Source organism: Manacus candei, unplaced genomic scaffold, assembly GCF_025592945.1.
Source record: "Manacus candei isolate 608988 ecotype Guabito, Panama unplaced genomic scaffold, ASM2559294v1 h1tg000007l, whole genome shotgun sequence".
In the NCBI taxonomy this organism is placed as follows: domain Eukaryota; kingdom Metazoa; phylum Chordata; class Aves; order Passeriformes; family Pipridae; genus Manacus; species Manacus candei.
This window is the reverse complement of record NW_026138055.1, coordinates 4,128,698-4,272,876: the sequence shown is the minus strand read 5'-3', so window position 1 is coordinate 4,272,876 and position 144,179 is coordinate 4,128,698. Positions and strand designations below refer to the sequence as shown.

The 144,179-nt window shown below is 40.3% G+C and overlaps 2 protein-coding genes across 3 annotated transcripts; both read left to right on the top strand.

Moving 5' to 3' along the window:
• The first annotated feature begins 27,529 nt into the window (after positions 1–27,529).
• Positions 27,530–108,786, top strand: CD2AP (CD2 associated protein). The gene is made up of 18 exons (XM_051810309.1): positions 27,530–27,708; positions 50,413–50,573; positions 67,644–67,797; positions 71,699–71,799; positions 75,749–75,869; positions 78,209–78,393; positions 81,798–81,906; positions 85,395–85,486; positions 87,747–87,851; positions 90,214–90,250; positions 90,631–90,693; positions 94,085–94,244; positions 96,109–96,251; positions 102,748–102,860; positions 103,633–103,719; positions 104,325–104,506; positions 105,285–105,348; positions 106,453–108,786. The coding sequence occupies exons 1-18, from the start codon at positions 27,705–27,707 to the stop codon at positions 106,492–106,494; spliced, it is 1,923 nt and encodes a 640-aa protein (XP_051666269.1). The 5' UTR covers positions 27,530–27,704; the 3' UTR covers positions 106,495–108,786.
• A 4,634-nt stretch (positions 108,787–113,420) lies between these two features.
• On the top strand, positions 113,421–123,825 carry ADGRF4 (adhesion G protein-coupled receptor F4). 2 transcript variants are annotated; one of them, XM_051810262.1, is made up of 8 exons: positions 113,421–114,536; positions 115,595–115,631; positions 115,779–115,939; positions 116,912–117,196; positions 117,927–119,291; positions 120,169–120,210; positions 120,290–120,349; positions 122,875–123,825. In XM_051810262.1, exons 1-8 carry the CDS (start codon positions 114,459–114,461, stop codon positions 122,878–122,880), a joined length of 2,034 nt encoding a protein of 677 aa, XP_051666222.1. In that variant the 5' UTR covers positions 113,421–114,458; the 3' UTR covers positions 122,881–123,825. The 2 variants fall into 2 exon arrangements, with proteins under 2 accessions (XP_051666222.1, XP_051666231.1); XM_051810271.1 differs by lacking the exon at positions 120,169–120,210.
• The last annotated feature ends 20,354 nt before the right edge of the window (positions 123,826–144,179 follow it).

Sequence of the window (144,179 nt, the reverse complement as noted above, 5' to 3'; positions counted from 1 at the left end):
TAGCTATGGATCTGTCATGCAAGACAAAGAAGAAATGAAACATTTTTTCAAAAGATACCTGGAAGACAGACCCTTCTCTCCTCAAACAGGAGCTCTGCTTGGAATATGACACTGTAAAATAACACATAATGTGGATGCAGGCCTGGAAGTTGATTGAGGACACAGCAGTGTCAGGAGCAAGAGAGACACACTGAACAGAAACGTGCTGAGGCCACAGGGATGTGGACTCTCAGTTACCAGGAAGGCAGGGGCACATCTTCTCTAACAAAGTTTCTTTCCATGCCCTTTCTTGGGTTAATTTTTATCCATAAATGTACACAAGCCCCAGAACTTTTATTTGACATCAGATCATATGGATCACTGCCACTCTGCCTTCTCTCCAATAGCTGCAGAAACAAACCTTTTCTGCCTGACCTGAGTCTGAAAAACAGGCTGTGCGTTTATTCCACGACAATAGCCACTTCTTTATTTGTGTGCAAACAGCAGGCTTCAGAAGGAGCATGATTCCCATTTTCAAAGTGCTCCCTGCCTTTGGGGTAGAAATGCACCTTTTCTATAAAGCTATAAACAGATGCTGCAATTCTTGGGCTGGCAGAGTGGATGCTTCATGGACAGCAGAGCTTACAGCTCTGCTTACAGCCAGAAAGAGCTGCTTTTGTGGCAAAATGTGGATGCCTTCAGCAGCACATTAGCAGGATGGAGCTTGAGAGGGTCACAGAATCATAGAATGGTTTGGGTTGGAAGGAACCTTTAAAGATCACTTTGTTCCAACTCCCTTGCCATGAAATTTTTTACTAGATCAGGTTGCTCAAAGTCCCATCCAACCTGACCTTGAACCTTAGGATGACTGTTGCTCTCATGACCGCTGTAGTTGGCACTCATCACATCCCAGATGACCATCTATGGATGGCCCATCTCTTCTCTGCTCCCACCCTGGCCCACGCTTTTGGTTCCAGCTGTTCCTGATACCAATCCACTGCATCTACCAGCCTCTAAAATCCTCTTTCCCAGCAGGATCAGGGCTTGCTTTTACAGTTTGGAGGACCCCTGGGGATTCACCTTGTGATGCTTTGGGCAGAGGTGATACAAAATCAGAAATAAAAATGAAAAAAAAAGACTAACCAGGCTCAAAAATTTAATGGTCATAATTGCCATTCCCCAAGGAAAAACAGAGTGGGGTGAAGAAAGCTTTCAAAGGAAAGTGACTGAGAGCACCAGATCTTTGTGCCATTTTTGGTTTGCCCAGAGTGATGCAGAAAAGTTGAAACTGGATCATGACACTCCTGACACAAAGGTTGTCCCCATGGCACAGAGCAGATGTCTGACCTCTTTTCCCTGAGCTTGGCTTTCATGCTGGCATATCTACACTTCCATGAACAGAGTTGCACAGACATGTATGAAAGAAATATTTCAGTTCTGTGTCTGTACAGTGCAAATATGGGAATCCTGATAGGAATGGACAGGTGCTATATATTATAATAATAAACTCAAAAAAATCGACCATGTCTGAAATAGCACATTACATACTCCAAAGAAGAGCCTTAACTTTGCCCATCATATTGAAATGCAACTTCATTATGAGTGCCATCATTGCATTTCAAGACCAGAATGTGCAGAATGCCCTTCGTGTGTTCATTACCTACTTATCACTTTGTATTTGTTTGGTTTAATGATTTTTTTTATGGTCCCATAGCAAGCCTGAGCTGAAACACAGAATTTCTGGAGCACTTTCATTAAGGCAGCTATCACTGGAGCGCTTCATTTGCCTGAGTGACACATCTCTCTCTTGCACAACATTCCCTCTAAATTTTATTGTCTTACTTGGTGTTACATTAGAGAGCAATCACAAGTCAGAGACATCCCTCAGTACCATCTAACAACAGGCTCACTGTGACAGTGCTATTCTCAGCCTGCTGCCTATGAGAGACACTCAAAGGGACGTGATGCTGGAGGTGAGAAGGTACACATTCCACATCATATCATCCCTTTATGGGAGGGCCTGTATGGCTAAGGAGAATGTGGAGCTGGTAAAGAACTAGGTTCAGAAAAATCCTGGAGCAAGTCAGACAGCAGGTCATAGAATCATTTTGTTTGGAAAGGACCACGGAGATCTAGTCAAACCATTAACCCAACACCACCACACCCACCACTAACCCATGTCCCTAAGCACCATGTCTACACATCTTTTAAATAGAGATGGTGACTCCACTTCCCTGGGCAGCCTGGGCATCAGTCTGAGCTGGGCAGTTGTCCTGTGTCCTTTGAGTCAGCTTGGTCTGAATTGTGAATACGAACCTGTTTTCAATTTTCACTTGACCCCCTTCCTACAGAACTCTGCTCTGTGTCAAGGACATGAAGTGGCAAACACTTGGTAGGGCCACCTGCTTCCCTTCAGCCCTGCTGAGATCTCCCTGCATTCCCAGAGAAGCAGAGAGCATTGCAGACTGGGCCACCATAGGCTGCTGTGACATTTGCTGCTGATCAGCTTGCAGCCTCCTGTCCCTTCTCTGTCCCTCTGCTAGAGTGTGGTGGAGAACACCAAGATTACAAGAAGCATTAGTGTGGAAAGCACAGGACATCACTTCAAACAACCCCCCACATATTTCCTTGCAGCCAACCCTGTTCAGCTTTCATCTTAGACCTAAGGGAAGCCCTCAATTTTCCTGGTGAGCTTTCCTTAGTTTCCCTTGATTAAGCTGCAGCTTTCAAGAAAACCATCAACAATATCAGATTTCTTTTGGCCCTGACCCACGGTCCCACACAAATCAGCAGGCTACAGCCTACACAGAGCTGTGCATGAGGACCTTAACCAAACCTGACAGCTCTGCATGGTAGGATGCATGAGGTTTGCCATGCCAGCCTCGAGGTAGGTGGGTTTTGATAATGTGCAATGCCCCAAACAGGTACACTGTATGTACAGAACCAGAGAATAATAAAATTGGTTGTGTTGGAAGAGACCTTTCAGATCATTAAGCCCAACCAAGGCTTCTTGTGACGACCTCTCCTCCAGGCTCGAGAGCTAAGGTGGACCTTGCTGCAATAAATACAACTCCTTTGACATTTCAAATATCTTTTTCCAAGCAGCTTCTCCATCTAAAATCCTTTCTGAATGAGTGCCATGACCAAGAAAGCCAGGAAAAATATGGAGGATTTTTTCCCAAATGCTTCTTTCCTCAGGGGAGTTCTTGTGAGATCTTTAGTTTGTCCTGCTTTTGGATGTGTTTTTTGAAGGAATGTGACATCATCTTGGACAATGACCAGACTGAGCTTCGTGGACCAACCCTCCTGCTGGGCATGATGGATGTGCAAAAATGGCCACAAGGACTCTTAAAGGGGGTTGTGATCACATGGAAAGAAATTTTGGCATAAGCTAACTGTGCCTCCAGTTTTGCTTTGAAAGCTTTCCCAATATTTACATATAGGAAAGGATGCAGAGAAACACATTTCTCTAGGGAGCCATGCTGAAAGGTAAATTATTCATGCATTTCCTTAACACAGGATCTTTCCTGTATTAGATTAACTTTAATATTCCTATAAGAAATTTTCCATTGAAAACATCATGTTGTGTAAAAACACTGTGGTTAATTAAGGGTTGTGCATGCCAGCATTAATTATACTTCGATAGATTATAGTTAAAAAGGTTTAATTTCACAAGTTATGTTCTTAGAACAATTTAATCTTTACTATGAGTTTATTAAATAATTTTCAGTAGGAAAAGCATTTTCATAATTAAAAAAATAATGCTTTTAATGCTCTTCTGAGGTTTACGGGCTTCCAATTCTACTTGACTGAATTTAACATATATGTTAGGAAGAAGACTTCAGAATGACATGAAGTTGTAAAAGTGAACTTCTAGAAGTACATTTGTACATGGAAGCATTTACACTAAAAATATTTATGATGCAAACTTTACCATCAACTGTCAGCATAGCCCACACTGTTCTTCACCATTGGCACACGTAGATGGCATGAATAATAGATGTTTATTTTTTATATCATCTTATCCCTAAAACAAGAATTTTACTAGTGGGTTATCCTGTATGACATGAATATCCAATATGTGGCCAGAGAAAAATCCATGTAGACTTTTTACAAAATATGACACAGATATCTGGTTAAAAATTTTCAATGAAGAATGAGTCCTGTGAAATTTCGCTTTGGTATTTAGTGAGGAAAAACTAGGACAAGGTTTGATAAATGTTTTAGGGGGTTTTTCGAAATTGTTTTCTTGAAATTACTTTCTCCCCTTTTACTTTATACAATAAACCCATGATTTCAACCATAATACTGAAATGAAAGTGAATACTCACCTGTCAATGGCTCCTGCTGAAACACAGGGGGCTGAAGTGCTGCTTTAATCTGAACACTGACTAGATTTTTTTTCCCTCTGGACACAAAGAGTCAACTCATTTTTTTATTAGTTCTGCTTTCTTCAGCACATCATGCATTAATTGTATAATTCCCCATGAACTTTACTCCAGTACAGAGAGTGGTTTTCCAGGAATGTAGGTCTATCATGGCTTTTCATGCCTCCAAACTTTACCTTTCTGTATCTGCCTAAATTAGATCAGCTTTATTCTTCCCCTCTAGCAATCTTCCCATACAGGCTATTTCTTTTATTTGCTGACAATTCAGTTTGCTCTGAAAAAAACGTGTTCATTCATGGACCTTCCCTGAATGAATATAGAATGTGTAAGAACATTAAGGTAATTAAATCAGGGTCAGCTTGTATGAAGACAAAGCCCAAGATTAGCTGAAAAGACTGTGCCCCGTGCTTCAGGAATGTGTTATACAGACATGAGGCATGTAGAGAAAGACAGTGCACACCTACCTTGAACAATTTAGAAAATACATACTTTACAAGAAGGGTGTTAAAGACTATTCAGATCAGAGCTGTTGCCAAGGGACTTGGCACTAATCAGCTGAGGCTCAACAACCCTGTAAAAAACTCCAAGTGCTGAACACCCAGGATGAGCACCACGCAGGGATATGGCTTCTGCCAGACAGGAGGAACAGTCCCACACAACACTTGTACTGTGTGTGTGCACTTCAGGACCTGCACATACAAGACCAATTGTTAGTATGACCAAATAGTCCACTTCACCCATGAACACAACTGCTAATGCCATCAGCTATCCATGGTGCAGAAAAATAGCCAGGTGGCTGAGCATCCCACCCCTCTGCTCTGAAACTGGACTGGAGGTGTTGGCTTTTTGATCCTGGTGCACACTGAGTGGCTGTAGTCAGAAAACAAAGCTCAGCCACTCTCATGAGACACCTCAGAGCATGAGTGAAGAAGCTAAAGAATGGAGCTGGGGCACAGGGAGCCCAAGGTTCTCCTGCTCCTTCTGCATCATTTCCCTGTCTCAGGAGGTTCTCAGTGTCAGCCAGGGCTGACTTTGCCAGCACGAGGAAGTAGCCATTCTTCTCTGTGATGAATTCGAGGAGGTGCTGCGGGGTGCGAATGGCTGGAGACTCTTGAGGTAAGCTTTGTCTGTGACTAACAGCACTCCAGGCTTGGAAAGTGCTAAAATTCTTATGTTCTGGGTCATGTTTGATTCAAAAAAGCGCAGGGATTTATTTCCTTCAGATGATGGAAAACTGGCAGTTAAAGAGTTATCATGGACACCCCTAAGAAGTGTCATGCCAGAGCTGCCAAGCAGGTGGGAAATGGATAGCAGTGAATCCTGAGACCAGAGAGGAGGAATCACCTTTCTTGGCTCAGCCTGTACAGAGGTGCTGCAGACCCAGGGACAGAGCAACTCTCCTGAAGCAGAGACAGACCATATGCACTGCAAGTTATCACTAGTTATTTTTTAACAGTTGTTTGGGAGGTTTTCTGTGAAACATTACAATACTTACACTTTCTCTTTTCCCGTAATTATTTTGTAATGATGCATCCAGAAAGAAAAGGAAGTATCAGCTGATGTTCTTTATCTCAAACAATATACTTCTTGTAAAGCTTCACAGGCAATTCATATCTGATTAAAGCTGAGCAAAACATTTTTCCCCCTAACTTCAGACCTGCCTTTCTATTATGCTTCTCATAAAGGAAAATGTTTGCAGTGAACAATAAAAGGAAAGTCCCACTTTCCTGTGAATAGCTGTAACATCAAACCTCAGCCTTTCATATAATGGGTTCCTATTCTCTGCCTGGGCTAAAGGGCAGCCTAAGTGAAACATTCCCAAGAAGAGATGTGGAAAAAAACCCCTTAGAAACAAAAAAAAAAATTTCATAACAACCAAACACTCAGACTCTGCCTTGTGCCAAAGCTCTCTGCTTTGCTTTCTACCTGACTGTCTGCCAAGAAATGAAAAGATTAACCAAGAGCAAGACACGGGATCTTTTCCCCTGTGCCAGAGCTTTCACAGGGAAAGAAGAGACCAAACAGATGGAAAAAAAAAAAGAAATAGAATTTCTTTTGTAAAAAGCAAGAGGAGAAAGATGTGTAATATAGATGAGAGAATGTGAAAGAGATGGATGACTCATTGAGTGAAAGGAAAGATGCAGCCATTTTTACCACCATGTAAAGATTAATTAAATCATGTTCTGAATGGGGGCACTGATGGTGAATCCCTCTGTGCCTCTTCTACTCACTGGATCACTTTGTCTCTTCCTGCCAGGCAGGAAGAAAGAACTTTACCTGCATTGCTGATCTGTGAGAAACCAGTTAATGATTGAAGAGGATTTTAAGGATGGGAAGTGTGCAGCAGTAAAACTGGTGGTGGGTAAATACCAGGTGGCTCAAGCTTTGCCCTCAGCTCACAAAGGCAGCAAAGCATCTGGCCTTTTACGTTTTTGTTCGTTTTAGAGCAGGCTTACTTTGTGCTTTGAATCATGCTTAGAGAAATGTTACAAAAATTACTGTCAAAACTCTTGGTTCTGTTTAAATAAAAACGTATTAAACAGTAGACATGAAAAATAACAGAGAAAAACAGTATTATGGAAGCACTTCAAAACTGTCAAAATACTGTTTCCTGGTTAGTGTGGGAATATTCAGAATATTTGAGTTTGGGTTTATCCAACCTTAACTAGAGCAGCTGTTTAATCATAGTGTTAAGTTTCAGGTATTCAAACAGAATAAAATATAATTTCAAAGGTCAAATTGTTCCTCCCTTGCATGTCTATTAATAAAAAGGAATACAAAAGAGATAGCATTGCAAAAAAATCTGTGATATTTTGCCTAAAAGGTATTTGCTTACTGTTAGTCTCAAACAAAAGCTAAGCTGCTGCACAGTGTGGTAGAAGTCCTGAAACAAATGGATTTGGGCATAATTAATTCCTCTGATTGGTATAATCATAGGGAAAAAACTGAAGGCCAGGATAAGATACAACAAGGAAATTGAATGAAAAATAACATGAGGACATTCTCCAAACAGATGAAATATGATTTAGTCCAACTTGTGATGGGAAGGGGGAAATAATAATGGGCAAACAGGTTTAATGTCTTTTTTCCTTCAATAGTCACTTAAGAAAAAGGAAGTTTATTTAAAATGCTTAAGTAGCTGCTGTAAGCAGGATGAGATGTTAGTGATCCTCCTTGAGAAGGTGAGGAGCACAGATGAGTTCCAGGGCACTGGATAAGAGCAGTCATGGTGACTATTCTCGGAAAAGAAGGAAGGGAGGTACACTGGAATTGTCACTAGTCAGTCTGATTGCATTTTCTGGAAAAATAACAAAACGGTGCTTGCCAAACACAGAAACATCTAATTAACAGCAATCAAGACAGATGTGTAAAGAATCAATTTGTTCCACCAGTGTATGTATGGCATGTAAGATGCTGAAATAACCTAAGGCTGCAGATGGAATACATGTGCTTGGTTTGGAAGATGTAGCCAATTAATCCATTTCTAGAATCTTCAAGACAATTCTAGAAAAGAGAACAGCTGGAGAAGATCATAACAACCTTAATAAACACAAAAAGACTCTTGAAAAGAGAAAAATAACTCTTCTTCCTGTACACTGCAAAGGAACATAAAATGATCATCTTAAATTACAGAAATTACACTTGCACTAATGTTTTGAAGTCCCAAGTGACTGAACTGTTCCAGCTTTTCTTCAGTGTAATAAATTGTGTCCTCTCTCACACTGCAAGCTAGTCCTGCTCTACAATAAGTGATTTGTTTACACTAAATGCTCTCCTTTGTGGGAAGTTGATCTGGCAAAAATCATTATGTTATACCTCAAACAGTGAGTCACTGAACTTCCTCTGTAGCAGGACAAATGAGACATGGCTCACAATCAACTACAAATAATCCCTGTGGATCATGAGTTCTGATTCTTGGAAATCCTTCCAGTCAATCATTATAAAATTTCCTTCTTCTGTACGGACACTCTTTCTGAATAATAACAAGTGCAAGAAAACCAGAGTAACCAGACAGTCTTGCTCCTGGTCAAAGAATATCTTCCTACAAGCACTCCACTATCTGTGGAAAAGCTTTTCTCTCTGCAATAGAGGGTAGAGAATGGCAGAAATAGGGGCAAGGTAATCGAAACCTAAAGGTCTTGGCTTCCTTTCCACAGCACGTTCCTAAGGCAGATTGGCAAAGGTGGGTGATAGCAAGTGACGCTTCAGGAGCAGAATTCGCAATGCCCAAATTCTCTGTGGGTGGAATGGGGAAGTTCTCAGATCAATGCCAGGATGGTGACCACCTGCAGGATGTCCACAGCGAGGGTGGAAGCTGCCTGAAGGTCCCTCCTTGCTCTTTAGCAAATGGTGGCTTTACAGAGTCACATAAAAATCCAGCAGCCTGTTCCCTAAGGTGCTCCAGCCCCAAGTAAAGATCCCCCAGTCAGAAAAAGGGTTGCATGCCGTGTATATTTACGGTCCCATAAAGGCCTTACCTTGACAGAGGTGGAGGAGGAGTTTCTGCTGAGATGACCTAGTCAATTAGAGTACAGTAAGGTGGGGATTCAAAGCATTTCAGGAAAAACTGCAAGTGTAACATGAAGTCTTCCTCCTGGGCAAGAGATCTGGGCAGCAGGGTTCCTACATAAAGTAGGCTTTGCCTCTGCCTGCTATGGGGGATCACAACATCATAGTGTATGTTACACAGCCAGAGAGAATCAGCCCTGCCAAGGGTTGCACAATTTCTAAATTCTGAGCAGCCAGTTGGCCAAAAATTAAGTACAGAGAGGTTTAATCCAGACAAGTGTTTACTGTAAAACATGTGAGTAACCCTGGGATTCACATGTACCAGGTTCCTACTGAAAATGCTAGAACCTCTGAAGCAGGCTGTGTATTCAGATGTCCTGTCACTGCTAGTGAGGCTCTTTATTTTTTAAACATAATTTTAACTGAGTTTGCTATGCTATGGAGCTCTTGGTGGTTAATTTTAGGTTGTGTCCCTGTGAACAGAAATGTGCTGTTCTGATGCAGCATGTGTGCAGTGTAGATATGGAGCAATTACTGCTGTGGCCTGCTGCCATATCACCATATTATTAGCCCTGAAGAGGGAAACAATGCAGATTTATGCCTTGTTTGAGTTCTTTGTTTTTGTTATTTTTTCCTGCCTAGTTATTTTTAGTGCAAAATTGTTCCAAATTATGTCAAGGACAAGAGAAGTTGAACTAAAACCATGATCGGAAATGCTGCTGTCTGTGAGGGATGTTTCTGCAGACAACAAATACCTTGTATTGCATAACCCCAAAGAAATCTCTAGAAAGCAAAATGCTACCTCTGTTATCTCCAGACAGTCCCCAGTCCAACCTGTCCTGGCGTGAAGAAGCAGCTCCACTGGCTGTCAATTTTATCAGCTGCAGGATCAGAGGCTTTGAAGTGAAACAGCCGCTTTCAGGAAAAAACACCTCTCTGTGTAAGGACAGAAGCTGGCTGACACAGTCCCTCCTCTTCCACTGCTTTTCAAGAATACACAATATTCTTAAATCACTTATAGGCTTGTGTTCTCTGCTCAAGACATTTTACATCTCCCTGGGCTATTTGTTATTTGCTTTCAGAGACAGATCCATGGTGTTTCCCGGAAATTAATTAACAAATTCACGACCTCCTTTGGGTGGCTTGGGAAACAGCAGCACGGATGAATGCTCTGCTGGTAAGGTTTTAATGCTGAACTGTCAGAGGTGCAGGTACCTGACAGCTCTTGAAGATTAATTATGGAGCACAGCTTTCTCTGTTCCTGTGTTTCCTTCCCTTTAATGAAAGTGTGCTGTAATAATGGCTTGCAAATATTTTATCTCTGGAAGCAATTACTAAGTTTGTTTTAAAAGCTGAGCTAACACTGAAGACATGTTTACTCTCCAAGTAGACACCCTGTATTTGAGCTGTTACATTTCTTTTTACTATTTTCAAACCAGTGCTGTGCAGTTGCAAACACAAGTTTTTTCATCTGCTATAGAAAACATCTTAATTTGTTAATAGATTAACAAAAGGGGAATTAAGAGAGAGGTTTCAAGTGCAAAACAATGTGTTGGGAAATCACCTCGATTCCAAATTAAATTAGAAGTGTGTGATGCTGCCAGACATTGTCAAAGCCGTAATGAACTGTGAAATGCTCACAGCCCCTCTGCTCCCCTCCCACTGAGTGCCCTCCGCTGCCTCTCTCCATTCTCTAGTGCCTGCAACCTTCCCCCAAGACATTTTACATCTCCCTGGGCTCCTCTTTCCAGAGCCAGGAGAGTTCTGTCTCCTGTGGGACTACGGTGGCAGCAGTCTGGGGCTGTGACACTTCGGCCTCCACTGGCACTTTCTAATCCTTGCTATTGCACAGTAAACCTTAATGTAAAACCATCTGCAGAGACTAGGGCCGGTCTGTCTTAGTCTGCTTTTGTGAGTGGCCTCAGCAGGATTTTGTTCTCAGCCAATCCTTGCCCCAGGCTCTTATGTCAGGGATTGCTCATTTGGTGGAGGCCACCTTTGGAAGTGGCTGCTGGCAGGAGTCTGAGTCACAGAGTCAAATTCAAGAGAATTTGTTCTTTTCTGAATGTGAGAGAGTAGAGGAACATGCAAGCTGGACAAGGTAAGCTATTTCTATTTTCTCAAGCCTGAAGGTATTTTTCCTTCCTTTCCTGGGGGAAGCTTGGTGCTATAATACTACTCTAGCAATTAGGAAATGTAGGTAGTGTTTCACACATCTTGTGTTCATGGTTATCTGCATGAGAAGCAATAACACACCCTTGAGAAGAAGCAGGCAGCCTTATATCCACAATGGGTGACATTGTTTGAATTTTGTGAAGTGATATCCATCAAAAATACTGTGGTACAACTGTAGCACAGAGTGTGGGAAGGTCAGAGCCACCTCCTCTCTTCCACAACCTTTACACATTCAAGGTCACACTGAATGGGGCTTTCAGCAACTGAAACTAGTTCAGGATGTCCCTGTTCACTGCAGGGTGAGTGTTGGACTTTAAAGGTCCTGACCTAAACCATTCTAAGATTCTGTGGTTCTATATCAACCAACTACAGCCCTCTCCCTCTACCCTTCATTTGCTCCTTTCTATTGTACCCCCACTGATCCATTTTTGATCCATTGCTCTTGTCTACTTTGTCATTCTGGTGAAGAGAGGAAAAAGGACAGCAGATGGAAAATGGGGGTGCAGCTCCTCTCCTGTCCCTGGGAGCAGAAAGCCAGTGCAACACAGCCCTGGTTCTGTTTTCTTCCTCCACTGTGAGAGCTTAGGATCCCATCACACAATAAAATACATAAAACTCCTTTATTGTTCCAAAAAGTCATGTAAGAATCTAAAGTCAGGTTTTTTGCACAACCAAAGTCAATGAGCAGTCTTCCCACTACATTCAAAGGCAGCAGGATCAAGTCTGCAAGAATAAAATGGGAGCTCCAGCATCAGAGGCAGGCAAAGAAAGGGCACAGCATGAGCTCATGGGATTGTTTACTATGCAATGTGTTCTTCACATTTTTTTATACCTTTTGCTTGGATCTCATTTTCCTTTGAACTCCAGGCAACGTGCATGTTTAGGCCCATTAAAATAAGTGATGTTTTTTAACAAACTACAATGCGGATTAGATCAATTCTTTAATCTCATGTTTTCCTCTTGAACACAAGAATCAACCATTTTATGCTCAGTTGGATATAAAATTAACCCAGGCACATTAGATCTATTCCAGAATATTCTGTATTCTAAACAATCTAATTTTGCTGGGAATGTGCCAGGGTCTCATCAATAAAGGTGAACATAGTCCAGATCTAAACAGAAAGTTGCACAGCTACTTTACTGTGAAAATATTGAGTGAGGTGGGAGCACACAACATTTTGATGGATACTAAAGAAAGGCCACAGTCACAGGCATTTCTGTCGAGGAAGAAATCAATAGCATAACACAGGTCACGCTGGTAAATCTGGTTAAGCAATGTCAGAAGAAAAGTCTGCTCAAGAAATCATTCTGAAGATCTGAAAAACCCAACAACAAAACCACCACTGACAACACAAACCACTTGCAGTCACTATCCCATTTGCTGTCTGCCTGTGACTGTCCCCCCCCAGCCCTCTCCTATGGGCAAGTGTTTTCCTTGAGCACGTGGATAGCATATGGTAACATATCTATCTACCCTGTAAAATAAAGGTCTCAAAAGTAATGGGAAGCTTGTGAACAGGTCCTTGTGACTTTGGAAGGGAGACAGACCTTTATGTAATGTACAGGAAGTGCTTTTAGGAGCTTTGTGACTACAACGTCTATAAATATCTGCTGTAGAAAAAACACAAGGACACAAAAGAAGCTTTGTCAGAAAAAACAATATATTGTCACAGGGCAATTACACTATTGCACTTTGCAGAAACTATACTCTGGGGCTGTTGGTTTATATTTTTAAGGAAAAACCTACAACTTCCAGATCCTACTGGGCTAAACTCTCTTTTTCTAAAATTTGCCTGTGGCTGGATCCCTCCTGTTCCATTAAGAACTTCTGGTTGTCTACCTGGGCTGAACTAGCACTGTTTTCTTGTACTTCTTGGAATAAAGTTTAATCCTGGGCAGAATTGTGGCCCTGTGTCATTTCCCACACTTTGGACTTCTGGGAGCAGTTTTTTGGGGGACAGGTATTGCTTTCACAGCTCTTAACACGGCTGCAGCCTTTTCTTCTGGAAGGCCCTGATTGGCAGCCATAAGGGCTGGCTTTGATTATCTGTGAAGGTCTGTTGTGAAGATTGGTTTGAGCCCCAGCTCAGACACCTGGGGAAATTTCCTTTCCCATCACACTAAGGAATCACAGTGTTTAAAATGATAGCAGCTTGTTAAAGCTGGAGAAGATAAACAGAATAGCACATAATGGCAAGGTACAGTCTTCCTGAAGTCAAGCAATAAACAAAATAAACTGATTTGAACTCTTCCTCTGTTATTTCAGGATAAGCAAACTGCAGGTTGGTTTGTCTCCAGCACTAACACCCCAGGGGCAGACTCTGAGCCCTGTGTCTCCTCCCAGGATAAAAATGCCTCAAGTCTGAACAGACCTTCAGCCAACCTGAGGTCCTTCTCTCTTCTGCCTCCTCTATCCCTGTTTGACCATTATTCCTCTTCTTCAGTGATTTCTACCCCAAGACAAAATTTTCCCAAAGGATCCTCTCTTAACTATGGATCCTTTTTTTTTTTTTTTTTTGGTGTGTGTATGTCATGCCCTAAAGCTACAATCTGTGAAAGACCAGACAGACCAGTCCCTCCAGGGCTGTTTTGGCTTGGTGAATTGGCTCAGGTTTTTTTTGTGTTATAGTAACTGTGTACTTCCTCCCTTTTCACGTCTGTTTTTTTTTTTTCTTAACAGAAATTCTCCAAATATGAAAAGCTTAAATGTAAATCCAGTGTCTTTCAGATGCCTGCCTTGCACATAACTGTTACATCTTTTCCCTACATCCAGACTTCAGCTGTTTGCTTCCTCTTTGCAGGTTGCCATCCTTTTAGAGCTTTCTGCATGAGGTTTGCTTTCTCCTTTAGACCTCAGCCATCAGGCTTATGTCTCAAAGGCTCAGGTCAGGACTGTCTGATACAAAGCCTTTGGATGAGGTAAGTTCCCTCTTGGACACTTTGTGATCATTTCCTGGAAAGACATTTGTTTGCCTGGCCTGTGTCTGCTGTATCTGCTGCAACTCCTTATCAACCTTCTCTTCTCTCTGGCCTCAGGCTCCTGTCTTTTCCTCTTCTCTGCTTTACCTCTGTGCCTTCCCAGACCATGGACTTTCTATTCTCCTGCTCTAGTATTGCCCCACTGCTGCTTGGATCAGACTGGGCTCCCAAGTCCAGACTGTCTGAAATTGGTGATGGAAGTTGCTGTATGAACTCCAGGTGACTTATAAAGTTAGGCAGTCAAAAATGCAGGCAATTGTAACGTATATGTTCTTTGGGGAAATGACTTGAGGGGGGTTTTAAGGCAGGATGTGTTTAGCTGGTGCTTCAAAGACAAATACCATATTTAAGCCTATTACAAAGATTATCAGCATTCCCTACAAATGGTAAGATACACAGATCAGACCTGTGGATTAAATACCATCTGTTTTGTAAATTTTTACATTTAAATTTAAACAAAAATGAATAGTGTATGTGGAGATGAGGAGGAGGAGAAAAAATGTATGGGCCAAGGGGGAGAAAGTTATTTTAAAAATCCTCACATACACATGAGAGAAGACACAGCAGAAGAATAGGAGACTGTGGACTGCATAGGGCAGTGCTGTTGTACTGACAAAAATAAGTAGAAAGAATAAGGAGCTTCTCATTTTCTAAGACAATAACTCACCATGTAAAATGGCATAATGGTTCTTTTTTTTTTTTTTCTGTCTCCCTCCCTGCAAATACAGCCTGGAAGCACAGAAGAATGAGATTACCACATCTCATATATCACAATTTCTAATAGAAGTTACAATGCTGTTACCACATACAGTCGTGACATTTATCTCGCTACAACTTTCTTCAGGGACATTGTAGAGCAAAACTCCCAAGTTTCCTAAAATTAGACACATTTCGTGTCTGTTTGCTGTCTTTGGTAGACTTAAAATTCAACCCTGTTCATATTTTATGTGATTTTGTAATAACACCCACTCATTCATTGCAGAAGAGGCATTCTATTGTCTTCCTATGACACTTTGGGATTGCAGCTGGAAGATGTGTCATTGGGACTTCCCTTTGTTTTCTCACTATGAACTAGACACTTGTGGCAGATGCTGGATTGGCAGCCTCACAGAAACAGATACTCCAGGCCACCAGCTTGCACAAGTGGTGACAGTTCAAGTGTCTGGCTTCTGTATGGCACCTGTCACTTTGCTGCTCAACCACACAGGTTAATCAGCAGCTGTCAAATGGCACTGTTCAAGCACTCCTGGGCTGGGGTGGTAGCTCACCTTGTCCATGCTGTGGGAGCACAGCCAAAGCTGAGAGAAGATTTCAGTTCTTTATTTCAATCTTTTTTTTTCTCCCCTTTTAGGGAAGGAGAGACAGTTGCACTCATTATTGCAGGTCTGTGCCCTCTAGCTGCCCCTTTAGGGATGCCCTTCTGACAGTCTGAAATTGTCCTTCCTGAAAAAGAGAAACAGGATGAGAGAGGGACTGTGATAACCCATTGATAACCCCAGTCTGATGAGGAGCAGCTGAGGGAGCTGGGGGGGCTTAGCCTGGAGAGAAGGAGGCTCGGGGGGAACCTTCTTGCTCTCTATAACCTGAAAGGAGGTTGGAGTCAGGTGGGGGTCAGTCTCTTCTCCCAAATAATCAGGGACAGGACAAGAAGAAATGGCCTCAAGTTGCACAGGGGAAGTTTAGATTGGATATTAGGAACAATTTCTTCACAGAAAAGGTTGCCAAGCATTAGAACAGGCTGCCCAGAGAAGTGGTTGTGTCACCGTCCCTGGGGATACTTAAAAGTATCCGAGGGACATGGTTTAGTGGTGGACTTGGCAGTGCTGGGTTAACAGTTGGACTTGATGACCTCAGAGGTCTTTTCCAACCTAAACAATTCCATTACTTTCTTTTATGATTGCAGACAGCAGAGCTGCTCATGTCATTGTGATCTTTACAGTGACTGCTGTCACCAGGACTCACATTTGGCACTGCTAAGCCTGCTCTGGCACCTGTGTGATGTATTGCTGTCACTCCTGAGTGTTTGGGTGTCAAAGGCAAAAGGATAATAGTGAAGTCCATGCTGTACCATCGTATCAGCCTATAAATGTACACAGGTGCCCGTATCCTCTGAGTCCTGTGGACTTATGCACAGGATCTTGATTCTGTGCACAGGACTTCTGAAATATAAACACATAGGTGTGTACATACGGCACACGCATTATATATGTGTGTGTGTGTGCATACTTGAACTTAGGAAATAATGTAGTCAAGTCCTTTTTCCTGCTAGTAAAATCACATAATAATAATCACATAATAATAATAGTAATCACATAATAATAATAATCATCAATTACATAAAAGGATCAAGCATCATCCTGAGAACTGTTAGTGTTGTTTCTCTCCAAACTCCTGTGTGAACGTTGTTCCAGAATATCATGGCAGTGCTCTGCAGTAATACCTCCTTTCTAATTTCCAGTATAAGCACATCCACCACCATATTGTGTCCCTTGGTTCTGAGCAGTGCTGTTTGTAAGCTTCAGTCATTTCCTTTCCCTCAGATCTGCCCATGGATCATCTACAGAGAGAGAATCCCTCCCTTCTCAGACTTTGTTTTGTGAGACTAAACGTCTTTTAGATTGCTCACACCCCAGTATGGTTCCAAGAGACTTATCTGTACCTTGTCCAACCTAGGTTGAACTCAGAGGTCTTTTCCAACCTAATTGATTCTGTGATTCTATTCCAAACTGAGTTTACTTTTCTTGAGCGGCTTTGGGTTCATTTTTCAAGCATAGGTCTTACTAGTTAAATGACGACATCAGTATTTCCTTATAAAATGGAAACACCTCTCCTGATAAGCTGAATAATCATATTTGTAATTTTTGTGGCTGCATCTTGTTAATGAATACAGCCAATTACTACTCTGATTTCTCTCCTCAAGACATATCAATAGTTTCAAACAAGTAACTTCTCACCACTGGCTTAAATCCAGGACCAGTGCAGGAGCTTGCCCTTTGAACTGTCATCTTTCACACAAAAAGGCTTAAAAATAGTAAGAGTATAGTTGGATTAGGCCAGTATTTTATTAGTTTCTTCCCACTTCAAGACTTCCTCTTTAAGCAGCCATGTCTAGGGCTTGTCTCACTTTCGGGTATGTGAAGCAATCTCCAGAAACATGAACTAAATCTAACTCTGGATTGTCCAAACTGCAGTGTTGATTTTATTAGCATGGAAAACATTTCAACAGCAGAATGTAAAGGCAAAAATAACACATAGATGCTGCAAGAGGAATTTGTATGATGACATTTGCTTTGTCAAACTTTAATCATCAAAATCTAAGCTAGTTGTGTGGTTTTCCTCTACAACCTCCAGAAGGATGCTGGCAGCTCCCCAGGGTTTTTATCACTCAGGCATATATTTTAGGATCTGTTTCCCATCAGTGCCTGCTTCTTCCTTTCTCCAGGTTGTCAAGTGAATCTGCATCAGCAGAGCAGCTGAAGCATGCAGGTAAAATCAGGTGAAATGAACCTCTCTTCACTGTTTATCCTAAAATTCAAAAGAATACTCCAGACAACGACACTTGGATTTTTTACGCATTGAGAAGAAAACAGATCACAGAGCAGCCACCTGGGATGTCAGGGAACTGTTCTGAAAGAACTGAGCTCCCTAAGTCTGGTCTTTATCGCCATGTCATGAGGCAAATATAAACACTGAAAGAAAAACATGGGATGTTTAACACATTTTTATTTTACATAAACAAGTGTTTTTTAGAATGTTCTTTGCATGAATTGCCATAATTACAAATTAAAACAAGAATAAGTTTCTGAATTCTGATTTCCCACCACAGAGCTCTGATTCTATGGTGGGTAAAATGGTGAGACAGGAAATTTCCTCTGTGTTTCCATCTGCTCATATATCAGACTGATTCTGTCTTCTAGGAGCTCACTCTGAAAAAAATATGGTCTTTTCGCAGACCGGAGATTTTAAACAAAACTATTGTTCTCCCTCTTGTTTGTGACAAAAGGTAATGAAGAGAGATTAGGAGTTCATGAATGCAGCAGGAGCTCTGGAATAATTATTAACAGGAATTTCTAAAAAGGAAAGAATTGTGATGTGAAGGGCCAAGTCATAAGGATTAATTAAATAGAAGAAGGGATGCTGACTTTCAAGTAGTCTGGCCTGGAAATAACACAGATGGAGAAGTGAAAAAGAAAGAAAACATCATGTCTGCAAAATGTTCTCTAAGTGGGTGTTTTTGGGAGAGGGCCACCTAAAGGATTCGACTTTTGCTAGGAAGAGTATGCATTATCCATGCCCAAATTTGTGATTAATCAATTCACAGATCAACTGATGAGTTGGTTAAATGTTGTTTCCTTAGAGTAACATCCAGCTTTGCAAGTATCTTTGATAATACACTTTTGGCAACTCAGGATGTTGCTGGAGCACATTCTCCTTCTCTGTCACACAGTCCTCTCTGCACTTCCTGGTGGGCGAATGGAAACCCAAACAACACAACAAAATATTCCATATTTAATTTTGTTGTAGTGTTTTCCTCTGTACACAAAAAGCTTACACTTCTTTGCACCTTTATTGGAGAAAGTAGCAATAATCTCAGTTCACTGTCGTATTTAAAATGGGAACTGAAAAACAATTTACTTATCAGGACACAAATCCAACCTTCTGTTTGCCTCTCTAACTTTAATAGTCTCTGAAAGCAGAACAAGAGCTGCTTTTCCTCCTTCACGTTGAGACATTGGTATCTGTTAAAGTGGAAATACAGTGTCAAAATTTCCACTTGTAGCCAGTGAGTGAAACAGAAAACTCATATTCTGCTAGTTTTGTGGGAATGTGCTGTGGTAAAATGAATAATCATCAATTATTTAACTTCTTAGGAGGGAAAATATAAAGCCATCAGGTACTTCTGAAGTGCTCAGTCTGTGTTAGGCTGACCTTGGTGTCTCTCTAGAAAACCTGGTGTGTATTCTTGGCAGCAGGCATCAGTTCCCCGAGGGAGAGGATATACAAGCCTGCAGGAATGTAGATAAACATCTAAGATTCTACTCTGCATAAGAACAACAACAAAATAATCAGTGAAAGCCTCCAAAGAGCTGCTAAGGGGCCCTTCTTCACAGTCGAGTACCTTATTAAAAGGAAAGCAAACTCTTCTAATTGAAAATACTTCATAATTATTAGATCCCATCACAATTCTGACTTTTTCAACAGCAAAAAAAATACTCAATGGGGTTTAGTTTTTCTGGGGTTTCGTTTTTCTGGGGACAGGGAAGAAGAAATGTGTGTCTTTTCTAGCACTAATTGTTTTGTCAGTCATTATTAACATGATAGCTTTCAGAACCAAAAATGCAGGAAACCATTACTTTGTAAAATTTAGCAGCTTGCTGGAAATCTTATACATGTCACAGAAGCATGTACTGACTCTAGCAATACATAGAGTTCAGTCAATATAACTGAAAGTGAGGGGGTGTGATTGTCAGGGGAAATACTATTTATTATAGAATTTTCTAAACAATTGGTCAACTCTGGCAATTCCACAGACATACAGACTGCCCCTTGGGAATGCTATTTATGAGCTCAAAAGCGGCTGAACAGCACTCACAAAAAGGCTGCCAGTTTCAAGAAAATTAATGACAATCTTACATTGTCAGAAAATGAAGAGAGAAGAGGCTTTGTGCTGAGTTGAAGGCATGAAGTGTGTTTGCACTCCTTTGTCTTGGCCTCTGTCGAAGCCTGGGGTATTGATGAGAACACTCTGCTCATGGCAGTGTCAGCTCAGACAAATCAATACAGGAAAATGTAAACATACAGGTAACTTCACATGCCTTTTTCTGAAAGGCTCCCAAGAGCCTTACTAGAGAGAATACTGTGCCTTCAGGTCTTGGAGCCTTCAAGGTGTGGCTTTGCTGTACTTCCATAAAAAAAAACAACCCACAACAAACCCACAAAAAAACACCCAAGACAATCATACTCAAAACAGCTCCCTGAGTGCAAGAAGTATGTACAGAGTTTCTGCACCTAATCCATCTTTTTGGTGATAGACTAATTTTATTTGTAATTTTAAACATTCCAGTTGAACACAGTTTAATTGCAGGTCCACACTGCTCTAAAGACTACCAATTCCTTGTTTTAAAAGTTTCCTGATGGATTTAGAAGCTGAACTTACTGAGGAAAACCATCAGATGAGCACTAGAACTAGCACAGGAGCGAGAGAGCCAGAAAGAGATGTTCAGTGTCAAAGAGTGACACGTTCCAATTGGTGTGTCAGTGGCTCAGCTGCTGTTGGCACCACACTTACAGCACAGAGGGCCTGTAGGGGTATCAGAAATGCTCCTTTGAACACAAAAACGCTTCCAGTTGATGCCATCCTCTTACCTGTGGCACAGAAAAGCACCCTAATATATAACTTGTGTGCCTTTACGTGATACAGGTATTTATGATGATGTGTCAAATGCTTTTGTAAAACTCACTACCTTTTGGGCAGACTTCAGATCATTGCAATTAGGGCTACACTGCTGTTACTAAAGGAGTGAGGGGAAAACTACATTACTAATACTGCATGTTTTGTATGAAGTCATCTCTGTGCAGAGAAAAGGCTTTGTGTCCTGCTCTCAGAGCATGTGTCAGAACTGTTACAACAACAAGCAGCTTTCCGTTACTTTTATTTTGGAAAGACAAAATGGCTGAAGGCCACAGCTGTTGATTTATTCAGATGCCGAAGGAAACCATTAGCCCATTGGACCCTGAAGATGAGATTTCTTTGTGCTAGATGTTAATAAAAGGAAATCCTAAACAGCGGCTGCCAGAGGGGACTTAATACAAATGCAAAATGCCAAATGTACCTAAAAAGGAAGGAGGAAGATGGTTGCTTATTAGAGAAATAGAAAAAAGCCCAACAAAACCAGTGAAAAGCACAGCTAGATTTTTTTTTCTACTTCTTCTTAAGTACAATGTGATGTACAACCAAACTGTGAGAGGAAAACTCTCCTGCATTTAAATCAAACAGAATATCTTTGAAACATACGGCTACACATATGGCTGTGCCGTTAACGGCTACGCGTCCACGTGGATTGGTTTTTATCGGCATAATGTGGATGGAGCTTCTCCACAAACTCCCTGCTGTTTGCAGCTTTGTTTTAATTAGTTGTAATAGCCCAGTATTAAATGAGCTGCTTTCTCAGAAGAGATGTCAAATTAAAAAGGTAATAGCCATCGGGGTAGGTAACTCCTCTTTCAGATTACTGCTTTAGTTGCCTTGTGGCAGAAACATGATTAATCTTTGCAAGTACTTAGCCTGAATTTCAGATATGCCTCCGTTTCCCTTCCCCCCCCCCCCCAATTCTTTTCTTTTAAGATTCAACAGAAGTACTTTATTTCATGCATGTGCAACTGAAGTGACATTTCTAAACTTCATTCAGGACTTCAAAAGTATTTAGTACTGGACAAGCTGTCATCTATAATAAGGTTTTAATCAACATTGGGTCCTATTTGAAGGATGCATTTTTATATGACACAATCAGGCCACAGAACTGAAACTTGTCCTGGCTCCCTGTCTTGTCCTCAGCCCAGCCAAATACAGTAAGGTACAGGAGTTTTTGGCATGTGGAAAAAAATAACACACGGAAAAGGAACGGCACTTGCTACTCAAGGCTAGAACTGCTAGAACTGCTAGCACAAGGCTAGAACTGACTATGGAGAAGAAAACGGGATCAACTGAAGTGGTTGATGACGATGGAGGAAAGAGCTCAAGAGTGGTTAAACTTGAAACAAAGCACGAGGAATTTGTTTCCTTTGTTTCCGCTGGCTGATGTTCCTCAACCTTTTCAACCAAGAGTTTACCAATAAACAACAAACCAAGTCTGTGGTGTTGCCACAACAGTTTCCAGTTATAGACAAGTCAAATTAGGAAAAGCTTCCAGTGTCCACATGACTTCCCTCATTTTGGTTGTTTGCTCGTTCAATGTGGGACAATGCAAAGTGTTTACAAAGCTGGTTTACAAAGCCATTTCCAGTTATTTTGCTGACCAGCTCCTGAGTTCTTATAGATCAGTATTGATCCACACTCCGTGGTTTGAAAAATACAGCACTAGAGCATGACTGCTTTGATAGCCTGAAAACTGGCACTCCAAATTCCTTAGTATCACCAGCTGTATGTAGGAACACAGTATTTCATCCTTCTTTACCAACCATCTGCAAGATAGATGACAAGGAACTCTTTACCTGGATGGGGGGAGCTGTGCTGTAGTTGCAAAAGGTCCAGCCTGTGAGCCCTGTATAGCTCCTAATAATGGACTGTCTGTGGGGGGTAGGAAGAAAAGAAAGATGAAGTTCCTTTTGCTTCTTAACATAATGCAAACCCCCAATAGTTAAAAGAATAGGTTAAATGTTAGTGGGCAAGCTTAATTTGCCTCAAGCTTAATTTTCCTCAAGCTTAATTTTCCTCCTCCCTGAAAATCTACATTTTGATATAACTTTTATGTCCAAAACAGCCAAACAACTGCTCTGTGCTTTTATATTTTCTCTCCTTGTTTGTTTGTTTTTTTTTTTTTAATTTCATTTTTAAAGAGTTGTGCCTCATTCTGTGGAATAAACAGATTCACTCTCCACTGTGTATACAATGAAGGGAAAAATACTGTGTATGCTGAATGAATACTTTCCCACAGTTTGTTTGTTTTTAAATGAAATATATCTACTGCTTCTTCAAACCAGCAGAGGGAGTTTTCTCATCCAAATAATTGTTATACTTCTGAAACACAAACCTGTCTATTTTTTCAGTGATATTATGTTACCTGATGGGAACTGCTGCTGAAAACAAAAAGGTGAAATTTTACAATCTAGATTGTTTAACTCCTTAGTGCTCGAGGCTGTTTGCTTCCAACCAATTTTTAAGGGTATTATTGTGCAAGAAGATGCTGCAATGAAAAATGCAATGGAGAATTAAAAGCATGGAAAATCGACTCAGTTGGAATGTTTGGGAGCAAACTCTTTGGTTGAAGGGGAATGTGCAACTATTTCAGTGCATGTGCCACTCAAATGTGTGTGAAACCGCAACATGTTAACAGCTGACACACCATTTTTTGGAAAAAAAAAAGTTAGTTCCTTTATTTTTTTGTGCTCAAGAGAGAAGTTTTGAAAGTTCTGGGTTTAGGTTTCTTTATTTGGAAATAGTGGAGTACTTTTAAGATAACCAGAGGGGCAAAAAAGTTCAAGTGAAATGTTCACTGTAGCAGTACTAGGGAAAGAGTCTCTTATTATTCCTAAGTTTTTTGTGAGGGAAAAAAAATCAACTCCGGTGGTGACAAATTGTATCATTCTTATTTTGTGTTATAAACCTGCATACCAGGCTATATACAACAATCTTGTAAAACAAAATGATAGCAGTTACTGACGTCAAGAGTGAATACTATCTTGATCTGCAAACATGTCACAACTCTTCCTCTCCCAAAAGCGAGCAAGAAATTCAGATATTCTATTTAGCTCAGTCGTAAAGCACTTAAATAGCTAAGCTTTCATATTTAAAAGGTCAGTTGAACAAATTAGTGAGAAAATAATGTTATTTTGTGAAATCTAATTGGATTTGAAAACACTCTGAGACAAATACACACTTTTATGGTTCCATAGCATCAGAATATCAATGCTCTACATTCTGCTTGAACTGAAAGAAGAGATTAAATAAAAAGCAAGATACAGTGTTTCCTGTGTATCTACCAGTATAAGAGCAAAACTATAATTTCAAAGGATTGCATAAATACCAATCATGGCCTAATATCTAAGGGAAAATGGCTCATTAAATGTTTTCAGCTTTTGCTGACGTTCAAAGTGAGGAAGGAACTAACTCACTGTAGGTAATTTAGAAGGCAATTATTGGTAAATAAGCATTTAGCACCTGACACCAGGCATAGACCTTATAGAAAAGAAATGAAATAGTCAAGTGGTTTAACAGTTGAGCCAAAAGAGTTAATAGCCTGGCACAGATGTATTTTCCTTACATGTGTTATAACTGTCAACTCATATGAGGGTGCTAAATATGGGTCCCCGTGCTGCTCTGAGTCACACATGAGCAGAGTCTCAGTGCAGTGGAGCCGTGTCAGACTCAATGAAGCACGAGGCAGACACAACTGTCAGTGCCACACACCTCATGGACCACAGCCCCAGCTTCAGACAGAAAACTGTGCAGGGCTGTAGGCGATGGATTCAGCAGCATCAGCCAGTGATCCACAGAGGAAGAGACTCTTGGATTTGGCAGCCACAAGGGCTCCCTCAGGAGATGCCCCATTTCTGCCTTGCTGGTATTGGAAGGGGATGCATAGGACCAGTTGGATGCTGGTGCAAGATGGACTTGGAATAAAATTCAAGTCTTGTACTCAGACTGCTAAGCAGCTTTGAGCCAGCCCTGCCCACAGTTCTCAAGGCATGTGGAAATAAAAGAGAATTTCAAAACAATGTCTTGCTAGTCCACAGCATAAGAACCAAGAACCAGGGCTTTGCTCTCCAGAATGTTCTAGGCTGAGGAGAGGGCCACAGGTAGCTTTATGTCAGCGTGAGTGAATGTGAACTGGAATGGGACTTTGCCCCAGTTCAGACCAGCTTCCAGAAAGGAGGCTACATGGAGCTCCTTCAACACTCTGTAAACATGTACACTGTGTACATTTTTTGTCTCACCTCTCATTCCTGCACACTTAGCTTTGTGGCAGGGTTAAAGAAGTTAAAAATCAGATGAAATTTATAGTTCCTCTTATCCTTTATCCTTTTTTTTTTTTTTTGAAGTAGCTCTACAAAGGAAGTGGAAAAAAATGATACAGCTTACAGATGAGTATAATTCATCTTCACGGAACTTATTTTCTGAATTTTATAAATTAATTCAGTACTGTAAACCTGGGGGTGCAGGAAGGTTGTATTTTTATAAAAAATAGATTTTCCTTTTAAGGAGAGAATCATGTGGCCATTGATCAGCATTAAACACTGCACCTGCTTCAAGGAAATTCTGACTGACTTGTACATTACCAGTTTTTTCTGCTGTCAGAAAAAATGGAAGCAGCCTGCCTCAAAGTATGGTGAAACAGATAAAATATCATAACACACTGTGGTATATGCTTGTTTATACACTTGGACTTCACATTTTGTCTTTATTGCTCATTATCTGACTCATTTTCTGTTTATGTACCATGAGAAAGATGCTAAGCAAAAGCTGACTCCTGGAAATACTTGACATTCTTTTCAGGCTAATTTTGTCCTGAGTTTGGCTGAAATGGCTCATTTTGAACCACTCATAAAAGGATGTCTGCAGCAGGGAAGATGGAATATTTTCATTTCTGAGAGCCCTGCTGTGTTATATTCCCTGATTTTCATCAAAACCAGACCATGTTTACTTGTCCCTTTGGCCTCAGGGTCAGGGTTTTTTCTTTAAATCACTTCAATTCTAAGTAGTCATTTCACTCATTCCTGAGTTTCCCACAAAAACCTAAGCAGTGAAAGCCTGATATAGCTTGGGGCACTTTCCTAAGTACATCTCTGAAGTGATAAAAAATTCCAACAAAAAAAAAATACCCTTACCCTATAAACTCTTCAGAAGCAATGCATGAGCCCACGAATGTGTGCATGAGGTTCCTGAGGTTAGCCAAAGGGACGTGGCCGCTCTCCTCCCCAGGTCTCCCTGCATATCACCTTCCATGGGCCAGTGGAAGGTGCCCCTGCTGCCCCTGCAGCCACAACAGCCCCCAAATCTTCACTTCTCTGATCAAAAGGGGCTTCCCAGGGTGGTGGTTTTGGGTAAGGCCAGAGGCTGCTGTGGGAGAAGGTGGGGAAGCCCCCGGGTGCAGGGGGCAACCCAAGGGCCTCGTCAGGGTGGGGTTTTCTGAGGGGCTTTGAGGCAGTTCTGCTTGTGAGGGGCTGTGGACAGAGATCCCACCTCAAGTGGGCAGGGGGGCATTACCCCTCAGGTAGGGGTGGCTCCACAAGAGGGACTGAGAAGTGGGGCAGCAGTGGGGCATCTCTCTCTGACCCAGCCAAGGGAGAATCATAGAATCACAGAATCAATTATGTTGGAGAAGACCTCTGAGATCATCAGGTCTAACCCATGACCAAACACCACCAGCTAGACCATGGCACTGAGTGCCATGTCCAGTCTTTGCTGGACATCCCTCCAGGGATGGTGACTCCACCATCTCTGGGGAGCCCAATCCAATGTTTAATCACCCTTTCTGTGAAGAAATTCCTCCTAATATCCAACCTAAATCTCCCCTGGCACAGTTCAGGAATATGCCTTCTTGTCCTATTGCTGGTTGCCTGCAAGAAGAGACTGGCTCCCACCTGGCTACAGCCTCCTTCCAGGTATTTGTAGAGAATGATAAGGTCACCCGAGTCTCCTTTTCTCCAGGCTGAATCCTCCCAGCTCTCTCAGCCACTCCTTGTTGGACTTGTGCTCCAGACCCCGAGGAAAAGGGGGGCTCTTACAGTGAGTGGGTGGGGATGGGGGGCGGCCTCAGCAGTGAGGGGGTTGGTGCTGCCCATGAGCCAAAAGGCCAATGGAATCCAGGTGTGCATTAGGAACAGCACTGCCAGCAGGTCAAGAGATGGGATCCTGCCCCTCTAATCAGCCCCATTGAAGCACATCTGGAGTGCTGTGTCCAGCTCTGGGCTCCTCAGGATAAAAGAGACATGGAGCTCCTGGAGCAGGTCCAGCAAAGAGTGACAAAGATGATGAAGGGATTAGAGCATCTCTCTTAGGAGGAAAGGCTGAGGGAGCTCAGCTTCCAGAAGAGACACTGAAAGGGGACTCATCCATGTCTGTCAGGGTCTGCAGGGAGGGAGCAGAGGATGGACCAGGCTCTCCTCGGGGGTGTCCAGCAATGGGACAAGAGGCCACGGGCACAAACTGAGGCCCAGGAAGTTCCACATGAAGAAGAACTTCTTTCCTGTGCAGTGACCGAGCAGTGAAGCACATTGCCCAGAGTCTCCCTCACTGGAGATACTCCAGAAACACCTGGATGCAATCCTGTGCCAAGTGCTCTCGGATGACCCTGCTTGAGAAAGGAGGTTGCACCGGATGACCCACTGTGGTCTCTTCCAACTTGAACCATTCTGTGATTCTGTGAGGGGATGAGAAGGGCTCTGGGAGGTGTGAGGGGGATGTGAGGGAGTGTGAGGGGTGTGATGAGGGGCTGTGAGGGGAATGTGAGGGGTGTGATGAGGGGCTGTGAGGGGTTTATGAGGGGGATGTGAGTGGCATGTGATGGGCTGTGAGGGGTCTGTGAGGACTGAGGAGGGGCTGTGAGGAGGGTGATGACGGAGATACGAGGGCTGAGAACACCGCCCTGCCGACGGGGCTGGGGGGGCCGATGACGGGGGCGGTGCCCCCTCCCCGCGCGGGGGCGGGGCCGAGACGGTGACGTCACCCCCGCCTGGCAACGGCGTGGGGGCGGGGGCGGCGCGCGGCTCTCGCGGGACTTGGCGCCCCCCGCCGCGGGCGGGGCGGGGGCGGGGCCGGCGCTGCCCGAGCGCGGCTGAGGCGGCGGTGGGAGCGACGGGACGGGCGAGCAGCCCCTCTGCCCCGGGCCGCCCGCGGCTCGGAGCCGCCCCTTCCACGCCCGCAGCGCCCGCGGATGGAGCCGCCGTGCCCGGCTTGAGCGCGTCGGAGGGACGCGGAGCCGCTCCGCCGAGCCCGGGTGGGCGGGCGGGCGCAGCATGGGTGAGTGAGCGCGGCGGGACCGGACCCCTCCTCCCGCCCCCCGGGGGAGAGCTTGGGGTGAGGGGAGGGCCCGGGGCAGCCCCCGGTGTGCCCCGGGGCGGGGGCCGGTAGAGGAGCTGCGGGCCCGGCAGGTGCCCGCAGGTGCTCGGTGAGCGATCGCTCCAGGCAGAGGCCGGTCCGGAAGGTCCCGGGGGGCTGCGGGTTCCCTGGGTTTCGGTGGGGAGAGCGAGGAGTAACAGCGAACACTGACCCGGTGCTACTTGCAGAATAAAAGTTTTGTGGTTACGTCCAGCCCTCCTTTCGCTTTTTTCTTTTTTTTTCCCCTACTCGGCTTCAGTTTGAGCTGCACCTTCACCCGTTTCTTCACCGAGGTGTTGGCTTAAAGAGAGCGAGTGCACAGCGACCAGGAGAGTTCCTGTGCTGTGATGTGCGGGTTCAGGTTTACACTGGAAGCAGTCGGTTGTGCTGGGTCTGGTTTTTAATGGGAGAGCGTCGGCGTGGAGTGGTATGAATGAGTGACTTAAACACCGCTCTGCAGAGCTCTCCTTCCTTAGAGGCAGTGCCCCCACTGATGTTCAAAAAGGTCCACTGAACCATTTTGTTTGTCTTTGGTATCTCCACTCCTGTCGCACCCCTTGCTCTCCGTCCTGTGTAACATTATCTCCAGGTGCTCTGGAGGGGTACGTGTGACTGTGTGTGCTTATGCTGCTGTGTGCAAATGTGCTGGTTTAGAGCGGGATTTAAGCTTTTTAAGTGCAAGGATACCTGGGTTTTGGATAGCTCTTCTTTATCTCCATCTTTATCCCCATAAAATTGAAGAGGGTGTGCAGGTCAAACGTGCAGTTACTGGAGCGATAAAAGCTCCTCTTGTTTTCTACTGATTAGGAAGATGGGCTTTCAGTGTTTTCATCTCGGTGAAAGTAGCCTGATGTGGCCAAAGCACACTGAAAGTAAAGTCTGAAACTATAAAGTGGAATGGGTGTTTTAAGTTCTGATACAAACCAAGCTCTAAAGAACTCGCTTTTTGTGATTGTTCAGAATAGGTAAGACTTGCTGTTTATTTCTTTTTGGGCTGTGTTCTCTTATTTGCAAGGGAGGAGTGTCCGTCCAGGTCATTGCAGTGACTTGTGATGGTAGTTCCTGAAGCATAAAAGTTTAGTGTGCTAATTAAACATTTTGAAGTCAGACTACCGTGTGAATACCTCAGGATTTACATAGGGTATGTCTAGGTTATTAAAACCATTAGTATCATTTATTACTGTAGTTAGAAATACTGTATAAGACTTCAGAAAGGTCTGAGTCTAGTTTATGATTATTGCGTGGTATAAAACAATGTATACATTGTTTTTTAATGTATATATATTTTTTTACAATGTATATATTGTATTTTTTCCTTAAGTTTCCTTTTCTTAAGGCAGTCCTTTTCTGATGACAGTAATGAGCATGTTATTACTGCTTCAGAGGCGACTGAATTGAGTGGGTGCACACACTGTGTCAAGTATTGTTATTGCGTGGGTTATTCTAACCATAACAATTTGTGTGTCTGTGCAGTTAGAGAACAATTCCTGCCAGAACGCTGGCAAACCTCTATAAAGGATTGTGGAATAATCCTAGAGCCTTTTAAACAGATTTTCTCTGTAGGTGTTGTCCTTTATTCAGATTTCCAAATGTTGCTTTCTTGTGATCGAAAGCAGGGAGGAATATATATCTCTAAAAATAAGAGCGGAAAAGAACTAACTGTAGCTTGCCCTGCACTCACTGTGTTCAGTGGTGGGTGGCCTCACGTTTTACCTTGAGAAGTCATTAGTTGATTATTTTATTACTGACGTCATGGCAGAGCTGGTCCTTGATAAGAGATCGTTTACCTTTTATGTCAGTTTGATGAAGAGATTTTGCATGTGAGAGGTGGCTTAGAGGGGAGTGTTGAGTATCTTTGGCAGACTCGGGGGGTTTCTGAGATCTATGGAGAAGTAAGAACAGGGCAGTGTGTCTCTGGAGGAACCAAAAGGAGAAGGGCAGAAGTACAGAATGCCTTGGAACAGGTTCTTTTGTGTTCTTTTAGTAGCTGGAAATTAGTGTTTCAGGAGCACGTGCCACTCAGGCGCCCGAAGGATGGGGAGGAGGATGTTGTCAGAGGTGACACACACGAGGCCATATGAAGTTACTGGTAATGCCCACTGACACACTTGAGCTCTGTCATTATAATTCTTTGCCTTCTGTACTAGATTAATCATGTGGATTCAATATATGACTCCACAAACAGCTAGAGAAGCAGATTATTTAAAGGGAAAAAATATATTCAGATGTTCTAGAGGAAAAAGACTATTTGCTTGAATTGTCTTTTGCTGTCTTGGGTTAATATCCACTTGGAGAGAGGTAGAGTTCCGTGTATTGGTGCATTGTAACATCTGCTTACTTATATGGCTCAGTAACTGCTAATTGGCCTAATTTTAGTTAAGAAATGGTTTGACTATATAACTTCCATGTTAACGGGAAGGTTGAGCTAAATTTTAGAGTCCCTTTGCAGCCAATCGTCCTATAGTTTTACAACTAAGAAAGAAATCTTACAGCAGCAATTGATAAATTGCCACAGTGGAACACTAAAATCTACTGAACTCTTGTCAATATCTTCTTAGCTATATGCATGTCCCATCCTTTTTTATTTCCAAAAATTTGTACAGGCTTTGATTTTTGGTTCCCATGAGTCAGTACATTTGAATTTTTCTACATTTGATCTTCAGACAATTTTGTAATTTTGGAATACTTTGGGAAACCAGACATACTTCTTCATTGCCAACAGAATAAGTATAAATCTGTTTGATCTACAGAGTAAGTTCATTGAACATTAAACTTGCGTGAAGCCTCTTGCTTTCTTCACCTTCATGTTGGCAACAGAAAACAATCTTAGAAGGTTTTTGTAAGCAGACTGAACTGAATGCTTTTAACATACTGTTGTGGAGACAGTGGCAGATTGTTTCAGTATTCACTAGTAGTATTACAAGAACCTATTAGAAGATTCCTTCAGGGTTTGTTGTTTGATTTTAAAAACAAAACAAAAAACTCCACAAAACCCCAGCAATCTCCCCCTCCCCCACCCCCCAAAAAATGGGATACTCCATACAACCCCAAGCAAATGGGATAGTATAAATGAACAGTTCCACTGGTATTTTACCAAGAAATATGTAAGATGGGATGCCCAGTTGAACTTTAATCACTCTTTATTGATGAGTACAATGACAGAATCAAAAGTGCAGGTTGTTAAACCTTTCTGTATTTGGGTTCTGGATGAGCCTAGTGCTGGCCAACTGTACTTGCACTGGCCAAGTTAAGCAAAGTGCTTTCTTACTTCATTTCTTTATTCTAGACAGAACTGTAAGGGAGGATGATGTGAAGCTGACCTCTGGAAGAGAGATGCCTAAACTACTGGGAAACCAAATTACTGTAACTGGGAAGAGTTGATGGATACTGAGCTTGGGTCAAGATAGAGGAGAAATCCCATCGAAAGGTGCAGGAGAATGTCAGCTCAACTCTTGCCTTTTCAGGTTTTTTTTCCAAGAAATGAAGAGCTGCTGCACTGAGAGTCCTGACTGTGGGGTGGGTAGGGAGGAAAAGGATATGGAAAGCAGGTTTGAAATGGAAAGTTGTTCTTGTTTGTTTTTTTGGATTGTTGTTGTGTTTTTTTTGTTTGTTTGGTTTTTTTGTTTGTTTGTTTGATTGGTTTTTTTTTTAAATAAAACCCCATGGTCTGGCAATCAGTAATTTATAGGCTTTCTCAGAGGTGTTCGTGGTTTCGTCAGAGCTTTTTTATAGACAGGGATGGACCATGAGGGACTTGGACTAAGGGGCACAAAGAAGAATGTGGTTTTGCCAACCACAACTGCCTGTGACAGTGGAAGTCCCTGTTTAACATAAATGGGTGTGTGTGTGTGTGAAATATGTCCTTTCAGTGTGAGGGTATGTTTTTGGATTTTTTTTTCTTTTTTTTTTTTTTTTCAAAAACTGCTGCTTACTCTGCCTGACAGTATTTTTGAGAAATGGTGGATGATTGGTGGCTTCGGTCTGAGAAGCTTCTCTACATCTACACTCCTCCCGTGTCAGCCATTCCAGGTGATGGTCACCTTTACTGGATGGTTATTTTAGTTTTTATTTCACTTTCAACTTGTTGAGAGTTGTTCAGGACTGTGTATGTGTTATTCAAGACTTAACTCCATGCAGGGGTATAATTATATTTGCTGTCTTGATTTCTTCCGTTTTCCTTATAGTTTTTGTTTCAACTAGGTAGGATCTATACCTTGAATTCTCTTTACCTTCACTGGCTTTCTCTGTTGTCTGCCTGTGCTTGGGGTTGTTTTTTTTTTTCTCTTAGTGGGTTTTTGTTGCATAAACACAGGAAATGTGTGGTTGGGCACCCTGTGCTGTCTGGGGCTGAGCTGCCCGGTCTGTCCCGCTCCGCCTGTCATAGCTCTGCTCTTCCATCCACTTTGCTTCCTTGGAGATGCTGTCACATATGACTGCTGCTCTGGGAGCTCCCCAGTCTGGCTTGATAAAAATGATTTGTTAGGAAAGAGCAGCAATGTATGTGCTTGAAGTGACTAAAATCATTCTGACAGAAGTGGGTAAGTCGATCAGGTGAAATTCCTTGCTCGTGGGTCTTGGGGGTAGTGATTTCTAGCAGCTGGTCCAACCTGTGGTGGCCACCTGGGCACTTAAAACGTGTCTCTGGTTCGTGCCAGGGGTTTAGCTTTTTTTCTTCTGTTCCTTTTAGAGTAGGTGGGGTTTTTTAATATTTTTTAAACTGGCATCTTTTTTTTTATAATGAAGTTAAATTACATTCGACTTCTTCTTTTCTGACACTTTTCCTTTCCATGATGTTCCTTTTTAACTCTTCTCTGAATTGTGAATTTGCTAACTATCTAAAATATTCCCAACTCTCTGTGGAGGCAATACCTGAGCCTTTGCTGTCCCTTATCGTGGACATGTGGTGATAAGAAACAGTTTTCCCCAACATTGTCCCTGTCTTGATGTGAGCACAGCCCTGCGTGAGCACTGCCTGTAGCTGTCCTGGTGCACTGGTAAAAGCGGGACTGAAGCACTGAAACTGCCTTTTCAGTCACCACTTTTCTAGAATGATCCCTTGCTGTGTTAAATAACTCTTCCTTTTGCCCTGAATTACTGTGTTTCTTAGCATAAACTTGAGACTTCAGTTCATTTGAATAATATGACGCCAGCACAACTATTTATTTTCTTTGACTAATGCCAACAAATGTTTTTGGGTGGGATTGTGTTTTACTGCTCTAGCCACATGCAGAATTGTCTTTCTTCATATAAAATCAGTGTGAAATACTGCTTTTTCAGAAATCCTGAATAAAGAAAATGATGCATTGTAGATATTTTTGAACAAAAATTTAAGACCTGCCATTGCCAGAGTCCTGAATCAGACTGAAGGAGAAGTCATAGTATGTGTCTGTCTGCCAAATGAGTTAAATCTTTCCACTTTTGGGGTGATGTACACTGGAGAAAATATAATATGAGGTCATTTAGAATATTAAGTGAACTTTTCTTAAAGAAATATATATTGCCTATAATGTGCTTACAGTATTAGGCAAGATTGCTTTCAGCATAATAAATTAGAACTAATATTTTGAATAATTGAAAAAAGTGAACCATTTTCCTTTAATTTCAGCAGTTTGCATGACCTGTGGTGTTACATGAGAGCTGCAGTTGGAACTCTCCACTTGGTGCCGAGGAGCTTTGTGATTGTAAACTGAGTTTACATTTGACATTATTGTTAAAGAAACTCAAAACTAATTTTATCACTTTCACTGCTACAGCTAGATAAAGCATTACTTTAAATTATTTAAATGGCTTAAGCTTACACTGTTTCTTAACAGTAAGTAAATCACCATAAACATGATACTTTTTGCTGTTAGAGGGATATGTAAATGGCTTTGGAATTAAGCAGTCTTAGGTAGTCTCATTTATTTTTGCTTCTTCAGCAGCAGGATCTGGAGGGCTGTGAATAGATTTCTGTGGATAGGAGTTACTAATGATTTTTACTTTAATGTTAAATAACGCAGTTTTGCCTGAGTTCCTGGAAACTTGCCTGACTTACCATTTAAAGAAGTCTCTTAAGTCATCAATTTCTACCTCTTGGATAAAATTCCTAAGTGGTCAGCCTTAGTCAAATGTTTTGACTGTGTACATAGTTTGATCTTTGTAAGCTGGCACTGAAGTAAAATCTCACCCTTCACTTATCTCTGTCTAGTGAGCATTGTCCTCTTCCCTTCCTTTTACAAACCAGATCATCCAAAACTTTCCTGTCTTCCTGAATTAGCTTTCAGCCAGACTGGCTCTCCAGAACTGAGACCAAGCTCATGGTGGCAGAAGGAGTGAGGAGGAGGATGTGGATGCTGCTTACAGTGGTGTCAGCTGCAGCAGTTACAGCAGTTGACAAAGTCACGCCTGGTAGAGACTTTTTGTCTTCTAGTTTTAGCTCTTTAGTTCAGTTGTGGATTTATTGGTAACATACCAGTATACCTTAATTCCCCTTAGTTTGGGTTTTAGTTCCCCCCCCCCCCCCAAGTTGCATTGTTGTTTCTCTTTTCAGGAAAAATATAAAAGCCAGCTTCTCAGAATGGTTCAGGTTGTTTCTATTCAATGCATCTTTGGGACTGGGGGGGATACAAGTCTCCATCTTTGCTGCTTGAAGAAATAAATCTGCTAGTTTTCATCAAGTAAAGGAGAATCATGTTGCTTAACTCTGAACTTGTATCTTGAGTTATGAAGGGATTTGTTTTAAGGCTACTTTGAGTGTAATGTCCCTTCTAAAGTCTTCCTGTGGGTGCAGTTTCAGGCTGTGCTTCAGGGATAACTTCAGGCTGCTGCCACAAAGGGCCAGAGCTGTACCTGCCTCTCTCTGGCTTACCATGGCTCTGGTGGCTGTGACTGATAAGCTGGATGCTGTGGAAGAAACTCCTGAGCCAGGTTTGGCATCCTGTCAGCTGAATGGCCTCACTCTGCCTGCACAGTTTTGAGCTCCTGGGCAAGAGAGTGGATGGGACTGTATTTCAGGAGCCAGGGAATGGAGAGTGTTTCTCCTTTTCCATTTTAACCTGCAGTTGCTTTGCACTACATCCACACTGAAGTTTCATCAGTTTCTTCTATATTAATTGCTCTCAAATGTTTGTGATCCAGCAAACTGATTATTTCAAATTTTTTTCTCTTCATTTTTAAAATGCTTTTTTACCCCTCATCCACTTTAGGCCAGCCAAGTGTTTTTTTTTTTTAAATGTGCCTCTAACTTGCTTTTTTAAAAATTGATTTAATAGTAACTTTATAGAGAAAATAGTTCCTAAACTGCTAGAATTTATAATTGAGGTGCCTTTTGTATTTCTGTGGATTTTAGTTGGTTTTTTTCAGTAATGTGTATGTTTGGAGAAGACAACTGAGCACAGTATGTAAAAAATATACCTGTGTCCTTACTGTATCCTGATTTTTTTGCCATTGGGCTGGACTTCAGTGTTCCCATCACTTAAATGCTTTTATGGAGTTTGGCTTATTTAGTACTGTCATAAACCAAGAAATGCAAGATTAACTAGAATAAACCTGCCTAAAACTTAAGGTAAATCACATTGCTGTTTGCACTCTTTGTGACATCTGAATATTTCTGTCGGGGAAGTTATTAATTGCTAGAATGAACTGCCAAGAGAAATGCTAGATCCATCAATTCTTGGTATGGTCAGTCCCCTGAATAATGCAGATATCAGTGTGTTCCTTAATCTTCCCTTTTGGCAGATTTAGTGATCATGTGTCTGTGCAGTGATCTGGTTTAAGGTGCTGGCTGGAGTTGAATCCAGCCAGAGGAGAACCAGCTGTGTCTGATTTGGCAGCAAAGTGGACTGACACACCCTGGAGCAGCATAACTGTGAGACCAGCACAAGGGAACAGTGGTATGGGAGTAAGTTGGGAGAGACTGCAGGGTCATTCCTTCAGCCTCACAGTGTTGAAGTCACTGTAAAACTGTTCTCTGTAAATGACTGAAGCCATTGTTCCTGAAAAGCAGAGCCCACCTGTTTTGCTTCCGAAGTGGTAAAGTGAAGAGCATTATTTTGTTCAGAGTTTTTAGTAAGAGGCTTGACAAATTCAGCAGGATTTGCAAGTTGTCTGGGAGTGTCGATGGGGTTTCAGGTGACCATCTGACGGGTGGGGATGGGCTGTTTGTTTGAAACCTGTGTCCCAAACAACACTTTGTGTTCAGCTGAGTTTGTGCCGTCCTGGAGCCAGGTGAAATGAGGTGCTGTTCTGCAAGTGGGGCAGTGGAATTGCTGAGGTGAGCAAGGCTTTTGTAGACTAATCCCGTGGGTATGGTAAATAAGGAGACCGCAGATCCTCCTGAAAAGTGCAAACAGCAGAATATAGTCTTTTTATTAAGCATGAATTATTATGAACTGTGCTGTTTTGCTCTGGAAAATCAAATGTGCTTTGTTTGCTGGACCTGTGTGTTAATGAAAATACACCTTGTCCTTCAGCACGGGGAAAGAGTGTTTGTGAAGTGGAAGATGGTAGTAAAAAGCATTACATTAAAATATTCACACTATGAGAACTGTAAGTATAACAACGACTGCTTTTACTGCCTACCAATATCTGGGTAAGGATGTGGTACAAGGAAGTAGGGGAACTGGAAATTGTCTTGGCTGACACCCTTTGCAGCTCTAGGAGAGCTTGAAGGCATTTCTTGTAGCACCGTGTGCTGTAGGACTGTATGCGAGTTACCCATGTGGTGGTTGTCAACTAAAAACACAATTAAGAGTGTATAAAATTGCTTCCTCTAATTTTTGTGTGTTCATCATCTTACTAGATGCTTATTTTGTGGGAAGAGAGTTTGCTCTTTCAATCTTAATGGTTCTTTCTTCCTGAGAGAGAATTATAAGATACATATATGGATTGTAATGTAAATGGCTTCTAATATGTAGGTTGTAGAAGAAAACTTGCCCTGTAGACAGCTAGTAGGAGAAAGCCTCAGGCTGGGTGAATACAAGATGAAATAAAGCTGTTTATGAAACAGGAGATGTGCTGTCAGTAGAGTAAGACACAGCCTGCCATCTCTGTGCAGCAAGGAGACCGTGCTGATTTGCTGTCAAGACAGAGGTGCTGGATCCTGCTCTTCAGTGCTCTGTGATGCTTCTGCAGTTCTGAGCAGCAACAGAAGTGGTAAATCCTGACCTTGGTTTTTTAAGGAAGCTGAGGTCATACTGCTGATATTTTTTTCTCTTGATATTACTTTTTTTTTTTGAGTGTGTGTGTGGTTGAGTCACCAGGGTTTTGCCTGTAGTTGTGAAACCTGTGGGGACAGGTTTCAAGGGGATTTCCTCTGGTTCTAAATTCCAAGCTACTCCTTCAAGTGAACGTGTTGAGAACAGTGGAGGTGAGAGTTAGCTTTCTATGAACTTGCTTTGGGTGCTTTGTATCCCGACCTCAGCAACTGGTATCCCTTGCCCCAGACAGCTTTTCATAACCTCCTGTAAGTCCTCTGCTCCCTCCTCAAATTCTTCAAATACCAATCCTCGCATTACTATCAATTAGCACTGCAAGACACAGCACATGCTGGAGCTGCTTCCAGGCTGCATAGTTGGTGATTAGCCAGCCATCAGGTTAAAAGAGCAAGAGTGTTGGGGCAGTCCTGAAGTCTTTTCCTGGGGAAGGACTGAGATTTGGGTGCTTCAGTGCTGACTCTGCAAAAAAATAAAAATAATAAAAAAATGTACAGGTCTTATTTTTGAGATGCTGCTCTTCTGGCATGTTTTAGCCAAATGTGAAAGAATTGGGAGGGAAGCAAGAGGACAGGCAGATAGGGATGATCATGTAACCCTGGTTTCTTCAAGTGCTTGAGATTATAATCAGGTACTAAAAAACCCCATAGTGAATGAAGTGAGGGGTGATTGCTGTGCTGTAGTAGTATTGGGAGGATTGGTCAACAGAAATCTTGTGTTCCTAAAAGACAAACGCATAGTCCAGCATTTAGGAACAAACTATCTTACTGTCTGCCAGGTGGCCTGAGCAGGATAGTAGCCAGCAGGTCGTGGGGAGTGGTTGTTCCCCACTCCCAGGCACTCACATGACTAAAATACTGTGTCCAGTTTTGCTCCTTCCTCCCCTCAAATGCAGGGGGAATGCCACCAAACTGGAGAGCTGCGAGTGGTCAGGAGGCTGGTGCATGTGGTGTGCAAGGAGTTGGTATAGCCTGGAGAAGAGAATTACAGACTCTTCTTGGAGACATGGTGGAAAGTTGTGAATCAATGGCTGCAAGTTAGGACAGTGGTAATTCCTGTTGAATATAGTGTGGAAAAATCCTGATGAGAATTGAGTATCAGAAAAGCTGCCCAGGGTCGCTGTTTTATCTTCATCCCTTCAAGACTCTTAAAATTTAGCTGGACAATCCCTTGAGCAACCTGGTTTGGCTTTGAGATTAACCTTGCTCTGATCAGGTTGGAATAGTAACCTCCAGAGATCCTTTCAAACCTTGTTTTCCAGTGATTGGAAGCACTGCAAGTTATGCAGGTTGAAGTCATGATCTTAATAAAAATTGTTTAAATCCTTCTAAATCCGTATTACAAGTTAATTTACAGAATTGATCTCTGATCTTTTAAAACATAATTGAGCTAATGAAATGATTTTACCTTCTTTAAAACTATCTGATTGAGGTTGTAGGGTTCTCTTGAGCATTTCTTGTTTTGACTGGCTCTTGTAAGAATCCATTGCATAAGGATTTCTTTCTGTGCTTTTCAGTCCAACGGTTCAGTTGATTGTATTGATTAAAATGTCCACACTAAAAAGTTAATTAACTTTATTAATGCCACAATTACTGTGGACTGTCCTGACAGTGTGGAGTCAGATAGAAACACTTGTCCCTGTTTTAATACTAAGCATATTTTGTTGTTTTTGCAAGATCCCAATCTGGGACCATTCAGGCTCTTGCATCATGTCTGTTTTTAAAGATGAAGGGAACACTTTGTGCATGCTCCAAATGATGCTTTCAAGTTTCCATAAATTTATTTCAAAGCCAGATTCTTGCCATGTTTGCACAAGGACTAATTGTCATTCAGAATTAGATATGTGCCAAATTGCAGGTTGTCTGTCAAAGCATTTCTGTGTTTTTGCAGAGCGTAAAAGGAGTTTTCTTTTGGTTTAAACCCAGAAGGCTCTCAGACTTTCTTGTTTTTGTAACTCGTGAATTTATAACCTGGAGCTATGATCATGATGTTCTTTTTGGCTAGGAGAATCCTGAGAAAAATCTGCAGGAGGAGCTGAAGCTTTTGTAGTAACATGGGGTTCTGATATTGAAGGAAGGAAGCTATTATAAAATTCAAATCCTTTTTTTTTCTTTTTTTTTTTTTTTTTTAAGGGGAATGACTTTGTAGAAAAATTCTAAGATAAGCAACAGAGTCTTCAGCTTCAATTTATTTTTTTTTTGTTTGTTTGGGTTTTTTTGTGAGCTAATTATCTAGTAGAGGCTTTAAGGGAAAAACTATAAATATGGAGTTGACCCTGTCATACTTTCACTGCTTATTTGGTGCTTTGGATTTGAGCAAAATCTAAATACGGTATGATCTTTTTGTTCTTCAGAGGTTTTCTGGCATGGCTTTGTTTTAGCAGCTTTTGTAATTTGGTGTTTTGTGACTCACCTTGAATGTTTTGCCAAGAAGATGTTATAAAATTAACTTAAGGGAAAGAACAGAGGAAGAGGCGTAAATCTATATATGGAACAGTGTCTGAGTCATGACTTCAGAAAATGTGGTGTGTTTTTTTAGGGTGCAGTCCTCTGTGCCCTCTAAGATCCCTGGTTTTTCTTGCATGGTGAATTAGTAACATTCTTTCCCCTTCTGCTTGTGAAGAGTTTTGCTGCCTTTCCTGCAGGTGTCACCTCTCATTTCCAGGCTGGTTTCTTGCAATGAGGTCAGTTCAGACTGAGAGAAATAACAAGTAGCACAAACCATCTCTTTCTGCTTAACATCACTTCTCAGGCAAAACATTTTGACCTCCTTTGTCCTTATAAATCAAATAGTAGTATCAAATATCTATGGATGGTAGAGATTTTACTCTAATACTTCCCATTTCATGTCTTCTGCTGCGAAGGGAGGAGCCTGGCAATTCCCACTCATAGAAGTGAGGGGCTGAATCAAAATCACAGTTGTGATATTTATCAAGTTTGTGACTGAATTTAAGACAAGTATTTCTGATAACATGTCCTCCTCCTGGAGGAGACATGATGGATGAGTCTTCTAGAGTTGATTTAATAAACCTGCAGTGAGGAGTGTATCCCTAAAACACTTTTTTCCCCAGCTGGCTGGTAATGGTGGCATATCATCTGCAGGATACAGTTGTGGAATTATGAGGGTATATGTGGAGGGTATATGAGTTGCTTTAGCGAAGTGAAAATTGACAAACGTTTAATTTTCAGTCGTGTTCTGTCACACAGTGTTAAGCACTATAATGCACTTCAGGAAATTACAGGAGCCCAGAGTAGGAAAATGAGGCCTATGTGGTTTGCATCTCTCAGGGCAGGCTGCTGGGCAGGGTTTCTGCTGGGCTGTTTAGTTTCATTCTCAAAGTATCCTGCTAATTGTACCTGAGCCAGCGTGGGAAGCTGCCGTGTGAGATGGTTGCTGTTAAAATACAATGAGTTTCTCATTAGTTGAAATAATTTGGGAGGAAGAGCATACATTTTTAACTGTTTTCGATTGTTCATTGTCCTAATTATTTCAGCCTTACTGGGCTGTAAAATTCAACATGAACTTTTTATTAAAAATGTGTGGTGAGTCATTTGTTGGAGAATGCACCATTGCCTCACTCAATCTAGAAATGCCAGGCGGATCCAGGGCGGCTTTCAGAGGGACAAGTTCCGTGCTGACAGAACCAAGTCTGGCTTTTTAGACTGTCTCAAGGGTAGACTGCTATTTTTGGTTTTTTTGTTTCCCTTTTTTTAGCCAAACTATGTATGTAGAGGGATTGTTGCTTTAAGCAGAAAATGTTTGTGCTAGAACTGGATAATGCAGCATAGAGCAAGTTACAGAAGGATTAAGGAAAAATAGCAGTCACTGCAGGATGGACAGGAAAAAAAAGAACTTTACTCAAGTTACCTTATCACAGTCTTTTGACAACACCTGGAGCTGGCTGGGGATTATATTGTCTGAGGGCTCATGATTGGGATGTCAGTGGAACAGAAGCAAAAAGGTATTTTTGGGACTTTTGGTGGCTGAAATTAATTTTAGTTTGGCCACCTTCTGCAGAGTTCCCTGTCAGCTGTAAACGTAAAATTGAAATTGTGAGAAACTTCAGTGAGGGATCTGAGAGATCTTGGGGATTTCAAGACATCTGTGAAAGTCACAGGATGTCTCTGAAAGAGAACAGGCTAAAGCCAGTTACGGATACATTAATTTGTTTGTATCGTCTATTTAACACATAGGTAAAATATCATTAAAAGATTTTTGTGCCTGAATCACAAAATGGTTTGGGTTGGAAGGGACCTTTAAAGATCATCCAATCCAACCCCCTGCCATGGGCAGGGACACCTTACATTAGACCGGGTTGCTCAAAGTCCCACCCACCCTGGCCTTAAATGTTTCAAGGGATGAGACATCCCATGCTTCTCTGGGCAACCTGTGCCAGTGTCTAACCACCCTCACACTACAGAATTCCTTGCTTATGTCCAATCTAAATCTCCCCTCTTTCAGTTTAAAACCAGTGCCCCTTGTCCTGTCCCAACAGACCTTGGTAAAAGATCTCTCCATCTCTCTTACAAGCCCCCTTTATGTACTGGAAGGATGAAATAAGGTCTCAGTTGTCATTAGAAAGATAAAATGTAGTAGGACCCCATACTTCAGGAAAATAATAGAACTAGCTTTTATTCCAGCTTGTTCCTTCCCCTCTTCCAATGGTAATTTTTTTCCTTTGGCGTACGCAGCATTTAATCAGAATAGGAAGCTGACAGTAGTTGGGCTACTGATGCTGGAGTTTGGAGAAACAAAGGCCCAAATGAGATACTGGATATTGTTAGACTTAAACAAGATGTTTCAAAGTTGTTTTGTTGTCTTTTTTTTGGCTTGGTTGTCATTGTTGGTTTTCTCCATGGTGTGTATTTATTCTGACTTCATTCTTTTTTTCCTAAAAGCCATTTTTACAGCAGTTTAAAATACCCTTATTGTAAGCACTGGAGAGAGTACTTATTAAGTTTTTACCAGATCTTGTAAACCATCACGTGTCCAACACCTTTTTGGTAGTGACTTGTGATAGAAAGATAGACTGTATTTCAGAAAAATGATACATTAAATTCCCTTCTAAAGGAGGGTTTTTTTTTAATGTTGTAGAGGAATGGGAGCTGGGGCTGGTAGGCTGATCTGCCCCAGCACAGCACTATGGATGTTGGCTCAGGTGGGCATGGTGCTCTGACTGCTCAGCTCTTGTGCCGAGGAAGTGGGAAGCTGCTTGTTGGGGATTTGGCCTGACCTGCAGTCATAGTGGCTGATGGCCATCACTCATCTAATGTTGCTTCAAACTGCTGAGCCTTCTGAGACATGGGGGATGTGTTGAAGTGAGTGTGAAGGCTCATACTCACTTCAGCATGAAGTTGCTTCAAACAGCAAATCCTGTTGGCAATGAAACTGAGTCCCCTCTGGGTGACAGCAGGGTGTTGGTGGTGCTTCCAGAAACTGGGTGGACACAGCTGAGCTGGTTTTGTGTAGAATCAGCTTGGGTCCAACACTGTATTTGTGTGTATTGGAGGCATCTTTAGTGCTTGAAAGGATTGTTTGTTTGCCCAGCAACCAGAACTAATAAATTGTACAGATTTAGGTTCTCTGTCTTTGATATAATCCCCAACTGAAATAATCGGCTTACAGCAAATTGGGAATTAATTGTGTATGCTTAAAAGAAAATGTACACAGAATGGCATGAAAATATTTCAATTCCAATGGTGTTATGTATTATTATAAACTAATGAAAGAATTCTGATGGCTCAGTACACTTGGCTTAAAACAAGACCATAAGTCAATATTTGAATAGATGAGGTCAGCATTTTCTTAAACTGCAGAGAACCTCCTCTGCTCCATCCCTTCCTTGTGGCAGCAGAGTTTGCTTGGCTGGCACAGGCGATCAAAGCCTCAGGAGCAGGAAGCTCTGCTTTGGTACAGAGCTGTTTATCAGGGCTGGAGCTGGCACGACTGGTGTGGCTCACCTGGGAGGAGGCACAGGTACAAATGGCTCTGCTGTGTGTCACTGCCATTCTCTAGGCCTTACAGGAGGCACCCAACCTCCTTCTGAACTACTGTGAAGGTAAAACATCTTATTTGTGGTGGTTAATGCTTTCAGTAGTCCTTGTGATGCAACTGTTAGCAAGTCCTCCACGTGGAACACAAATGTGATGGCTCTGCATGGCTCAGCACAGGGAAATGTCTGCTCTTTTGTATGGTGTGACTCAAAACCAGTGACTTACTGAAGGCTGTGCTGTAAAATGTGTGTGCAATTCATGGTCTTCATTAGTTAATTGTACTCGTTCCTTGTTCAGTTTTGTAACAGCTTGCAACTGCAACCCTGCCATCAGTTGACAGGAATCCAATGGCCTTGCATTGTTTATGCATTGTGTTAGGATGTGGTTTCATGACAGATTTTGGCTGTGTGCAAAGCAGCAAGTGGTAAGGGGCAAGATGAGTGGGTCCCTAGGGGGAATTTCAGGTGTGAGGGACCTGACATTCATCTCACAAGTTTTGGACATTTTTATATCATTGTAGTTCTAGTCTCGCCCTATGGGTGTAATGCCTATTAAAGATTAACACACATTAGGAGTATTCTGGAGTTTAGTTTCAGTGGGAAAAAAAAAAATCCAGAGATTATTTACTATGAGACTGCTCCACACTGAACTGAAGCACCATAAATGAGGGTGGTTTGGACCTTCAGGAGCAATGTACTTCCCATCTGTGCTGTAACAGTAATGTAGATGTGGGTCTGAGTTGGGTTTGAAGCAGTCCTGGGTCTCTGACCCTACAGTGAGACATCTGAGGGAGATAAAGAAAGTTGACACTAAATAGTTTTCTCTCGGACTGTTTTCTTTATCTGATTCACCAGTAGTATAAATAACTACTAATCTTAAATGCAGAGCTGGGAGTAGGGACCATGTGAATGCACACAGAAGAGAGCATGGGATCACAGCATTCTTGGGTTAAGATGTCTTGGAAATACAGCCTTGGGTTTCCCGCTCTCTTTTGGTGATGTAGCTTTACTGGGCACTTGGAGAAGGAAGCAGATGCTGGATGTTTCCGTCTGTTCGAGGTTCAGTCCCTTGCCTGCTTCTCATCAGATATGGTTGTTTAGGTGTGAAAAGAAGGGAAGGACCCTTTTGCACAGGACCAGTGCTCAGAGTTGTTTTCCCAGTACTGGGAAATGTGAGGTGCTTCCCTACTCAGATTGAGGGAGACCAAACCCACATCTGTACCCCAAAGGGATACTCAGATCTTTGGGGAACTGGTTATTATGGTCATTGTGTAGACAGGAGAGGGAATCATGGGAGCAGATGCAGAGTGTGAAGGAAGGAGCAGTGGAGGCTTTTGGCCAGAGGGATTTGCCTTTGGTTGCCAAACCCTTGTGCTCACCTTGTGCATGTGTCTTACGGGAGAACTTTGATGACAAAACTCATACAGGTTTGGGAGAAGCAACTAGAATTTTAAGGGCAATGGGGAATCCACCAGGCTTCTTTATTTGAGTATAAGGGTTGTCATCAGTGACTCAGGTCAGGGTAACAGGGTGTTGGAGTGGAAAGAAAACATTCTTGTAACCACTACTTATGTTTACAGTTCTGGAGGTGTTTTCATTGTTCAGCATTTAAACACCTGAACTACTTTTTCAGTGTTAAGATGTGTCTTAAGTGGCCAAACATATACTATGGTATTGCTGTTAAAACAGCTGGAATTCCTATAGCTCACAAACTGTAGGAAGGCTTCTGTGGGAAAGCAGTTGGAAGGAGCACCTAATTTTGAAACAGTTTGGAAGAAAAGTATGATAGTTATAAGGGTAAGATGGTATCTTCTGTGGTCTTTTGTCTCCAGTGTAAACTTTGCTGTGAAACAAAATACCTTTGTAACTGTGTGTATGTACTCGTACATAATAACACAATTGTTACCCTGGTTTTATAGGACACTAAACTTTGAGGGTTTTCTGTGATAAATGTACAAGTGGAAACAACAGCAAATTTTAAGCATCTAGCAACTGTCTGTTATGATAAACTGGAAAAGCAAAAGCTCAGTTTCTAGTATAACTGCAGTTTTGCTGCCAAGGTGCTTCTGGAGGCTGCACAACTTTCCAGGGTTCATGTTCCAATAAATGACTTTAAATCTGAACTGACCTAAAACCTCCCTGAAGAGACCTTCATGGAACATGGCAGCAACTCTTGCTGCTTCATGTTGGACTCTGTTCCTCCCAGTCTGCAGCAAGTTTCAGCAAGGCTTCCCAATATATGCAAGGATTTCAGTTATTCAATGAATCCTCTTTTTTTTTTAAAATTTTATAAACTATTAAAATGTGTTTTTCATGGGATTTTATTTTTATTTCATGGTTTGTGTCTTTATTTTGGCTACTACAGAAAGGTCACTGGATTCTGACAGTATTGTAATACCTTAAACAAAGTACCAAGAATGTGAAGTTGTCGTCTTTGCTGGGTGAGTGTCTGACATGGGTTATTTCTGTTGAAGACACAGGCATGCTAGAACTTTGGTATATTTTCCACTCTTTTACTTGCTTTATTTATTGGTTTTTCTCTTTTAAGGCTCCCAGAGGGCCTTAGTTACCTATAATAGACAACTTCAGAAAGACACTGAGTAGCTGAAGACTTCCTTTGTTTAAAATCAGTGAAGATGGGTATTATGGCCATGCTTGTTGGGAGACTTGCTTCTGCCTTGGCACTGAGATGTGGTTGGCAGAAGAGCCAGTTGTGTAAGTTTTGGAGAAGTGGAGAGTCCACCTGTGCCAGCAGTGACTGAATGCCTCATGCAGGCAGTGTTGCTGTGCTGGCTGGCAGTGGGAGCTGTTTTGTCAGAGGCACTGGGGTTAGATAGGACACTTTTCATCTTTGCTGTGGGGAATAACGTCTGTAGTTGTTCACTGGGCTGACTGGCTTTGATGTGTTGGGTCTGTTTTATTTCGTAAGTGAGGTTGTCATCTCAGTGGAAACCAAGAGCTGAGCAGACTGCTCCCACAAAACTTCCTATAACCACCTTCTCCCAAAGATATCCAGTCAATATTTTTTTCCTTAGCTCTGATTTAATCAGTCCCTTGCCCCTGAAAATGGGTGAGAACCTTCAAAAAGTGCCATGTGGGAGGCTCCCTAATTGTGTTGGAAAGCTGTCATGGCTAGATGACAGAGTGTGTTTATATGTGTTTAAGTGGAACTTTTGTGGTTTGTTCATCCCATTGCCTCTTGTGCTTTCATTGGGCACCACTCAGTCTTTTCCACCCCTGATCAATAAGATTTCCCTGAGCTTTCTCCCGGCTCTTTCAGCTGTGCCTTGTATGAAGATACTCAAGACCCTTAGTCATCTATGATCTGCATGGCCCTTTGGGCTCACACCATTATTTTCATTTCTGTCTTGTATTGGGGCACCCAGGACAGCACCAAGCACTCCAGATGGTCTCCCCAGTAGAGAGCAGAGGGGGAGATCCCCTCCCTTGGCCTGTGGCAGTGCTCCTCCTAATGCAGCCCCAACTGCTTTTGATCCTCTTTTGCTGCGAGGATGTGTTGCTGGCTCCTGTCAACTTGGTGTCCACCAGGTCCTTCTCTGCCAAACTGCTTTCCAGCCAGGCAGTCCACAGCCTGTACTGGTGCACGGGGTTGATTCTCCCCAGGGACAGGACTTGGCATTTGCCTGTGACCTTCGTCAGGTTGGTGATGGTCCATTTCCTCAGCCTGTTGAGGTCCCTCTGAATAGCAGCATATCCATCCGGTCTGTCAGCCACTCTTCCAGGCTTTGTATCATCTGCAGACTCGCCGCGGGTGCATCAGTCCCATCATTCAGGTCATTAATAAAGGTACTGAACGACTCAGGATTGACTCCTGGGACACACCACTGGTGATTTCCCCCCGAGCTGGACCGTGTGTCATTGATCACAACCCTTGGAGCCTGGCATTTTGGACAGTGTTCAGTCCACACCACTTTATACTCCTCTGGCCTGTACTCTATCAGTTTGTTTTTGGTGGCACTGGCTCAATTGCCTCTGATTCTTCATTACACAGATTCCAGCCCCTCATCTGCTACCAGGGCACTGAATGTGTAGTCTTGTTTTTCTAAATCTGTTCTGTCAGTTCTTAGTCTGTTACAATTTATTATCTCTAATGCCCTCGTCAACCTAACTGTGATGTGGCTTCTCATTTGTTTCCATCCCTCTTTCCTTGGTTGGAAGCATGTTCCAGGTGCTGTCTTTATGTTTATATTTGAATTCTTGCCAAAACAAGATTGCCACTTATGTGTTAGAGATGTAGGGTCAAGATACCTTCTTTGCATGCGGTGTAGGAGGTGGTTTGGGATGGCCCATTCTGGCTGTGAAAACTTGGGAGAAAGTTGTCTTCCTCTCTGGTGAGCTTTGGTATTCCTGGATGTGCAGGAAAAGCGCAGTAAATCTCACAATGTTCCTGCTCAGGCTTGAGAAGACTATTTTTCATCCATGATGTGGATGAAAACTCGTGGACTTATAAGATACATATAAGATACATCGTGGACTTATAAGATACAGATAATTGATTTGAGTTGGGTTTGAAATGGAGAAAGCAGTGTAAAAAAACTGAGGAGAGGTAAGATAGGTGGCTTTTGTGTTTTGTGTTGCTGAGGAGTTCTGCTGCATGTTCTACCAGTTGAGACTGTTTTTTGAAAGTTTTGACCAGTTTATATGGTTGGAGTCACACTTATTGCTGACTGATCACAGCATATCTGTTCTTGAGTAAAGCTTTTAAGTGAGAACTTGAAACATTCAAAAGCATTCAGAACTACTTGAAGCCTTCAGAAGTGCAATCCGTGGACTAATGTAATTCCTAGTTATTGTTGTTATGCCTTAACGTTTTCTGTCATCACTGGATACTGTTTTTACTTGGGTAAATATTATACTTTATACTTGAAGATGTTTCAGAGGCTTATTTAATGTGGACTGTTTTGGCAGTAAACAGTTTCTTGCCCAGCACACTGAAGTCCGAATTACCTGAATGATTCAACTAGTGCTACTTGCCAGTATTGAAAAGCAAAACTGATGAGTTCCTCTTGAGGGTCACGTAGTATTTAGGTGGGAGATGTGTGGCTTCTTGCTGTTTCTGTGCCATCATATGAAAAAAGTTATGGGATAAAACTATTTTGACATTCCCCACAATCCCTTCCACTTTACAGATGACACAACAGAATTTGCATCTGATTTTTCTTCATATCCATGAGAGTGAGCGTGGCATGGAGTATCACTGACAGATAAAAGCACTTAAATTTTAAACATAAAAAGCTGATGTCCTTTTACTACTGTTTATCTTTGGAAGACAGAGACGTGAATGGTGACTGGGAGGTTCTTCAAAGCCTCTGCTGGTTGTTGGCATGACCGAGTCCATGTTTTACAGCCTACAAAGGTGACCAGAATGAGTGTGTTGTTTGTTTCAAACACAAATACAGGAATGTTCTCCCAAGGGAATAAATAAGCTTTCAAAAGAATTGGCTTGTGTTGACGCAGTGTGAGTGTGATTATCTACTACTGCTGTGGAAAAAGGACCAGGTGTTTGGCAGTTCCAGTCACAGTCTGCAATGCTGAGAGCATTTACCATGACTGACACTCTATTCTGATCCATTTTCCATGTTTAACTTTATAGAGCTATCCTGTAGTGTGTATATTGAAATATAGTATCTGCTAATGTGCTTCAAAACAGAGTATATCATGAGAGAAATATGTGACATGGACATTTCTTACGTTTCTCTGCATTTGAAGGTTTCCAAAATGGTTGGGTCGAATTGGTTGGAAGATGACATTTTTATTTCCACACTGTAGGTGATGAATGGCTGTTGTCTTTATGATCTGTGGCTGCCAGAATTTCCTATATATTTGGCAATATTTCATGTCAGCCATTCAAAAGACAACTCAATGCAGAAACAAGACACAACTACTCTACTTGCTGCAGGCAGTAAGGGGGGAATATGATCCTTTGAAACAAGTTTAGAGAATGCATTTGGCAAAATTAAAAAAGTGTGTACCAGGAGTTTTAGAGTGTGTATCATGAGTAGGTAACTCTGGTGCTGCCTTCAGTTCACAAGGAAGAAAATAAATTTGTCCTTAAAGGAAAGAAAGCAAAACCAAGTCTTCATCTTTATATTTGACTGATTCCTTTGTTAATGGGTATATTAAAAAAATACTTTGCCAGACATATCATTCAAGCTTCTCTTGCATTCATGGCACCATCATGTAGTTCTGTTTTTCACTAAGGGTTTTCTGACTTCATCCATAGGCAGGAAAAAAGGCTTCATTGCAACATCACTGCATCTGCACTTTTGATTAAAATTGCCCACAGATCAGAATTATACATTGGTTTAATGCAGCTGTAAGTTCAATACCAAGGAAATAATACTTCCTCCTATTTGATTCTTTCATTTTTGAATTAATTGTTGAATATTATTGTGCACTGATAGAATAGAGTAACTAGGGGAAAAAACACCCCAAACTTCTAAGACCCTTCTGAATTTCTGTCTTTTAACCCTGTTGTGCTCCTGTCATTGTGCGTGTTCCTTGTGATCTGCAGAGGAGGAGGTTTCACTTAGAACAGTGTTAACATTTGGCAGTGCCTGGATATCTGACTGAATTTGAGTGAGGGAAGATTATTTGACTGCTGCAGGTTTGTGGAAGTTTGTGGCATGAACAGAATTTCTTGATGAACAAATGAGTCTTTATTGCCAAAAGAGCCTTAAGCTGTCAGTGAGCAACGCATGGATCTTGTGCAACAGATGGACAAATATGTAAATACATTGCTATGCTCCTCTGAGTAAATTAATTGTATCAAAATTAAAGCTCACTTGCTTATTCTACTTCATATAAACCGGATGACTCTGAAGGAGGGTGCCTTTGTCTGTGCAGTTTAAGTTGTATGATGATGTCAATCACACACCTTCTGGCTGTATTACATTTCTTGGATGGAACCTGCAAAAACACTGTGTGTGCAGCAATCAGTTTTTGCAGATAGAGCAGCAGGTTCAGGTATGAGAATTAACAAAGCATTGTATGTACATACTGTACATGCAGTGTTTGAACCTTCCTCCCTCCTTGGCCCCAAATGTGCACTGAGTAACAAGCACTTGCCCTGTGGGCAGTGATTCATTATTGGTAAATCTCCAGCTGGGACTTGGTGGGGGGGAAGGAAACCACTGCCAGTAATTCCTTCCACCACACATGAGCAAAAAACCTACCCACCACCACCAAAATATGACCTGGTGTCATATTCCTGCATTTACTTTATTCTAATAGGCAACTGTCCAGTTTCCCCCCCCCCCCTGAAAGAGTTGGGAATGTTACAATTCATAAATGAGCATTCCTGTAAGGGAAAAACACTTGTTCTTAGCATTTGTGGTTAGGTCTGCCTTTTGCACATATGTGACTTTCAAGTTGCATTTCCAAGACTGGGTTGTACTCACTGTGGGTCTTTTTCTTTTTTAGTGGACTATATTGTGGAATATGACTATGATGCAGTGCATGATGATGAGTTAACGATCCGAGCTGGGGAAATCATCAGGAATGTGAAAAAACTGGAAGAAGAAGGATGGTTAGAAGGGGAGTTAAATGGCAAAAGGGGCATGTTCCCTGACAATTTTGTGAAGGTGAGTTCTCTGCATTTGCTGGGTCTTACTGTGATCGTGTATCAGGCTCATTATTACTGAAATGGTTAAAATGCACATCACTTGTATTTGTAACGGGATGATTTTTTTTTCAATGTGAAGACCTTTTAGGTGATGACATTTTTTTAATATGCTTTTGAAAATTTTTTTTGTTTGAGTTCTACTGTCTGTTCTTGTTCACTTTAGCATTTCTTTTGGTTTGTACCCTTATACTGCATATTCTGCAGTGCACTAAGTTGTCTGGAGCCATGGTTATCTCCTTTAGTGAGATGAACTGATTTATAAAAAACAAGACCATGAAAACTCCTAAACCTACCCCTACAGAAGACATTAAGTCATGAGAGAGTTGGGAAAGTGGGGAAGTTCAGAGCCTGCTGAGCTGGAGATATTTTTCCATCTAAACTATGCAAGTGTTGGAGACGTTGTGCTTTGCTTCTTTTTCCTTTCTGACATTTTTAGTAACTTGCAAGGCTTCCTTGGTGTAACACTTCTGTACAGTCCAAGTGAATTTACATATTCCTGCATCTTTTGAAGTGAAACTAATTCTCTGCAAACCAGAACTATCTAATGTATCTTAGTGCGATACTTTCATATGGTTAAACCTGAGAGGAAGGTTATCCAGTGCTATAAACTTTACACATATTTACTTTAAATTTTACAGTTTTTCTGTTCATCTTTCTGAAAAAGCAAAATTACTTATATTTGATCAACTGCAGAGAGTTTTAAGTATTTTCCTTTTAAAACTGATGGGAATAATTTCCAGTTATTCTCAGAGATGGTATTTACCAAGGACAAGTTTGTATGGATACCTTTCACTTGTCTAATATTTTCAAATTGTTGGTAGTTTAGTTCAAAGTCCATTTTGGGTTTTGAGTCCTGTGTAAATAGGACTTGACCCTAAGTGGTGTTTTGATGATTACTCTGTTGATGAGGTTAATTAACACTCAAGTGCTCTATAGGAAGAAAGCCTCAGACATGGCTCTTCTCTGGTACTTGTGTCATCAACACTGTCTGCTGAACAGCAAATAGAGGTTGGATGTGATGTGTTCCCATGTTAACTACCAAACTTGTTGGGTGTTTTCTTGCCCTTCTGCAGCTGTGGCTTTCATAAATTTTGTTTAAAATGATTTCCATGTTGGTATCTCAGCTGCAGGTATTTTTAACCCTATGGCTGTTCAGTATGTGCATGGCATGGCTGGATATCCTGAATTACAGGGGACAGATAGTTTTCTAGAAGACATAGGGGTTTGGAGAAGTGGAAAGGAAGTTGTGCAGAAGAAAATTATCACTTTTGTTTCACAACAATAGGGGTAACTTTCCTTTTTAGTGCTGGAGTTGAGTGCAGTTATGAGGCTGATCCTGGGAACTTTTTCTTCTAAGATGGTCTGTTTAGAGTGGAAAACTGTTGTGCAGTGATGAGATGATGGGAAAACATTAATTGTTAGGGAAGTGAAAGTCATGGGTTTTCTTCAAGGTCAGTTTGATTATAGTTTCTTAAAAGTTAATTTACAGGTAGAGATAGTTTGAGAGACTGTTTCTGGGAAGACGGTTGCAGAAAAGTGGGGTTTTTTTCTTTCTCATCCAGAACTGTTCTCATTTTTGCTGTAGTAGGTTGTTGGATTATACTGCAGAATCTATGAAATGCTACTATGACCAGACTGCTGCAAGTACCAGGCCTCACCAACTAAATTCAAATGCCCCAGCTTGGCCTGGTGTGATGTTAACACCCTCAAGATGTGGGTGAAATGCAGGAGGGACATGGAAAGAAGCAGAGTTGTACTTTGGCCTTGTGAATGAGGAAGGTCCCTTAAGAAATGGATTTACTTGTTTGCTACGGTGCCCAGTAGCTTAGCACCACCACAACTGGGAGGGGTAATAACAATAAGGATGCCAAAGAGGGACAAATATTGCCAACTTCTCGTGACCCACACGAAAGGGAAAGGAGGGTAAAGGTCTGAAGGGTGTAGTGAGAAGGAAAAAGCTGGAAGGACAACCAGACCAGGAGGACTGAGGAGGAACTTTGGGTGTATGGGGTAGATCTCCCAGGTCAGAAATGTAACCAGAGAGGGCACATTTGCTATGGACAGGACTGAGGGTTGCAACAAGTTTTACAAGTTTGATTGCAAAATTCTGGGGCTGTACTTGAGTATTTATTACTTCCTGAAAGGATAATCTTATTCTCCTGTTAGGAGTGTAATTTCATGCATTAAATGGGGATCTGGGCTGAATCCATTGCATGGTGGTGGTTTTTTGGTTATATATATATATATATATATATATATATATATATATATATATATATATATATATATATATATATATAGGTTTGTTAAGAATTGAACTGAGGCCAACATATAACCTCTCCACACAGAATTTGGATGGTAAATTGTAATCTGTGCTTATCTGAGAAAGATTAACATTGGAAGCTGAAAGTGCGTGTGCTATCCACTAGATTTACCTTCATGTGTAAAATATTTAAAAACATAATAAATATGGCAGACTAAACTGGGTGCAGATGGACCTGTCTGGATGCTAGATGTTATTACAGAAGATAAGTTTTTATTTGAAAGAAATAAAAACCTTTGATTTCCATCAACTGCAGGAGAACTGGGGAGAGGGTCTAATTCCATCTAGTTTGGTTTTGCTAGCTTTGTTAGTTTGTCTCTTCTCCATCCTGTCTGAGGGCAGGAAAGGAGCTTGTTGCCTTGGTGCCAGCTGCAACTGGCCTTGGCTGTCAGGCAGCAGGAGGTTGGCTCTTGGCTGTCTGAAGGACAAGCAAAATGCCGACAGGAGGATTATCGCTCCATGCTGCCTGGGTATGTTGGATGCCCCAGATTCGGACTGTATCGTGACTGCTAAAGCAGGTCAGTCCCTTCTGTTCTCTCCTGCTGGGCTCTGCTCATATACTGAATTTACTGACATTTTAAACCACTCCTCATGCTTTGACTTTTGCATGCTTAGACAAATGTGTCTCTTCTGTTTGAAGTATGACTGAGTCTGTCAACTTCACTTGGAGTTGTTAAAGCGAGAAATAGCTTTTCGATTATGTCTTCCTTTCTTTTTGATTGTCTTTTTTTTTTTCCCCTCAAGTCTTCAAAACACTGCAAAGTAATTTTACATGGTGGTACCGGGTTTATGTTTCATGTAGTGGTAGCAGTTGAGTCTTTGCTGTCAGAATTGCAACAAAGGAAGCTGAAGCTGTGTTTTTAAATGGGTTATTTTATTGTACAGTGCCGGTGAGGTAAGTACTATTCAACTTTCAAATACTCCAGTGCAGAAGGGAATGTATGGACGCTTCTTGTGGATACTGATGTAATGCTGATGCTTGGTACTTTGTATCATCTTCTGGTAACTTTTTGGTTGGGTTTTACTGGATCCTACCCAAGCGTTTTGCCTATTGACAGTGAGATCCTGAAGAAGGGTGAGAGCTTGGTGGTGCCTGGTTGCCAGTGCCAGCTGGGACCTCGGCATTTTCCATGAGCTCATCACTTGACCGGTTAACCAGAGGTCTGAGACAGTCTGTGCAGTTCTTGGTGCTGACTTCCACTTTCATAATTTTGCTTTAAAAGAAAGAGAATAAACAGACTCAGCTGAGGGGAATCCCATAAAGCCTCCAAAACATACTCGGGTATTAGTGTGGCAGTGTCACTGCATTGGATGGGGAGTGGAAGAGATGTAAAGGCAGGGAGGTAAATCAGTGGGTGGGATGTCCAGAGCAGTCCTGAAACCAGAGCTTTATAGTTGAAAACAAGTAGGTTAAAAAAAAAAAAAAAGTACGAGCAATTACACTGCATATTTGTGAAGCTCATTTCCTTGAATTCACTTTTCAGTACTAGGGCTTTTTAAAGATTTTCTGCCTGTATTGCAGTGCCGGGTTTTGGAGTATGTACATTTCCAATGTTTTTAACAAAACCTGGTTTGAGATTCCTGTTTGAACTGTGTGAATATCCGTTCTGAGTGGGATTGGAATATTTGAGTTAGAGTTCTTGTTTCTGACATTGTTATTGCCATTTTTCTGCTTCTTCCTGTATGGGCAATTTAAAATAAACAACTTCATAAATTCCTGAAAGGAATTAGCAGTGGAAACCTAGCAGACTTTTATTGTTTTCTTTGAGAGTGGCTTTTCCGTTCTAAAATCCATCACAGTGTAAAACGTGCACATTCATTCACCTGCAGTGCAATAATGCTGTTAGTTGGCATGTGTGAGGTTTTTGGATATGCTAAGGCGTGTGTAATGTGGAAGGCTTTTTGGATTTGGGTTGGGCTTCGTTCCTGTTTGTAGATTTCTATATATATAATATACAGGAACAGTTCTCTGAAAGTAAAGATCAAGAGTCCAGGACTCGCCTTCTTCAGGAAGTTGCCCAGATCTCCCTCTTTCTTTGGCCAATGAATCTTAACTTCTTTTTTTTTTTTTGCATCTTTTTTGACAATTTGTTTATTTATTTATTTTGAGTAGCTCTGTTCACTCACTTTGTCACTTTCAGACACCCGTTGTGTTGCTAAGGTGAAAGTGATGATTGGTGTTTTTCCTTCTGCTCATTTTTGAAGATTATTGTTCCTTCATGGTTGAGAAGCTCTTTAAGGACTGAAGTTCCTTGTTTTATTTCGTTTATCGCTATCTCAGTTTTATAACCGGCTCTATTGTGAGTAATAGGCTTTTCACGGTAGTAAAACCAGTTCGATCATAAGCTGAAGGCAGTAACTCGGACGAGGGAGGAGCAGGGGGTGGATTAATTAGTAGCTCTCATCAGTGAAGTTTGCCAGCAGGCTTTGGGGACATTCTGGTGAACAAGCTGGACTCTTCTCCGAGCGTGTTTGGGACATACAGCCCCTCGGCCGCCTGCTCGGCGACAGAGCTGGAACAGAGAGAGCTTCCTGCCTGCACAGGTGTGTGCAGCTGCTCCCGCTCTAGTGCCGAGCCTGGATCCTTTCCAGGTTAACACGTGAACTTTGCTCGCTGTGACATTTTTCTTCCTCCCCCTAAATAAAAAAAAAAAAAAAAAAAAAAGCCCTGCAACACTGGGCGTGTTCGAGCAAATATGTCCTTGGAGGTGGTAAGCTTCGCTTTATTTTCCCTATGTTCTTAACATCAAATGTTGTAAACAGATTTCGTGCTTCGGGGTAGTGAATGTGAACAGTGCGAATTTAAAAGTTGTGGTTGCAGTATGATTTTTAGATTTTGTTTTAATATGTAATGTAAATTCTTGGTCTTAGCATTCTTTGTGTAATAAAACTACTCGGGCTTGGTTTAGCTTATCTGCCCTTCCCTAGTACATCGAGATACTTAAAACACCAGACAGCTATGGTGTTTGCATGAAGAATTCCTTTTTCAGAGGATGATTTGTTTTTAGGTGATTCTTTCTGTTCAACTTCCTGGTCTATGTGTTTGTGTAAATGAAATAACCCAGGCCCCTTTCCTTCCCTTAACATCACCCCTAGACCAGCACTTTAGAGTATTAGCACAGCTGCCTTACCTTCTTAAGCCTGTCTTTGCTGCCTCTGTCCTGTGTTCTCAGTGGTGGGATGCTGTTAAACACTGGACTGTGAACCAGGGAGACAAGTTTTGGCTGAAAGCTCCTTCAGGCGTAGCGTCTTCCGTAATTCCTTTTCAAAAATAGTAAACTGACCTCGCCCAGAACTCTAAACAGGAATCATGGAATCCAGATCATGGACAAGGCAGACTCTCTGTTCTAAGTTAATTCTAACCTGGGTGCAGTTAAAAAGTATAATAGCATTAATTCAAAAAGCAGATTAATAACTTTTAAACAATGCATATAGGTTAAATAGTATGCATCTAATGTGTTTAAGGAATAGATTAAAATACCTGTTTCCAGCATTTTAGTGTTTGCTCCTTTAAGTATTCTGTCTGAATTCTTTGCATCTGGGTAAGACTTGGAGAAAATAAGATATGCAGCAATTTATCAGTCCTATTGCTCAAATGATATTTCAGTTTATACAGCCTTTCCCTTTGCTTTGTTATTGTTTTGAGGAGACTGTCACTGCGGTGCATCGTGCAGGGAGGTGACACTGAGGAGCTCGGAGGTGTTGTTGCCTTCTCAGGCAGAGCAGGCAGAGCCTGTGACAGGGCGATGTTTGCTTCGAAGCTGGCAGTTCTTGTTTTTCTGAAACAAAGATTACATGCAAGATTGAAAGCCATATTAAGTAATTTCGATTTCAGTGCTGAATATATGAGAGAAGCACTGGATATAAGGTGGCTCTTTGTCTCCTGGCAAGGAGTGAAGCTGAGTGTTCAGGCTGGTGCTTTGAGACCTCCTGCCAACACTCTGGTGCCACCCATTGTTCCTGCTGATTTTTCTTCTGGCTTTCGGAGAAAATAGGGCCACTGGAGAAGAGTGTCATATCAGGAGGTGCCTTCTGGGTTTGCCTGAGCTGCTCCTGCTAATCCTATCTGGATTTGCAAGAACGGTGATAATGATTCCTGTGCTTGTGGGGTGAGAGAAGGGTCTCTGCTAGCCAGCTGTTTTGGCCTGAATAAACAAGGAAACAGTTGTTTTCCAACTGGAATGTCAAGGTAAATGGCTTGGGTGAGCCTTGCTTATGGTAAGGAAACTACTGTTTCTAAAAATAATGGTTAAAAAAATCCCAACATCTGAAAACCTTGGCAGATACATCCACTGGCACTGATCTACAGGCATACAGTCACATATGAGTTGTTGCTGGGGTGCAGAGCTCATCATGGGTTATTGTTATTCCTGTGACTTTTCCAGATGAGTCTCTGGATTGACTGCTTGGGTTCATACCAGTCAGGCCCTTACCCTCTGAGGTCCCTCTGTGAAGTGACTGTATGTGGCATGAAGAGGGGAAGTCTTGATGATAGTTTGAGTTTGCAGATGGTCTCAGACTTCACTGTTGCTGACACAGCTCTGCCAGCACAGCCACTTGTGGGCACTTGCGTGCCAGGTTGTCTTTTCTTATTTTCACTATGTCCACATAGGAATTTTATTCTTGTGTTGGTTGGGGACGTGTGAATTATTTCATATTCCAAGGCAATATGGGTATGTTGTTTAGAAAGAGATCATGAAAGTGATGTGACTATTTGAGTTATTTATCTTGATGGACTATTAGATATGAAATGTCACAGATGCTTTCCTCAAAAGTGAACTATTTAACTGCAGAAAATTTGTTGAAATTGTATGACCCTTCCCCTGTTCTAGATGAACAGCTGTGCTTTAAGAAATTTTAAAAAATCATCTATCAAGGAGATTTCAGTTTGGATTTGCAAACTGGTTTTTCACTGTAAGAGTAAAAATCTGTAGCATCGTGAATTCTTCAGTGGCTGAATGTGAACACAGAATGAGGAAAACTTCTTGTAGTACTTAGTATTTTAACATATATTTGTATATTCTATATTTGAAAATACTGTGTTGTCAAGAGCATGGGAGAAATGGAAAGAACATCTAAATTTTGACTTAGTGACATGATATGGAGGAGAACTTAAGGTGCTGTTCCAGAGGACAGCAGGATATAAAGCGTGATTAATGACTGGTGTGAATGCCACTTAATATGCTAATTATTCTCTCTCATTTGAGTAATCAAAGTTTCGTGACTGTACACGTGCCTCTTGCTTTTCTAAACGCCAGATCAGCTTGTGATGTTGCTCTGTGGTAACTGCACACTCCTGGATAATCTCCGAGCTGCTCCGATTGGGTGCAGTGGTTTGTGTGGCAGGGGCAACAGGTTTGTACATGTAGCTATTCCTGTAGTCACATGAAGCAGTCTGCTCTTTTGTCCTTCCTTATTTAGTTGTTACGCTTGATTTATGCATAATCTTATAACTTCCTCTCCCAGCAAGGGAGAAAGGCAACCATTCCCTGGCTGGAGGCTTCCAAACAGGGTGTGCTCCATCATTTGCAACCATTGTTGAGTAAACTGCACAAAGCTTTGTCGGTGTCTCAGTCAGTAATAATTGACTGGACAGGTGCAGGAAACTCACTTTTAAGTTTATACCTTCCCTGTGTCCAGAACTCTAAAATATGGCCATAAATTTGCACTCTGGAATTAGCATATGGAATAATACCAAAAAGATCAGTTATCCAGGTACTGTAACGTGTAATGTTTGCTACATTCCGGGAGGCTCTGGGAGTGCATTCCAGCCCTGTAATTTTAGTACTTTGCTTTATGTCTGTACAACCCAAGACAGTTAATATTAAATCTGTCATTTTGCTTTTTTTGTGAGGTGAAATGAAGTAATCTACATGTGAATTTGACAATAAACCTGCATGAGAGTAGCTCTTCTGGACTGTCATCTCCTAACATTTGCACTACTTATGAATCTTTTATTTTTAAGATGGGTCATCATTTTGGATGACTCGTCCAAATCACTACTAATCTACTGTAGTGTTTTCAGTTAAATTTGAGTGTATGTTTTCCTTCCTTGAACACTGGGTTTATCCAATATTATGAGCTGATATGAAAGTTTAATGTGATAATTATTTTCTTGGCTTAACAAGCTTTTTGGATGCTTTTCACTTGCTGAAAATAATATTTTGGTGTATATATGTGAGTTTGTTAGCTTTGGACTTGGTGTTATGGCAGTGGGCCCTGTGACAGAGCTGACAAAAGAGGAACAGAAAGCAAGATGCATTTTCAGTTAAAAATGTTAGTTAATGTGTGAATCTTTGATAAAACTTGAACTTTAAACCTGTTTTTATCTCCCCTGAGATTCTGAGATTTATATTTTTAGCCCTTACTTGACATTCTCTTAAGCATTTAATTTTGTGTCTTAGGCAGGACTTGTGAAGGGACGTAGATGAGTCAGTGTTTTAACTTGTGGCCATGAGTGAAGTGCTGGAGGCTTTACAGGGAATGAAAAGAGATGGGTGCCTTGGAAAAGGAATGCAGGGAAGAAGAAAACTGAGTAGGACAGAGCAGATGCAGGAAGTCAGGATGATGGTGAGAAGGAATGAGGGATGTTCTGAGTTAAACATCAAAGGGGACCTGTAGTGGTTAATGGTCCCGTGTTTCTCTGGACCAGCAATAGAGGCTCTTAACTGGTAGAAGAGAAAGAAATGTCTTCCTGTCTTCCCACGTGGGGGCAGCTGATAAAACACACGTGCTGAGGGAGCTGGGTCTCTGTCTCACCCTCTGCCATGTGTGATTCCTGCTTTCGTTACCTAAAGCACTGTTTGGTGGCTGGTGGTTGACAAGGCATTAACTGTTATTCTAGAAAACAATTACAAAATATATAATTAAATTTTCATATATATAAGAAAATATAATAGAAAATAAATGCAATCAGCATTTTAAGATTTTTTTATCTGACTGTGTTTCCTCTAGTTACTCCAGTTAATTTAGGATTCTTTGCTACTGGTAGACGTGGTGAGTTGACTGCTCTCCTTTCTTGCATCTGGGCTTTGGTGTTTTGTTTGCATCTTTTTATGTCTCTTGTATTTTGCAAATATTGACAAGACTTCATGTCACAATCTGTTTTGACACTTGCTTGTAGGTATCCAGTTTTCCAGGACAAAATTGAATTATTTATATATATAGAAAATATATGCATGTATAATAATATATATAATTTGTATCAAGATCTGAAATTCCAAACCTGCTTCTGCATTCCCTCTGTAGAGGTAGTTTTCCTTATGTAGGAAAGTCCAGCTGTTTGTCTGTTCTTGACTTCAGGTATTACATTTATTCAATGGCTCAGGTTTGTAAGTCTGAAGAGACTCAGTAAATTTTTTATGCTTCCCAGAGATCCTGCTTACCCCATGTGTTACATATTGTGAAAAAGAAGTTGTACCTTGCCTGATTGATGATGTTTCTTCCTACACAGCATGACAGGATGATTATCTGATCTATATTTAACATAGATTATAACACATTTAAAAATGTTGGTAACTTGTTAAACCGTGTTACCTGACGTGGGTGTGATTTAATAAAGGCAACGCTGAGGCTCTGTCTGGAAACTGGAGAAGTGTGAGACTGGTTTGAGTCACTTCTGTAGCTAATTGTATTTTATTCTTGGGGGAGGAAGTTAGAAATTGCAATTTGAATCTGCAGCAGGCGCAAATGTAAATAATTCAGCTTTTTTCTCCAACCGTTTATGAAACTCTACTGTGCACAGAGTCCATTGGTGTCTTCTGGCATCACTTGATGGCTGGGAACTTTGTCTTCCAGGACTTTGCATCCTTTCTTATGTTTAAAGAGTGTGAGAACTTCCAACTGAAATGGATAGCTCTGTGTAAAACTCTCATAAGGGGTATTTAGAGGGATTTCCAAAGCCATGCTCAGCAGATGATGGCCTTGGAGGGAGGTGCACTGTGTTGAGGAGCTACAGCAAGAGTTGCTGCCACAGCATTGTGTCTGTACCTCCTGTGGAAACTACTGGAGATTCATGTCAGCTGGAAACTTTATTCCAACTTCAGTTAGGAATGGAAGTGCCTTTGACTGGGACGTACAGAAGTCAGTTATGAAGCAGTTTCAGTTTTGGAAGAGGAAAGACAAGGAGTGATACTGCCTTACTGTTGGTTCAGTCTGATTGTAGGTCAGCACTTAAACCCAGTGATTTACTGTTAAACAGTCCCTACTTCAGCCATAAATTAGGCCCCCAAAAAATCGACCCATGGCATGTGTTAAACTGTCCAGAAGGTAAATTGTCTTGCAAAACAAAGGTTATCGAGTTTGCCCATTTTTCACATGGTAACTGCTTTCATCTTTTAAGGTGATTTGTTTCTATTTTCAAGAATTAATATTTAATCCTCTAGGGAGTCAGTGGCAGCCTCTGACCTCTCCCAGCCGAGTTCTTCTGTTGGGAGGTCGAATCTGCTCTGATCTCCCAAATGCTTCAGGGAAGGAGCTCAGGAGCTTCTCAGCAGTTTTGGTTCATAAACTTTCTTGCTCTATCCCTTTAGTTCTTGGAAAGTTATGGGAAAGGAATAGATGCACATCGCTCATCTTTCTTTCTTTGCCTTTGTTAAATATTTTACCTCTGTGTGTACCTGCACTGAGAGTGAGAAATCATGTTTTCTAGTCAAGGAGGAGACACTGGCAAAATGAAGGGATGTGGAATACCTTGGATTGGAGTGAGTGGCACTGTAAAAGCTAAAGCTGCCCTGTACCTGCCTGTCTTGCTGTAACTAAAACTGTAAATGAGAGAGGTAACGGAGGCTTAAATAATTAGTTATGTGAAGATTTTTGTATTCCAGGAACTGCGGTGTTTCATTGCAATTGAACAGATTGGGGCTGACAGTCTCTCTCTTCTGCAGGCAACTGTACAGATTTTTTATGTATTTATATACAGTCACATTTATATGTGTTATTTTTCAGTGATGGGGTTTTCAAGGCTGTGTCTTGTATAAATGAAACTATTGCCTGTAGATTTATTACAAGCTTTCAATTCCTCCCTCTTCCCTAAAATGACAGGTTCAATTCCAAGTTCCTTAATTTCTGCTTGGTAAAATATGAATCATGAACCTAATTTGCCAGTCCATGAGTTCTTTATTGCTGTTCTGATGGGGAAAAGATGAGATAATTTTATGTGGAGGCTCAGACATTTATCTCTGTGTATTCTTCATCTCAGCCTCTTCAGAGATTGAGACCATTTTCTGCTTCTTGAGGTCTTGCTTTAAAATGTACTCAGCCAGTAACAGAAATGCACATTGCTTTTGTACAGGCTGATGTTATAGTGGAATTAATATAAGGACTCAAAAGATGATTGTTCTTTGTATAATGACATAAATAGGAGATGGGCAGCTCAAGTCTTAATGTTTATGCTTGAAGAATCTAGCTAAGGATTTAGATTCATTGGATAATGAACTTCCCTGTGCCCTATAATTCAGCAGCAGAATTCATATTTTTAACTCGTGGCCTTTCAGACAGTCTGACCTGTTTTCTGTATCTCCACTGCCTCGCTGATCTGAGTGCTCTTGGCTTCTGGCAAGGGGAGTGGGGGGGATCCAGCTGTCCCTGCTGGAGCGAGGGGTGGGTGAGTGGCTGATGGTGGGAAGGCAGCTCCTCCCTCGCTTCCAAAGTAGGTCAGGACTGCCCCCATATTTGCTTATTTTAATAGGCATCATGAGGCTGTGGATGAATTTAGATGTGTTGGATTTTTGTCTGCATATAAAGAGTAGTTCTTGCTTCACATGTCGCTGTACCTAAATGGTTTTGAGGTTTTCATAAGTAAACATGTGCATTGAACTGTGACAGGTGCAATTAAAGCAACAGCCCCTTAAGATCACCCCAATCTTTTTTTTTTTTTTTTGCTGTCGAGATAAATTTATACTCGGTTTTGCATATCAGCCTTTAGTGATTTCAGCAAATTTAAGTGTTGCAAAACACACATTTAGTGGAGATTATGAAAACTTTAAACCTTTATGACTAGTGCTGTAGTTTGCAACAGAAGAAGTGGGTGGTTACTTCCCAGTTTAACGTGTTTCATGCCAAGAGACAGTCTGTATTGACCTTGTACTGCCAAGTCATAAATGCATAAAATCTGTGCTGCTAATGGAAACACTGACAAGGCCTTGAACTGCAGTGGACTGTCATAATAACAATATTAAAATTTCCAGCTGCGGGTAATGTCAGGTTTTCATTTTGGTTTTGCTGGCTGGCAGCTGTTAAAAGCCTCATCTCAGAACAAGCTGAAGCGTCCTGGGGTGTTCTGTTGGCATTGTCACAACACAGACTCTCTCTGATAGTTTGGATATACGAGGCTGACTTAAGACCCACCAAAAACCAAAGAAAACTGCCTTCCTTGTGAAGCCAATGAACAGGAGTCTTGGGAATGTTCAGGTTGGGTGTAGTGGTAGCTCAGACATGAGACCTGTGGGCAGTGTCATTTTCCAACCACTAAACTTCAAGCAAACTGTTAGAGCAGAGATGTAAGAATTGCAGGCTCTTATTAACATTATTAATGGGGTGTTTATTGATGTTTACATTGATTAGTGTGAGTTTTCAGAGATCCAAACTGTCTTGTTTAGAAATTACTTCCTTTGTGAGATCCTAACATGTCCGTAATGATGATGCCCAGGATGAAGTTGCTGGTGGGGCTGGTGGGTGTTTACGTCAGAGGATCCTGATGTGTGCTTTTGAAAATGAATCTTTGAGCATTTTCCTACTGTTGGAGCACTCATGTGAACTACATGGTTGTGCTGTAGTAGACCACGTGCAGCTGTGGAGACCAGGAATTCCTGAATTTGCTTTGACTTGGTTTGATTTTAATGTGGTTTTTATGCCCTGAGGAAGGCTAATTAATGTTGCAGTTCTTCTTTAATAATGAAAAAAAGTAGTGCTTGCTTGACAAGAATATTTTAAAGGGTAGTAGGTTAAATATGGAAAAAGTAGTTGTTGGCTTATCCATGGATTGCTTCCTAACTGCTTCTGTAGTTCTTTGTCAAAACTAGATTTTCCACTATCTGCTGTGGCAGGACCCTCTCGTGTGGTTGTTACTCACATCTGTTCACTGTAAATCTGATGCATTTGCAGCTCTCTGCTGCTGTTTTTATCACACACTCACCTTGAACTTTTCCTTGCAACCTCTTTCCTTTTGTATGCCTTGGAGTAGGATGGTTTCTCTTAACTGTGTATCAAAGTTCAACTTTCATATCTTGTCTGTATTAGGAAAGTCTGATGTACCAGCCTTTCCTAATGTCTGATTGTTCTTTCTGGTTTCTGCTGATGAAATTCTTCATCAGTAAATCTTCAGCCTTTGAATCTGGCTGCAAGATTTTCTGCATGTAATGATTGCTCACAGAATTATTTTAGACTCTTTTTAAATTTAATCCATTATAGTTTCTGTTAAAATTAACTATTGTCTTGTGTTAGACCTTTGAGTATTTCCTACCTGTCACCACTCAATTATTGACTCAAGCCTGGCAAGAAAGGCACTCAAGCATTCCTCCTTTTGGTTTTGGGTCCTTGGTCTTTTGTAGTGGGCGCTGCTTTTGCCTCAAATAATTTCTTATTGTTTATAACTTGTTTATTAGATTGCTGCTTTTGATGCTACTGCTGGATTTAAAAGTATATTTTCTGTTTAATTCAAATTACTGATTATGGTGATCTTACCTCACAGAGTGTTCTAACATTTGCAAGTGTTGTGTGTGTGCTCTTTTGATTTTTTATGTCTTTTAATAAATTAAAAGAAAAAGAGGGAGGTCATGTTTTCAAACAAACTGCCAGTGTAAGGCTTCCCCAGTTCCTTTTTGCAACTCTGTGTTTTCTACAGAGTTATTGAAGGAGCTGCTTCTGAAGTCTTGTGCAAAGTGCAGAGTTGGGGAAGCAGCCTGGAGCTGATTCCTCACTGGAAAGTGTCACGATTGGGAAACTGGTTAACTGGAAGTTCCTGGAGCAGCTTGGAGATTTTGGAGGCTGTATAAATCACATAGCAAAAGATTATAATTTTAAAAATCCAGGGGCAGAAGCACTGTAGGCAAGTTTTTAAGTACCAGTATGTTTTTCAGATGAGCACAATGGCCTTGACAGTAAGGCAGCTAGAAGAGTGTTTTGAAGGTGTGGCAAACGTTTCAGCTGTAGGCAAATTTAATTGCTTTTAGTTTATCAGATTTGCAAGTAACTGGCTGAAAAACAAGATGAGAATGACAAAGTCTTTGAAATGTGAAATGTCTATTCAGATGGGAGGTGGACAGGAAGCTGCACTGTTCTGGAGGGTTGGTGTTTTTTTGTTTGGGTGGGTTTTTTTGTTTTTTTTTTTTGACTTGGAAGATGGGATCTCTGCAGAGCTAAGATCTCCAGGGCAGAAGTCACTGTGGATAAAGGAGAGTAACAGCAGGAACTACTTGACTGTTTTCTGAAAAGCCTTTTTTATCTAATGTAGATGAGTGGGAAGAAATATTGTGCTGTCTGTAGTTTTGCTTATTTTACTTGCTCTGCTCTTTTGAGAAATAGGGAGGTGCTTTGGTCTTTTTGACTTGAAGTTTGTAGTATCTTTGAAAGCATCAGTAGTTTTTCAGACCTGCAGACTTTTCCTGCTGGACAGCTGCAGGAGGTAACCTGGGCTTTAATGTTCCAGAAAGCACCAGCAAGGTCCTGGGCAATATGTTTCTGCTGGTTTTGGCACTTGATCGATGCGTGGGTTTTGTTGTCTTAAAGCTCATGTTTGAGTTCACACAACATGAGTAAGTGTATATCTATGCCTTGCTGGCATTGTTTTCAGTTATATTAAAGATTTTATTGCTGCTACATCTGCATTAAGTAGTGGAGTTGTCAACCAGTGGCTACTGATGGTGGATGCAAGAATTGTTCTGACATGGATCACAAAAAGCTGCAAAGTGCTAATGGGTGTTGGCTTTCCTCCAGACATTATAATTCTGTGGTGGTGGGAAAGCTGATGGACTTTGAGGGTCTTGCTAAGCACACAGATGTGTGATATTCGGTGAATGTAACACACTTGGCTTTTCAGAAAGTCTTTGATAAAGTTCTCCATCAAGTTATTGAAGGAATGAAGTTCCTGTGAGACTGAACAAAAAGTTCCATTAAGAAGTGGAAGATTCTTTATAAACAAAGGACTTATCAATGACTTGTGAGGATAGAGGAGAGTCTGTAATGGGATTTCCAGGAACCAGTTGTGGTAGTGTCTTTGTTCAGCACCCCTGGTCATCTGGAGAGGGAATTTAACAGTGGACACTCCCATTTTGTGAGTGCTGTTAAACTCTAATGTAGTTCAGTGCCATGCTGGTGGCAAGGAGCTGAGCAGACAAAACAGATGGCTTGGAGGGAGCCAAATGCCAAGTAGTGTGTGTAGGAAAAGCTAATCCATGTCATACCTACGTGGAACCTTGAGACTGGGATGGAGAGAGGCCTCTGGATAGATGGTTAAAGGGATGGAGCAGCTGTCTGACATGGGGATGACAGGGCTCAGACTCTTCAGCTGAGAAGACAAAGCCAAGGGGAAATACAATCCAGGTTTACAGAACCGTGAAGATTGTGACAAATGAAATTCGGTGATGGGGAGAACAGCCTGGGGGAGTAGTAAGGTGTCAGCCTAGAGTAGATGGGAGAGAGGAACTTCTTTATGGAGCAAAGGGCAAATATCTGGTGTCTGTCCCCAAGGATTCTGTGGAGGCAGACAGGACCATGGGTGCTGAAAGGGGTTAGACAGGGCCAGCTGCAGACATAAAAAGGAGATGTATCTCCCTCATGAAGCACTTATGGGTGCCCTGGGAATGTGGGAGGATCTGAGTTGCAGGATAGCTCTCTGCAGAGCCTCTGGGATTGCGGCCCCTGGGAGCTGTGTTCTGCACTAGATGAGCCATTGATCTGCCTTAATGGGTTTCTTGTGCAAAGTGATGGTTTCCTTCTTTCAGAGTATCTGTTCTCCCCTGGAATCTCGATTAATGAGCTGATGTGGTAGAGTAACTGCTACATACTTGGCCTTTTTATCAAGAAGTGATGCTTTCTTGTTTATAGGCTTCTTAGTCTTGATTGGCACATTCTATTCCAATGCTAATATCCTAATTTAGAAAGATAGGAAGGTGGGAGACAATTACCAGAAAAATTACGTCTGTTATTTTCCTCCTACACCTTTCTCCTCACTTGCTCCCACTGTTTCTTGTATCTCACTTTCTTTTCCACTCGTGTCTTTCAGCAGTGCGATTGTATCTTATCTGTAAACACCTCAGAGCTTTCTGAGGCAGAGATAATCGCCTAATATCATTTTGTATAATACATTATTTTATTGCCCTGCCCCGTGGGTCTACCATTGAAGTAATATTTATATGTTTACAAATGTTTTCAAATATGAGCTGTGACATGAGAGTTGTAATACGGGACTTCTGGGCTCAAAGCTACTTTTCTTAGAGTTGGAGTAGATGGCTAAAATGCTGCCCCTGTTTCTGAATTTTCTTAGCACATCAGCTTACCTTTTTACTAACATGATTGTATGGAAGAGTCAAGTTTATTAAGGCCTTTGATATGTTTAGTTGCAGGATGCCATGGTTTTGAGTGTAATATGTTATTACACCCCTAATGGTAAGTACCTGAAATCTGTTAGTCTTTTGAATGCCTGCCTAAAATCACTGACCTCTTGAGTAATTTAAGTGGCCTCTCAGTCTTTTAAATCTCTTGTTTCAGGAAGTTAAGAAGGATGTAGAGCCCAAGGATGATGCTGTACCACTCAGGAGGGAGAAATCTGGCAATGTAGCCAGTCTTGTGCAGCGGATGAGCAGCTATGGGCTTCCAGCAGGAGGATTTCAGCCTCATCCCCCATCCAAAGGATTCAAGAAGAGTATGTAGTCTTCCAATTCCTTCAATTGCATAAGCTGCTGACAGGCTTTTTAAAAATAAACATGAATTATTTAATGCCTGACTTAGTTTTAAGGTTATAAGGAAAACTAGAAGCATAGGGTGAAAAACTGATTTGAAGCCAAGTTTTTGCTTCTGGAAGTATGGGCAGAAAGCTTATATGTAGCTTTTAAGAGCAGTAATAGGGATGAATTTTCTTGGGAACAGGATTTAGACCCCTTCCAGATGCCAGAGAGCTCCACAAATTCATGTAAACTCTGCTTGTATTATCAGGTACCTGAATGAGACCTGCAGGCCTTTTCATGCTAATCAAAGATATCTTCCTGTGGTCTTTTTAAAAGAAATGTTAAAACATGAAGTTTTGTTAAAAATTCAAGGTTTTGTGACAAGGAAGCATTCCAGAGTTCAGATTACTCAGGGTAGCCCTGCCTCTGGTGTGAAATAAGGTGGAGTTGGTGGTGTCTAAACAAAATCCATGGTTTTCCTTTTGTTGTTAACAACAACCCTCAGGATGGTGAGGAGCGGTGTTGTTGCCTCTGTATCTGTGGTTTCTGTGTTTTAGTGCCACTTTTTTAAATCGTGGTGACCAAAATGTAGAGCAGAAAACTTACCATTCCCTGCATCCAGCAAATTGACTTGTCATTTTTATTTGGACGTATCAGTCTCTTATAAGACATTGCTCTAAATTACTCTGGCTTCCTCTCTCTTACAAGGGATTGGAGGCTTTTATGATTTAAGCCTGCTTTTTTAAAAAGAAAGCATTCAGAACTTACTGTTTCTGGTGTGTTTATGCTTTGAGATTTTGCCCATAAAAGGAGAAGAGCCACTGGTTGTCTTCGAAAGCCCTGATATAAGACTACCAGATTTATAAATTTCTTGATAGTTTGTTCTAGGCAACTAAGGGTTCAAAATTGCTTTTTAGTGTCTCTAATCTGTATGTGCATATTGGCAACACCAGTATGTGCCTGTTAGATGTTTACAATCAGCAGGCTTTGGAAAAATCTAGCCTGAAGGATTAGTGCTGTTCCTGGATAAATGCAGCCAGGCTCTGAAGGGGAATAAGCGTGATCCCTACGGGTCCTCCTAACTCGAGATATTCTAGGATTCTGTGAACATGATCTGATACCAGTTCAGCTGCCAGCTACTTGTTTTGGTCTCCCTAACCCTGGAATGATCCCATATCTCATGTCTCATCCTCATGCTGATGGCTGTGGCCAGAGTAGTAGGTACAACTTGCTCTCCAACTCCACAGTGCTCTGGCTAGTCTCATCCTTCTGGAAGAAAATGGTGTTCCAGCACCTTCCTCTAGGCACACAGCTGTTTACTTGGTACAGTGACAGTCTTCATTTCCATTTTACTTGCTGTTCCCTTTTTCTTGAAAGATTGTTTAAACAGCTCCAGCAGATCCTGTTTGCTCTATGCCTGGGCAATCACTTGCATCCTTCAAAAGGTTTTCAGAGCTTAGTTGTCTTTCCACTTCTGGTTCCTCACCTGGTAAAATGAGGTTTATAATCCTAAAGAAACTCTTAATATTTTTTTTTTTAATAGCAAGTTTCCATGTGCAGTGAGGTAGGTTGTCTGTCCTGCTCAGTTCCTTGTGTTGTTCTCCCAGCTCCTGCTGAATTCAGGTATTTTGTGTCAGGTGGGTGGTGAGCTGCAGGCAGAATTCCTATCAGTTAGATGTCTGCCTTTATTCAGCAGAAGGAAAACACAGAAGGTGGGCTAAGTGACTGCAACAAAGGGCTAAATTTGGTTTACCCTGTACAAAACAAACAAAACCTGAAGCCAGACAAGTTGTTTTGGAAAGGAACAGAATTGCCTGTAGGCTGCCAGCCCAGCAGTCCTGCAGTACCATGTGAAGCTGGAGTGTTGTTTCCTGAGTTGGATTGGTTACCTTAGAATCATAGAATATCCTGAGTTGGAAGAGACGCATCAGGATCATTGAGTCCAACTCCTGGCCCTGCACAGGGCATCTCAAGAATCACACAATGTGCCTGAGAATGTAGTCCAAATGATTCTTGGACTCTGTCAGGGTTGGTGCTGTGACCACTTCTCTGGGGAACCTGTTCTGGTGCCCAGCAACCCTCTGGTTGAAGAACTTTCTCCTGATGTCCAGCCTCCACCTCCCCTGACACAGCTTTGTCATTAACTTTCCTAAGTTAGTCTAGGGATTTTCAAAACTGGAAGGCAGTACTTCCTAAACTGGGTCTCACTGAAAGGTGAGGAAGAGTTCTGGATGTGAAATGCATCCCATCTGTGGGTTTGTTTTCTCCCCCATTTAGGTAGAATTACAGTATTAAAAAGGAATGCTGAGATCAGATTTATACCAAATGGCTGTGACTTTTTAATTTGCCTTTTTTTGGTATCAGTTAATCTCCTACAAAGGAGAAGCCCTGAAAGCGCTGCAGGAGACAGTAAAGGCCAGTGAACCGTTTATTGCAATTACTGTAAACTGAACAATCCCTCTGGGCTGATGTATGAGCTCCAGTGGAGGCAAAAGAAGGGGATATTATGTGGGCAATTATGTGTTATTAGAAGTAACCTACAGAGTTTCATATTTCTGGTTTATTTGTTTCTTACACGGGTCATATACCAGCATGGAGAAAACTCTAGGTTTGGTGAGGCCTCTCTCAGGAATTTTAGATGCAGAATATTGCTCAGATGCCTGGTGTGTTTTGTACTGAGGCTGCTGGGTGTGACTGTCTTCTAGATGTCTGACTTTGGACTTTGAACACTGCTATAATAAGCCAAGGATCAATCTTGGAGGCAGTATCTGTATTTTGAAATGTTTTTACACAGCTAATCGTAATTGCTGAAGCTTCAGTGTGAAGGGAGTACAAAGTATGGGGAAAAAGCATGGAAATTATACAGCTCCTGTAAGCTTAGGCTTTACCACATCAAGCTTTTGATTCATGTTTTCATTTAAATTGAAGCAGATTGCTTTTGAGGAGGATGGGGAACGTGTGTGGGTCACAGCTCAGGATGATAATTGCCCTCAAAAGCGTGCTGGCTGCTCTGTTGTGGAAAAGGTCTGAAGGCATGGCCTCTTGTTTGAAGGAGAAATGCATAAACTCTCTGGGTTCAGCAGCAGCATCACTCCAGGATACGTGCACAGTAATTAGGCAATGTGGGTTCACACTGCTGTGGCTGGAGGGGTTGTTGGAAGTCACTTCAATGCTTCCCCATCTCGAGATGTCATTTTGTCTTTTTAATGCCTGCAGAGCTTTAATGATGTGTGGCAAACATCTGAAGAGTGCACTTAATTTTAATTTTGCTTTTGTCAAACACTGCTAATTGATGCTTAGTTTGACTCCATGCTGGCACTGAGAAAAGGGAGGGTTTTTTGCATTCGCAGGTTAAAATGAGTTTGGATTTTGAAATATGAGCCCAGCAAATGCTGGCATTACCTCAGAGCTGTGGTTAACAAGGTCTGTGTTAGAGGGCAGAAGGGCTATCAGTGCACAACAAAAGGTGTCTCTCCTTTCAGGATTGCCTAAAGACTGGAGGCTCAAACTTGCATGTTTTCTTCAAAGCAGGTGCTAACTGGAAGCAACTGTCATTCCTGCAGATTTTCATCAGGAAATAGCTTGAAAAATCGTAGTAGTGGGGATTTACCTGACTTTTGAGTCAACATGTTTTCAGAGGGTGTTGGTAATGGGCGATGCACTGTTGGAATTGTCCGTCTGTTCTCAACCTCCATCTAAGCTGTGGCTCGATAGACTTAACGTGACACAACAAACTGGAAAACCAGCATCAAAAGCAACGTAGCTTTTTGGGATGGCTTATGGGTCTTCTGGTCAGATTGGATCCTCAGGAGCTTGAGTGAAGGAAAGACTAGTTCTCCTTTGTGGGTGTTCTTACTTGTACCCTTCCCCTCGGCTCAGGGTCCAAGAAGCGTCAGTGCAAAGTGCTCTTCGAGTACGTCCCGCAGAACGAAGATGAGCTGGAGCTCAAGGTGGGGGATGTGATCGACATCAGTGACGAGGTAAGAGCTGTTTTGCAGAGCTGATCATCTCCTTATGTGCCAGAACTCAGATTGACTTTTTTGGGTGATTGCTTGGGTTTGCAAGCATGTTGGAAAAACAGCATGGGAAAAGTAGAGTTTTTGCAGCTAAAGCTATTAGTTTAGGAATGTCTCTTAGGATCTAATCCTAAATCAATGAATACTAGATGTTTACAGGAAGTATCTCATCCTCACAGCAATAAATTTTGATCTGTAGCACAGATTCATTTTTTGAAAGACTTTTACAGATCTTTGGTCCTGTCTGTGTGATTGTTATTTTTAGGATGCTTTTGCTAAAACTGTTGGACCAGTTTCCTTTAATTCGACATACTCTAACTTGGTTTAGGTGAATGTTATTTGACCTGATTCTCCAGTTTTATGCTCTCTTGTAAGCACATTGAAGCATTAAAGTAACAGCCTCTAGCTGTAGTACAATCTACTTCACCCCACATGCATAAAAATATGGAGCATACAAATGCACTCAACAGCATGTTATTATTTCTGTTGCCTCCCTTTTCCATTGGGTAAGAAATACAGTTCAAGATATCTCCATGTTTAGACTTTGGCATTGGCCCCATGTAATTGAGTCGGGGTTTGGGGTGGGGGTTTCTTATCTATTCCTACCTATGTGCTTCCTTGGGTCTCTTCCATTCATTAGCAACTTGTGTTGTGGGAAGCTTTTGAAGAGAGTGCTAGTGCTCACCTGACAGTTGCTAGGAAGAACTCTGCCATTCTCCTAGCAAGGAAAAAGCTATGTCTTTAGGTTCATTTGCACTAGTAGAATTTAATATCTTTGAGTAAACAGAGCAAATGACTTGTGAAACCTGCTCAGTAAACTCAGTTTCATAAATACCGTTGTGTGGGCGTTTGTAAAGGAGTGTTCCTGGGTAATCTCGGCAGTTTAATTTGTGGATGGTGCCTGTACTAGCAGTCCTGACAGAATAAACAGAATAAAAACATCAAGGCATTTCCTCATCTGGTTTCTTAAGGAAATTTTTTTTTATTAGTCCTCATTCTTACTCCTCTGCTAATGATTTTAAAATATGTGAGTGCCCAGTCTTCACTATTTCTAAGAAAAACTGCTAAAAATTTTTTTAGGCAAATGCTACCAGATAGAAAAATACTGCAGCTTACTGTGAGCACAGAGCTGTTGGCACACTGTTTTTATGGTGATGTAGAATAGACCTGGCAGGTGTAGACTAGGTCTGTCTGCTTCACAAAACTGTATTGATGGACAAGAAATGTGCAGAATGGTAGAAAATACTGTCCGCTGGTTGTGCTGTATGCTGGGAGAACTTGTCTTCACTACTGTGAGATGATTCACTCCCATATATATATATATATGCATATATATATACAGATAACTTGTAACTGTTCCTTCAAGGAAAGATCATTTGGTTTTCTCTTTATGGGGAAAATAAGGTGAAATGAGCTTCAGTTCTACATTACCTGAGAATAATTCAGTATTTAGTCCTTGAGTTGTTTTTGTAAATTACGTCCTTAAAACTGACACCACTGATTGTGAAATCAAAGGTGGAGGCAGATGTGTTCAGAAATGAAATTATTAATATTGAGGAGAGCTTTTAGGGAAGAAGGCTCTTTTACTGTATGCTGGCTAAATCCACAGGGTTTCTTATTTACAGAACATGTGAGTTTTACGCGTGGGAAAAAAATGCACAGAGTGCACGTGATAAATGTATCGTTGCTGTAAAACCTTTGTTTCTCTTTTATATCTTCACCCACTCTTGTCAGAAGCAGCACTAATGAGCAGATTTATTTTTGTAGTATATTTTTAGTATTTGCATACTGGTGTAATCAAGCAAAATAAAATTTCATCTGACATCATTAGTGAAGATTTTATTAAAAAAAACCCCAAACTGTATTGGCAAAACTGCTTGTTTCAGCCTTCCTCCTTCTCTCTTGTTGAGAAGTCTTGAGTTTTTTGATAGAAATAAGTTGCTGGGATTCACACTAAAAGAGTTCTGCTGTGTGTACCAAAGCTGTACCTCCCTCTTGTGGAAAATTGTATCATCTGGTGAGATTTTGAAATGGAAGAGGAAGGTTGGGAAATTGTCATCTGTGTTGCTGGCACCAACAGATGTGCAGATGTTCTCCACCGAAGCGTGTAGAACTTCTTAAACCAGATTTTTTAATGTCAATTAAAGATACAAACTATATTACCAGAAAAAGTATATAGTCAGTTAAAGGCAGTGTGCTGAGGAGGTTGAAGCAAGAGTGCTCAAGAAATGTTTGTTTTGTTGCTGAGTGTCTCTGAACTGGCATCATCGCTTTGCGTTTCAACTCTGCAAAGTGCTTTGCTGACCATATTTCTTGGCAGAAGAAGAAAGAGATTCTCAAGCTGCTTTCTGTATCGTAAGCATTAAAAGTCCCTTTCTCGAGGCTCCTGGGTGTAGTCTGGGTGAGTCAAGGCATTTGTATTTTAGGTTTCTATCATGTGTTATGTAAAGCTTGAGGTGCCAGAGCCTGGGCAGCAGTTGCCAGTAGTCTGTGCTTAAAATCTGTTTCAGAGGACTGGCCTCTGAGTTTGAACCATGCACAGCAAAGCTCTATTTGAGCACCAGGATGCCTTTAAAAATAACAGTGCTCTTTTCATTGCCAGTCTCTGCACTGCCAGGTTCTGGATATGCTTTGCTTGCCTGGAGGTGGGTTGATGTTTAAAACTGTGCCTGTGTGTCAGGCGTAGTGACCTACAAAACAAGGCTAAAAAAAGACAATGTAAACAACTGCTGTTTGGTTTGCTTCTTTTTCTTTCCCTGTTGCTTTTCTAAAAACAGCTTTCCAGCCTGAAAACAAGGCAACTGAAATGAAAGATTTTGAAAATTTATCTTAATTAGAGTTTTTAAGTAGTACTCATTAGGTAAATAGATTGTATTTATTTAAGACATTTTGAAAACTGTTCATAAATTGGAAGAGTACTGTTCTTAGTCTGTTGGCATTGTTTTACTCTGTCACCTCTGCATGCCCAGTTTTTTTTGCTTGTTCTGCTTTGGACCATGGGTTATTCCTGATAAACATTCCATTAAATTTTGGAGTATTTCAGTGAAAGTGACACACCAGGAATTCAAGCACATAACTGAGTGTTAGAGTCATTATGTTCCCTAATCCCTGAACAAGTTTATTTCCAGTGCAGAAATGAGTTGTTTTGTGAAGAGCAAAGCCAACAAAATCTGGCATCCAGCAGACTTTTTTCGTTAGGACTGCTGTGTGCCACCACAAAATCCTTGTGGACTTGGCTACCTTTGTTGGTGGCCAGCTCTGATGGGAAAGTCCCTGCACCAGACAGAGCCTGCTCAGCCAGCTGCCTTCTGATAGGAGGAATGGACAGCTTAGTTTTCCATTACTCTGATGTCCTTAAGGACTTCTCTCTGTTCTACCCAATATTATCTGTAGAAATTATAGCTTTGAAACTTGTGTCTTTTGATTGAAATTTGTGAAACTGCCCAATGGATACAAAGCAAGTGGGATCAGGACTTGTGGAAACTGGACAAAGCAGAGGAAAAGACATGGACAGCAAGAATACATAATAATTTCCATAGAAAGCCAAGCTAAAAGTTTCATCTTTATTTCCTAAACAGTTTAATATTTTCTTCTTCTGTTGGATGTGCAGTGCCTGTTATTCTGTCTTACCCTGAGAAAGTTGATGAACATTTTGCTACTTTTCTGGATTAACTGTCATGGGGCTAATCTCATGTTTTAGGATCACTGCTGTAGTGATAGAAGTGACAGTAAATTGTTCTTTTTGCATACTGTTTCTACATCTTTGGTAGGTTTCTCTATAAAGAAATCATGGTCGTTTTGAACTTTCCCCAAGTTGTTTGTAGAGTTTTATAAGTGAAGTGTGGATGGAACTGATAGGAATTTCCTTTTGCTCTGTTGGTCTGTTGGTAACATGCAAAATATTTCTCTACAGGTAGAAGAAGGCTGGTGGAGTGGAACACTGAATGGCAGGGCAGGGTTGTTCCCTTCAAACTTCGTGAAGGAATTGGAGTCAATGGATGATGGAGAAACACAGGATGCTGTGGATGACACAGGTGGTGTTGTCTTTATTGTAAACCCTTAGCAAAGTGATCTTAGATCTTGGGTATAATATGGAGTATAATGGTTGTAGTACAGCAAAAGTTGTAAAGAATTCAAACTTCCTAAGAAGGGTAAGTATTTAGTTTCATTCTGGAAAGTGTTGATGCTGAGTATGAAGGTAACCTGTCTTGCTCCCAGTGCACTTCAAATAAAATTGCAGTCAAGGTCTTGATCTTGCAAATGTGTGTTCTGCATTTTATCATTAGAAATTTTATTATGTTCAGAGTTGATCCTTTTTAGTATTAGACAGAAAATCATTTTTTTGTTTAGTAGCTTTTTTCAGTCTTATTCTCACTGTCCTGAGTTCTTGAACACACAAAACTTAAATGTTTAACCAAGTCATTTGAGAATTGAAACTCGAATCAAAACAGTATGGAGAGCCTCAACTTAAAATGAGCCCTGGGAAGGGAGCCCTGATTCTTCATTGTGTTTTAGTCTAACAATGAAATGTTTTTAAGGCAGAATTTACATTTAGCTGTTCCTTTCTGGCTGTGGCTGTTTAGCTGGGGCAGAAGCAGACGGTCTCTGGCTGAACAGCTGAGTGCTGAGTAGTGCCAGGCAGGACTGTGCTTTACAGGCAATTACTTTGTTCCCTTGAAAAAATGCACTTTAGGAACATTTTGGTCTACGAAGAACTGTTTGAAGGCTCGAGACTTGTGATATGACGCTGCTAGAATTAGGAGTGTTTTTTGGGAACATCATAACAGGAGTTAATTGATTGTTAAAGACAGCTGTGTAACGTTCAAGGGGAAAAGTGATTTTTAACCTTGTGGTAATGTGCACCCTCATTCAATACTGAACAAGATGTTCAGTATTGATTGTTTCAAACAAGGGTTTACTCAGACATAGGGAAGGAGAGTCTGGCTTGGATTTTTTTTCTTTTTTTTTCTTTTGTAAATTGTGGAAATAATTGCAGTAGTGTAAAACAAGAGTTGTTTGACAATCCTTGTTGCAAATAGCTCAGTGGCTGTATCCTTGGAGGACAAATTCCCTGAGTTTAGTGGGGTCTGAGATAAATTTACAAATGGATATATGTTGGTCTTAATTCCTGAATATTGAAGTCAGTGAGACTGAACAGTAATTTGAAGTAATTGTATTTTCTGTCAGTAACTAACAGGCCTCAGCTTCCCAGGGTTTATATTTAATGCTCAGTACTTTGACAGACAGCATCTTGAATATGTTTCTTCCCATCCTCACTCCTGGGAAACAGTAACTGCCTCATACACTCAGCTGGGGTCTTTCAAACATGTGACCTGGACTTTCCTCATCAATGGGATGTCCAGCTATCCTTTTAGATATCTGAGAGGATATAGCTGAGTGAAGAGCAACTGGATAGAGAAAAGGTGAGAAACTGAAGTCAAGAGCCATGTAGCCTCATGGTATCATCAAAATATCTTAAATTTATGATAGAGGGAAGAGGCTTTAATTTTTATTGCAGTTTCCAAACATGCATAGGCTGAAGAGAACTTAACCAAAATCCTAAAAGTTGTGGAGGCTATTTTGAATTTGGCTTATAAAAGCTCTCCATTTTCACATGACTGTCTCCTGGAATTCTGCATGTAAAAGTAGTTTACCTGTAAATATTGGTTTGTAAACTTCAACAGATTTGACCATAACTTAAAAATAAAAAAAAGTTTAAAAAGTCTCAAAGCTCTTAATGCCAAAATTAAGTTCTCTGAAATATGTTTTGTGGGGGCTGGATAAATGTTATCCCTTAAAACTAAAAAATTATAAGAGCTAAATAGTTCTGTTATCTATTTGCATTTGGAATAGGAAATAGGAAAATTTCACTTTGGTGCCTTGAGAGGCATCATCTCCCACTGAGACACTGTGTTTTCCTGTGGCTCTTTAAACATGGTTGGATTCACTGTGGACCTTTATTGATCATCGCTGTCTGTGGCTGCAGCTCTGCTAATGAGAAGCTTTTAAATGTTGGACTAAAACCCCGTTTTCAGAGAATGAATAAGCAGTGTTTCATAAAACTAATGGAAAACATTGATGTTAAAAGGCTGTGGAGCCTGAGTGATAATTGAAATAGCAAGAAATATTAGTGATCTATTGACTTAATTGCCAGAGTAATCAGGGCAATACTGGTGTCATTTCAGTTTTTCAATTGGTCCTATATTGAATATAAAACCAGAACAAATGTGAGGTATTACAACTACAGTTCCTAGAAAAGCTGTTTAACAGGAGCAGTGCACACAACTGTGTAGCTTCCACTCTTTTGCCCCAGAAAAGCAAATATATAATTTCAGTTATTAAAATAACTTTTCCTTTCTTATTTTACTTTCAGAGCCTGTTTCCAATAGTCCTACCTCACCTGTGGCCTCTCCAGGAAACGGGGCTGAACCTGCGTCTGGACCAGCACAGCCAAAGAAAATCCGAGGTGTTGGGTTTGGGGATATCTTTAAAGAAGGCTCAGTGAAACTTAAGACGAGATTACCTAGTAATGAATCAGAAGATAAAAAGCAAGATAAGGTTTGTACTGGTACATACTGTTATTTTGGGGTTTCCTGTAAAAACAATTTAAGAAATGTGGGCTCTGACCATCATCATCTCATAGGGCTCTTGCCTATAAAAATGAAACAAATCCCCTCAGGCTTCTTTCCTAATAACTTATAAGTAAGTTATATTTAACATTGATTCCAGAATGTCAAATGTCTTGGTATTTAAATAATTAGAGATGGAAAACCAAGGTGATAGAAAATTGTCATTTCAGAGCCATGTGGTGTAAGACATAATGAACTCTCAAACACATCTGCAGTGTGAGGTCTCTCATAATCCTCCTTGTAACAGACTTTGTAGTCTGGGACAAGACTGTTAAGCCTACTTGAGCAAGTTAAACTTGTCTTTTAAAACAAGGAATATTTTGGTGTTTCTTTAAGTTTTTGTTTGGGTTTTTTTTTTTTCAAGTTTTGGTGGATGTTGAAATTGCTGTTCAAGGTGTCAACTGCCATTACCTTCAGAGCATACTGCCAAGCTTTTGGCTCCATAAACTGCTGATAACGTAAGCCTGAAAAATACAGTTTTAGAATTTTGCATCCTCATTCTTTTTTTTACCTCATTTTTTATGAGTGAGTGGAAAAAGGAGCACTTCTATTCTCTGTACTGAACTTACTGGAACTTAGGAGAGAGCCGATAATGCAATGATAGTGGAATTGCTGCAATTTGAGTTTTATTTTGATCTGAACCCGAGAGTGCTCTTACCCCTTGAAAGCACAAAAACGATTCTCAGTCCTTTATCTTGAACTTATGCATTGTTTATTCCAAGAGCTTATATATGGATTTTTAGCTTTTGATAAATTAAAGACAGCTGAGATAGTCCAATTTTTCAGATTTGACTCAGGTGATGAATTCAAGAAAGCTTTTAAAGCCTTTATCCATTTCAATCTTTACCTGTTATGATTATTAATGCTGTTTTGCTGACTGATTTCTTTTCCTCTGCTGCCATGGAAATAATTGTAATGGTGTAGGGCAGAAGGTCAGTTGAGTCCCTGGAAGGACAGTAGGGAGAGAGACTTCCTTGAATGTGTTTTCCCTCAATAGCAATGCTAAGAGCAGTGACATGGTGTATGTCTTCTTTGTTTCTGGTCCAGTCAGAAGCATCAGATGATTCAGAAAATGAAAGTTGCAAGTGTGTTGCCTTCTGTTTAAGGCTTGGGGAATGTTACCTCCTAAAGAATATATTGTTTTGTTTGGAGAAGAGAAGGTTCCTGGCAGATCTTATTGCATCCTTTCACTGCAATGGAGAGAGACTTTTTGCCGAGGTCTGTTGTGACAGGACAAGGGACAATGGCTTCAAACTGAAAGAGGAGAGACTTAGGAAGAAAAGAGGTGACATAAGGATGATGTGCTTTGTGGTGAGGGAGGTGAGATGCTAGAACAGGTTGCCCAGCCAAGGCCAGGCTAGATGGGGCTTTGAGTAACCTGATCCTAGTGAAAGGTGTTCCTGCCCATGGCACGGGGGTTGGATGTGGATGGTCATTGAAGGTCCCTTCCAACTCACACCATTCTGTGATTCTGTGAAGGCACACTGATTTTCCTCAGATATCTCCAGACCTTGTCCCTTGCAGTGGGGGTCTGTGGGATCACTAAATCTTCAAGTGAATGCTGTTAGACGAGGGCTACAGGACGTAGCTTCATCTTGCCTTCTTGTCGCAAGATCGATGGTTCGAAAGCACGTTTCCCTACTTTCTTCTTTGTTACCTGGGAGTATAAGGAGCCTGTCTAAACTCTGCTCAGTTAATATGAAGTCTGCTCAGACCTTCTGAATTGTCGTATTTGACTGTGTATAAACAATAAAATATGCTGGTGCTGTGTTTTGTTGGTTGGCCTTTCTGGAAAGCTCTTGCAGGCCATTTCTCAGCAAGAGAGGAAACGAAGTGAGAAAACAGTTTTGCATAGCCTAGTGACAAAGAAATAAACAATTTCCTTTAGCACTTAATATTCCTCTTCCACTTGTTGCCAAAGTCATCCCAAAGGCAGACGGACTTAGAGAACAACATGGAGAGCCCAAGGGAGGTAACTCTCATGAAGGTCTTGGGAAAATAGATGGCTTCCTTGGATTTGTGCTTAACTCGCTTCAGGGTTAGATAAAGGGCTGCTGGAAGGGCATTCTGTTGTTAAGTCTGTAAGGGGAAAAAAAAAGCTGTCTAGAGTAGAGAGAGCTCTTTTCCCCTGGGAAATTCAGAGACTGTTTAGCACAGGGCAGCTGAGTACTGATGTATCTGAAGTTCTCAAGGGCACTTCTGCTGCTGCAGGAGATTGTTTCAGCTGGTCCCAGCATCCTGCCTGGGCTCCAGCTATTTATACCCTGCCTACCTAGACTTCCTCTCTTACTTCTAATTGCATCTCATTTTGGAAGGGGGAAATATAGAGAACTATTTCCATGTTGGAATTGTTTAATCTCGTAGGTGGGTTATTTTAGTGCTTCCTTCATATACCATTCTGGAGAGAGTTAAATTGCATATGTCCTCCAGGAACATCCCAACTGACCGTGGCTTCCTCCATGGTATGACAGAGGTACCAAATACCAGCCTGCAGGCATTGTCTGGTTTTGGTGAGAGCAAATCTAGTTTCTCTGACAGTAGAAAATCTGCAAAGTTGAACTGTAAATGAAAATGAACAGAGTTACTAAAGGCAGTGGGATTTTTCACATCAGTAATGCTATTAGGGCTGCTCAGGTAAGTACTGACTGTAAGATCATACTCTGTAGCTTGTTGGGCTGTGAAGAAGTGGATGCAGCTGAAGCTGTCAGAATCTGGCAGCTCAGTAAGTCTTCTGGGGAAAAATATTAAAAAAAATACTGTAATATTTATTTTGGTTAGATGTTAACTCAAACTTGTAGTGGTTTTCATTCAGAAGTCTTGAGTGACACTCACCTGTTTTGTACAAATGTCTAAGAGTGAAGGGAAACTGGGATGGGTTTTTATGTGCTCTTACATTTGGTTGAGTAGTTAAAACTGATTGTCTGAGGTGGTGTGTGGCTGCTGAATATTCCTGCCTTATCCCAGTGCAAAGTAAGCATTGTCAGGGAGTTCCTCTAAGCAGAGTTTTGTGCTGGAGGAGGCAATTTTCAGGCTAATGGGAGAGTAACACCTGGAACTGCTGAAATACAATTGCTGAAGTACATTGGCCCTGTCCTGAGGTTGGCTTCCAGTTTGAAAGCTGGGCTCTGTCTTCAGTCAGTAGATGAAGTCTAATTGCAGTGTCTGTAATGGAGTAGCTACAGTAAGATAAGTGCTTAATGGGAAAGCTCACTGAATCTCTTTGAGATGTTGATTTGCATTATCTCAGCTAATTAAAAATTGTGTTCTGTAGTTTAATGAAAAATAAAACCTGTAAAGAATTTTCATTAACAAAGTTCTCTTCCCTTCACACAGCCATTACCTACCCATTCTCCTGGATCAAAGCTAATTCATTTTCCCAGCATAACAAAAACTGAAAACTCACCAGAAGTAATAAAATCAGAAGGTGAAAGTAAACCAAAAGGTAAGGCTGATGAACATGTACATCTGTTATTTGTGAGTCTTTTCTTGAGAAGTATTTGGTTATCAATTTTTTTGGTGTTAAAAATCTAAAACTTTAATGTATACTGGGTTTTTGTGTAATTTTCTGTACCTTTGAGGAGCAAAAAAAGTCTAAAGGAATTTTGGCTTACATTTCTGTAGAAAAAGAATCCAAAACATTGTGGGATTGTATCCCAGAACAAAATAAGTCTGGGGTATGAAGTTTTACTGCAACAGTCCCCTTGATATTAATTTTCTATTGATGTGTTCAAAGTGATTTACTCTCTGCATAGCTTTGTGTTCTAATGGGATGCTGGAGACCTATTTCCATGGAACGGTCCCCCAACCCAATTTCTGTCCCTAGGTTGTAGAAGGTACTTTTTAGGCTCAGGATTTACTATGGAGATGGTATTAAGCTGTAGTAACTCTGTGCAAAGTTTCTTAGATCAGAAAGTTGGTGCTTATGTTGTGTTGAAGTCTGTTCCTTCAATAATTCAGTTTCATTGTGGTTCAGTTTGGTTTTTGTTGTTTTGTTGTTTGTATTTTTCTTTTTTATCATCTCTAAGAATTTATGACTTCATTTAGCTACCAAATTGCATGGTTCTATCTAGAGAGATGTTTTTAAGCCAACCCAAAGCATCTTGTGGGAGTGCCAACCCCATATAAAAAATTAACTTTGATTATGTGATGTGTAGACAGCTCATTTCCCTGGTTCCAGAGCAGACATTTTTTCAACTTATATATTGTAATTTCAAGTATATTTTTGTTTTATGTGGAAATACCTTATTTTGGTGTGTTGTTTTCTATGGAATACATAATTTGCAGAAATAAGAAAACTGCAACATCTTGCTTTTAAACCATTCCGCTGCTATTGCTCCAAGAGCCAGCATGACAGTGTGCAGCCCTGAGTGTTGTGAAATTTGACTTGTCTAAAATTTTGCATTAAAATTAACCCAACTTTGCTTAAAAAATCTGAGCATTCAGTGCTGAACACTCAGAACATTCAGTATTTAGCTCTCTTCATAATTTCAGGTTCTAAAACCAGAGAAATTGGACTAATCCAGTAGTCCTGCTGGGTCTCTGCCTCCCAGAGAAACAAATACATCAGAGAGGAAGTTAATTATGACAGTAATAGAAACTGTAGGAGAACATCAGTAGGTAATATAGACACCATACAAGAACATCTTATAACCTTAGGAGGAAAGTTTGTATTTCTTTCTTAGTGTTTTTATTTTAGTATAGACCATATTATAGTTTATGTATCTCATCCTCAGTTTTGAGAGACCAAGTTTAAAATAAACTATGTTCATGTGTTAGCAGATAAACAAAGATCTCTGAAGTGTTTAGACTAGTGTAGCTTATTTTGCAGTGAGGTTCTGCTGTTTCTGAAAGCTTTTTTTGGCCTCTGGTGAAAGAATGTAAAAATATTTTCTTTAAAAAGTAAAATAATCACACATTGAGTCCTCTTTCCCCCCATTATGTTAGGATACAATATCTGTGATTTCTGCTACTGTATAGTTAGTTTCAACTCTGTGGAAAAGACTCAGTTTTAAACTACGTTTTCTTAAAAAGTATTTACTGAAGTTTAAATGCTGCAAAGTTAAACTGAACTCTGTCTTAATTAGTGGCAGAATACCAGGCTCACAAAATAAGGTGCTAAAGTGGCAAATTGTACATACTTTTTGCATACATGTCCGAGTTTCTTGGTGGTGCTGAAAGCTGGGGTTCACAGCCCAGCATGTGGGGACAGGGTGCAGGACTCCCTGCCTCCAGCCATCCTGGAGAACAGTGAAAGATCCCCTTTCTGGCACCATTTTTTGTCTGCTGTGGGACTTCTGATGTATGTGAAGAGGGGAGAAGTACTTGGAGGAGCAGAGGATATAAAGGATTATACTGACCAACTCCCCAGGCAGTAAGGAAATGCATCTATTTTTACAGAATCAGGATGTAGTGAAATGTATTACAGTTATTACTACTGAATAAAGTCCTCAGATTTGATAGATATTTGTAGTGTACCTGGTTTTTGTTTCGTTTGTTTTTTTTTTTTATTTAGAGTCAATGCGATTTTTGTTTTTTGGGCCTCAGTTTGAACATTCATCTCTTTGACATGGTTCTTATGGTGCTGTAGTTCTTCACAAACCACAGTTTAGTCAATCTAGCTGAGCATTTTTGATCCCTAGATAAGGCAGCAAAGTAATACAAGTTCTTGTAGTTAAGATTACTCTTGTGGTTACATCTCTGTGTACATCCACTTAGATATCTCTATATTTCTGTCTCTTAAGCTTGGCAAACGCTGGCATTTTAACACAGTGGTTGTCACTGACTGAGATTTTTATTTGACGATACAGTTTGTGCATTTTTAAACTAAAGATTTATTAAACGAAATGTAACAACAGCAAAAAGATTTGACTGCAATTCACTCATTAATTTTCTTACCACCCAACCAAAGGCTGTCATTAAGAATTGCAGATGATTTTCATAGTGACTTGGTGCTGTGCTGCTCTAACTGGGAGTGATGCAGCTCCTCAACTTATGTGTGTTGTCAGTGCCAAAGAGGTTACAGCAGCACCTTTGAGTCCTTTTTGTTTGCTTCCTCTTCCTTAATGCTTTATATACAGAAATTCAACCTTTTTATCCACTGAGTTATTTTAAGTGCTGGGGTTAAGCATTATATGTTTATGTATTTGGCCTTTCTCGTGGTGTTTATGTTCTGGCGTGGGAAAGGAAAACAAATCCTCCTGCTTATTCACCTGAATCGTTATCACCATTTTAAATGGATTAGTTTTGAACTGTATCAAATGGAAAGAATTATTCTTTTTGCTTTTGTGGAAGAGGTTGTGACTGTCAGAGTTGATCACTCTGAGCTCTGGTTTCAGGTGCTTAGCCAAGGAATGCCTTTGCTTCAGTTACTTGGTTTCACTGCAGAATTTCAGCAAATCTGCTGCTTGAAGTACTTGAGGTTTCTGTAGTTTTATGTGTTAATAAAGGATGTCACTTGAAAACAATTGCCTGTATTTAATTAGGATGCAAATTTGAAATTTGAAATGAGAAAATATGTATAAACTCTTAAGCTTGAAACCATTCTTGTTTAAAGTGGCTCAGAATTGAATATATAATGCTGTGGGGAGGGCTTGATGGGCTATTAAAATTTTAACTGTTATACTTTTAACTCCCCTTTTCTCCCTCTGAAATCAGAGGACTTGAATTAAGTTTCTGTTGTGAAAAAAATGTTTTGGGGCTTTTACTCCTGACTTCACAAAGATTTCTCTTCATTGCTCTATAAATACATACTCTTATTTTTCTTGTGATATGAACAACATATTGAATATTCATAAAGCAGCTTGGGTGGCTGGTTTAGAAGGGAAGTGTGATTACAGTGGTAATTTCTCAGCTCTGAGACAGCAGAAGTGAGCTGGTATTGTGTATGTTACTACCCATGGTCTCCAAATTAATTGTGCTGTTTTGTTTCAGCCAAGGAATATTACAGGACAATATTTTCCTATGAAGGCTCAAATGATGAACTCAGCTTTAAAGAAGGTGATATTATTCAAATAATCAGTAAGGTAAGAAAGTTTGGTCTGCTCTAACCATGTGTGAAGCTTTTGTGTATTTTGTGCAAGTAGTTAATGTATGAATTGTGAAAGCAGGAGAGTCTGTTGGAGTAGATATTCAACTGTTTGCTTCTGCACTTAGTGGAGATACAGATGACTTTAAAGATTGTTCTGGAGTGGGTGTTTTTGTGGAGTGCTCAAAGGGCAGTGGGATCAGTGTACACTCAGTACCAAATGCCTTTTCAGTGAGGAAATTAGAAAAGCTTTGCAAATAGCACTTTTACGTTCAGAACTTGTTCTTTTTCTCTGGTGATGCATCAGGCTGACCTAGAGGTAGTAGTTGAAAAGCATTATTGTGTCAAGAGGTGAGAAATTAAGATCTATATTTACTGATTTTGATGTAGGTATTATGAAAAAAACTGAGCAAATGTTTTCAGTAGGAGGATGAAGTCCAGGTCTTAGAGGTACTTGGTATTTCAGAATAGCCATACAGAAGTTACTGATACTGTCTGGCTATTTAGAGAAACATGATTATTTATTTGAATGTTCTCGTTTGTGTTGAATGCTGAAAGCACCTTTTTGATAGATCATCTTGTTGCAGAGATGGTTCTAAACAGGAAATTAACCTACCCATACCTAATTTCCCTGTAATACTCTGCAGCATTTTGTTAGTTTATCTGTTGCTATGTAAAGAAATAATGACTTTCCTAAAAAAAGTGGAAAGTTTCATCTTCAGTTTTTCACACAGTTGCAGAGGAAAACTAACGCTTCCTTTTCTTTAGGAGGATTTTAGTTTTATGGAAAAGATGACCATTTTTTTCACAAGAAAATTGGTATTATGAGCATCACTGACTGTAATGACAGTGGAAAAGAGTGGTTATGGAAGGCATTTTTTAAAACACAGCATGGCCTTGCCCCATCTTCGCTGAGTCTCTTGCCTCTGTCTTTTTAAACCAATTTATCCACAGCATACACTGGTCCAAAGCGGAGCCAAGAAGAGCTGTCCAGAGCAGAGCTCTCCCTCCAAAACCATCTTCTGAAGTCTGAGTGTATTAATGTAACTTCAGGTGCTGCCTCAGACCAGGGTTTTGGGCTTGCCAAGTGTTAAGTTTTTTTGCCAGGGGAGTTGTGGCTGCCCCATCCCTGGAAGTGTTCAAGCCCAGGCTGGATGGGGCCCTGAGCAACCTGGGCTAGTGAGTGGCAGGAGGTTTGAACTGGGGGATCTTTAAGGTCCCTTCCAACCCAAACTGTTCTGTGATTTCTCTTTCAGCACTTAGACTTTGTGTAAAGCCTGTTCCCCTTGGCCATTTCTTTTCTGTTTGTTCTGCAGATGATAATTTTCCATGGGTTCTCTCTGGCTCTTTGCCACTCCTCAGTACTGGCTAAATGGAGTTTAGCAGTGGATGCCTTATGGCATTCATGACTGCACAGTGTTCAGAAATCAGACTCTAGTACTTAATCCAAAGCCTGACAGAGGGGAAAAAAGAAACAAAACCTTAGCAAAGTCTTACTTTCAGAACTAGTTACCTATTCAGGTCCTTATTCTGTTGATTTTCCCTTTAGTTTTATGTAGGCTCAGATTTTTAAAAAATATCTGATATTTTATTTTCCCCTTACTCCTTTACCTGCAGAATTTTGGATCTGAGGCACAGAGGAAAGCTTTTATTTATGCTGCTAAAATACTCCAGTAACATCATACTTTCTTTTATGGATGAAGACCTTGATCAGTAGCATCATGTAATGGATTTCTGTGCCACTAAATTAATTCTCCATTATTTTATTTTCTTATATCTTAATATGGTTATTTTTTCCCTCAGGAGAGTATATCCTTTTGCATCTTCACCCTTCTCAGAGCAGTGGAACTGATTCACCACATCAGAATCACTTTTATTTAGTAGAACTGTGTGTCACTCCAATAACATTTTAGGTATTTACTGAATAACTTGCTGGTCAAGGAAGCTGAGAAGGTCAAATGTCGTGTGTTAGGTCATAATTGGGTTTGTGTACTTTCCTTCCCTTTGCAGATCTTATCCTTATACCCTTATCTTATTTATGACGTAATACCATTTAATCCTGCTTTTTAGAAAACAAAAACTGATCAAACCTGATCTGATTTGTAGCTGTTTCCCATTCCTCAGTGGCCAAAGTATTCCTCTTATAAACACTGTTTCAGACCAAAGTTGTGTGTAAAAGGAAAAAAGTTGTTCCTGTAACTGTATCTCTCCTGGGGAAGAAGTAAATATTGATTCAAGTGACCTGTTGTTTATTTTAGGACACTGGAGAGCCAGGCTGGTGGAAAGGAGAACTCAATGGTAAAGAAGGACTCTTCCCAGATAACTTTGCTGTTCAAATACAAGAGTCTGATAAAGACTTTCCTGTAAGTTCTTACATGTATCATTCAGTATCACAAAAAAGTATTGATGAAAATGCAAAGAATAAAGGAGTTTCATAGTACATTATGCTGCTTAAAATATTACAGTTGTGGCAGTTCTAACTTTGTCTTGACTTAGCTGTAGCAAAGAAAGGTGTAAAGGTTAATCTTTGTGTTTAAACTTACTGTGTTTAAATATGCTTTTCCTGATGAACTGTAATTAATGAGAATGATTAGATCATACAGAAAAGGATATAGCTCTGATAATATGATGTTATGTGTTACTGATTACTGAATTAAACCCTTACTGTTTTGAAAGGAGGTAAGCAGTTGGTCTCTTCTGTCTGAAGTCCATAAGTAACTTATAATTGCAAAAAACTGAATGTCTCCTCTGGGACTGATTGAGATTTTTTCCATGTCAACACTTACCAGTAGGTTTCAGTGGGTGAAGGATAATCTTTAGGTGGGATTTAGAAATTTCTTTTCACCATTTCATGTGCTAACTTGTAGAAATTCAGGTTTTCATATGGTACTCCTTGATCTTGTAATTTTGGTTCTCATGTTACAATTTTTTTTCATTGGGATTAGTGTGATGTTTTGGTTCTGTCAAGTGTGTGTAGCAAAGCTGGTTCTGTTAATTCACAAATGTGTGTCATCTCCAGGTGGGATGGAATCAGCTCCAGATCAGGAGTTATTTATTTATCATTTAACCTGAGTTGCCTCACTTATACAGAAAATCTACCTACCCCAAATCAGCACTTTCTTTTCAGGTGGTTTCTCAGCTGCTCAAGGGTGGCATAAATGCTGTAACATACAAGTGACTTGATTGGAGGGGTGGGTGGGTGATATAACTGTTTCACAATACATAGAATTGCTCCCTTGAGAGAGGGGAAACCCCCATTCTTTTAACCATAAAGAGCATTTCCTTAGACAGACCTTGCTTTGATCCTTTATTCTGCTTTGTGTCGTGTGTCTCAGTGCAGGGATTCACCTTGCACTGAGCAGCTTTGTAATCAGCTGATTTATTGTAATCAGCTATTTGATATCAACTTTATTAAAAACACAGATCAGAATCAGATAATGGCAAATGGATGCCAAACTCTCAGTGTAATTGATTTTGATATAGGCAGCAATGCTGCACAGCTGGATAATGGAGTTGCTTTTGTGGGAAAGAAAGAAAATACAGTCTTGTTACCTAAGTTCCCTTGCTTTTGTGTCCTCTGAAACTAGAGCAAGAAATTGGATATAAGTTCCCCACTTGCTTAATTACATTTCATGTGTCAGAATAAACTCTTGGTGCATTAAGAAAAGTTTATGCAATAGCAACAGGGACACAGAAATGAAATCTATCCATAGCAACTGTTTTAAAAATACCAACTATGAGGCATTTTTTGGAGGGGCTGTGTTAGACTGAGCCTGTATGGTTTCAGCATTGTTTGGATAAAGAACAAATAGTTTTGTAGGCTTTTGTGGTCTTTTATCAGCGAGCCTGGTCCTTAGTAGAACCATAAAGGCACCTCTTCTGGGGCAATTTCTTGAATCAGATTCTAGGAATGAGTGACTGAGATCAGTCCTGAGAGGTGCCAGTCCTCTTTGATTGAAATTCAATTATATCACTTTAAGGGAAGTGAAAGAAGTGAGTGACTGTGTTTCAGAACAGGCAATTTCCATGTACAAACTGTTGCATTCTGATACTGTGTAAATTTTTAATGGCTAGAGTAGTTTTATCCTCTTTCCCACTTAAATATACAGTGATAAGGAAACTCAAAGGAGTATTTTTCTTGTAACTGCAGTGTTTATGAGAGAAATGCTGCTGATTATTTTTTCTTACACTTGTAATTTAGAAGTCAATTGAAGTCATTACTCTGATACTTAATTTAGAACCTTTTTTTGTCTTAGTGAAAGGGACAATTTTTGGTCCAAAAAATTACGTGGTTACTCTTTTAAACTGGAATTGTACTGGATTGAGGTTTACAGGATTGTAAACTGGATTGAGGTTTACAATATTGAAATTAAAATGGGAGTGATAAGAATAATTCTTTAGACTAGGAAAGATATAATACTTGGGTATTAGTTCTTTGTCCCTCTGGTGCTTATGCACGTTACTGAAGCACTGATTTGAAAAAAACTGCATTTTGTTTCTGTTTTTCCAGCTACTTGTCTGGGAGATATCAGAGGAATTATTCCAGCTCTCTGTGTTTCCTGTCTGTAAATGGATTGCCTCCTTTGTGAAATACTTTGAAATCAGCTAATAAACAAGCTTGAAGTTACAATATGCAAAACAAAACGCAGATGAGGCTGTCTTGGGTAGAGAATATCTGTTTGCTTGTTTGTTTGACTCTTTTTTTTTTTTCCTTCATTTTTGCAGAAGCCAAAGAAACCTCCACCTCCAATTAAAAGTCCAGGTATGTAGTATGTGTGTGGTGGTACATGTCTGAGGAAATACTAAATTTCAGAAGCAGTGCATGATTTCAAATGAAAATTCAGAAGTAGCTTTGTATTTCCTAGTAATGCAGCCACCCATAGTCACACTTTGAGGTTACTTTTCATGCTTTGTGTGTTTTGCTGCTGCTGTCTATTTTTCCAAGTTATGATGGAGCTTACTTTGGAAACATTTTAATACAGGCTTGCCATTTTCTAGGCTCAAGTGAGTGATTATAAATGGTATTACACTCCTTGCAGAGGAAAGAATATAAACACAGCTTGGTGTGTGTCTTATTTTTAGTTAGTGACCAAGATAATTAAGGCTTTTTGAGAAATGCCTATGGTTTGCTTTTTCATTCAGCTCCAAGGCCTGAACTGCCAACTGGAGAGAAGAAATTCCCATCTTTGAAGCCTGAAGAAAAAGGTGAGACCAGTTTTTTCATGGTGGATTTCAGACCGTGCTCTTGTAAACAAATTACAGTTTTTTGACTTGTCTGCTCTGGAAGTAGGCTCCCTCTTCAGGAGACATCATACAGACTCTCTTGATACCATCTGCTGAAATTGTTGTGTTTGTGATATTACAGAAATGTCTGGAGTGGTTAGAACAACAGCTGCACTCTTTTGGAATGTTTATTTCTTGTTATTGCATTAAATTCTGAAAATGGGTTACTGCACTGCACAGTAACGTGGTTAAATTAAATTCCTGTAAGGGTAGTTTTGTGACAGTGACTACAGTTTTGAATAGCAGTAATAAGTTATTAGAAATGAAAAGGTTAACTGCTGCTTCTGAAGGTTTTGGCCAAAATCAGTCTGTGATTGAAAATATTTTGAAAGAATTGCACAGAACAGTTACAGCACTCCTTAGACAGATGTTACAGTCACAATGCTCAGAAATAGAGATTCCTTTTCCTATTAATTCTTGATATATTCCATGTTTTCAAGTTCCACAGAATTTGGAGATGTTTACTGCTCTATTCTTAAAATTTAAAGGGCAGTTTTTTTGAGAAGAAAAGCTACTTTATCATGCCAAACACGTTTCTAAAAGGCATCTTCAGATGTTTGAAAAGCTTTCCTAGTCACAGTGTTTTGATTATGTTTAAAAGTGAGAAGCTTAAACAAACATGCTGGTTGGGCCTTGTAGAAGTTCTAATGTTACTGCATCTTAACCAAATTACAAACCCACACTATTCTGTGAATGGTGAACTGTGGCTGACCATTATTGCTACAAGTGAGCCTGCTCCATGGGTTTCCTGGCTTCCTTGAGAAGTTTTTATAACCTCCATTTTATACAAAGCACCTTCTCTGGTGTTGCATATGAAAATACTTGTTAAAGTCAGTTCTGTTTGTTCTGTATATGAGCAAACAAATTATTATTATCTGTTGGAACAGTATCTCCAGGTGTGACTTGAGATCAACTCTATGATCCCAAAAATTTTGATTATTAGTCTCTTTTTAAATTCTTTTAAATGGAAATAAGTTTAATTTTAGACTGGTGTGTTTGTACCTTGGTGTTAACCTTCACATAGTCGAGCTCAACTGTTCATGGAGGAATACAGGAAAAAAAAAATATTGAGTGATACCATCCAAAATACTTAGGAAGCTGAAACCTTCTGAAAAATTACATAAAGTAAAGAACCATCCTTTACTGAGATACAGGAAATGATGGAGGAAAAGTTTGTCCTGTATTCAGTTTCAGGTCAGGCCTTAAAAGTTACTTTTTAGATGGCAGTCATGTATTACTGAAAGATATGCCCATTTATCAGTGCAATTGTACTTTTGGAAGAATAACCACGTGTTAATATTAGTGATTAAACTCATTAAGTATGAAATCGTTCTGTAATTACTTTTTGGAAAAAAAAGTATTAATTGAGCAGCTCTAATCACAAGCTATCAAACCGTGTAATTTTTTATGCCTATTGGGAGACTAATAAATCTGCCTTTAATTGTGATCAGAAATTAAAAGCAGTACTCCTATAAGTCTTTCTGTATTTATAGTGAAGGACACTTAGTGGTGTCATGTAGAAATTTTTGTCCGGTGTAAATGCCTTCAGATTAGTATCTTTATTTCCATTATTAAACTGCTCATTTTTAAGCCAACCCTCTTTTTCATTGAAGAGCAAAATCCCAGAAAGAGGCATGTCATTTTGTCCAGCAGAAATGTCCAGTTTCTGTGCTCATGGTGAACCTTGACCTTTGGTATTAACTTTTTCCACTTAACTGTATACAGTTTTTATATTCAGATTTTGAGTGGGAGTAATTGAAGGGAAAACTCACAGATAAGAATTCAGGGATACAATTTGGTGGCAGCACGTTTTCTGCCCTATTTGTGAACCCACTTATTCTTAAAAGCTAAAGGGGTAGTTCTCAACTTGTGTTCAGCACCGCTTAAATGAAGCCAGTTGATCTGCAGTTAATATTGGCTGCTGTTGGGCATTTAAAATGTAAATGTTGTGTAGGGTGAGGAGGCAGGAGTGGCTGACGCTCGTGAGGGGCTGCTTTACACAGGACAGCCAGCACCACCGTGTGGCAAATCCTCCCACTGCTCCGCTATCCTGGTTTTTTAACTCCATGCTGAGAGAGACTGGAAGGTGTTGCCAACCAATTTAGATTTTTTGTTCCTAGCTCCTGCTGATGTTCAAGTGTCCCAAAGCGGGAAGGCAGTTCTGCCCTGGACAATGCTTTTGGCAGAAGGATCTCTGGGATTTGTTTACTTCCAGAGATTTGTGTGAAAGAAAACTGGCCTCTTCCCATTTTAGGGTTGGAGGACTGACAATGGCTGCAGGACTTGTCCGCAGTAAATCAGTCACAGACCTGGCAGTTCAGGCACTTTGCTGACAGGGAGCTAAGGCAAATATCCAACCCTGCTCCCAAATCCATACCATATGCAAACATTTTACATTAGATCAATACTTGGTTAAAAGCAAAGTCATAGGAGGGGAGAATGGGGAGAATCAAAACTGAAGGTCACTCTCTCCATCCCAGTTTACTGATTTGCTGGCGTATAAGGGCACTAACTGTAAGGAACTGTAACCTAACAATTATTTCTTTAAATCCTCACTACTTTGTGCATGCCTGAAGAACTGTGGCATAGTTTTACAGGAAAAAGTAGAAAGTATGTTCTGGATGTCCCACAAGGTAGGATTAGGGAACATGGGTTGAAAAGTATTCAGCTAATGTTTGTGAAACAGCTTGAATTTTTCAGTTTCCCATGTAATATATCAGCTCCTCTGGACAGTATTCAATTAGGTCATGCAGTCACTAAAAAATAAATTTAACTTTTTTTATTTGATTATCTATACTTAATTCCTATCTATTTGTAGGAAAGTAGACTTTATCTAAAATAAATTCGGCTATTTAGATAAATATTCATTTCCCCCCTTTTTTCTCAGAGATAATTATGCTGCTTTGTGTGCATGGAAGAAGTCTGGTTACAACAAAATAAAACCCAAACCCTATCTTTTTAAAAGGAGATAAGGTGAATTCATAAAAAAGATAAAGCAATAGCTTTATCTGTGCTGCTGTACAGAGAGATTCTTGGTTCTTAGCTGTCATTTGTAGTGTGATAATGTGATCCATAATTTCTTACCATGGTTTCACGTCAGTAGAAAGACATTTTGCTTACTTTAAGATAATGTTTTTTAAGTTCAGGTAAGTAGTTTGTGTGTCTTGATAAGGCATCACTTAAGACACATATCTGTTTTTCACTTTGATCTTCAAAGAAGGTATTTCTGACAGCAGTTGCTTTCTGATGGATTAGTGGTGTAAGAATTTTATAGACAGTGTGGTGTTTTTAAAATAGTAACTTATTTTGTCAGATGAAAAAGGAGCTTTGGATCAGAAGCCTTTGAAACCACAAGCTCCTCAAGTACCACCCAAGAAGCCTATTCCTCCAAGCAAGACTAACAGCTTACTGAGAGCAGGACTCCTGCACCCAAAGCGCCCGGATAAACCTGGTTTGCCATCACCTGCACCCAAGTCAGTACAACTTAAACTGTGTGCACTGAGTATATTTTATTTGGTTTGTTGTTTGGTCTTCCCTCATGGTTGAGGTGGGCAGAAATGTGTGTTTTAAGGGTGAAAAGGATAAATTTTGCCCTACACCAACCAGTGTCTTAGTTTTCCAACAAGTCTTTATCAATGTGAATGTAAACCTTTCAAATTCTTTGAGACATTGAATCCATCTCAGAGTCAGTATTACAGCATAAGTAACCAGGTGAACATACACACCTGGGGGCTGCTTTGCTTTGAGCCTGCCCCACAATGTAGTAGAAGCTGTAGCTACAGTAGCTTGATGGTGTAAAAGAATCTGGGGACACGGCCCTTGAGAATTATTATTGTGTTGAAAAAACCTCTGAAGATTTGAGCTGCCTCAGTGTTCAGTGTTTCAGCACTTTGTGTAGGACAAGATAGATGGAAAGGCAGAATTGAGCACAGGTAGTACCTGTGCTAAAGGCACTCAGTGTGGCTCATGCTCTCCTCTGGGGGGGAAAAAAGCACTTAGTACAGAAGCACATTGACTCTCTGTACTGTTGAGCCTTTTCAGTTGGATTACTGGACAAACAGGGACAAATACTTTTTAGATCCACTTAATTTTTTTTTCTCATGAAATGAAAACAATTATTTATAGTTTTTCTCTAAGACTAATTTTACATCAGTATGTTCTCCCACACAGTGTTCCTTTCTTTCTCCATCAAAGTATTTGCTAGATCCTTACCCAGAATTGTAAATAAACTGCTGATGGGTTACTGTCCCCTTGGGATGTTCAGTTGGCTTGAAAGAACCTTGAGAAAGTAAGGTCATGATGCACTTGGCCTTGTGCAAATAAAGGAGCAGACATCTGCTACATCAAAGAGCTTGCACCTTAAATACCTTTTCAGTATAGAATTGTGTTATATTGACTTGGCATTTGGGGACTTTCCTGAGTAAAGATTTTACTTTTTTAAGCCACAAATCATGTTCTCTTGTTTAGAAAATAATTATGACTCTAAAGGGAGTATACATGTGCAGTTAAATAGAGGTCTGTAGCCTTTAGTGATTGAAACCTTTAAATCTTAGAGGTATTTAAATGTCTGAAAGTTTGAAATTGTTTTAGGAAGATAAGGCTGCTGTGTCTTCTTCTGCTGCAGTAAAATTTCCAAATAAAGGCTTTGGGTGGTGAATTAATGACAGGGACACATTGAAGGTGACAACTGGTCAGTTGTCACCCCCACCACACACGTATAGGCCCAGTCAGCCAGGGTTTGTGATGGCAAGAATTTTAAAGGAAAATGTTATCTGTTCTTTTTTGTTTATTTGTTTTGGTGGGAGGTTTATTTCTTTGGGGTTTTTGGTGGTTGTTTTTTTTTTTTTGGTGTCTGTGAATGATGTGAGCAGATATGCAAAGAATGCATGGTAGAACAAAAGCCGTGCGTACAGGGTAGTTTATTCTACATCAAGCAAGAAATAACTTGTTCTTGGCAGGTTTTTTCCTGTGCAGGAATATTTGTTTAATTTCAAGGAGTCAGATTCTGATTTAGTTCAAGAGATATTCCTGAAGATGTTATTCAGCTTGCTTGTTTTCTGAAGTGTAATATTTTGGACTGCAGAGCCAAAGTGTACCCTGTAGAAAAAGTTCTGGATTATTTTCACAACGGGTTTGTACATGCTTGACAATTCTACGAGAGCTGGAACAGAAGAATTGGCTTTTATAGGAATAAAATTGGTCTCCAAAAGACTTGATTTTAACCAAGGCTTTAGAAAACAATATTTTTCCATTTGCATCTAATTCTTGGAATGTTTTGCTGTTAAACTGTTTAATCTCTTGACTAGGTATGTTTTGTTGGTTTTTTTCTCACTACAGAACTAATGGAGAAGTTGTTTCTCTTCGACCGAAATCTGAAATTGAGCCAGTAGCAAAACCAAAGTTAGACTCTGAACCATTACCACATAGACCAAAATCAGTAGAGGTAGATTCACTTGTGGTAAAGAGCTCTAAAGAATCAGGTAAGAAAAGAGTAAATGTTCTTTTGGGTCTTTCTTTGGATTGCAGTGTTTCACAGGGTTTTGGAATAAGCTTTTTAGGTCATTTACTCAAAATACCACTGAGTGTGGTTTTACCTGTTCAGTGAAAAATGTAGTTTTTAGAATTGCTGAAGATAACTGAAGGTAAGAGTGAGGAAGGGATGAAGGGATGAACAGATGTCAGCAGGGTATTTGGAGGTGGCTGATGAGCTCTGTGTTGTAACAGTGGACAGGAAGGGGGAAATGTAGGTAATGATTTGTTCTTCTAATTTGAATGCATGCTTTTTTAGCTGCTCCTTTTATCTTGAGTTTTTATGAAGTTGTTTTTCTTACTGACTGGTTCTGTTTGTTCTGCTCTTGCATTTCAGATAACTTTTGCTTTTCCAGCTAACTCGTGTATTTTTAGTAATACTGTTACCTTCAGCCTTCTTAAGTTCAGAGCTATTCTAGATTATGACTTTTATCATACCTTAAATTTGGGCCAGCATGATCATTGTACATTTGAATTTCATGCATAAGGCTTTGCTTGATGCACCTTGAACCAAACCTGGCATCTCTTTCATTCTAGACATATCCAGTAAAAACCTTAACACTGATTAAAGCACCCACATTTGAGGATCAGACTGAGCTACTATATAGTTACCTTTCATCCTTTACTGACAGTGCAACTGATACGAGACTTTTGTGTGTCTCTTAGGCAGAGATCACCTGCTGCAGGCATATTTTTCTAAACTCTAAATTAATTGTGTGATTAACCAGCATATAAAAAGATTTAGTGACTTGTACTTGCAGTATGTGTCTTGCACGTCTCAAATGTAACTTTTCATCTCAGAAAAGGTTTTTAGTAATAATACATTTTAAAATAATATAACTTGATTTATTTAATTTTTTAGGCCAATGATGATATTCTGATTGTGGAATAGTTGGTTCTAAAGTTTAATAAATTCATGTGGAAGATAAAAATAATGCATTAGAAAAACTGAAGCCGTTTACGAATAGAAAAGAGTGCTCCTGATTTTTTTTATTAAGCATTTTAAAATGTGCTTCTAAGCGTAAATGCTTTGTATGAGTAAAGGTTAGTTCTTGTTTGTTTGTAATACAAAAGTTATATTTTCCTGAACCACAGAAAGCTGATCTTCAGCAGGTAATCATATATCCTGGAAACACTACAAATATTATCAGTGATACCCTAAAGGAGAAATTCATTTTTTATTTCCCAGAAAGTCTGTACCTGTGCTGTGATAGGCTTTATTTTGGAGCTTTTGAATTGGCAGTTTAACTACTGCCTCTACTTAAAGATGAGTTTGAGTGAGGGTATGGAAGAAAGACTTCCAGGCCAAAATAAGCTGAGAGATGAAAGAGGGATGCAAACCTAATCTTAAAATGTGAGCCTTGTCCTACTACTCAGATTATATACTAGAAAAAAGTTCTTCCCTGAGGGAGGTGAGGCTCTGGCACAGGTGGTCCAGAGAAGCTGTGGCTACCCCATCCCTGGAAGTGTTCCAAGACCAGGTTGGATGTGGCTCTGAGCAACCTGGTCTAGTGGAAAGTGTCCCTGCCCATGGCAGTGGGGTTGGAACTGGGTGATATTAAGGTGCCTTCCAACCCAAACCATTCAGTGATTCTGTGATTATCTCTGGGGTTGTATTAGAAGTGTTACTGTATAGCACAGTATCACTGAAGGAAAAAACTCCCTATGAAAACAGATGGAATATATTTTTTTCTTCTTCAGGTGCAGTTATCTTGACAACTTTAATAACCACACTGGTAATATATTAGCTGTGATATTAGGTGTTCATATATATATAAAACCTCTTAGTTTCATACAGTTTAGAAAAAAAAAATAAATCTGTGAATTCTGTTTTATTGACATAAGTTTGTTCAGGCTTATGGAGAAAGTAAAGTTTTTAATACCCAGATGGTGGGGTGGACAGAGGTGCAGGACAAGCCTGTGGGTGAGGTCTGTTCAGTGGCCCTTGTTTGGCTCAGGGAGTCCATGTGGGGATGCAGCACTGACAGGGTCAAGGAGCTGCTATTGAAGGACAGTTTCGAAAATCCTCTGTTATGTCAAACATTCCTCAAAACAATCCGCATAAGTCACTTTTAGTTTTATTACTCTTGCGAAAAAAGACTAGTCCAAAATCCTGCCAGTAAAACATAATGAATCTCATGCTCTTTTTCCTTGTATATATTCTGCTGCTAAAGACCTAATACTCTGTGCAACCAAGGCTCTCTAAAACTCAAAAGATGTTGGGTCCTTATATAACGTTTAAGGCTGTTTAATCTTACAATAACCAGAATAGATGCTAAAAGATGAGGGAAAATGTATGGCTGAGGCTGGCAACTGCTTTACCAGAGTCTTTATTTTTAGTTCCTCCCCTGCACCTTTAGATTATGATCCTGAAGTGAATGAAATTTTAGAAAATCAGTTGATTTTTAAGTATGGGTTCTGGTTTTCTGCAACTTAGTGTGGTGTAGGTTGAGCCACTTTCCATGTAGCATAAGGAGAAGCTGTACATATTGTGTAAGGAAAAAAACAACCTAGTCTACCAAAATTAGACCCCCAGCCATCAGATGAGGACAAATACTCAAAACCATTCAGAAACATTGATCACATTGAAATAGCTCCTTTTGAAGTGTTATTTGAAAAAATGCATAAATGTTTCTCTGATGGAATAGAATTCAAGTGCTGTGAAAGACTAAAGCTTTAATACTGGCATGCTGAACATGTAAAGCAATTCTGTTTCTTCTACAAATGTTTCTTTTTCCTGCTTTGTAAAATAATTTTTTGTTCAGAATCTTTTTCTAGACATTCCTCTCCTTGACTTTTCTTTCCAGATTTTGTTTCCTATCCTGTTTGCCATGTTTCCCTTCTTACGTGTCAGGAAATTACCCTACCCTTCTCCATTTTGGTAAGATAACAATCTATAAGGAAATCCAAATGCTTTATTCCATACACATATCCTCTTCTTAACATCATAAGCGTGATTTTCATTTGCAGTTATTGGTAGTAAAACTTTGGGGTTTCTATTTAAAATGCTTTATTTGTTTGTTTGAATGCCTGTTTTCCTTAGCTGTTAAAAGAAGTTACTTCTAAGTATGCTTTTCAATTAGGAACTTTTGGGGATTAAAACAAAATAAGAAAAAACTTACATTTCAGCTATTGATAAGCCAAACCTAGTGTTTGTTTATAGTGAAATGTGTTCAGTACCTTTAGGTATATGTAGGTTGGAAGGATTTATCATTCTGTACACATAAATTATGCAATTTTGAAGCTTTTAGGCAGTGGATCCATTAGTGTTGACTATTTAGTTTATCATGAGTCTTGTAAAACAGTAGTTTTAGAAGTTCTGTATTAGGCACATTCTTAATTGTATCAAATACCTTACTATTGCTTGACTGCTCATGTGAATATTTGAAAGCTTATATCTGTCCCCTAAATTTTGGGGGGTGAAATCTCAGCAGGATGAGGAATAGGAGAAAGGGCTGCCATCTTCTTACTCCACAGATTAATGTGAGTTTTTGTCCTCTGAAATATTGGATACATTTCACTTGTGGCTGGGGTTTAAACACCCAAGATATATGAGGTAGTGGAACTGTAATTTCTTTGGACACCCCTTCAGCTTTGCTTCTTTTTGTGAAGGCTTTTTAAGGCAAACTGCTGTGAATACACTTGAAGCACTCACAAATCTTAACCTCTCACCTAATTATATCAAAGCTCCTAACAGTTCTGTGATGGATCCATGGTAAGCTTACAGAAGAGACATTTCTAGTAGTCCATCCAGTGTAACTGTTTAAGCTTAGCTAGTGTTCTTAGAAAGAAAGGCGTCCTTGCTCAGCCTTAAAATTCTGTTTTGACTCAGAGTATCCCCAGATGTGTGGTATTGCTCTTTTGGCACCATGATGGGATTTTCTATAGCAGTTACTCACAGGCTGTCTATAAGAATCTTAATTGATAAATCACTTTATTGATTGAAATGAGTGTAAACTGTGAACTTACAGTGGGTTTCATCAGTATGTCTATTGGTTTAATGGTTTACTGGTTTAATTTTCTCTTAAAATAACTAAAAATCTTGTTTAAAAAGAAAAACAATCAAATAAACCCCCTAAGCCTGCAAAGAAACCAACCAACCCACCATCAAAAACACAAACACAAATCCCCACCAACCTGTGTTCTAATTTCTTCCCTATACTAATGGAGAGGTAAAAATGAAAATGCAAGTGCAGTCAGAATTCCCTCTGACTGTAATCTGCTGGTAATATTTTAATGCTGAACAATTCTCTCAAATGTAACAATTTCCTTTAGAAACTCCTAATAACGTGGAAAAAATTCTTGGCTTTAATGTTATCCTACCATCTATATTTAAATGATTTACAGTTCAAGACTGTAGCAGTCTTCATCTTCAAGCCTTGTCAAATATTGTGATTTTTTTTTTAATATCACATTATTCTTAGTAAATTCATAATATTCTTAATATGCCTGATGTTTGCTTTGTTCGCAGAGACAGGGCTGGCATTACAATCATAATAGCAACTCAATTTTTAATTCTTATTTAAATTTCCTGCCAAATGATTTGTCATTTCTGCAGAATGACAAAAGGAGGATTGTTTACAGTTAGAAATTACTGAAATGGAGGAAAAGGCATATATGTTTTTCTTATTAACTTTTTAATAACACCTAGGTAACATAAATCCTAATTTGCATTTTGGCAACCTGGTCTAGTGGAAGGTGTCCCTGCCTGTGGTGGGGGAGTGTGGAATGAGGTGTTCTTTAAGGTCCATTCCAAGCCATACCATTCTGTGATTCTGTGATGGATTAGTACTCTGGGATTACTGATAATTGAGTAAAGACCATGCAGATACACCCTTTGGTCACTGTTGCTTGTCTTGTATTAAATACTGTATTGGCAACAGAAATCCCTTCACATTTATTTCCCCCTCATCCTCTTTTCCATCAGCTGCTTGCCATTCATCATTCTTCTGTTTCTCCCTTCTTTATTTTTCTTCCCTGCTTTTTAAATTGCAGATGTGGTTGCATGTTTGCAAAAGACTGTTTTGACATTCTCTTTCGTAGAAGTAAAAAGCAGCAAAACTGATTGGTAACAGATAGTGTTACAAACGCTTTCATTTCAACAAGGGAATGGGGGATGAAGTAGGTCTGATCAGGGCTGTCCAAAAGAGGTGAATGTTTTAAGGACTTCAAGGATATTAATACGAGAAGACTTTAAAATCAATTAAAACCTTCAGTGGAAAACTCAGTACATGCAGGTATAAATTAGCTTTGACAATGTGTTAGTAAAACTTGCATTAATCAGATAATTTTAAGTCCTCCAGACACTAAAGGAGTATGAATGGTCTGGCTCAGTGTTTACAGGGTTTTTTATTCTTATCTGACCGCTTGCTGTAGATTCAAAATGAGTGAAAACATAGGGAAAGAAGGTTCTGTTTGCTAAATCATAATGTCATGGAAGAATCAGAGATCACACAAAAAAAACCCCAAAACAATCTTAAACATTACTTTTGGTACCTGTAGTAAATACTGGGTGGCATTTTAGTTAGAATATATAAAATAAGTGATGAATTAGGGTTGTAAAATATATAACTGTAATCTTATGTCAATGTTTAAATAAAAACCACAACTTAATCTCACTACACATCTGTTGCCAGGTAAGTATGTTTATTTTTGTGGTGAAATAGTTAAGAAGTCCAGTTGTTAATTAGGTGAAGTACTTGTGTTATTAGATTAGTTATGTTCAGTTTTTTCTGTTAATGTTTTTTTCCTAAAATTGCCTCTTCTCAGAGGACATAAAGTATTTCTGCTGATCTGAGAGATTACCTAGAGCTGTGAGCATAAGAGACTGATGAGCAAAGAGATTTATAGTATTTAATGAATTATCAGAATGGAGTTTTGAAGTGTTTTACTACAGATTTATGAAGTTGTGTATTTTCTTTAGATACTGCATATGAAAAAAACTACCCTGCACAGACATATGTGCAGTTAATGCTGTTAATTTACTTTCACCAATGTGTGACATACACCAGTGTGTATTTTACTGGGTTATCTTTATTTTTGTCTTAGTCAGTAAACTTGTATTTTCATACAAGGTTAGCAATAACAAAATATGCTCTCAAGTAGTTGAATATGGCAGCTCTTGAAAGAAGTAATAAATATGTTTTTCTGCAGATACTTGTTAGGTTTGTTTTATGCTGCCATGCCACTACAGCAGTTATGTTCATAACTTGAAATTCATTTGAGTTAACTCTTTAATTTTTTTCAAGGGGAAAATATGATTTACCAGACATGTCCAAGTCATGTAGTTGTTTCATGTGGCTCCTGTATTGTATGTGCTGATGGTCTTTGAAATAGTAAGAATTCTGAATTTTTTTTTTTTTTTTACTTAAGGAAAATAAAGCGATAAAAAGAACACAGCAGAACTTTCTGGTCTTGATGGTGGTCTTTGTTTTCATCTTTTTCTAGATCTGTTAAGCTTTGATGATGTAATAGCTACCTCAGATAATCTGTCACACCCGACTGCGAACCGGCCCAAGATGCCTGGTAGGAGGCTGCCCTCACGTTTCAATAGCAGTCCTGTGAGTATATTGGGGGTGTTTTTGTCCTAGTGAACTACTAACTAACTTCCCAGGAAACAGGACTGCACTGGGAAACAGTCCTGTGAACCATTTACCTGAGAGCATATTGCCACAAAGGTTTGGTTCCTATAGACTGTGTCTAGAGGAATAACCATTCCCAGCAGGGAAGTGAATGTAAGAGAAACAATAGGACTGAGTTGCTTGCAGCTGGAGGAGTCTTTCTGTTCCATGGGGTGTTGCTGCAGGAAATATTCAGCTCTTCTGTCATGACTGATGGTGGAATAGGTGTTGCACATACACACAGTTTTGAAAGTGTCTGCAGTGTCTTACAAGGCTAGCAAATGGTCACTAAAATTTGGAATTTAAAGTTGTTGTAATGTGAAACTTGTGATCTTACATGTTGATGTGAGATTGTCAGACAATGAGAAGCATGTGGGGCAGACTCCTTGAAATCAGTTTTTGTCATTGAGTGTTGTACAGTTCAGTTACCGTCTCTAGTTACCAGCCATTTATGTTTTATGGAAACACCTACAGGCTCCCCAAAACATCAAGGACTTTGGTATTGCAGATATGCTTGAAAACCCTGCCCAAGATTCCTATTTTTAAATTTAACTGAATATCTTCTAGTCTAGCAATTTTAAGTTTCATTACTTATTTCCCCTTTGCTATTGAATCTTTAGAAATATGTGACAGTTCTGGTTTTTTTTAATTTAATTTTAATTTTTTTTTTTAATTCTGAAAACCTTTTCATTTTTTGTGAATGGTGTACCAGGGAAGTCAGAATGTGAGTCCAGAAAAAAATCTGAAGGTGCAGAAAGAAGAAGAAAGTGCCAAACCAAAGCCAGTTGAAACAAAAAAGGTATGATGACACCAAGGAGCTAGAGGAGTACCAGGCAGTTTGGTGTTCTGTTCATTTTGCTTGTGTTTCCAGTATAGGTTGATGCAATGACCTAAAGGCAAATGATTGTATTTAACTGCAAGTGAGTTGTGTCATAGTAAAAACTTTAGTAGGAAGTTCATTTATCTTTGGTATAAAGTGCATCAGTTCTGATGAGAGCTGTTGTATCAGGTGGTATTTCCCAAATAACTTCCAGTTTTGCTCAGCCTTTGGTCTCCTGACAGACAGAACAACTAAGCAGATCAGCAAAGTGCACAAAAGTTTATTTATAATGATCCAATGGGCTCCATTAAACCACATTTTTAAGTGTAGAGAACTGGACTGTGAGTACTTTTTTAGTGCCCTCAGGAACCTCGGGGAAACTCTTAATTAAGAACTATTAATTATGAAATAACTATTTTGTATATTACAGTAGTACCTTTGAACTGGACATTGTTTTACCTTTTAGATTGAATATTAAAGAAGCTTGTACATGTTTAGCTCCCACCCTGGTAAAACCTGTGTGTTGTAAGTGGTCAGTTCATAAAGTTTTTGTTTCTTAGCTTTCTACTAATTTATTTTTTCAGCCATCTGCATTCAGCCCAATTACATCTTCATCTCAGAGACCAAGTTCTGTCATACTTGACTTTTTACCTGGAGACATCCAACTTAAAGGAGAAACTGATGATGAAAAAATTACTATGGAAGAACTCAGGACTCAGATTAATGATTTGATGGGTTTAATAGATGCACTGAAGAAAGAACATGGGTAAATATTTTCTTTCTCGTCTCCAAAGGGATATATAGAGAATCTTATAAATGTCTTTATTGCCAGACTTAAAAGTAAGAAAATTATTGTATGATAATATATTAATATTAATTTAGAACTTTTCTTTCAAAGTTGATCCAACTAAATGTCCTAAATATGTACAAATGTGATGTCAGAATATTTTTGGAATTTGTACACATTTGCACTCCTGCATTCGCTACAGCTTTTTGAAAGTGTTTCTCAAACAGTTTATGCTTTCACTGTAAGGAAAAGTAGGTAATTTTTTGTGGCAATAATGTAATAACGTAAGTACCTGTGCTGGCCTTGTGTAACACTGTGCACAAGTGTTTGCAGTATTGACATGACTGTTAGTAGAGAAAGATACTCAAACTGGTGATCATAGTGACCCCATCGTGTGCAATCGTAATTCTTAGCACTTTCTTGATTTTCTGTTCTAAGTAATTTGTTCTCTTTGTAGAAGTTGCCAGGTTATTTTACCTTAAATTCAACTTTACAGGTTACATAACGTTTCGAACTTTTAAGTAGCCTACTTAAAATTGTGATTAACAATTAGGAGTAGGTGCATTGTGATAGATAAGAAGTGTTGGGAGTTGGTGGAAGCTCATGGTCCAACAGATTTGAGTAACAATTCACTAGTGGGCATGTACCTTCATATCAGAATTTCACTTGTAAAATTTAAACAAAGCCTGTGTCCTCAGTGATGTGAAGATTTTTTCTGCCCCTCTCTAACTTGTATTTCTGGTATCTTTACTATTAGGAGAGAACTGGAAAAACTAAAAAAGGATTTGGAAGAAGAGAAGCTGTTGCGAAGCAATCTGGAGGTAAAGTTACCGGTTTGGGGAGGGGTGGGTAGTTCAGAAGTAGGCATTGTTTTGAAATTCGATGTCACAGGAAAGTCTCAACAAGCCTGTTCAGTCTTTTTTTGCATTGCTGTGTTAGTGTGTGGTTGAATGAATCCTTCACAAGGCAGTTGGATGTCTATAGAAGATCCAAGTTCAGCTTTTGTTACCTGGAATATTATTTGTAACAAAGTGTGTGGGTGTTGAGGTGTGAGTTCAGTTTAGTGTTGCTAGAAATATGTCCAACTGGACAGGTAGTACTTTGCTTTTTTAAGATTGAAAGACAAATTTACTTTAGGGAATCAAAAGAAAAACAGGGCAAAAGTAAACTGCTCTAAATTTTTGATGAAGTGTTTAAATATTAAGTGTGGATAATTGACCAAAAGAACAGAATGCATCTGAAAAATTTCCTTATGAATGAACACCACTCCTCAATTCATAGATGAAGACCACTGCCTGCATTGCAGTATGATACCATTAAGTAGTTAATAGGATGAGCTCATTGTAGGAAGTTATTTCAGTCTGGTACAAAAGGGCATTTTGTTTGTGAAGTAGTGCATCTTACTGACTACAAAGCTACTTTTGACACTTGAGAACAACTTCTGGTGAGTCCACTTTTTAACGTGTCTCTAAAGCAATCAATGCAGTCGCCTTAAATATGCACTGGGGATGAAGAAGAGGTAACTTCCAGGTATCCCCTAAGTGCATTTGGAGAAATACAAATTGATCATGGCACAGTGTTTTGTATGAAGGCTGTTGTAGAAAGTTACTCTGAGGTGATGATGCAGCATCACATTGGGACACATCAAGTGATTCCATAACTCAGCTTTGCTTTGTTCGGAGTGAGTTTATCTGACAAGATGTACCAGAACCGTAGGCAAATTCTTAATGATTTTATGTTCCTGTTTGTTTAGCAATATGGTATTACCAAATCAGCTGTAAATATTGAGCTGTTATATGCAGTAATGTTACAATATTATTAACTGTAGTGTATTTGAAAATGTTACAACTTTGGTGAAAGCTCTGAAGACTTTCCTTTATTGCTACTTTAATACTGACTTTCTTTTCAAAATGTCCATTTTCCAGCTTGAAATAGAAAAATTGAAGAAAGCAGTGATGTCTACATGAGAGCTATGGACTCAATGTTTTTAACTCACCAGGAATTCAAAGCTGAACACAAGGAGAACTGACTCTTATTTCATAATGATGGATGCTGTTGTTCTACAGTCTTAAAGAAAAAATATAGTAAAAAAAGGAATATAGTCTTATATTCAGAGAGATAAGAAAACAAAAAAGAATAATGGTGTAATTTTTTTGCCAATATAAAAGAGGCCTTATTTCTTACTGTGCTGGAATTGCAGACCTTATTTTTTTGGTTTGCTAGAAAATACTACTGAATCTGTATAGAAAGGAGAGGGAATTCTTAATAGATTTTTATGGAATACCTGTAGCTTAATTTTTAAAGAGATGTATACTATAAATAGGGTGATCTATCTTTACAACTAATCTGTAAAATAGTCTATTGGGAGGGGTGGAATAACTGTATTGTAATTGTAGTCACTACTTTTCCCCTACACGCAAAAGGGAATATATGATATTTGTATAATTTGGCAGTCTCACCCAGGGTTATGCTGTTGTGCCTGTCTGCAGTGAGAATATTAATACTATGCTGTTTATAAGTTGAGTAATGAGATAGGAATTTGTTAGTGCAATGAAGCAGGTGAAACTCCTATGCATTGTAGTGAGAATGGATGATCTAATCCGAGTAGTTCAGCAGAACGGTTTGTCACTTGCACTATTGGATTAAAAAGGGACTTAGGACTGAATCATGAAATTATGAAAAAATCAGTTTGTAAAACCACAAAATGCAGGAAATACAGAAAAAAGGCTTGAGTCCAGTCTTAACCTGATGTGCCTGAAATACTCCAGTATACAGCATGGAAAAGGAAACCTTAAGTCACGACGTCTGTGTACCTGTGTGTCTAAACTGAAGTCATCAGTCTTTGTAATGGTTCAATATGCATCTTGATCTGTTTTTACAGTAGTCAGGTTTTGTTTATAACATGTCTCCAAATAAATCCCTTTGGAACTTTGATACTCTCAAAAGGTCTCAATATTTATATATTTATGCCATGACCTTTCTCAGTATACTGTGTACCTCTAAATTTAATAACACCTTTGTATTTTAATGAGTAATTGGAACAATTGCTTTGACATGATTTTGCTGATGTCCAAGACAGAGTCTTTATTTTATGGAAAACAGTTGAGATCTTGTGGATTACCATTATCTTTAACCCCTGAGCTCAGCACTTGCAGCAGAACAATATACAAATAATATGCAAAGTGGTGGGAGACAATGGTATTTATTGCTGTGTTTGTTTGATTAAAGAATTAAAAAACATACAGCTTTAGAAAGCCAGTCAAAATGCATTAATTCTGTTAGTAATCAGCTCATCTCATTTTGATCTGCTGTAATTTAAATGACGAAAAAGTGTCACATAGTTTGGCAACTTCACCAATCAAAGAAGTAATTAAACTTCTATTCATGGGAGTAGTCATACATATAGTAATTATTTAGTATGTCACTAGCTCAAGTGACATGGAAGTGTTGCTTCTTGAGAGTGTACTTTTTCCACAGTTGATGCATCATAAAACATTAAATGTCAGAAAGTCATCTGGAGGATGTTCATCAATTGCTGATTCAAATAGTTAATGAAATTTGATTAATATACTATGCAGGTATTGAGGAATATTTGCTAGTCAAATTGGTAATAAGCTGATTCAATATTAATGCTTTTAACTTCGAATTGCCTAAATGCACCACAAATGAAGGGTTGAGCCATGTGTTTATGTTGAGGAATCATGTGCAGCAGCAATGCTTCTCGTCAGACACTAAACCCTTGCTTGGAATTCACCCCGAAAGCAGGTGATGGAAAGCAAGAATTGAGCCTAATGGAATACTCAGTTTTGTTATACAAGCTCTTCGCTGTGGTTGGAGCACGAAACAAATCTTGGGATGGATTTGCTCTGCAGAAGTTGTGCCTCTGTGTGAACTTGTAGAGGATGAACAGAACAAGACAATCAGTTAAAGCCACAAATGGAAGGCGTTTGTTATTTAATGGCCTTTGTTCGCTATAGCAATAAATGACCCAAGTGCAATGACTTGATTTAATGAACCCTTCTTTAAAAGTCGCTGCTATGAGTATTTTTAGCCATAAGGAAGTTGCCCTGATATGTGTCTGTCCTGTCTTCAGCCAGTGTTATGTACTGCGGTGGAGGGGGAGAGGGTAATGGTTTTGAAGACATTCCACAGTACAAGTTCCTACGAGCTGTGTGCTTCACTGACTTTATACTGGTGCTGTAAAATGATGCATGCTATCCAAACTCAGCAAATAAAATCAGTATAAAAACCTGTTCAAATGTCTTCTCAGTTCTGTTCAGGAATGATTTTGTATGCTGGTAAATCCTTTGCAGGAGGAGTTGCGGGGGGAGGGCAGGCCAAAGTATTTATACAGTCTCCATTTGAGGCTTTCAGATTTTCATTTGCTCACTGGGATGCTCTGGTTCCTGACTGTCAGGATGGCTTAGGATCCAAACAGTTGGAAAGCTTACTGGGCTTTTTGCAAATGTAACTTCTCAGGATTTCTTCTTTCTTTTTTTTCCCCCCCGTTGGTTCATGTTGAACTGACCTTACTGTGCATCTTCAGAGCCTCTTTTTAGGCTCCCTGTTCCATTCAGTAACATGGATGAATGCATGAAGCACTTAAGTGTATAGTGAAGAACTGAAGACTGTGGTGTGGGATGTTTAATAGGGATACATATGAGGGTAAAGGTAAATGAGGAACAGAACAACAAAAGGGTGTTTTTAAACTCTTAAGGTTTTTATTCAATCTTAACAAGATTCTCTAAAAAGGTTTTGTTTGCATACAAAGTATAGTAAAAAAAACCAAACACACCGAAATTACAGGTCTACTTTTTTGATTTTTTCCACAAAGATGACTTTTTTCATTAACGTTGCTTCATGGTAGTGAAGTTTCTGATGGAAGCCTGTGACGTCATGCAAGTTTCAACTTTGAGTTGTGTAGAAAAATATCTGTTGAGCTTTTAAATAAATACCTTGTATTCATTAAAGTCATAAATTTTCAGAAGTCTGTTAACTCTTTTCAAAGGGATGGTAAAAACAGGTTTTCACAGCTGCTTTTGGCTGCTGTTAAAGTTATCTGAGATGTTTCTGATCTCCGAGAAATCAAACAGCACAGCATTGTGGCAGCTGATCGTAGATCTTGAGTAATTGGATTTTGCAAGAGCTGAGAAGACAAACCACTCCCTTTGGGTGTCTGGGCACACACCTCCCAGCCTGAGGAATGAAAACAACCATGACCAGCTTGTAAAGCCTCAGACTGATACTGCTGGTTTAGGGTTTGGAGTGCCCCCCTTGCTGGAAGTCATGGTTTCAGTCTTTTTCCAAGCCCCCTGGGAGCACAAATTCAGTTATTCCTCCTGGGAGAAGCAGGTTTGCATCTGAGTGTTGCAGGATGCTGGTCTTTGTGTCCTTCAGAGGACTATTGCTGAGGTTGAGGAGATGTTTGACAATCAAGGAGCATTCAGTTTTGCCATCATAAGGGTTCAGAGGGTATGTAGAAGCACAGCTCCAGGTGACATGGGCTTTTAAAGCCTTTTAAAACAGGTGTCCATACTTCAACATGATTGGGTTTTGGCCCTTCTTACTTAGAGGTATTTTTTTAAATTCATCTCTACCTCCTGTTGTATCAGGTACAAGTAATTTAACCTTCCCAGGTGGGTTGTGTTGGCTGTGTATGATTGTGCTTGGCTAAATTCCTACTTAGTGCTGATGTGAGATGTGAGACTGGCTGTATCAAAACAGAACAGTAAATAATACCTACTTTTCAGCTAAATTGGAGACTTTCCTGTGGCTGAGGAATGTTTGGATTTGTGGTAGCAGACAAAATGACAGTATCTCAGGAAACCCTGTAAACATATTGCAAGGATGTGGAAAAATGTAGTGACTAAAGCTCTTAGAAAGCAGCCTTGTTAGTAGGAAGAGCTTTAGGAATTTCTCATCTGTTACAATAAACTACTTGCTGTATGTTACTGGCTGTTGGGAATCTGGCTGTTGGAGGTGAGGTGATATTTAGGAAAGCCAGCAGTGGCCATGGCACGAGGTTCATCAGACAATTGTCACCCCTTACAATCGGGTGTCCCTAAAGAAAAGGTTATTACTTGCTCACTGAGCTTTTCAGCTGTGCTCCTGTCAGCACTGTCATCTTGGATTTATAAAGGGTGATGCATTAACTTGATAAGATTTTGTTTTGGGGTGTTAAGAAGGTCTGTTGCTCAGAGAAGTTGTGAATGCCTCATTCCTGGAAGTGTCCAAGGCCAGGTTGGATGGGGCTCTGAACAACCTGGTCTAGTGGAAGGTGTCCCTGCCCATGGCAGAGGAGTTGGAACTGGGTGATCCTTAAGGTCCCTTCTGACCCAAACCATTCTGTAGTTCTGTGAAATACAGAAGAGCAGAAGCTGCCTCCTCCACCAGGAGGAAGGGTACCAACCACATGGGTGTGATTCATCAGTGTGGACTCCTGGCAAAGGTGGCAATCTGGCAGTTCTGTGGGTGTGTTTGTAACTTGTTTTGTCATTTTGCAGTGCAATACCTTCATTGTCATCTGCAGATTCCTTAACATTAATCCAGTCAGGCAAGACAAGAAGCAGCTGGTGCCCAAGGTTATTTCTTCATGGGAAAACTCCAGCTGAATCAGAGCACCCAGGGAGCACTGGGTAAGGCTGTGAGAGTGAGACTGGGGCACGATGGCAGCAGATGAATGGTTAGACAATCACCTCTGATACCTTGATGATCTCTGGCTGGGTTAACTTTGCTTAATGCAGAACCCAGACTTCTGAAAACGGTGAGTACTATCACAAAACTTCACTATTCCAGAACTGCTTGGGAATTATCTGTGAAATTGGTTCATTCATAATCTAAAATGCATGTAATTGCTGTGGCTGTATTTACTTTGCAATTACTTCATCTGTTTTACATTCTCTTTGCATCTTTGGAAATAATTACTTAACCTCTGATTTTTTTTTTCTTGAAGTTTTGTAATTGGTCTCTAATCACGGTGCTGTAACTTTTAAGAAAATCTGGAGTTTTCTTATGGCTAAAGTTAACTATAACTCTTCTCAGAACTTGCTTTATTTAAATTTTTTAAGTGTGATTCCTTTAAAAATACAACTAATACCATTCTGGGAGAATTAAGAAATTTACTTTTTATGCTTGGATGAGCATGCTGAACACTCTGAAGTCTCCTACTGCAGCCTCAAATTGCATGGTAGCAGTGGCAAGTGATCATGGCCATTCAAGCCCTAAAACTAATAGATTAGGTTCTGTAACAATGGATTTAGTATTTTTATTAAATGTTAAATACACACAGTGCAAGTTTTTACTGTTTGGGAAAATATATTTGTCCAGCTAATTATGGCAAGGTCACTATAAATTTTAATTTTGTACAACATGAGCTTGTAACTTTCCCTGTAAACTTAACTATAGTTTGTCATGTGGAGAGGGAAGAGAGGTGACTCCAGGTGATGGAGAACCCTTTAACCAGAGACCCTGGGTCCACCAGTGTGGGGGTGTAGCTACCACATTTGTCACTGCTTGGGCAGAGCCCTCTGGTAGCTGTGCCCATCTGGGGCCAGACTGCCATGCAATGCATCCTGCCAGAAGTTAAAAGCAAGAACATGCTTGGGGTAGAGTCAAGGAGGATAGTTTTGTAGGATTTTATGAAATACTTCAGTTTTAAGCCAACAAGAGTGACAGAGTAAGGGATTTGAATTTGAGGCTATGATGCATTAACCAGCATATGGATTACTTTTTAAATACATGATCAGTTTACCTTTCTTTTTACTGTTTTAAGAGGCTCTTTGCTCTCTTGTAACCACTGTCCATCCACTCACTCTTTACTCTTTCCCTTCTGTTGAGAGCTTTGAAATGTCCTGGAGAAGGAGGATCAGCAGCTGGTGACGGTCTCCTGAGCTGGGTGGGAGAAACCTGTGGGTGTGGAAGTGTCTTCTCACTAGAAAATCCTTTTCATGTGAGAGAGTATTGACAACTCAGCTGCTCCTGTACCTGTGTCCTGACAAAACAGAATCCTCTGGAAGAGAGAATTAACATGTTTACAGCTGCTTAAAAAGTCAGGCATCAGTGGTAGTAGATAGTTTATGAGAAGAGATAAATTATCCCCTGTCTGAAGTGCCATAATTGGATGCTTTGGAGAAAGAGGACTATCTATATATGCTTTCATGTGGCCCTGTGTCACTACATCCCTGTTTTTTCCTAAAGTGGCAGTGACTTGCTACTGTATTACTTGTTTTGCTCCAAGCTTCTGTTGCTGCACAGTGGTTTCCTTGGCAGATTCTTGCATTGGTGAGACTGGGAGGTTTCCATGATGAGTCAAGCAATGCAGCTGAGCGAGATCAGTGTTTCACTAACACGGGCCAGTATCTCTGTGAGCCTGAGATACCTGGAGGTGTCCCAGATTTCTGCCTCACTCAAAGGTAACAGCCCTGGGTGGAGATCCATTGGTGATTAAATACAAAATGAATGTGAATTAATTAATGGTGAGACATGATGAGCTCAAGGATTGTAGCTGTGAAATGGAATTAGGGCTACGAGCATACAATCAACATTAATGACTGCAGAAATCGGGAAAGAATTTGATACAACCTTTTGCCTCAGACCTGTAGGTGTTTCCCAGCCACCTCCCCTTCTTTGGCAATATTGATCCAAGTATTTTGGTTCACTTCTCCATATCCATTTTGTTTCCTAATAAAGCTAATGGCTTGTAGCTTTTAACCCAGAAAATGCTTTTCCAGTTAGCAGTTGAATTCAAGAGGCTGTCACAAGGCTCTCCTTTAGAACTAGCTTAGAAATTCAGTGCATCAAGCTCTACATTTATGATTATTTCACAGTTAAGTAATAAACCCACAGACCTAAAAGCATAGAAAGGTGTGAACAAATGTCACAGATGAAAGGGGCAGCCAGCTGTGTGCCTGGGCCTTTGATGCTGTCAGATGGTGAGAGCTTGGAGTCTCCTGGATGGGAGAACACATCTCTGCTCCATCAGTACAGGACCCTTTGTACTTCTGATCTACATCATCTGTGCTGATCAGTATGTGTCAGGGGAAAATTGAGTGGGTCCTATCAAGGCATGGTGGTTTGATGAGCTTTTCCTTGTTGCCATCTCCTGAAATCTAGTAACCATCCTGCTTTGCAGCTGAGCATTTGTTTTGTGCTTTAGTGTTTTCGCTCACTGGTTTTATGGTTTTTATTTTTTAGTAAATGACCTAATCTACTTATACATCCACTGATAGAAGATCAGTGTCTCAATTCTTTTGAATGCAGAGCAGCTGTTGCTTTTGCCTTGGACATGTAAAGCATGTAATAATCAGGTTTGATCTAAAACATTGTTTTTCCTTAATTTCTTTTACTGAATTATTTTCCTCCAACAAATATGCCTGTAACAAGTTGCATCCCAGGATGTTTAGCTTCTATCAAGGACCACAGGAAGCTTCATGGAGGGACCAGAGGTCTGAATCCACCTGCAAAGGAAATAACTCTTTACTTGGTCTGGTCCTTGTTTATTAGTTTTTGATATCCAAGGCCTGAGTGCCCAAGTTTCTTACCTCATGATGGGACTCCTCAGGAACTGCCCAAGGAGAGCAGCAGTGTCGAAGTGGAGGCAAGGCTGTCTTAAATCACTTCTAAAGGGACCCACAGGCTGAACTGCTTTAATAAGCTCTCCAACTCTCGGTTTACAGTAAATTATTAATGCAGTAACTTTCAGTGTTGGACAGATTTTATGTCTTTTTTTCTTTTTTTTTCAAGAAAGGGCTCACAAATCATTCTCAGTAAAGGTAATAAATTATGAATGCCCCAAATCCACCTTGCAAGCCCAGTAAGGACAGTCTTTGTCATAGGTTTATCTGCTTTCAGACTGTGTTCAAAAAGTGGAAACAGTGGTGTCTAAACTTCTTTAACATGTTTCTTCCAGGAGGAAAGCAGCAAATGCTCAGCGATGGATGTGAGGGTGGTCTGCTTCCTGCTCCTTTGGGCTGTGCACTTCTTCCTGGCCACACCACACAGTGCTCTCAGGGTGAGTTCCACTAGACCAGGTTGCTGAAATCCCCATCCCACCTGACCCTGAACACTTTTAGGGATGGGGCAACCACGGCTTCTCTGAGCAACCTGTTCCAGTGCTTCACCACCCTCATCATAATTTCTTCCTCGTCTGGTCTAAATCTACCCTCTTTCAGTTTAAAACCATTACCCCTTGTCCTGTTGCTGTAGGAGAAAATACTTTGAAGTATTCAGTATGTTCAGTATGCCAGATGCCAGTGAACCTCCAGCACAACTCCTGCAGTGCTAAAAACCTGCTATTCAGCTTGCGAGAACCAGGTTGCTCAAAGCCTCATGAATCCTAACCTTGAACACTTCCAGGGATGGGGCAGCCACAGCTTCTCTGGGCAACCTGTGCAAGTGCCTCACCACCCTCACAGTAAAGAATTTCTTCCTGATACCTAATCCAAACCTGCCCTCTGTCATTTTAGTGCCATTCCCCCTTGTTCTGTCACTCTACCCTTGTAAAAAGTGCCTCTCCAGCCTTGTAGCCCCCTTTAGGTTTTGGAAGGTTTGACTGGTTGTAGATGATGGCCCAAGCAACGATGGAAGCTGTTTTGGATTGTGTCAGGCTGTACAACACACAGTTCCAGCAGGTGTTCCTGCCTGCAGGAGCTCTACACACAGACCTCGGGGCTGCTCCCCAGTCCGGAGGGGAGCAAAGCAGATATTGGTATTTGTACAACTGTAGCACTATCTTATGGCAAAAGTCATATAGATCACATCAGAAATTCATATATTCTCATCAACATGAGAAATACTGGAGCCTAACAGAGGCTTTTTGACTGAGGAATAACTGCTGGAGTTGTGTGATCCTCAGTGTGCCATTTCAGTAGAAGGGTCCAACTGAAGGTTTCATCTAGAGAGACAAACTCTAAGTAGTGAATTCTGAATTGGTCTGTATGAGCAAGGGGACATGAGCTCTGCATTCTAGACTCAAAAGGACTATTTTCCCTCTTTCTGGTTTGTGCCAAGGAATCATCTTTTAGTTATTTATTTAAATATTCAGCATATATTCTACTTCTTATTTTTCAGGTTCTCGGTAGGGAATCAAAGACTGGTAATGAGCAAGGTACAGTGAATAACTATGTATCTTGTTTAATTCTTTGTGAGTTGTTATCAGTTATCAATACTTTACACCACCCATACTCACCTCATGGACCATGAGGACCATGAGGTCTTACACCTTATAACAATATCTGCTTGATTTATTTTTCAGATGCCTGTATAAATGTCGTTCCCTGCCAAGACAATGGAGCTATTTGTATTCAGCCTTGTTCTCCCTCCTTCCATGGGGAGACAAGCTTCGTCTGTGAAGACAGAAAGTGGCAAATGTTGTCTGATGCCTGTGCAAACTTGGATGTTCAGTCCCTTTTTCAGGTGAGTTAACTGTTATGCACCTTCTTTGGCCGATGCTCATAATTTGCAAAGACAGCCTGTCCCTCCATACCTTCTCAATCTTGAGCAAAACTTTGACTTCATGGAATCACAGAATCATTTATGTTGGAAAAGACCTCTAAGATCATCAAGTCCAATCATTAACCCATAACAATTCATTAATACTGTGTTTATGACTAAACCATGTCCCAGGTGCCACATCCACATGTTTTTTGAACACTTCCAGGGATTGTGATTTCACCACTTTCCTAGGCAGTTTGTTCCAATGCCTGACCACCCTTTCAGTGAAGAAATTTTTTCTAATATTCAATTTACACCTGCCATGGTGCAACTCGAGGCCATTTCCTCTTGTCCTGTCACTTGTTACTTGGGAGAAGAGACCAACCCCCACCACGCTACAACCTCCTTTCAGGTAGTTGTAGAGAGCAGTAAAGTCACCCCTGAGCCTCCTTTTCTCCAGGCTAAATATCCCCAGCTCCCTCAGCTGCTCCTCATCAGACTTGTGTTTTTGTCCTTTCACCATCTTAAATCAAGTGAAAGGAAATAAACTTGGGAAATCTGTGTGTGGAAACATAATTCAGAAACAAAGTTGCCTTGTTCAGTTTGTTGATGTTCCTCATGTGGATCTCATCCAAGACAAGGATACACCAGGAGGAACCTGAGAAAAGAGCAACAGGAATATCTGTAATGATCAGATCATTCGTGGTAAATTCTCCTCAAGGACAAAATAAAACTTAAATCACTTCAAGAATAAGGCACTACATTTAGTTCTTGCCCCTCTTTTCTTGTGTGTTGTTCCAGTACAATGTTTTCTCAGGTGAGCTTTGGTTCTGGGTTTCAGTCCATCTGGCACATTCCCTGCACACCCAGCACTAGACCTCTTGCCTGGTTGTAACTGAAGCTTCATTTTCATTCTGTTCATTAATTGTCTCAAATGTGTTTTCCTCCCTCCAGAGGATATCTGAAAGTGGACTCTTTCCATGCTCTGGAGGACATGTTGCTGGAGAACATCTTCCTTTTGTAGCAGGAGGAAAGCCAGGGCATGAGAAGCCTGAAGATGGGCCAAAACATTTTGGTGCTGATGACCGTGGGAATAGGAGCTGCCAAGCTGATTTTTCGTGCATCATCCCAGATATCCTGTCTTCACCAGCCATTCCAGGAAACATAGCTGATATAGTGGATTTGCTGAAGAAGATTTCTCTGCAGTTATCAGAGAATGTCACTAGAGCAAAAATGCAGGTATTTACTCTTGTGGGCTTTGGGAGGTGCTGCTGAGGTTTCCAGAGCATCTATAAAGTATTTTGTCCTTATGACCAAAAATGTCCAATGAAGTGGTGGCTGCAAGTCACACAGAGATCAGCTGGAAAGAGTTTTCAGAGTGGGCCATTGTTTTGTTGTCAGAGAAACTGACTTATTCACGTGTGATGAAAATATACTGTGGAATTAAATTTCTTTAAAAGCAAAAGTTTTCAGGACCTGCTGTTGTAGCTGTGGAATAGCAGTACAAGGAAGAATTAATTTTTGAAGTATGGCACTAAAGGGAGGCAGCTTTGGAGATGCTGACCTGCAGCTGTGTTGTCATGTGTTGCACAACAGAAACTGGTATCTTTTCCTGATGAACTCAGAAATCAGAGAGGTGGGGGAAGAAATACAGGAAGGGTGACGTAAATCAGATCTGCACAGTGGGTCAGTGTCTGGAATAGAACTAGAGTGTCCTGATTTTTTGCTTTATGTTTACTTCTCCAATCACCTTTTGATCTATGATATGAAGAGGATAGGACAATTCTAGTAATGAGATGTTTAGATTTGACTGGGATGGATCATGGGGAGCATGTTCAGTGTCAGAAGGAATATTTCCTTTGTAAAAATCGCTCATGAATTAAATGAACCTTTTGGGAAGCTCTACCAGTGGAATAATATTTGGTTTCTTCTAATATAAAAATAATTATTGTTTTCATGTTTGTTTCAGAGCTACAGCAGGATAGCAAACCATATTCTGAACAGCTCCATCATTTCCAACTGGGCTTTTGTAAGGGACAGAAATGCTGGTTCAGAATTACTGGACTCAGTGAATTTATTTGCTGGGAAGCTTCTTCTAAGGAACGGGTCGGAAAGTGTGCAGGAGCCCTTCATCGCTACGAAAGGCTACAGCATACACAGAAACACTTCAGGAACAAGCTTTGATTTTTCTATGGAGTTCAACAACACGGGCAACATCACTGGGCACATGGTGATCCCAGAAGAAGAGCTTCTGAAGTTGCCCAGGGCTTCCAAGGCCATCAGCATCGCGTTCCCAACGCTCGGGGCCGTCATGGAGAGCGCCCGGTCAGACCCCGGGTTTGTGAACGGGGTGGTGTTGTCGGTGTCGCTGCCGGAGGAGCTCCAGCGGGTTTTGCTCACCTTTGAGAAGGTGAATAAGCTGGAGCAGGTGGAGGCCCAGTGTGTGGGGTGGCACTCTGCCGAGAGGCGCTGGGACAGCCGGGCGTGCAGGATGCAGTTGGACACTGTCAGCAGCGTGGTTTGTGTCTGCTCCCACCAGCGCCGGACCTACAAGTCCTTCTCCATTCTGATGTCCCCCGCGACGCCGCGGAGCGTGGCACTGGATTACATCACTAGGGTGGGCTTAGGCCTTTCCATTCTCAGCCTGGTCCTCTGCCTTGTCATTGAGGCTGTTGTCTGGCACCACGTCACAAAAACTGAAATAACCTACATGCGCCACTTCTGTTTGGTCAACATCGCTGTGTCGCTGCTCGTTGCTGATGTTTTGTTCATCCTGGCAGCTATTGTGCACAATACAGCCCTGAACTACCAGTTGTGTGTAGCAGCCACTTTTTTCCTTCACTTTTTCTACCTTGCCTTGTTTTTTTGGATGTTAACACTGGGCCTCTTGATTCTCTATGGATTATTATTAATTTTTTTTAAGGTAACGAGATCTGTGTTCCTGGCTGCAGCATTCTCTATTGGATATGGATGTCCCTTGGTCATATCTGTCCTCACTGTTGCCATCACTGAACCAAAGAATGGATATTTAAGAAGTGGAGCCTGCTGGCTCAATTGGTATGAGACAAAAGCCCTTTTGGCCTTTGTTGTGCCTGCTCTGAGCATCATTGTGGTGAATCTGGCGGTGGTGGTGGTGGTTGTGGTGAAGACTGGGAGGTCCTCTGTTGGAGAAGGCTGCAAGTCACAAGATTTGAGCAGCATGATCCGAATCAGCAAAAACGTTGCCCTTCTGACCCCTCTTCTGGGTCTCACCTGGGGGTTTGGATTGGCCACGATTCTTGACAGCCGATCCCTGGCATTCCACATCACGTTCGCGCTGCTGAACGCTTTCCAGGTAAACTCTGGGAGACCAGGAATAGTATGTGCTCAGATTCTGAGCCTGGGGTAAAGGTATCAGGTCAAAGAGGGACTGGCAGCACATATTGTGCATGAAAAATAGGATCTAAGCCTTCCTTTCCACTCAGCCCCTTTACATAATACATGCACGAGGCATCCTGCATTAGAGTAGTAAAGGTAGATGGGTAATGGGGCAAAATAGTTGGTTTAAAGTGTGTTGAACAATTAAGAAGATGAATTTCTGTTAAACATAAAATACACCAGGTAATGTCCAGTAACTGCAAAGATGTCTCATCCTTATCAATTAACGAATACACAGAACATTCTCATTTGCTGTTGAAGATGTCCCTGGCACAGGTTGCCCAGGAAAGCTGTGGATGCCCCATCCCTGGAAGTGTTCAAGGCCAGGTTGGATGGGGCTTTGAGCAACCTGGTCTAGTGGGAGGTATCCCTGCCCATGGCAGGGGGGTTGGAACAACATGGTCTTTAAGGTCCCTTCCAACCCAAACTATTCCATGACTGACTCTGTGGTTTTGAATAACTGATTGGTGTTAACATCCAGTGTTACCTGACACACTGTTGTACACCTGGTCTGTCTTAGCTCTTCTTGATTCAGATTGTAACTGAGTGGGCTGAGAAAGTCCTGGTATGTGACCCATCAGTCCAGTTTGTAGTGAGAATTAACACAGGTTGTATATCCATTCCTGATGTTCCCAGACAGCCCATATGGCCCGGGTGGATAAACCCATTTTGTGCATTGCTGTTACCTGAATGACAGCAGATGAGGTCTGTCCTTACAGAAATGACATCTAGAAGCACTTAAGAAACATCATGTGGCTATGCTGGTTTTGTTAACTGGTTTTGCAATTTCTTAGGGATTCTTCATCCTGTTGTTTGGGACACTTCTGGACAGAAAGGTACTTATTCTGGATTATATGAACATTTTCTACTCCCTGAGAAACCATTCCCTTTAATATTTTTAATTTAAATCTACAGACAAGAGAAGCCTTAAGAATGAACTGCCTTTCATCAAGACGGAAGTGGGGTCTGGAAAAGGTAAAGATTATTTTATTTCCCTGTTACTCTCTTAATTTACCAATTTACACACCTTCTTATTTGTATGTGAAAAGAATGGAACCATCCACTGCATCTTACCTAGTTTAACATTTTTCTAAGGCAAATGCTTGCTGAAGGAAATACAGGTATCTCAAAAGCATGTTGAGGATATTAAACTCCTAAATATCAGAAGTGACCATAGATCTTTTTTTGTTACTGCTACATGACCTACTGCTGTTGTTACAAAATTAAAAACGGTATTTTATTCTAATCTCTTCACCTGTAGATGTCCAAGCCCTTTAGATACACAATGCCAATGACATTTCCCCCCCCATCTGTAAATTAGATTTACTTTAAGGTTACTGAATAAGGAAGGAACAGAATTAGGAGTCCAAAATCCCAATGTAATGACCTGATTGCTTCCTTCACAAAAATGTGGATCTGTATGCCAGCAGGGCTGCTGTAGGATGTCAGAGGATCGTTCTGCTTTCAGCAGATGGATGGAAACCATTCAGAGCCCAGACAGTGTGTTTGGTGCTAGTTGATGTTGTGTACTCACGAGAGCTTGAGGGCTTTTTAAAAATCAGGGCAGTTCCTTAAAAGCAAGTGTTTAAACCTTAAGGAAACCACTGTGTTTCAGCAGCTTCCTAGGAAAACCTTGTCAGAATTGATGTGTTGGCATCACTGAGTTGGTGCTTCCTACCTGTACTGGAAAACTTTTGTCTGTTGTTCTCAGATTTCTTTTGGTACCAAGGCTTTAGTGGTTTTACACTGTGTTTATGAAAGGGAATCCTCTTTAGGGGTCTCACAAGAATTATCTACAGTACTCCTGCTGTCTGCCAAAAGAAACTGTGTCAGTTCAGTTTGGACTTTGAAAAAATAATTTCCTTGTTTTTATCCATTTGTGATTCTAGTATTGAAAGCTGCAGAGGGTCTTTCACTAACAGTGTGTGCAAACATACTTGATTTATGAGGGGAAATAGAGGGTTTGTGGAAACTATGGCTCCCTTCTGATATCAGCATTTGGGTTGTTTGGGGCAGGAGAGGCTGCATGTTTGTGGAACTTCTAAATCCTCCGCATCCTACCTCTCCAATTTAGTTTTCAGTTGCATCCAGCCCTATGTGCTAAGTTTAAATGCATTGCAGAAGGTTTTCTCTTAAAAAAAAACAAAAACAAAAACAAAACAACTAACCAGTGAAAAAAAGTAAAAAAACAAACCCCAAACCCAATAACAAACAAAACCACCAAGCCTCAAATTTCTGCTGAAGATTTTTCCTACCCAGCAGAGGGAAAAGAAAGGATGTGTTTGTGGCTGCCCCAAATTTAACAAACTGAGATTACATTTCTTGCTTATACAGATTGAGGATCCAAACAACAGTGAAGGTGTTTCACATCTTATCAGGCTTTAGGTCAGGACTGAAAGTTTGAAAGTTAAAGTTTTCTCAAGTCACCACCAGTATAACCTTCTGGAAACAACAGGTCTAAATTTTACTAGTCCCATGACTCAGCAACGTTTGATAAAAGTATTAAGTGATCTCACTGGGCAAAACTTGGTGTGGAAACTGTGGCTGCATGTGCCTAAGAATTTGGGTTGATGTTGTCACTCACCTGGGTGGAAGAAACCATGTGTAGGTGTTTATAATGGCATAACAGAGGGGGAAAATATTAGTCATCCACTTTTGTAAACTTGGGTGTAAGCATGGGGTTTGACTCATGAGAGCTGAAAAAGTTGGTCACACCTGAAATAATTGTTATTTTAAAAAAAGTAGTCTCATTTCAGGGAGTTTCAAAATCACAGAATCATAGAATTGTTTAGCTTGGAGAAAACCTCTGAGATCACTGAGTCCAACCATTACCCAGCACTGCCAAGTCCACCACTAAACCATGTCCCTCAGTGCCACATCCATGTGTCTTTGAAATCCCTCCAGGGATGGTGACTCCACCACTGCCCTGGGCAACCTGTTCCAATGCTTGTCAATCCTTTCAGTGAAGAAGTTGTTCCTAATATCCCATCTAAACCTCCCCAGGCACAACTTGAAGCCATTTCCTCTTGTCTTATGACTTGTTGTTGGGAGAAGAGACTGACCCCTGCCTGGCTAGCCAATCTACTTTCAGGGAGTTGTAGAGAGCAATAAGGCCCCCTAATCCTTCTTTTCTCTGGGCTGAGCCCCCCCAGCTCCCTCAGCTGCCCCTCACATGGACATGCACTCCAGACCCTTCCCCAGCTCCGTTGCCTTTCTCTGGACTTGCTCCAGCACCTCAATGTCCTTGTTGTAGTGAGAGGCCCAAAATGGGACTGTGTGTCTGGGGGTTTAATGGTGGGGATATAATACATCTAGAAGGGTATGCAGACTTGTTTCATGTTCCCCCAGACTCAGAGGAGCCTTTCTTCTGGGTCAGATTTTAAGTTGACCATCCTGTGACATTTCTCACAGGGTGCTGAAGCACCTTCTGTTTGGAGTGGACCCTCCCCCTCCATGGATGATATCTGTAATCTGACCTGCTGATTTTTTTTTCTCCCAAGTCCTAGCAGTGGACAGTTGTCTTCAGTGGATCTGACCAGCGAGAAGAAAATGAGCACTTCTTGCACAGAAGTCCTGGTTTGAGGTGAGCTGAAGTGTCTGACCAGCTCGGAGCATGGACAGCACTGTCTGGGAGCACAACCACAGGAAGCATCATGAAAACCAGAAGAGAAAAGGCCTCGAACCTGCTGTCAGGAGCAGGAAACCATCAGTGTTGCTGCAACCCTTGGAGGAAACATGCTGATACATAAAGCTTGTTTCTCACCTTTGTGAAAACTGCTGTGAGGAGAGTTTGTCCTCATTTGCCATTTCAGTGCTTCAATTTCTTTCTTTTTTTTTTTTCATGTCAGTGCAATATGGAGCTGTACAGTATGTGAAACTGTTCTAAAATTATTTAAATTTTAATATGTACAAATGTTGAGCATTATCTAGCTACTTTTGGCTGTCTTTTGAGCAAAACCGATTCTATTTGGTGTCACTGTGTTCATCATTTCCATTTGTCCTCTCAGACTGATGGATAACATAACTTTATTTCTGCATTACAGCTGTTCTCTCCATCTCTGTACCTGTGTGTCAGAGCAATTGTACAAAACCCTTTTCTAGTCTGTTAGGACAGAATTTTTGTTCTTTTTCCTGTCCTGCAAGGCAATGACAGAGACAAATAATAAAGAGGACTCTGCAAATAAATCAGTTTCCTTCTTTAAATGTGGGAAAACAAGCTTGGAATATTCTTCAGAGTTGAATCAAGAGTTGATGGACATCAACTAAGCAAGGAAATGATTTTTCCATGTGAGATGGAGTATCTGGTTTCAGTAGAAAATCTGTCCTTGGTCTGAGAAACCCTTTCTAATGAAGGCTTTGATAGAAACATTATTGTCTGTTGTCAGGATGACTTGATGGTTTCAAATGGAAATAAAGTTTTGTCATTATTACTAATAAGTGGTACTTATCCTTCTCTACCAAACATGTAGATAAATGCCCTGTAGTATTCACTGCCGTTACTCAAGTCAGAAATCACTTCCCCCCATGTGGCTTCACATACATTTGAGATATAGAAGTTTTAATAAAAATAATAGAGTTTAATGTCATCAATACACCTTTACTGAAGAGGGATTAAAATGCCCTGGCAAATGAACTGAGTAGTGTGGGGTGTGTGATATGTACGATGGAAAAACCCACAGCCAGATGTCCTGGTGGGAGAGGGTGGAGGGCAGAGCTCTACTTCTTTTCCTCAGGGCTCTGTTGCTGACTCTCCTCTCTTCTTTTCTTGTAAACTGTGGTCTTGTTACAAGAGTCTGTACTGTATTTTTACACAGTGGAGAGCTTTAATCAATTAGAGGTAAAACTGGGCTTATGTGCTGCTGTAACATAGATCTAAAAAGACCATTATCCCTAAGTCTGCTACTTGGTGTCAAGGAACATTTTCTTTGCTGTAGCTTCCTTCTCTGCTGTAGCTTCTTTCTCTCCTTGAAGCACTGAGAGAGTTTTTTCTTTCTTTCCCCCCCCCCCAGGAAGTTACATGTATCTTGGGGTTGTCTCTGTTAAACCTTTTTTACATCAGTAGCATCTCCCCCAAGCCCCTGAATGTCCTTCTTCAAGTATTATCAGAGCTACCTCAGTGCTCCTCATACTTGAGGGGATTATTGCATTGTGGTGTTGCACACCTGATTTATTTTCTGTGTTTTAAAAAAATAGATAAAAGACTGGCACGGGATAGGTAGTGTCGGGTGAAGGTGTTGGTCAGTGTTCAGTGGGTGTCCTTTGCAACTGTGAATCTTTACACAGGTACCTTTATTCCCTCTGAAGGAAAGGGGCCAAGTTGTACATTTTGCAGCATGGAGAAAGCAACCTGCTGTGCACCTGAATTTGATGCCATGGATTTAAAAAGAGTTCCATTCCCATCACTCTTCAGTATCACATTTAATTCAACTGGATTTTTTTCTTTTCATTTGCTACAGTGTTAACAGGAAAATTGTATTAATGAAATGTTTGGATTTTTCCATAACACCTGAAAATTTAAGAAAACTTGCCTCAACCTGGCACCCTGCCCTCCTCTCACGTGCACAAACACACATGTTAAAAAAGTCTGTTAAAACTGTGGATTTATAGAAGGTCTAGGATGAGACCTTATACAAACTTCCTCCAAAATCCCTGGAAATTCAGCAGAAGTCTTGCCTGGGCAATAGCACCATGAAAAAAAAAATCTGTTTCATCTGCTGTTCATTAAAGGGTGTTTGTATGGTACTTATTTTCAGCTGCTGGCACATATCCTTGTTTTACCTTGTGTTTTGTGACACCTCATGTTTTATTTAAAAATAACTGGTGGGAGTGGGGCCTTACAGAGAACCAGGTAATGGTACAGGATGGGGATGGGCACGGAACTTCTATTTTTAATACCCCAAACTTAAACTGACCAGGAGCATTTAATGAATAAATATATTTGAGAGGTGAAAGCTGTAGCTGTTCCTTCATGGGCTGAAAATTGGTATTTCTCTAAATGCCATAGGCTGAGAGTCCAGTTCTAATTGCAGTTGAGGAGAGGGAATCACTAAAGTTGGAATTCTGCCTGTTTCCCAAATTATCTGTATAGAAACAGCTTAATAATGTCAGTGTTGTGTGAGACAGATCCCTTGATGTGCAGGAGCTTGTTTTGGAGCAGTTCCACACTGCCTGCCAAAGTACCCTTCTTCACAAGGTGTCACAATTAATGGGACATCCCATTTTTTTCCCACAGATTTACAGCACTGTTTGCATGGCCAAGTATGTGACTACACAAGCAGGGTCTGTAGGATTATGTTCTCCCAAAGTTAAATCTCATTTCTGGGGGAAAGCATAGTTTGGAACATGGAGCCCTCTTTCACCTCCTGCCCCACAGTGAGGATGCTGCTGAAATCCCCTGTGGATGTGCTTCCAGGAGTGAGCCCCTTGAGAGCACTGCCTCCTCCTCTGGCTCCAGTTTCAATGGTTTTGTTGAGGCCAATAGCACTATGTGAATGTATTTTTAGAACATCTGCGAATACCATTAGGTCAAAATCATAAACCCAACAGCATCCCTCCTCCCTGACCCCCAGGTCAGATGTCCCATTTGTATCCTGAAGGTAGGATGATGCTGATTACATAGTCACATTTTCTAACATATTCTGCACTATAAAGCAGATTATTTTTTGGTTTTGTTCTCCCAAGGGGGGCATATCAATATCAAATTGATATTGATGCACAGGAAGTTCCACCTGAATTTGAGGAAGAACTTTTCTGTACAGTGACCAAGCACTGGAACAGAGATCAGAGAGGGTGTGGAATTCCCCTCACTGGATATTCCAGAACCATCTGGACACAATCCTGTGCCATGTGCTCTGGATAATCCTGCTTGAACAGAGAGATTGGACCAGGTAACCCACTGTGGTCCCTTCCAACCTTGCCCATTGTGTGATTCTGTAAAATGCTATTGCAGTTGATTGGAATTTTAACTTCCATGGTTTTGCTCTGAACACTGTGGTTAGAGGTATTTGTCCTTCATCTGTGCACAACACCAAAACCTTTCTAATGGTGTAAAGCTTGTAAACTTATTCACATGCAGTCTAAATTTCAGGTCAGATGTGGTTGGACACTGTGTTCCTTCAGGCCTCTCAGGTTCCTGTTGTATCTGTATCCAGTGACACCTTGAGGCCAGTTCAGGCTTTGGGAAAAGGTGCATGACCCTTCTGATTTTACAGAAATAGCTCATCTGTCACTAATTACTGCAGCCATGTGCTACAGTTGCTCTTTTTCACTACTGGAAAAAGTCATCTGAGGTTTATTTGTTTACTGAACTGTAGCCAGTCAGGGAATGGCACTTTTATTTGCTCAGCAGTGCTGAACTTGAAAAGCCCAGTGCTTTCTTACTTGCATAAGCATCAGTCTTTAATTATAGCTCTTCAACCCACGCATAAGATGTATATGTACCCTTTGGGTACTTTTGTTTCAGGTTGAGACCAGTAATAAATCATCTGTTTGGGCTTTTTGAGGATTAAGTGTTGAACAATGGATTGATTAGCAAGATCATTCTGACCCTTGGGCAGTGCAAGTTGAGTTTTACAGTGTAGTTCTTATTCATGCTGCAGCCTCTCTGGGCAGGGAACTGGCAGACTATTGCAATTACTGGGCTGTTAGTAGATGGAGCTATATTTAGCTTGAATTTGTCTGGCTTTAAATACCCTTGTTTAAGAAGGGTAAGTTAGTAGTGGAGTGAGTGTTTTTTTGAAGCAGTGAGTTTCCTTAGATGTTGCTAAACCAGCTTTCAGTAAACACTAATTACTGTGCTCCGTACAAGGTGTGAAAGCAGTTCCCCAGCCTGTGGAACAGACCCTTCTGGCCTTAATGCTTGATCACTGTCCAGGCTGTTCTTGCCATTGCAGTATTGTTAGCAGCAGCCAAATGTGAATTTCTGGTATTATAGGTGGCCATCTCCAGGCAGAGCTCTCTGCTGTGACTGGCTCTGATGGCAGTTGTAAGGAAAAGCAAGGTGGGGTATTTGTTTCAGTAGACTTGCATCAGGGCCAACCTTTTTAATACACCCCATTGTTCATTAGTGGTACATTTGGCCCTCAACCTTGCTCTTAGAGTGTTTTTTCTTTCAGAAATACTCCACTGATGTCAGTAGTTAACCCTCACTTTTTGTGGGATAAGGGAGCAGAACTTGGACTTGCAGTACCACTCGCCTGTTTAGATCACATCAGATCCATCCCTCCGGTGCCTCTCTGAGCAACCACTGTTTCCACAGTAAATGATCCATTTTTTCCTGAGTAACGGCAATTATTCATGCAATCTTTATTTCTGTCATGGTGTTGCTGAAAAATCTCCCACATTGCTGAGATGGTTGGCTTGGGAGCTCTGGGACAGCCTGGATTTCTTGCTTAGCTTCTGCATTATTACAAAATGTTATCTTAATCCCTGCTCTCTGCAGAGAGCCCAAGGGATTCATCTCAGCAGCTGGAGAGGTGCAGCAGAAATCCCCTCGTTATCTCCTGTGGCACAAATGTAGGCACTGCTGGGCAGACCAGGAATAAGGGAGCAGAATAAAGGATTTTGACTTTTTTATCAACAAGCTGTAAAGCTATTGGAGTATAATGTATGTCAGGTTCTGTCAAAAAGATCTATTGAAGGCAAGACTTGAAGGCTGACTTTGAAGTGTGCTGATTAGCAGGAAAATTCCCCGTTGCCTTTAAAATGAGCTGCCAAACCCTAAGTATCCTGAAAATGTCTGCTTTTGGGAAAAGACTCACTGATAGTTTTTTTAAGCTTTTATATTTTAGGCCAGAAGTAACTGCTGTGATTAACCAGAGCCTTCTCCTCTCCATTGTGATCAAACCACCTTTCAAGCTTCTTTTGAGCAACCTAGATAGATTAACCTGTCTTTTCCCTTTAAGAAGAAGACTTGTAGTATTGAATTTGTATTGATTTCCATTTTTGTTAGCAGTCAGAAGAATTAATTTAGTACACAAATGCATCCGTCAGGTTAAAAGCTGTGTTAAAGTAATAGGAATTTGGATCTTCTTCCTATAATGAATGTATGTGAAAACCTGCAAGGAAAAGGAGAGTCGAGACAAAAATTTGGGTTATTGAGTCTTAAGCTGCAAATACAGGAACGAAATTCATAACGGTTAGTAGCTGATCTCTGAAGCAGATACAAGACAACTCAATTGTAATGTTGGCAATGAAAAAAGCTACAAATATTTAGATTTTCTGACTACCTCATGGCAGAGGTGGAAAGTCCCCTGGCTGGTAGTTCCATGGAGACCTTTGCATGGATAGGCTTTGTCCGAGGGCATTTGAAATGTCTGGATATTGGGTGATGGGAGACAGCAGGTACCTGAAAATGAAAGCAAAGGATGATGCAGAAGGTGATGATATGCCCAAAGATTACTCTCCTAGGTAATCTGGAGCTCTCCAATTGTTTAGCAGCAGCAGAAGGCAGCCTCTGTTTAGGATGCTCTACTATGGAGTGTTTATGAGGAATAAACACACAGGACGGGATGCTCCTGATGAATAAATGACTCCTTTTTCTCTAAGGGAATGTTTTCCATTTCGCTGGTCAAAATCCTAAATTAGAACCATAGAATCATATAATGATTTGAGTTGGAAGGGACCTTAAAGACTATGGGCGGGGACACCTTCCACTATATCAGGTTGCTCAAAGCCCCATCCAACCTGTCCTTGAACACTTCCAGGGATGGGGCAGCCACAACTTACTTACTTGAATTCAAATTACTGAATGATAGAGCTGTATAACAGCTGCCATGTGTTCCTGATCACTTGGGCTTCTACAAGATCCTTGAAAATATGAGTGCTTTATGGAAATGGAACATGGAGCCAGAGGGGAGAAAGAAGATGGGCTGAGTTAGAAACAATCATTGCTTCCAGCTTTTCTATGGATACGAGTGTGCAGAGGGGTGAAATCACGTGAAGGAAAGCTGTGTAAGTCCAACGAGCCTGACTTTCAGGTGAAATATGCCTAAAATATAATTGTTCTGATGGTGGGACAGTCATGTCACTGCAGAGACTAGCGGAACTGCTGTTTATCTGTCCATATGTCTCCCAGTGTGTAAATTCACTTGGGGAACCTCAAGAAGTGAGAGGATGTGAGACTGACTCCTCCTTTTCTAAAATCATTACGGCTGATTGTACCCAAGAATAGCTCCAAGTCTGGCATCCTCTGTGGAGGAGATGTGTGGGGAGCCTGAGACTATAACCTAACACTGGATGGGTTGGACACAGGCTCCAACCCTGAAGCAGAAATGGTCACAGGTAGAACTGCTGAAAACTCAGAATTTGCTATTTAGAGAGAAAAAAAACCCAGTTTGCCATGGGAAAGGTCCAATGCTGGTTTGCAGTCCCAGTCCTGCTGTGTAATTCCCTGGTCAGGATACAGGAAACAAAATGTTTTACAGATTATGTGTTGGTAACATCAAGCTGAATGTAATCAGGGCTGAGAGAATCCACAGCTCACCCTCAACTCATTCAGAATCTTAATGCCTTAATTAATCTAAAAATTCCTGCATCAAGACAGTAATACTTTAAAATGTGGATCTACCCAAGAGTTTTTTTACAGAGAGTAAAAAAACTTTTTACATATTCTTGTATTTTTAAACTCTGTTAGAAAAATCCATTCGTGCTATTTGTAATAGTGAAAGTTGTCAATAACTTGATTTTTCATAAAATTGACCAGTCCAATCAATTCTGTGGATGATTGGTCCACACTGGTAGCTGTATTCTCTGACCTTGTTTAACTTCTCCCTTGGTGAAATGGGGTAACACAAGCCTGACCTAAGTACCAGAAATTAATATCGAGAACACAACGTGTCCTTTTGTGCTGTAGAATCGTGGAATCATTTAGGTTGGAAAAGACCTTTAAGATCATTGAGTCCCAATATGCTGTGACTGCACAGGACTCAGCATCATAGAGTCCTGGACCATGGCTCAAGATCCTGCATGATGCCAGAGTATGAGTAATAGTAATAAGAAATGCTAGTGAATCCAACAGCTTTCTCTTGAAAGGGGTATTCTGCAGACATTACATCTGAAGTCACATCTTTCTATGAAAGAAACTCTGTTAAAAATCATATTATTTTCAACTGGTGAACTGTGGGCTTGAACTCTAATTAGCTTGAAATGATTTGACATAACTAAATCATTATTTCCAGGAAATAAAGATGAATCGTGTGTCTCAGAGACAGATCTTATGACAATGTAAATAAAAGTAGATAGTATGTACCAAATTCTTGGATTATTTCTTCAGGGTAAACCCATGATTTCCACAATGTTTTACTGCTGTTTTCAGACCAAAGTCACTTCATTGTTGCAGTAAAGATAAACCATGCAACCAAGAAAAGTAGAAAACAAATGTAATGGGATTTGCTCACTTCTCTTGTTCAACAGTGCAGTTATCCTAATAAGTAAAGAAAAACTGAAAGTTTGAAGGAGCAACTGGGGCACTTACTGAAAATTTTCTTTGCCCTGATGTGAAGAAGCCTGAAGTTTCAGTTGCCTTTTATATTGTGATCGTCTTGGCATCCATTCAACCCAGCAGCTGTACAAGTTAGGAATGAAAAAACATCTTTGCCACAAAATACCCGTTTGGAAAACAACATTTGAGGCAAGTTCTGTCTGAATTCAACTTTTTTTCTGGCCTTTCCTTGGGCCATTCAGCGAACCTAAACCCTTTCTTAGAATCATAGAATGTTAAGGTGTCCCTGCCGTGGACAGGGATACCTTCCACTAGACCAGGTTGCTCTGAACTCTGTCCAACCTGGCCTTGAACACTTCCAGGGATGGGGAATCCACAACATCCCTGGGCAACCTGTTCCAGTGTCTCGCTACCCTCACAGTAAAAAATTTCTTCCTAAAATCTAACCTAAATTTCCCATTTCAGTTTGTACCCATTACTCCTTGTCCTGTCACTACAGTTCCTGGTGAAGAGGAATCGTACACAACCTTCTGTTATTGCAAAATTATTGTTAGTTAATAATTTTGCATAGTTCTGGTTGTGTTGCTTCTGGTGAAAGGTGACCTGAAAGACACCAATTCTACAAGCTTTGAGGAAGCTTTTGCCCCTGAAGTATCCTGGGGAGGCTTGGTTTGTCTCAGGTTGCAGACCTCTGTAGCAGCTTTTGGATGAAATTTATGATTTTATTCTTTCTAGCAACGTGTTTCTCACTGCATTAATTTTATTTTTTTTTTTTAGTAAAGTGCTGTAAAGGTAGAAAGTGGTAGATTTTAGGTGGGTGATAGATATTTCTTTGGCTTTATCACCAGACTTAAAGGTGTGTGTAGGTATGTACATGTATCAAAATACACTGCACAGCCTTTCTACGTGCAGGAAAAAGTACATCTGTGCGTGCAACATCAACAGAGATTGTGCATGGAATAAGTTATTTTGTTTGTTAACATCTTTATAAGGCTTTGGATAAGCAGAATAATTAAAAATAAACCACTGAACCAATTAAGTGAAATGCCTTTGATAGGACTGAAATGTACCAATTTGTGGCCAGCAGCAAAGATGTGGTATCTGTTAGAGCTTGTATGGCTGTGGCCCCAGAGTCATGGGATTGTTTGTTGCCTACACTTGTTAAGAAAGATGAGAATTAACATGAATTAATTTCATTTTTTTTCCATCAAAGATACAGACAGTAGCTTCTCAGAGGGGAGGAGGTGAAGGTAAGAATTTTTCCCTGAAGGCCTACTGAAGGACTTTAAGAATGGAAACAATGTGGAAGAATATGGAAATAAGAAAACAAAATGGAATAAAGTAAAGCCAAAACATTTTAAATACAAAAGAAGTCATAAATTTTGGTTTAAAAGATGAATATTTTAGAGATTTGCTGTTTTATTAGCAACAAAAAAGCAATTTTCTGGGGACAGCAGAAGGAACCTTTGCCCCCTCTGAAATGGTCCACCAAAAGAATTGAAAGCAATTTCAAGATGAGAAGTCAGTGAAAACCATTTTTGTGTATCTTTTGACAGGATTGAATTTGAGATGAAAATCTGACTTTGTGTCCTTGTTCAATATTTCCTGACTGTAGCGTGAACCCAATAATGGCTGATCTTACCCTTTTGCTTGCTGCTTCTGTTACTGCAGGAACTTTCTGATAGATTATTCAGATGGGCTGTGGCTTTAGACTTTTCTTGGTGTAGAACTAAAAACCGTCTCTGAAACATCTTTTCCTGCTTGGTGTGAGCTGAGCGCCTTTGGAAATAGTTGGTTTGACTCTCTGTCACATGGAAAACACCTTGTGCCCTTACTCCTGTGTGAAGCCAAAGAGGAAGCCCAGGACAGGGTGAGCATCCCTGTGGTCAAGGATCAAGCACCCAGTTAAAAGTTTTGGCTCTTTGCGTGACCTGGATAAAAGCGCTTTTTAAAAAGTCAAAGTCATCTTGCTCAGCACATTCACACTTCCTTTTTCCTGACAAGACAAGCACTGAAGGTGCAAATATAATGGAATCTGTCATTTTAATGTCATAGATTTTCACCCTCTCATCAGTGTGAGCACAGACCCACAGGGAATTTTCAGTGTGAGCTCTGAGCTCTCCATCCTGTGAAGAACCTCATTTATCAACCAGAATCAGCCACACAAAGCAAATCCAAATGGTATTTTTTTTAAAACCACAAAATTACATATTTGTAGGGATAATACACACAAACACTTGAACTTCCTCTCTTTATTGACCAGATCCTAAACCAAAGAACAGGTTTTTCATCCCTGGGACTGTGACATAATCTTAAATCTTCTCTTCAGATATTAACAGTTCCAAAGATGTATTAGAGATCTACATAATCTCAGATCTTAGCAAGGTTCTTACAGAAGTCTGTAAGAAAAATGCGTGTTCTCCCCAGCAAAACAATTCCCATCTCACTGAGCCCAACTCCTCACAGAAACAGTGTATCAGAAAGCATTCATGAGATTATCAAATACAGTCCACTTTCAGTAATTTATAATTGCTTATTGTCTCTCTGTGTGCAGGGTAACAATCCAAGCTCACTGCTAACATCTCCTACACTACCCAAATGTACCAGAAGTAATGCTAGCAAGCACCCCCTTTTTGCTCAGGATGGAAGAGATGATTTAGTGGCATTTATGGCTCTTCTTGCCTGTTCCACTGGGCAAAAAAACCTCCCTTGATGACCCAAAAGATGCAGCTTGTGAACATTAAGCTTCTTACCTTAAATGGTACATTTATTTCACAGTATTTATCAAAGAATCTGACTCGTACAAAAAAAAGGTAACAAATTGACCTGGGGAGTTTGCAGGGTTTAGAGACCTGACATCTTCAAATTGAATGATAGACCTTGCAGAAATATCAGTACAGGCGATGATCTTAAATTTTATATTTCAGATGATCCCCTTCTAACCCAAACCATCCTGTGGTATTGTTGGTATGAAATTTGTTGAAATATGTTGAAAATGCAACTGTGTTTTACTGGGAACTTTCAGAATGTGCAATTTGACTTTGTATCTTCTGTAAATATTCACCTAACTCTTTAGACCAAGGGTATTGAGGTGGAGACCCCAAGCTACATCTAGTTCAGGCAAAAAGTACACCCAGCCTTCAACCTACACCTTGCCATTCTCTTCCTGGGATTCTCACATGCAGGGTATTGCCTTTTCCCACAGGGAAGTTTGGAGGAAATGGAGTAATTTGCAAATGGGGGCACTTGCACTGAATGCTTTCCCCAGCTTTTTGCAGGGGCTCTTCTGGCCCTCCCTCAGCTGTATGACAGACTGTGCAGCATTCTAAGAGCAAAATGCAGTTGTCTTGGAAAAAATCCATGTCTGTCTTGTCTTACTGCAGGGATAAGCCTGTAAATGCTCCAGGACATCACTGCATTTTTCTCCCATGGGCAGTTGAGTGAACTGCATATATCTGCTGGTACCATGGGTGGGGGCCAGATGATGGACAGGGAGAAGGAAGAGGAAGGAAGTCCTGGATCATCTGCACAAGAAACTGTATGGCCAGTACATGTGGATTTGTTAATTTTTGGTGTGCTTGTTGTCCAGTATCAGTCATGAGTCTTCTTTCTGTGTCCTGGCTGATGTTTAAAATTTCTAAAATTTACAGAACAAAGAGTTTGGATAAAACTGGAGCTCTAGTCTCAATTTCATTGCACCTGTATTTCTTGGAAAAAGTTGGGGTTATTTCAAACTTTTGAACATTTTTATAAACACCTTATAGAAACAGTAAGTCAGCATTCTCCCTGTGGAAGCATGCATTGCTAGATTTACTTGCCACCACAACTCTACTCACGTACCAATGTTCCCCTGGGCTCCTCACTGGTGTGGATTGGGTTGCTCTAGATAAATTCCCTGGAGAATTTGATGGATTTAGCAGTACAGTTGTGCCACAGACTGTAAGTGTAACACAGATAAGAAATGTCATCTGCAGTTTTCCTTCCTGTGTTACGGGCAAACATGAGCAGATGTTTTAGAAGGCCAGTCAATCCTCTCTCACTCCATTTTTTTATCTCTACCCCTTTATTTGTTCCAGGCTCTTCCCATATGGAATAACTGATACTAATTTGGTACCTGTCTGACTGGAGGTTTAACTGAAATTTAGTCAAAGTCTGTCTAATCTAAATAAATGCCCAAAACACACTTTACAGTTAATTCACAACCCTCCCTGTTCCTCCATGCTTGACACATATATCTCTTTTTCTTAGTATCTGAGTACAATTTGGCTGATTTGCCTATGGCACTAAATGTACTCTCAGAAAACCCCCTTTTCTTAATTATTTTCCTGGATTTTCTGTGCTATTTTGGATTTTATGAAATCCTCTGTCACTGGGGCTGTCTGTTGAGGTCCGAGATGTAATCACGGCTTAGCTGAAAAAAATGTTTAAATAAATTCTTTAGGCAGGATAATGGAAACATCTTCTTGTCTTGGCAAGTTAATGCACAATTTCACCTTTGCACATGTAAAATGGTCTCATCAGCTGAACATTTTATGCTGTTGGTATTTGTTTTCATTAGAAATGTGATGTGTCTTTTCCTGTTGTTGTCTGATTTCTCTTTAGGGGAAAATGTCAGTGTGACCTGATTAAATTAACATTCTTGAGGCAATTTCTGGCTGTGAACTTTTCTCAGAAAAATCACCCATACGTGCTGATCATCCTGAACTTTAGCATGAGTTTGGCGTGCACTAATTTTGCTGGCAAATTGTTAATTAAAAAAAACCCCTTAATTATGCTTTGCAAAGCTGTTAAAAGCTGTTAAATCACAAGGGTATAGACAAGGATCTCTTAGTTTTATTGTTCTCTCTGGTGACTTAAGAGTAGCAATCTTAGAAATTTAGAAATTTCAAGGATTCAATCTCAAGGAGATTGAATGGGAAGGAAGTACCCTGCAATTAAATGGATGATATAATACATAAAGAAAATTACTAGTTAAATATTTTTAAAATTAATTTGGGGTGTAAGGAGAAAACATTTCTGTGCAATGCCTGGAACCCTTTAATCAAGTAATGTGAGGGCAAGAAAGAAAAACTTACCTATATCTTTCTGCTTAAGACTAGTTGCTTCATGTTTACAATCTGAAGAAAGAAACAAGCCTTATAATGTTCTAATTAGAGATTCAGAAAGAAATAATGTTGCACATCTCAGCCTCACGTAGTTGGGATACTGTAGATTTTAACCAGAAGACCTTTCCAAGCTTAAACAGACCCTCATTTTACTGGGACTTTAGAGGACCATAATGCAGTAATGATTCAAAATAAAGTTATAAGACATCTTCTCAATTGGGCACATGAAAGCAGATGAATGTGTTTCCAGTGATGTACTAGAGGCTACAGCTTTCAGGGCTGGTGCATAGCTGCCAGATGATGAGTTAAATGGATTATCTTGGTAGGGATGGTTTAATGGATGAACTGTGTTTGCTTGTGAGAGGGCAAAAGTAAATCTGTTTTCATGGCATAGAAGGACTAGGGACCTCATCAAAGCACAGATTAGAATAGTTTAGTGAAGTACTCATAAATATTCAGTGTTGTATGAGTGCTGGTTAGTGTGTCATGATACACCTGAGTCTTTTCTTTTAACCTCTTTCCTTCAATAGGAAGGTGTTAGTCATTTACCAGTCCTCAAGGGATTGCCCCCAAAGTTGTGAAAATTCCAGCCATCATTCCAGTAATTACCTTTTCTCCTTTTGGTCCTTTCAGGGAACACTGTTTTGAAATTATGTGTTTACAGTTCTAAAGAAGTTATTTATTAAAGCATTTTTTGCTTCTTGGATGAACCTTTTTTTCCAAGTTCCAGTTCATGTTATGAGATCCAGCCCTCTGTCTGGGAGCTGCCGGTACCCCAGCAGAGACCATAACACTCCTGTGTCCCCATTTAGAGGGAGAGACTGCAAACAGCAAGGGATTTCAAATAAACAAATAGAATGTCTGGAAACGGTTGAGGTGAAGGCTTATCCACCATCCTGGGTTTGTATGTTTTCAAATCTTTTATTCCTTTAGGAACAAAATGTTTTTAGAGGATAGCACTTCAGGTTACACGTTTTTTACTGGAACTTTACTCAGTTGCTATGTGGGACATTAGGCTCTCATAGTGTGAAGACTGTAAAATTAATCCACTGAGTACAGAGGGCTCTTACTTACATGGAAGTTTTCTCCATCTTTCTGATGGTCTTTATACTGCAATGAGAACATCATAAAAGATAAGTTTAGGAAAAAAAATGTGTCTGTTCTCATTGACCTTTACAAGACTGAGCCAGGCTTATCTGCATACCATGGTCACGAGTGCTGGTTAAATCCTCACCCTTTTGTGCTGCAGTCACTCAGTGCTCCACCTCTCATTTTGGTCTCTATCTCTTAGTGAATATAATCTCTTAGGAATATCTTAAATAGTTGCGATGCATCATTTGATTTTATTCACCTTGTAACTCTTACTCTGTTCATTTTATCATCTCCCAGTTAATCTACTTTGGACTTAGAACATCAATCATCTTGTTAAAAACATATGTGTCATAGTAAAATAATTTAAAAGCACATTGAATTTTTGTATGCTAAATATATGCTTAATATCTTAGATTTATTATAACGTCAGAAAATAGATTCTCTGCTTCTGTGCATGTTGAAGCAATTAAATACCCACCTTTAGCAACAGTTTGATTTATATAAAAACTTTTTGGATTTAATGATAGCTCACAATTTGAAAATAACAGCATTATCTTTGCAATACTTAGTATAGTATAAACAAGAATTAGTCATTAAAAGTTAATTCTTTTGTTTGTGGAGAAAACGTCCAATTAATACAATGTCTGTTTTAAGAATTAGACAACACTTTTTTATTGTTGTTAGCATGACATATCTTCTATAGAAACAGATGCACATCTGTTTCCTATCGCATTAATGATCAAAAGTCTTTAAAATCCAATTTGTCCTTGTTCAGAACAATTAGACTGCTTTTTAATAGATTTTTTTTTTTAAAGTGGAAGAGTAACTATTTTACTAGAAGTGCATTCATAGAGTCACAGAATCATTAAGGTTGGAACAGATGTTTAAGGTCATCAACCATCAACCTAGCACAGTGACTAGTCAAAGAAGGAGATTTTATTTGCAGGAATTGATTTGGTTTTATTACCTTTAGCATCTTGTGTAATATTGCTTTGGGATGACACAAAAATGCCACTCAGGATTATTGGAGGGCATTAGTCTAATTGACATCTTAGAAAAGCATAAAAAAAAAAAACAAAACAGAAAAAGGGGCAAATATCTTATAGGCTTTAATATTTAAAAGGACAAAGTGCTCATAAACACCATAGGCTGGAAATTAAATATGTCGGTATTTTCTCAGAAACTGATGGATTTCTACAATTGTAGCTCCTCACATTCACATCTAGCTGTTACAGAGACAAAAGTCATCCTTAATCCAAAAGGAAATATACTGCTTTTTTACTGATTTAAGCGTCAGCAACAAGCCAAGTCTGTACCTGTCCTCAGTGATCATCAGGAGAATAAAACTGCACATCAGGTGCATTTGCACCAGAAACTTTAACAGGATCACAGCACCCCTCTGGCCCTGGTGCCAGTCCAGTATTTCAATTCTACAAAGCAATTCTGGCTTCCAAAATGGTGTGGCCACATCCAACCACCTTTGGGGAATAGTTCCTGGCCCATGGTTGGGATTTGTTGGTAGGGTGCTGATTTGTCTGTGCCAAAAATTCAGCTTAAGTGTAGGTGACAGATTCAGTGCCAGGGAGTAATTTCCCAGCAATAATGTGGCCAATGAAAACAGAATCATCCTGAGGTCTGCAATAAGTGGAAATGGAGTGAGATAGATAATGTACCAAGGACAAAGTAGGTACTTAGTAAATAGTGACAGAAGCTGCACTTATGTTGTTTCCTGAGCTCAGCTTATCTTGACACGAAGGATTCCCACCGTGGACTCAACACAGACTCTTGTTTCATTACTGTCAAAAATCTGAAAGTTCTTCTAAGTTGTATCACAGAAGTATTCAAAACAACAGGGAGAATGGATCTCTCAGATTGTGATATATATAAAACCTCATCTAGGATGAAATGTCTCTCATTGAAAAAAGGTGGATAAACTAATGCAGACTACGAGAGCGACTGTGATCTTAGAAACAGGGAATCTCTATTCTTGAAGAAACTGAAGGTACTTCATTTATCTGTGTTACTAAAGGAAGGTTGAAATTATGATGGTTCCTCTAATGCAATGGGGAAATAAATGGTGTAACAGGGAAAGTTAGCAGAGCAGCAGGAGAGTTTCAACACAATAACAAATAGGTATGTGTTCAGGCTGGACCTTAGAGAAAGAATTCTAACAATTCCTGAATGAACACTGGGAATAGGCCTATGGTAAAACCAAAAGGAACCAATATCCAGAAAAGAGGAAAGAGAAAGAGAATACAGAAAAGAGAAAATGATCAGCTCACACACTGTTTGCCTGCAGTGCTGGTGGTAAGATTTCATACCTCTGAACATTCTTCCTAATGCTGTGTTCCTTCTTCATCTGGATACTTATATAAGTCTGTAAACCACATATTAAATGCATCGAAAATAATCTCTAAATATGGTCTTCCTCTCTCTCTCTATTTTTTAATCTTATATAGATGTTTACATTATCTATATCTATATTTCAAAAGAAGATATATTGTTTCAGCCAGGACTGGCAAGCACACAGTGAGGCAAATGGCCTTTGGGAAGTGCCAGTGCATCCGTAGGCAGAGCCAAATGACTAGACACTTGAATTCCAGTGAATAGATGTGGGTCAGACAAACTTTCTTCCATGGATAACTCATTCATCCTTTTTTTCTCTGCCTTCTACCAGCCAGTGAGCAGTTTATCACAGAAGGCTTCATAGGCAGTGATAATAGCTTACCCAAGAGCCACTTTTTAAACACTTTTAATGATCCATCCACACAGTATGAACGACTTCAAGAAGGAGAATTTAGGATTAAGGGAATCATAACCTTGCATTAGCAGGGGAAAACAACTGACTTACGTTCTTGAGCTGATCTAGTACTGTACCACCAATGTTGTGGTAAACAAAATTATCTATGTAGAATAGAGAAAAATGACCTGAAAAGTCTTTGCTGGTACTTTCTGTGACGTGGTTTTGCAGTGGTTGGCACACAGGTGCAGAAACACTATTGCCAAGCTGGACACGTTTCATATGTGTTTCTAGTGATGGCATCTCTTGGAGTCATCAAGCAGGGCTGGCCATGTTGTCTTCACCTTTTTCTTCCTTTGGTGGCATGCAGGTGCTGTCAGGAGTTTGAGGCTGACTCCATTTTATTTACTTTTGGGCACCACTTCTGTTGCTGCAGAACCAGTCAGAAGGTCCTGGTGGCAGAGGTGTCACCGAAGTGGGATCCCCTCAGCGACCCACTGCTGCCATTGCATGTCACACCTTTTGTGAAAGTGCAAAACAGCAAGAGAAAAAGTGGGTTTGTTTTGGAGGAAGGTGTTTCCAGGCTGCGGTCTGCGCTGGACCACATACACAGAGAGACCTCTCATATTGATCCATACACATGAACACACAGCGCTTTGGATTTGCATTTAATGACATCCGAGGAAGTCACAAAATTTGTCAGTGTGCAATAAGTCAGAAGTAGGCACTGTGGTCCCATTAAATGAAGGTTTGTGCTCATTGTTTGATAGCATTTTCTATGGATACAGGGACAGCTGCCTTTAGGTCCCAAAAATTGAAGAAAGTGAAAAATTATTTACATCAAATTCAAATTTTGTTGCCCCTTGCAATCAACTGTTTGCAAATGTTATTGGCTTGTTCTTTGCCCTTTTCTCATCTCCTGTGGCCTTCACTTTAGTAATTGTTCAGTCCAGTTTTCTGTATAATGACCCAATCCCCAAGGTATTTCCCAAGTGTCTTCTCCCAGCTGGGAAGATTTTCCTGTTCTGTCAGGATTTTTTCTTTATATCTTGACTCAAGTGATGCAAAATGGGTAAATATTGCTTTACTGATAGAAAATAAGCAGTGGTTGAGGTTTTGGATACCTGTTTAAAATATAAAATGTGACTGTCTTTGAAGTTTGAAAATACCATGAAAGATTTAATGTTAAACCTGCATCTATCACCAACACATTCAAGTGTAGAAAATGGAACGTTTCCTTTATACTATCTTCCAAAAAAACCACTAATTAAGTTGTTCAAGTAACAGTCTTCTGCTGTGATTATATATTTTCTTATTAAGTATACTTTTCATTCTTATTTCCACCCAAAACAAATCAATGACAAAAGGTCAACAACTCCAAGCACATCTCCAATTCCTTCTGGGTTATTGGAGAAACTTATCATTTTTCTTCCCTGCCACCTCCTGTTGCACTGAAGCTAACTCTGTTTAGACATTTTTTTTGGTAGTATAAAGTGCTAATTTGATGGTAGAGCCTTCTTATCCCTCTGCTGCATGCAGAGACTTCCCTGCTCCCACACTTGCTATTATGCAGCTGGTACAATTCGTGTTGTCAGGGCACCACAAACATAACCCAGACCAGGAACAACAGTCTCAAAATCACATCATGGCTCCTTGTTTTTATTTCTAAGTAAATGAAGCATAGTAGATAAACTCCAGCCTGACACTTGTGGGACTGGGGAGATGAGGAGACTTGTCCAAGGACTAAAATATGTAACAGTACCCAGGAAGGGAGTGGGGAGAGAGGGGAAAAGGCAAATGATAGACAAGGCTGAGGTGGAGAATTGCATAGGGACTTGAAAAGGAAAGATGTCCCTACCCTGAAGCTTTAAATGGGATCTTGGGGATTATTGCACCCTAGAAGATACTGTTTAAATGAACTAGGATGTATTTTCAGAAACTCCTCCTCTTTCTTTTTTTTCCCCTTTTGAATATCTTTCATCTTCCAGGCCACTTTACTTCAAGACTTTTCTCTCTTGCTTTCACTGGTTTGAATATCTTTCTTTTTACTACCTCCTACCCATTCTTCACTTATTTTCCTTTTCCTCTGTTCTGCAATTGCTCTTTCCCTTCTCTTCAAGAGACTCTGCATTAAAGGACAGAGTTTTCTCTTGTTTTCTGTCCCCAAAGAGCACCCAGGGTAATGAAAGACTTGAAAATATAATTTACACATACAGTTACCATTGGATGTCTCAGCTGGTGGCCTCAGCTGAGTCATCCTTGTGTTAAACTGGCTGATCTGACTGTTACAGTTCCTTGATCCTTGTTGGAGGATCAAGGAACAAGACAGAATCATTCACTGTGGTGAATAAACCAGTGACTCCAGTGAGGACTTGTGGTAACTGTGAAAGCAGAGATTTATTTCTCTCAGCTCCTATTAGGAGACATGTTTTGGGTGGAATTTTATCAAAACCACTTGCTAAAACCACTGCCCTAAGTTAGATTAGTTTAACAAAACTTACACAAAAAGCAGGCAAATTTGTAGTTGAAAAACTGGCAGGTACAAACCCAAGCACTTCTCTCCAGATAAAGATGGACAGGGAAGGGATTTGCTGTCAAAAAAGGGAGCTGCTCCAAACCGTAAATTTAGAGGTTCCCCTTGCTTTGCCTATGGTTCTGCATCTCCTTTATCTATGTTCTTGCTGTTTTTTCAAAACATTAAAAGAGATATAATTAGAGATTTCCATTAGTTTCTGGTTTTGAGAGAATTAATAAGTTCAAAAGTTAGTGTGGAAAACTTGGGCAGTGTAATTATATAGTCCTCATTTCCTTAAGAAACCGAGAAACAAGTCAACTGCTTAACTTTAATTAAATTTTCAGAATTAATGTGCGTTTTCAGGGATAAAGAAATAAAAATGAGTATTTAGAAGGTATCTAACATCAGAAATTTTAATTTCAATATTTAATCAAAGTGCATTTTTCCATTTTTCTTTTACCCCTTTTGAATGATGAAAACGTTTTATTTTTTTTCCTGTTTATTTTTCTGATGCCTAAAGATAAAAGGCTGATAGGTATTTAAATTTTGATGCTTAGTGTTTCACCAACTCCCATCAGGTGAGATGAATCTCGCCTGCATATGTAATTATCTTCATATGCCATAGAATAAAGTCTGCTCACCTGCACTTTATTGGTTGTTTCTTTGCTTTGTACCATTCATGTTTCTCTTCTTGAGAGACTGGGGACCAGTGGCTGGAAGTGAAGGATCCCAAGGTGTCCTCCCTGCTGGAGACAGGCCTTTTTTAAAGTGAGATGTACCCAGATGGTCTGAGTAAGCTGTCAGCAGGTGGCCTAGTTTGAAGATGTCTTTGGCAAGTTCTGCACACCCAGAGGACAGAATTAGTGGCTTGATTGACCACACAGATTTTATATGCCTTAGTAAGAGAAATATATTACTGCATGTGTGCGTGCTAAAGGAGGCATTGCTTACTTTTGCAGTGGAGATTGGTACAGGTTGTTTTGGAGGGACACGTAAGGAAAAGTTAGGACTAGTTCTAGTTAGACCTAGTTCTCTAGTTCTAGAAAACTTGGCATTTTTGGAGGACAATTCACTTGACTACTCTGAACTATGAATTCTACAGTGAGGTAAAATGGCCTCTGTAATTACATATTTAAGAAGGAAGGAAAAAACCTGCTGCAGAACAGCAGCTGGAAGGGAGGAGTGAGAATGTGTGAGAGCAACAGCCCTGCAGACACCCAGGTCAGTGCACAAGGAGGGGCAGGAGGAGGTCCAGGCACTGAAGAAGGGATTCCCCTGACGCCTGTGGTGCAGAGCGGGGTGAGGCAGCTGTGCCCCTGCAGGTCCATAGAGGAGCAGAGATCCATCTGCAGTCCATGGAGGAACCTGTGCTGGAGCAGGGGGGAGCCCAGAGGAGGACGTGACCCCGCGGGAAGCCCACACTTGAAGAGGTTCCTGACAGGACCTGTGGCCCCACGGATAGAGGAGCAGTTTTGGTGCCAGAACCTGCAGGAAACCCACTCTGGAGCAACCTGTTCCTGAGGGACTGCAGCCCGTGGGAGGGATCTACACTGGAGCAGGTCATGCAGAACTGCAGCCTGTGGGAAGGACTCACACTGAAGCAGTTCGTGGAGGACTGTCTCTCAAGATGGGGACCCCACACTGGATCAGGAGAAGCGTGTGATGAGTCCTGCCCCTGAGGAGGAAGCAGTGTTAGAGACACCATGTGACAAACTAGCAGTGTTAGAGACACCATGTGACAAACTAACTGCAGAACCATTCCCTGTCCCCAGGTGCCACTGAGGGGAGGAGGGCCAGGAAATCTGGAGTGAAGCTGAACCTGAGAAAAAGGGGGGTGGGGTGGAGGGAAAGGTGTTTTAAGATTTTATTGTATTTCTCATTATCCTATGCATTTTCTGAGCAAGGTATCCCTT

Coding starts and splice junctions, on each gene's coding strand:
- CD2AP (XM_051810309.1), top strand. Junction 75,870..78,208: donor GGATGCTGTGGATGACACAG/GTGGTGTTGTCT, acceptor TTTTACTTTCAG/AGCCTGTTTCCAATAGTCCT. Junction 105,349..106,452: donor TGTTGCGAAGCAATCTGGAG/GTAAAGTTACCG, acceptor TCCATTTTCCAG/CTTGAAATAGAAAAATTGAA.
- ADGRF4 (XM_051810262.1), top strand. CDS start 114,459: ATGGATGTGAGGGTGGTCTGCTTCCTGCTCCTTTGGGCTGTGCACTTC. Junction 119,292..120,168: donor CGCTGCTGAACGCTTTCCAG/GTAAACTCTGGG, acceptor GCAATTTCTTAG/GGATTCTTCATCCTGTTGTT. Junction 120,211..120,289: donor GGACACTTCTGGACAGAAAG/GTACTTATTCTG, acceptor TTAAATCTACAG/ACAAGAGAAGCCTTAAGAAT.